The 141,136-nt window shown below is 48.8% G+C and overlaps 13 protein-coding genes and 1 non-coding gene across 14 annotated transcripts; 6 read left to right on the forward strand and 8 right to left on the reverse strand.

Annotated features, from left to right (window-relative positions):
* Positions 1-14,339: 14,339 nt before the first annotated feature.
* Positions 14,340-14,818, reverse strand: EI90DRAFT_3014987 (uncharacterized protein; the record flags this gene model as incomplete). Its single annotated transcript, XM_039056846.1, has 2 exons — positions 14,340-14,480; positions 14,531-14,818. 2 exons carry the CDS (start codon positions 14,816-14,818, stop codon positions 14,340-14,342), a joined length of 429 nt encoding a protein of 142 aa, XP_038918252.1.
* A 385-nt stretch (positions 14,819-15,203) lies between these two features.
* On the reverse strand, positions 15,204-18,218 carry EI90DRAFT_3050073 (DDHD domain-containing protein). Its single transcript, XM_039059738.1, has 21 exons — positions 18,197-18,218; positions 18,116-18,134; positions 17,930-18,063; positions 17,581-17,875; positions 17,497-17,526; positions 17,408-17,442; positions 17,185-17,355; positions 17,050-17,131; positions 16,982-16,995; positions 16,868-16,928; positions 16,683-16,819; positions 16,578-16,629; positions 16,504-16,524; positions 16,399-16,437; positions 16,294-16,347; positions 16,212-16,234; positions 16,126-16,155; positions 15,822-16,067; positions 15,699-15,772; positions 15,632-15,642; positions 15,204-15,577 (listed from the first exon to the last, which is right to left on the reverse strand). Coding segments are annotated over exons 1-21 (1,656 nt in total). The 5' UTR covers positions 18,199-18,218; the 3' UTR covers positions 15,204-15,451.
* Positions 18,069-18,858, reverse strand: EI90DRAFT_460114 (uncharacterized protein). Its single transcript, XM_039067649.1, has 3 exons — positions 18,558-18,858; positions 18,291-18,505; positions 18,069-18,246 (listed from the first exon to the last, which is right to left on the reverse strand). The coding sequence occupies exons 1-2, from the start codon at positions 18,805-18,807 to the stop codon at positions 18,393-18,395; spliced, it is 363 nt and encodes a 120-aa protein (XP_038918254.1). The 5' UTR covers positions 18,808-18,858; the 3' UTR covers positions 18,069-18,246; positions 18,291-18,392.
* Positions 18,859-23,828: 4,970 nt separating this feature from the next.
* EI90DRAFT_3014989 (uncharacterized protein) lies at positions 23,829-24,524 on the reverse strand (the record flags this gene model as incomplete). The annotated part of the gene is made up of 2 exons (XM_039056847.1): positions 23,829-23,954; positions 24,138-24,524. 2 exons carry the CDS (start codon positions 24,522-24,524, stop codon positions 23,829-23,831), a joined length of 513 nt encoding a protein of 170 aa, XP_038918255.1.
* A 5,370-nt stretch (positions 24,525-29,894) lies between these two features.
* On the reverse strand, positions 29,895-31,328 carry EI90DRAFT_3014990 (uncharacterized protein; the record flags this gene model as incomplete). The annotated part of the gene is made up of 4 exons (XM_039056848.1): positions 29,895-29,914; positions 29,935-30,489; positions 30,516-30,849; positions 31,209-31,328. The coding sequence occupies 4 exons, from the start codon at positions 31,326-31,328 to the stop codon at positions 29,895-29,897; spliced, it is 1,029 nt and encodes a 342-aa protein (XP_038918256.1).
* A 34,512-nt stretch (positions 31,329-65,840) lies between these two features.
* On the forward strand, positions 65,841-66,023 carry EI90DRAFT_2811251 (Carboxylesterase; the record flags this gene model as incomplete). The annotated part of the gene is made up of 1 exon (XM_039053535.1): positions 65,841-66,023. A coding segment is annotated over one exon (183 nt), but the record flags the coding sequence as incomplete, so codon positions are not given.
* A 10,593-nt stretch (positions 66,024-76,616) lies between these two features.
* Positions 76,617-76,690, reverse strand: EI90DRAFT_t106. The gene has a single exon. It is a non-coding gene; the product is annotated as a tRNA-Pro (tRNA).
* Positions 76,691-92,746: 16,056 nt separating this feature from the next.
* On the forward strand, positions 92,747-93,629 carry EI90DRAFT_3050093 (uncharacterized protein). Its single transcript, XM_039059739.1, has 3 exons — positions 92,747-92,787; positions 92,839-93,392; positions 93,448-93,629. The coding sequence occupies exon 2, from the start codon at positions 92,954-92,956 to the stop codon at positions 93,245-93,247; it is 294 nt and encodes a 97-aa protein (XP_038918258.1). The 5' UTR covers positions 92,747-92,787; positions 92,839-92,953; the 3' UTR covers positions 93,248-93,392; positions 93,448-93,629.
* Positions 93,630-95,485: 1,856 nt separating this feature from the next.
* On the forward strand, positions 95,486-96,419 carry EI90DRAFT_3050099 (uncharacterized protein). The gene is made up of 4 exons (XM_039059740.1): positions 95,486-95,732; positions 95,832-95,915; positions 95,965-96,019; positions 96,076-96,419. The coding sequence occupies exons 1-4, from the start codon at positions 95,657-95,659 to the stop codon at positions 96,161-96,163; spliced, it is 303 nt and encodes a 100-aa protein (XP_038918259.1). The 5' UTR covers positions 95,486-95,656; the 3' UTR covers positions 96,164-96,419.
* A 585-nt stretch (positions 96,420-97,004) lies between these two features.
* EI90DRAFT_2896679 (uncharacterized protein) lies at positions 97,005-98,801 on the reverse strand (the record flags this gene model as incomplete). The annotated part of the gene is made up of 2 exons (XM_039054020.1): positions 97,005-97,458; positions 97,495-98,801. Coding segments are annotated over 2 exons (1,761 nt in total), but the record flags the coding sequence as incomplete, so codon positions are not given.
* Positions 98,802-98,987: 186 nt separating this feature from the next.
* On the reverse strand, positions 98,988-99,464 carry EI90DRAFT_2844203 (uncharacterized protein; the record flags this gene model as incomplete). The annotated part of the gene is made up of 1 exon (XM_039053704.1): positions 98,988-99,464. A coding segment is annotated over one exon (477 nt), but the record flags the coding sequence as incomplete, so codon positions are not given.
* Positions 99,465-109,698: 10,234 nt separating this feature from the next.
* EI90DRAFT_3050102 (uncharacterized protein) lies at positions 109,699-110,517 on the forward strand. The gene is made up of 2 exons (XM_039059741.1): positions 109,699-109,738; positions 109,838-110,517. Exon 2 carries the CDS (start codon positions 109,977-109,979, stop codon positions 110,328-110,330), a length of 354 nt encoding a protein of 117 aa, XP_038918262.1. The 5' UTR covers positions 109,699-109,738; positions 109,838-109,976; the 3' UTR covers positions 110,331-110,517.
* A 77-nt stretch (positions 110,518-110,594) lies between these two features.
* On the forward strand, positions 110,595-113,401 carry EI90DRAFT_460552 (Alpha/Beta hydrolase protein). The gene is made up of 6 exons (XM_039067650.1): positions 110,595-111,224; positions 111,286-111,480; positions 111,558-111,744; positions 111,799-111,919; positions 112,007-112,356; positions 112,518-113,401. The coding sequence occupies exons 1-6, from the start codon at positions 110,859-110,861 to the stop codon at positions 113,042-113,044; spliced, it is 1,746 nt and encodes a 581-aa protein (XP_038918263.1). The 5' UTR covers positions 110,595-110,858; the 3' UTR covers positions 113,045-113,401.
* A 96-nt stretch (positions 113,402-113,497) lies between these two features.
* On the forward strand, positions 113,498-116,502 carry EI90DRAFT_3288213 (Alpha/Beta hydrolase protein). Its single transcript, XM_039067098.1, has 11 exons — positions 113,498-113,930; positions 114,002-114,193; positions 114,254-114,439; positions 114,513-114,699; positions 114,765-114,885; positions 114,933-115,294; positions 115,413-115,616; positions 115,734-115,865; positions 115,941-116,054; positions 116,140-116,280; positions 116,363-116,502. Exons 1-10 carry the CDS (start codon positions 113,871-113,873, stop codon positions 116,232-116,234), a joined length of 1,653 nt encoding a protein of 550 aa, XP_038918264.1. The 5' UTR covers positions 113,498-113,870; the 3' UTR covers positions 116,235-116,280; positions 116,363-116,502.
* Positions 116,503-141,136: the final 24,634 nt, after the last annotated feature.

A 141,136-nucleotide genomic window follows, 5' to 3' on the forward strand; every position in this document is an offset into this window, starting at 1 on the left:
CTTAATTCACCCAAATTTTCATAATAAAAGGATCATGCATTAATGAGATATCCAATAATGAGAATAGCGACATCAAAAGTCCGGACTCAGGGAAAAGACAATGTTTACGAAGGATCCATAATTAAAACATACAACGAAATTTACACGGAAATTATGAAAAATAGGGAACTATAGTTATGCAAATTTTCAGCCCAAACGATCCAGCCGTTGCGAAGTTATACCAATGACGGGAATATAGAAATCCGCATCATGTTTAATGACACATGAGGGTGGCAATGCGAAGGGAACCGGCCATCAGAACTGAGATCCATGCTTCGGCAGATCGCAAAGACTAATTTCCGTCCAAATAAGGAAGAGCCCGGCCAAAACAAAGCATGGAAAGTGCAAAACAACCTTGGATCATGAGGGAAAAATCTGAAATAAATCATGGAAGCCCATATGAAGGATACAAACATCCACACATACCATAAATCCTGAACAATTAAACAGAAACGGCGCCCACATACGAACGACTACAGGAATGATGCATGTGATTACCGAATGTGTGTGCAAACTTTTGCTAACTCAATGAATACCAGGAAATAGAACACAACTTTAGTACCATTGGAAAGGTGAAAATAAATGAAAGTTTATGATACCAAGAACATGAAAACCATCCAGAAATGAATGAGATACAAGGACATGAAGTTAGAAACCTGAAAAACGCATGGGAAGACAGCTTCAAGAGGTCCAGAGCCCTAAATAAAATACATAAAAATATGATATCTTCAAGGACGACCTACTATAACAATGAACAATACATATGGAGGATAGGGATGTGATAATACAAAGGGGAATCAGGGGAGATGAACGAAATCCATGAAAACCACCAAACTATGATGGACCATGGCAGGAATTTTAGGGAACAATATTCTAATGAAGTGGAGAGCTATAATACATTCATTTGAGTAATTCTTGACTACTAGCAACTTTTTCTTTTGGTTCTAAACCTGAATAATTCACTCATTTACCATTTCAAGTCTCATTTTAACTAAATGTCACTGAATAAAAATGGAATAAATCAGCTGAAGGTCTCAGCGCAGCCGTACGCATAGTAATGCGAAGTTTGAATTCAGAATCACTGAGTCATAGCGAATTTAATGGTAAATATGAGGAATTTGAAATAGGAAACTGTGACAAATGCAGTGTAGTCAAATTCTAATTAACCATTAAAATAGTTTAGGCAAGGAAGGACAATAAGGATTCTAGGCACAGTCTGACTGCAGTAGAGCCGCAGTTCAGTGCAGTAGAACTATAGCGTGAAATTTTCATTTTTTATTCAGTTTGAGAAAAATACACTGTAAATAAATCCTGTAAATACGAGGTAGAGCATGAAAAAGGAAGGCGACTCAAGGAGTATAAAAGGGAGACCCTTTCTGCAACTTTTTGCCCCCCTCAGAGGAGTAAGAAAATAGAGTATTATTTTTCTCAAGCATTTCTGGTTGTCACTCCAGCACGAAAAAGTGATATACAGTTAAGATTGCCACTGTAGTAAAAGGCAGCAATTAAGGAGAGAAATATTAAGTAGATATTTCAACAGGAGAGCTGGTTAACACCCCGCATTTCAAAGTGTAAACACAAAACAGTTATTTTGCTACTGTTAAAACAAGCAATAAAATAAGACAAAAATAAAACAAACTCAAGGGACACTCCAGACACAATCTAAATCCATTAACTGAGTAGAATCTTTGAAACTTCACTAAGTAGAAGATTTAATTCAAGTTAAATTCCAAATTGAACAACGCTACACAGAATTACACCTAGACAAATTACGAAATTTCGATAAAGGAACAGCTCTGCGGGGCTTGGTTTATCTGTAAGTCAATTCCCAGAAACTTTTAGACTAACCCATAAAAATAGAATTAGCCAAAATACTCGGATTGGTACTATAATTACAACAAATATTACTAGTACACTTCCCCATCCTAACTAAAGAACCAGGGAACAGCTTGGTGGTGGTCTTGTTTGAACCTCCCAACTGACCTTCCTTTGTTCTCTCCTTCACCATGCATACAATAAATTCCGAACAATTAAACAGAAATGGCACCCACATACAAACGAGTACAGGAACAACACATGTGATTACAAACTTTGCTAACTTGACGAATACCGAGAGATAGAATACAACTTGAGTACCATTGGAAAGGTGGGAATAAATGAAAATTTATGATGCCGAGAACGTGAAAAACCATTCAGAAATGAATGAGATACAAGGACATGAAGTTAGAAACCTGAAAAACATGCAGGAAGACAGCTTCTAGAGGTCCATAGCCCCAAATAAAATACATAAAAATATGATATTTTTGAGGACGACCTATTATAAGAACGAACAATGCATATGAAGGACTAGGATGCAATAATACAAATGGAAATCAGGGGAGAAGGACAAAAATCCACAAAATCCACCAAACTATGATGGACCATGGCATGAATTTTAGGGAACGATATACTAATAAAGCAGAGAGCTATAACACATTCATTTGATCAATTCTTGATTACTAGCAACTTTTTCTTTCGGTTCTAAACCTGAACAATTCACTCATTTATCATTTCAAGTCTCATTTCAACTAAATGTTACTGGATAAAAATAGAATAAATCAGCTGAAGGTCTCAGTGCAGCTGTACACATAGTAATGCAAAGTTTGAATTCAGAATGACTGAGTCATAGCAAACTAAATGGTAAATAAGAGGAATTTGAAATAGAAAACTGTGACAAATGCAGCGCAGTCAAGTTCTAATTAAACCATTAGAATAGCTTAGGCAAGGAAGGACAATAAGGATTCTAGGCACAGTCTGAGTGCAGTAGAACTATAGCATGAAAATTTCATTTTTATTCAGTTTGAGGAAAATACACTGTAAATAAATCCTGTAAATACAAGGTAGAGCGTGAAAAAGGAAGGTGTCATATCCATACAATCCTGACCTCCGCTCCAGGCTCCTGGAACTCCGAAACTGACTCCAGAGCCCTACTTCCCTTCCATCACCTTCTCCTTGCCGACTCCCCAGAGGTTATCCCATGTCAGGGCACACACCCTGACTAGCCCGGACCCGGACCCACATCCACCCACCGCGCTTCCCACATGCACACACGCTCTGCGCACCGCATGCTCCGGGCCCGGTTCCTACCCCTTCATGTGACTTCCAGGTATCCCCAGAAGTTTTGCTGATATTGTGGCCACTGTGGGAAGATGAGAAGTTAGCTTCCTTCTCATCTCCTTACCCACAGTAGGATTGTGCCCTGGATAGGGCTGGCCAGACCTGAGGCTGTGGGCCATAGGGGAGGGTCATGGGGACCTGGGAGTCATCCCCTGACATCCCACCTCCGGCTCCAACACCACCTTCGGTCCGACTCTGGAACATTCCAGGTCCGACCTCAACCTCGACACCTCCCAGATGAGCATGCAACACCTATGCTCCCAACTCTGGACCTCTGCTCCAGAATCCTGTTTGCATCTCCATCTCCGGAACCTCCGGTCTTAGCTCCGACCTCGGACTTTGACCCCAACTCCACTTATACCCATTGTATTGGTTAGCTCATTCCATTTAATTACGTTTGCCAATATTCCGGAGTTTAACTTCCGAGTTCGGACTTTCCGGACTTACTTTGGACCTTGCAACTATTGCATTGTCCCATTCAATTCTGCTATACTCCCTCATTCCTATTTGGGCTGCTGCTTCCTTTCTATTCAGTCAGCTGGCCATTCCCCACTCCCATCCTCCTTCCTTCCTCCTTGGGCCTTGGCCCTTCACTCCTCCTTTGGGAAACACCATTGAGTCAAACCCTTGACCCTCAGTGTTGTTCCTCCTTCCAGCTCCCTTTGTCTCCTTTCGGAGTACCCTTGCTGATTCTGGACCCCTCCATATATACAATGTACATAGTAACTTGTAACCTCAGTCCGAAATCGACTTGATTTCCCCCCAAGAGACTTCCCCTCTGCTAGATCCGAAATTAGGGACCCCTAGGACAACCAGCAATGGCACAGCGCTCCACATGAGTTGCTGAGGCCAAGGTCCTTCCACACTAAGTCTCCAATTCCACTCCGGAGTCATCTGAATCTGCCCATATCTAACACTATGGAATATCTTGGATATTGTGTCAGGGCAGACCCACCCGACCCGGCTCCACCCGCCCTCACCTGGTACCCCGCCCACCTCCACTCCTCACTCTTCAGCATTGTTTCTCACTTCATGTTTTTCCTTTTGTCTTTCTGTTCTTTTTGCTCTCTTGCCCTTTCTTCTATCTTTATCCACATGGACGACATTTCCCCTTATCTATGTATTATCGACCCACCCGCGATGCGTGCATGACGCACCCAGCCCCGGACGACCCGGATGGCTTCATGGTGCAACCCAGCACACGTGCGTGCAGCACTCACCCTTGGGATCCCCCACGGGGACACCCGGATGACTGCGGCTGTATGCAGGGTGACGTGGCAAACCTCATGTGACCCAAGCCGCATGTACATAAAAGTACCTGGGGTGGGAACCGAAGAAGTAACCTTCTTCTCACAATTCCCACTTCAGTCTGAGTGGCCAGGGATTGCTGTCCTGGATCAGGCCCATCACTATGCATGCCTGCTCTACACCTCGCGACGGCCTCAGCGCCGGGCATTAAACCTGGGCCCCCTCGACCCCGGACACGTCCCTGACATATTGCCTCTCTCCCTCCGGACTCACCATGTCCATCGAGAATGTCAAAGCTGTCCAAGACTGGCCCAAGCCCTGTAAAGTCAAGGATGTACAGTCCTTCCTTGGTTTCACTAACTTCTATCGGCATTTCATCCACCAATACTCTGACATTGTGGTCCCCTTGACACACCTCATGCATAAGGAGCCCCTTGGATCTTCTCCAATGATTGTCAATCTGCTTTCAATACTCTGAAAGAAGCCTTCACATCAGCCCCTGTCCTAACACATTGGGTACCAACACCCCTCTCATTGTAGAAACTGATGCCTCTGATCATGCAATCTCTGGAATCCTTTCCATCTGTTGTGATGATGGAGAGATTTGCCCCATCGCTTTCCACTTGAGAACCCTCTCAGTGCTGGAACTCAACTATGACACCCACAATAAAGAACTGCTCACCATTCACGATGCATTCCAATCTTGGCACCACTATCTTGAAGGTTCTGGAACCCCAATCAACATCGTCACCAACCACAAGAACCCCGAGTATTTCTCCACCACCAAACTCTTGACTCAGCGACAAGCCCACTGGTCAGAGTTCCTCTCCCAGTTCCACATGATTATCCAATTCCATCCTGGAAGACTCGGAGTAAAACCAGATGCATTGACTAGATGCTGGGATGTCTATCCCAAAGAATGGGATATGGACTATGCTTGCATCCATCCACAGAACTTCCAACCAGTCTTCACTTTGGAGCAGCTCACTGCATCCTTACAAGCCACATTCCTAGCTGCCACCATAATCCAGGCATGGTTCTGACAAGTCCAAGATTGTCGGATTTGGTTCACTACTTAACGATGGAGGTGTTAGCGAGGGTCAATCGTTTGTCATGCAATTCTTTTGGGTTTTATACCAAGGCACCTTTAGACACACCTGTTACTCAGTTCTTGGTTCAGGGTAGAGCAGCAGATGAGTGGGACATGATAGACATCCTGGAGGAGGTTTGGATTTGAGGACTGAAGACTTATATTATAACTGGGGGGGGAACTATTTACTGGAGGGGTACACATGTACATATAGCGGACACAATTGGATCCGAAGGTAAACAAAGGTTACCAAGGGGAAGGGTGTCACAGACAGCTCCAAAAGCAGCAAAGTCCCGGTGTGAGGGACTCAGTGGGACAGATGTCGGCTGTGTGTAGCGGCGATCCTGTCACAGGGTGAGTGTCCCCAACCACTTAGTCTGAAGGGGGAAGTTGAGAAGAAGGCTGCTTCTTCTGTTCCCACCCCAGGCACTATTAGGGTCATGTGGAGGAAGCCACGTCATCTCCACACACAGCCACACCTCCCTGGGTGTCTCCATGGGAGATCCCAGAGGTGGCTGCTCAGTAGGCAGGAGTGTGCATGGTGCGTGCAGCAATCAGGGGAGTGGAGTTAGGTATGTAGTGGTACATGGAGAAAAGGGACATCGACTGTAGAATAGAAATAGAGAGAAAGGGGGAAAATGGGAAAGGAGGGACAGGGAGTGATAGTGGGGGAAGTGGAGTAGGGCAGTAGGCACGGGGTGCGGCATGGGGTCAGGCAGGTGTGCCCTGACAAAGGGGAAGTAAATAGAAAAGAATCCACAGGACAAATAAGGAATAGGCAAAAAGCCTGAATTATGTCTGAGGTTTGTGGAGTGGGAGAATTAAAAGCCAACTGAATGGCAAGGCCTGGAACCATCTAAGAATAAGCAGGGGACTACAGAGGAAGATGTCTGGAAAGGTCCAGAGCCTGGAAGTTGTAGTCCGGAAGATTAGGGTTGTGTTAGAACTGGGCAAGGGCAGATGATTCCGGAGGGGAACCGGAGACTTAGCAAGGAGGGACCTTGGCCTCAGTGATTCATGTGGAGCACTGTGCCATTGCTGTTTGTCCATTTGGTCCTTAATTTCAGAGGCAGTGAGCAGGAAGTCTCTAGGGGGCATTTCGGGTCAATTTTAGACTGAGGGCCTAAAACGAGTATGTACAAGCACCTGTATATAATAGGGAGACGAAAGCACAAGGAAGTCAAAGGGGGTCCAAATCAGAACAAAGGCGTCCAAACAGGGACAAAGGGATGATGGAAGTGGAGCAGTGAAGGAGAGAACGAAGGAAGGTCAGTTGGGAGGTTCAAACGAGACCACCACCAAGCTGTTCCCTGGTTCTTTAGTTAGGATGGGGAAGTGTACTAGTAATATTTGTTGTAATTATAGTACCAATCCGAGTGTTTTGGCTAATTCTATTTTTATGGGTTAGTCTAAAGTTTCTGGGAATTGACTTACAGATAAACCGAGCCCTGCGGAGCTGTTCCTTTATTGAAATTTCTTAATTTGTCTAGGTGTAATTCTGTGTAGCGTTGTTTATTTTGGAATTTAACTTGGATTAAATCTTCTACTTGGTGAAGTTTCAAAGATTCTACTCAGTTAATGGATTTGGATTGTGTCTGGAGTGTCCCTTGGGTTTGTTTTAGTTTTATTTTTGTCTTATTTTATTGCTTGTTTTTAACAGTAGCAAAATAACTGTTTTGTGTTTACACTTTGAAATCTGGAGTGTTAACCAGCTCTCCTGTTGAAATATCTACTTAATATTTCTCTCCTTAATTGCTGCCTTTTACTACAGTGGCAATCTTAACTGTATATCACTTTTTCGCACTGGAGTGACAACCAGAAATGCTTGAGAAAAATAATACTCTATTTTCTTACTTCTCTGAGGGGGGCAAAAAGTCGCAGGAAGGGTCTCCCTTTTATACTCCTTGGGTCGCCTTCCTTTTTCACACTCTACCTCATATTTACAGGATTTATTTACAGTGTATTTTTCTCAAACTGAATAAAAAATGAAATTTTCATGCTATAGTTCTACTGCACTTTGCTGCACTGAACTGCAGCTCTACTGTGGTCAGACTGCGCCTAGAATCCTTATTGTCCTTCCTCGCCTAAGCTATTTTAATGGTTAATTAGAACTTGACTGTGCTGCATTTGTCACAGTTTCCTATTTCAAATTCCTCATATTTACCATTAAATTCACTATGACTCGGTGATTCTGAATTCAAACTTCGCATTACTATGCGTATGGCTGCGCTGAGACCTTCAGCTGATTTATTCCATTTTTATCCAGCAACATTTAGTTAAAATGAGACTTGAAATGGTAAATGAGTGAATTATTCAGGTTTAGAACCAAAAGAAAAAGTTGCTAGTAGTCAAGAATTATTCAAAATAATGTATTATAGCTCTCCACTTCATTAGAATATCATTCCCTAAAATTCCCGCCATGGTCCATCATAGTTTAGTGGTTTTTGTGGATTTCATTCATCTCCCCTGATTCCCCTTTGTATTATCACATCCTAATCCTCCATATGTATTGTTTGTTGTTATAGTAGGTCGTCCTCGAAGATATCATATTTTATTTAGGGCTCTGGACCTCTTGAAGCTGTTTTCCCGCGTGTTTTCAGGTTTCTAACTTCATGTCCTAGTATCTCATTCATTTCTGGATGGTTTCTCACGTTCTTGGTATCATAAATTTTCATTTATTCCCACCTTTCCAATGGTACTAAAGTTGCGTTCTATTTCCTGGTATTCGTCGAGTTAGCAAAAGTTCGCGCATGCATTCGGTAATCATGTGCATCGTTCCCATAGTCGTTTGTATGTGGGCGCTGTTTCTGTTTAATTGTTCGGGATTTATGATATGCGCGGATGTTTATATCTTTCATATGGGCTTCTGTGATTTATCTCAGATTTTTCCCTCATGATCTAAGGTTGTTTTGCACTTTCTGTGCTTTGTTTTGACCGGGCTCTTCCTTATTTGGATGGAAATTGGTCTTTGCGATCTGCTGAAGTGCGGATCTCGGTTCCAACGGCCGGTTCCCTTCACATTGCCACCCTCACATGTCATTAAACATGATGCAGATTTTGTCAGGGGACGACTCCCAGGTCCCCATGACCCTCCCCTATGGCCCACAGCCTCAGGTCTGGCCAGCCCTATCCAGGGCACAATCCTACTGTGGGTCAGAGATGAGAAGGAAGTTAACTTCTCATCTTCCCACAGTGGCCACAATACATCGAAAACTTCCGGAGATATCCGGAAGTCACATGAGACCCGAGACCCGAGGTCCGGGCCATCCGGCTGCACTGAGCGTCCAGCACAGGGCGCGCACAGGGAGTGCAACAGCCGGGTGCAGTCGCAGGTGCGGGTGCGAGTGTGGGTGTGGATGTGGGTATGGGCTAGGTCAGGTGTATGCCCTGACAGATTTCTATATTCCCGTCATGGGTATAACTTCACAACGACTGGACCATTTGGGCTGAAAATTTGCATAACTATATTTCCCTATTTTTCATAATTTCCGTGTAAATTTCGTTGTATGTTGTAATTATGGATCCTACACAAACATCGTCTTTTCCCTGAGCTCGGACTTTGGATGTCGCTATTCCCGTTATTGGATATCTCATTAATGCATGATCCTTTTATTATGAAAATTTGGGTGGATTAAGATTAGATCCCTTCCTTTCTAATGGGCCATCAAGCGCATCTCGGTCGTTACTGGTTAGTCTTCACACTGTAGGCGGGATAATTGCCCACACGCAGAACCGGCTCAGATACCCGATTTCATGACTATAAAACCACTTCCATTCACACAACAACCCGATACAAATTCGACATCTAAAAATAGTCCTAATTCTTACGATTCCGACGGTATCAAGAACGTCTTAATCGGTGGAGATTTGATGGAGTTCTATGTTGGGCAAGTTAGGCACGGGCATGTGCGGGCGTGGGAATCTCAAGCGGCAACCCAGAATTCCAGCCTCACTCGTTCCCACGGCGTCTAATAAATTGGCAAAAATGCTTATCGGCTGCGTGAGAGTAGTTATCTCCGGCTACATTTCCAATTTCGGCCCATAATTCCGTAAGTCCGTTGAGATATCGCTTATTTTCTTTTATTTTCATATTTTGCCATCATTTCAGTTATTGATTGATATTCTTTTATTGTTACTGTTACCCTTTTTTATTATTTCGCCTAATAAGGTATGCAGGTGCCATATGGTACCAATATTTCCCATCAATTATTCTAAAAATAATTGTTCCTTATATCCTGTACATACCAGATTCTGGAATAGAAGTTCTCCCCTCCCCCAAATTCTCTAAGGTGCTAGGACACGCTAGAGTTGGAGTGAGTGAGTGGAATTCCAACAGTAGGAATAAGGGCAGCTGTCTAGCTCACAACAAGTGAGTAGTGGATGCTGAGCCCGGACCTTGCGGAAATCCTGGAGAACCCACACGGAGTTTAAGGATCGAGAGTCAAGCGAAGTTTAGAGAGAAAGTAGAGAGTTTAGGAGAGTTTGGCCCCACGAGCTTAGTTGGCATAGAGAGCTGCTAGCCCTCTTGCAGCGCTTGCTTTTTAAACATTGTCCTCGTTTTGCAGGAGTTTTAGTCATATCTCCGTCATTTATGGGTAGTTTTCCCTGTAATTACTTTCATTGGGTCCGTTTGGGGGACATCTTCATTTCCTATTATAAACACGACTTTGAATTTTGCATTAGTTCCTGAGGAATCCTTGTTCTGTGGTACTTCCATCCTTGGCTACGTGTGCAGACGTGGGAAAGTAGTTTCTGTGGAGGTTCTCTGATTGTTGCTATAGTCAAATCTTGGTCGATTGTCCTAATTCTTTCTTTAATATTTGGTATAAATTCCCCCGAGAATTCCGTTTTGTTGATGCTAAGCTTGAAGTATTTTTGCTAATTTTCTTTCTTTCAATTTATTGCATATAGTCGTAATAATTTGTAAAAATTCATTAAAATTCATTAAAATTCAGGTCCTTCTATTTTCTCATATCTACTTGTTGTGTTACAAAAATGGGGCCGGAGGCGCCCATTTTCGTCCGTTCTGAGCGCAGGAGAGAAGGGAGAGGGTTCATTAGAGGTTACAATGGTTTCACAGTTGGTGTAACATGTGGTTTAACAAATAGTTCACAAGTGGCGATTTTGGTGGTTAATTGACTGGTTAAACTATATTACTATATAAATCACATGATACAGAACCCATAAGAGTCTAAAATGGGAAATTCCCATTTCCATAACATGTTGTATGGGGGTTTTGTGATTTATCTGGCATATTTCCATAATGGGATTCCATAGTGTGACCGTTATTTCTCCTACAACGCACACAGCCACATCCATCCAGGTATCTCTGCAAGAGATCCCAGGAGCGCCTGGTGTGTGGGAGGCTGCCCAGCAGGTCCGGGCATGTTGTACTGCAGCCAGGCCAATGGTACACTGATAGAAGGGAAGTTGTCCGTGTAATAAGTAAGGAAGAAAGAAAAGAGAAAGGAGGAAGAAAGAGAGGAGGAGAAGAGGGAGGAGGGAGTGGGGAAGGAGTGGGTAGCGGGGGACTGGGTCAGCTGGGGCCAGGTCAGGTGGGTGTGCCCTGACACACATCCGGTCTCTAATGTCATATCCATTCCCGGCCATCGACTTCCGGGCTCTCCGACCCCTCCGTTCTAACTCCGCTCCCCCCTCACCAACCTTGGAGCCCCCGTATTCCGCAAACCTCTCGGTACCCCTCGATGGTCACCACCCCCTCATTTCAATTTATTACCTACGCCTCCCTAAGTACGGAGCCCTGAAGACTTCCGGACAGCTCCGACGTCCGCTAGCGCACTCCCGCCTCTGCTGGGCAATACACTCGCCTGCCCTGCAGAGTCCACCTTCGGGCCTATCCCTCCTTCCCGTTTCTGGGTTAACGCCTGCCTTTCCGCTAACCCCGCGAACCGACTCGTCGGTAATATTCAGTCGGCTAATGTCTTAACCCCGTTAGCTCCGCTCCGTTCGGCTCCGCCAATTGCGGAACCGTCTCCGCTGTAACCATATATATACACTACTTGTACATAGGTTATGCCCCAGCAGAAAAATCAACTAGAGTTACCCCCACTAGGTTCTAAGTGCCAGTCAGTAAGTTAGGGCACGGACGTGTCACTAGGCACAGCGCTCCTGGCAGAAGTCGCTGAGGCCAAAGCCCTCCGTTACGGAGACATTCCTTCGTCTTAAATCTGGTCTCTGACATCTAACAGGTGAGGGAGAAACACAAATTATACAGTACCAGCAGCAAAAGGGCCAAGGTCCCCATTCCATCCTGTGCCCCAACCTCAGACACAAATCATACCTCTGCTCCAAGATCCCCTTGGTCCCTGACCTTGGACTTTGACCCCACCCTGGTTGCATTGGTGACATCATTTCATGTAAACACCATTGCCAATGTTCCTTGGACTTTTGACTCCACCTCCATAAGCTCTGCTACCTCCAAGTTTCATGGACCTACCCTCAGTGTAGTTCCCACTCCAAACTCCCTTTGTCTCCATTTGGACACCTGAAATTAAGGACCCCATAGACAAACGGTAGTGGCACAGTGCTCCCTTCTGAGTCGCTGAGGTCAAGGTCCTTGTAAGGGATTAACCTTACTTCACTATAATTCCAATTATAGTGATATTTATATTATGTTGCATCGCTATAATTCCCATTATAGTGATGCTGTTATTTATTTGTGCCAAGATATGTAATTTCATATATATACCTTGGAGTAGTTGTAAAGGCCCAGTAGCCTTTTACCTCTACCCTGTTGAATATACAGCACATTAAAGCTTATATTTAGATGGACTATCTGAGGCCAGAGGTGAACAGGGGAACGGAACGTTACTGTCCCCAAATAAGTAAGCACAACCTTTCAGTCCTCCTGTATTAAGTCTCCCATTCCACTTCTGGAACTGTTCACATCCCACATCATCTAACAACTCCCCCATTAAATTATACAGTTTATTATAGTATACATTCTTGATGGACTGGGAACCAGGCCCCAACCTCAAATAAGCTACACACTTCAGGTAGAAACTACCCATGACTACATATTACAGGAACCCTCATAACAATAGTAGCCTGGTTAGCCTAAATTCCATTATCCACTGTTTTTATAGCAGGATTTTAATTTGTGGAGTTGTCTAGTAGGATTTTTTGTTGTGGAGCCGCCATGAAAATTAACCTACACTGTAGTTAGCCCTGATTAGATTCAATTGATACATTTGTGCATCCACAAAGCATGTATGTACATATGACTGGGTTCAAGTCAGATGATGGATATCTAAATGGTGAGATTTTTTTGATACCCCACTGGCATGTGAAGCTTTGTTAATACCACCATTTGTCATCAGTAAGTTGACAAGTGGCTACAGAATTTTTGTTATTTATGATGTGGGAACTTTAGGTCTGCATTCGCTCTGAACATGCAATTGGCTTCTTAAAAGGCCGATTCCAATCACTCCGAGGCCTTTGGCAACAAATCAACAGTGAACATGACTACCGGTTGGCATTGGCATGGGTACGCACTTGCCTTATCATCCATTCACTTGTGTCCTGGGTTGAGGATTTTGAGTCGGAGGAAGAATTTGCACACTGGGTTGCTGAGGGTTTACATGGCCATGATGAACAGCAGGATGAAGGGGAAGTGGAAGGTTTTACTTGGATGTCAGCTGAACCTCTGCCCCCTGGTGAATTGGAAGCTCAGTGTAAGTGCCATCATATTCAGGAGGCACTGTTCCATGAACTTTATGTGTAGAAGCTATGTTTACTAATCCATGAACTAGAATGGGTGTGTGGTTTGGGAGGATCCCGAGCCTAGCCCATCATTGGTGAAGTTGGCTTGCAGCATGCCAGAAGGTGGCAGCTGAGCAAGATAGGGGGGCACAAGTGGAGCCAACCCCATCTGTTGTGCTTGGATGCTGTACTTCAGCATCTTCCGCTCATGTTTCTGATCTTCACATCGTTGGAGGGCATCAATGTGGGCCATGCGTTGTAAGTGAAACTGGTCTGCCTCTCGGTGGGTCTGCTCTTGGTCACGGAGATTTGCTTCACTGAAATCAGCAAGAACATCACGTCGTCCCTTTCCATTACGGCTAATTCCTCCAGCATTGTGAGTCAAACCAACTAGTGTAGGGGTTGGAGTTGGAGAATTGGATGTAGGTGTCATCGGAGTTGGCAAACCATGGCTCCCTAGCTGAGCTGTGCTTAGGACATTTGGTTTGACCTCGAGTTTGAATTCTGGTGGGACAAGTTCCAGTTTGGGTTCTGATGACAGTTCATTAGTGAGAAAAATAGGGGAATCCAGACCAAGAGCAGCAGTGGGGGGCGGATCCTAGTAGCCAAATTAGTAGTGCTGGCATAGAACAAGGAATACTAGTCTTGCTAACCTTGATGATTGACCTTGTGTTGGTGCCCACAGTGGCCACACCCAATACCTCAGGAGATTCTTGTGCACCGACTGCATGTGTCAGTCTTGGGGCCGCTTGCTCAAACTCAGCAACCAATGCAGCCATACCAACAGCAGAGTTTGATATCATTCCAATTGAGTGCTTCGGCAAATTATGCCACATGCCATCAAGATCATCAAACCAAGGGAATTTTGCTCAGATATCCTCTAATACCAATCAAAGACCAGCATGGCATCAGTGATAGATGAATACATTACCTTGCAAATTGGCACGGATTTCTTCGCACTCCTCTTCAGACTTCACACCCTGACCAGTTTCACCAAGGAGTTTGATATATTTCTTGTACTGACTTTCCAGCCTACCCAGCGGATCATCAGCATATCAGCAGCATGCCAATTGACCATCACTCATCAACTTATTCTACCCTGTATAGCTGTAGTGTATTGGTTCAGAGCTGCAACATAGAATTCACACTCTGCCTCTTCCTCACGGTCCCAGATGTCCTTTGCAATAGCTGCCCAATAGTCTTTCTTCTTCTCACCATTAGAAATCTGGGGTAGAATAAGATGTTTGGAAGGTATGAGCAAGCAGAGTGAATCACCTTCAGTCGGCCCTCAGCCTTCGCAGTTTGGATAGAATCACCGCTCAGTTTCAACCTCACATTTGGATTCTCAAGCAGGTATGATACGAGACGGTCAGTCCAGTGGGGGTTCTCAAGCCACTGAACACAACGGGTTGCAGGAGGCTTAGTGGGGGGTTCAGCCTGGTTGCCAGTGTTCAGCTTTGATAAATGGCTGGAACGCTTTGAAACTGGTGCAAGTTCTGGGTCCAGAGCAGCAGGCCGCTTTGGTCCCATAGTTGGTTGGAGGAAATGAGTGTGGAGTGCCATAGTAATGAGTGTGGCAGGTGGGGATGTTGTGCAGTGTGATTCAGGTGGCAGGAACTGTACAGTTACATCAGAAACAAACAGATGAATACAGGACGGGATTAAGACTCTTTAAAACTGAGTTGTGAAAACAGGCAGTTGTGGTTTTCACAGTCTTGCGGCCTCGGAGCCGCAACACAAAAACACCCTCTTGTGGCACCCTTTTCAAAACACACCCGACTTTTGAGCCACTTGTGAGTTCGAGTTTTGGCAGAGTTTTCCAGCCGTGAATGTCCCTAATGCTGACCTGTTGCCTCTATTGCTATTGGAGGGGAGAGTGAGATCTTGAGATGCTGTCCAGCAGTGTCCAAATACTCAATTGTTAGGGCATTAGCCCCACACCCCTGAGTCACATGTACCAGGTTGTATTTGTAATCATGTGACCAAGCAGCACCTTCCAGTACCACTTAACACTACCATACAATATACATCATTGTAACACTTTGGTGTGCTGAGCAACCCCCCTGAGACCTCACATCGATATAGCAGATACAGGTTTGCCCAGCCAAGTTGGAAGAGAACAGGGATGATGGTGCACATATGAGCACCAGTTGTGAAACAAACTGTCCCAGAATGAGTGAACACATAATATTCCATTTAATATGAGCTGTAGGGAAGCTCATCTGCACCAATTCCTGTTCGTAGTAGGTCAACTTTCTTGACAAAGATTTCAGACAATATGAAAGCTGCAAGACTTGGGTCATTCCAGTATGATGAGTGAGCCTTTCCCGGAAACATCAGAGATCCCTAAACAAGGGGCTAAACCGCTCCACTTACCGTGATCATATCTATGCAGCAAACTTGATGAGTGGACAATCCCAACAAAACACTCTCCTGGACTTACCAACATATTCGCTCAAGTTCCCTTCACCTGGCAAGTAATAATCCAGCGTTCCATGCGAATTCAATGCTTTAAATCTGGAGAATGGTCGGCCAGCGGTTCCGAGAAGTGGGTTCATTCGCTTACCTTCGCTCTGCTCTATCCCCTTCTAAAACCTTTGCCTCCGATCCACTATCTGGCAGTTCAATACCGACTTGCATCCCTTGATGCATTGTCGACCGTTCCAAAGGGGATGCTCCCGATGGAGAACCGGCCGACTTCCGGCGACTACCTCCGCTGAAGTCGAACAGTCTGCTCATCCTCGATCTCAAAGGGGCCAACACGGGTGTATTCACATTGGGTATCGAAGAAGGGGGCAGTTCGCGCGCTCGTCTATGTGAGGGATAAGCATCAACAGTTCAATTGAGGGGTGACGGGAAAGGTGACGCACTCTGAATCAACACATGGGTTCATGAGGTAGCTAAACAAGCATAGCTCGTGAGTAATCTGTCTTGAAACGGCTGTCCGGATGCTTACGCGACAGGATCAGCGGGATTGAACTGAAAGTCATAAGACCATTCAAATACGAAAAAGAACACAAGGCCGAGGATCGACGCACGATGTTGTAAATTGAGTCTGTCGCAAGGCACCCGAAGAATCCGACCCGATCTAGCTACGTTCCTCATAAATTACGAAAGCTAGCTGGCACCTAAAATAAACACACCGCTTCATCATTCGGGGAGTACATTGTTCGCTCACGGCCCTAGATATAGGCACATAATTAGACCAGTTCCTTCCAGTAAATTAGCACCATAAAAAATAAAACTACCTTCCGTGCTATCAGTTGAGTCTAGTGATGTGGGTCAATGACAACTAGTCAACCACATGTGGCAACTGACGCACATCGTGGATACGGAGAAAAACGGGCAGAGGACTACCAAGGTTAAACACGGTGCTAATGGAACATTTGGAAAAGCACGCGCTCAGACTCTAGGACAAGTGCCTTACCTTGTATTGAACAAAAAATGCTCCATCTCTCTCATGGCCTGCTTGGGCGGAACAGTGGACAACGGGGGAACGATGGTTGGTTGATTTGAAAGGATGTGCGCCACGAGGGCCGTACCGAGGGAATGGGCAACGAGATGCTGGAGAATATTTATTTAGAAACGTACCTCGTTGATCAATTAACTTACCACCCTGCCCTGTTTCTCAAAATTAGGGTTCCGAGCACACCACAGACGATATGTTCGGTTCCTGAAATCAGAAGGTCATTCACTTTCCAAGCACGGTGTATCAAAACGACAAACGCTTGGTAACAAACCTGGGCGTTTGTCAGTACTGTTTACGCACACTGATGAAGAGTTGCAACACCAACCGATTCAATCATACGTTCCCGATGATGGCTCATATATAAGGGAATATCCGTTAGAACACCATTTGTAAGCTCTCTTATGAAGCTGCGTAAAGGGTTATGAGCCCATGTTCGGCGTGTTGCGCTTAGAGAACATACGGGATGCTTCCTTTCGGGGTTATCTCAGATAGTGTAAACTCATTATCCAACCCATCTTTGGACCCTTTCTTGTCCAGATCGTATTTCATACTGGCACGCCACTGAACTGGAAGGAACTGAACACGCTTCGACCTCACGATGGAAGCTAAAGCGGGTGAGACTGATTGCTTCCTTTTGATAGTAGTGATGAGATCCCGCTGTAATGACGTATTCCCAGACGTACCGTGCAACGTTTCGGAACATATTTGTTGCGTAGACCTGAGGACGGTGGCGTCAATCACGACCGGAAACGTGTACAGGGTCTGCACATACGAAATTGAACGACTCGTATTGTGCTGTCAACTGGGTGTACATGGCGTCAGAATCAACAAATGATCACCAAATGGATGGACGTACACCCTGGCCGATTCCATGGACAATGAGGATCAAGTCGGTCACTTCATGAACATTTTCCTCCATCTTATTAGAAACTACTCTCTTGCGATTCGTGATGATTGGACCCTGATGACAATGTTCGGGTAGGGGGCTGGGGACTTTCGGACCATTTTGATACAACTCGAGGCTGGAATCTTTTACTGGTGGATCCCGAACGGCATGGATGGCCACTTCGTCACAGCCTCGGTACACAGTTGTTGGTCCGAAATCCTTCGTTCCTGAGAACATTGATGCCAGCCCATGGGTTGTGTGCGATCTACGTAAGCGGGTAATGAATATCGAAGATGAGATAATAGCTAATGATCATTACGTTGAAATCAGCTGAGCAGAACCAGCATTGTTGAAAACGAGAGTGTACTGCGTTCCTTCAATGGGATGCCGAAGTTTCTCTCGGCCCTCTGGCCCTAATTCATGCGCCGTGCGCAATTCGTCTTGATAGAACGGCTGTTTGGGTGGATAAATATATGAATGAGTGACATTGAAGATTGCAACCCACCAACCATGGCTTGATGGACCTTGCAAGCGCGAAGTGTAAACAGTCCATCACAAAGAATGCGAAATAGGCCGAGCTCCTTACATATACGCATTCTCAATCTTCTCGCTGAGTTCGCTTTCAACGGGACGGCTCTGCGGAAGTGAGATTTTGTCCAAGGAAGTTGGAGGGAGCGTACCTCGGTATACATCCATACAGCCCTCATTACGTCAATCGAGGGGCCACCAGTACTCCAGTAGATCGGTCGAAGCTTACCGATGGAGAATTAGAGGTAGGGAGTTTAATGACAACGTCCCCCATCTCGTACCTTCATGGTGCGTACGTCAACTTCAAACAGCTGTTCCTTCCCGACAGGGACACCCAGAGTGACATCTTCCGCCTCCACCGCAGCAACTGGAAAGCAAAGAGTCAGCGCCGTGAAGAATAAATTGAGTGTGACCCTTACCTTCTTGGGGATCAAACGGCTTCCCCAAAGGTATATGGTCATCCACAGTATCAACGGTTGGTGTATCCACGGGACCCTGAACCTTCAGGTTTCTCCAAGCCAATTCGCAAGCATCTGATTCAACGCGCGTGAGAGCCTTCCACGTTGGATTAGGGTTTAAGGTGATTGGAGCAATGGACAGCAACTCCGGGACGTCGACTTGAAACCATCGTACATGTATATCAGGGGGGTTAGAAGAGCTGTCGTCCATGACTTCCAGTTCCAAAGTAGGGTCAGGTGAATCGATGGAATTCACTGCATTTACAGCGGAAAACGAAATACAGTTATTCACGTGCCAATGGTTAGCTTTTTGTAAATTTGAGATTGTGAGATGGAATGGGCACTAAAAAATAAAATAAAATCGCGGATAGGACCCAGGCAAGGTATGTACATATTGACAAAAGATCTAAGAAAATAGATCAAAAATGAAAGAGAGTAAGCATAGACAAGAAAGTGGTCCATTCCCGGCACAATGGTTAATGTGACATGTTGTGACAAATGAATCAGGTGTGACATGTCTCATGTTGAACCGAGCAAAAGCTTGCAGAACACATTGTTCTGTTGCTTCAACTGCCTTTCTCCTGTGAATTCTCAGGGAGTCTGCATGCAGAGCCATTAAGGAAATTCAGCAAAAACAGCAGGTACAAAATTTGACCACTGAATTCCAAAGCACGGATGTAAACCCGGTGCTTGTTCACCAAAACAAACAAACATGGGCATGTGTGGTAGTGGCCTTCTGCTCCTTGGTAGCAATATGAGCACTGGGATGCACTGTACCATCATGGCCCTGCTCTTGGAAAGTGCAGGATGTGTCATATCCATACATACCCGATCCCGATCCGACTCCCGGACCCCCATCTTCACCACCTCCGGAGTCCTACCCCTACTGCCGTCCGTTCCGATACTCACCTTCAGACCTGACACCACTCCTCCTCTTACCCCTCATGCCACCTCCACCCTTCCGTCCTTCTCCTACCCTATCTCCGTCCGCTCCGATACTCACCTCGGACCGAACACCACTCCTCTCGCCACCCCCCTCCTCTTACTCCTCCTCTACTCCTCCTCTTACTCCTCCTCCTACTCCTCATGACACCTCCACCCTTCCGTCACTCTCCTACCCTTCCCCCGTCTGCTCCGATACTCACCTTTGGACCCAACACCTTCCCTCTCCTCCACTCCTCACCCTGCTCCTCTCTTCTCTCTCTCCCCTCTGGCCCTCTTCCACTGACCCTCTGCCAAGTTATGACCTTCCGCTGCTGTCCCTTACCCTGTACTTGGACACCGCTCATACCTTCGCTCTGAGATTCCATCATAATTCCAACCTCGGACTTTGACTCCACCTTGGCTTAAGTCCATTGCATTGGTGACCTCATACTACATAAACACCATTGCCAATATTCCTCGGACTTTCAACCCTGCCTCCGTAACCTCTGTAAGCTCCATGACCTCTGAGCTCCACAGATCATACTTGGCACTTTCGCCACTTGTAATGTATCTTTCGCATTTTCCCCTCATCCTTATTTGGACTACTGCTTCTTCCCATTCTAGCCAGTTAGTCATCATCCCACTTCACCTCATCCTCCTGCCCCTCTGGGCTTTGCCCTCCCTATCTCCTTTCAGATGTACCACAGGTTCTGACCTATGACCTTCAGTACCACTCTGCTTTCTTCTTCCCTTTGTCCCATTCGGATGCCTTTGTTCCAATTCGGACCCTCCTTGTTTTCCTCGTGCTTTTGCCCTCTCCATTATATACCGGCACTTGTACATACTCGTTTTAGGCCCTTAGTCTAAAATCGACCTGAAATGCCCCCTAGAGACTTCCTGCTCGCTGCCTATGAAATTAAGGACCAAATGGACAAACAGCAATGGCACAGTGCTCTGCTTGAGTCGCTGAGGCCAAGGTCCGTCCTTGCTAAGTCTCCAGTTCCCCTCCGGAATCATCCACCCTCGCCCAGTTCTAACAGGATGTATAACTTGTGTGTGCCCCATTAAACAGGTGAATGGCCTCTATAACTCCTTCATTTCATGTCTGATCTGGTCCATTTTTTGCGCAGTCATGGCTGTAGTCATAATGTACAAGTATGCAAATATTGGTGGAAAAGTGAGGATGTTATGTAGAAATTAACCATTGAGGGGTAGTAACCATTGGCATGTGAATAACTGTATGTATCATAGAAAGTGAACAAGGCTTTGGTTGGGAGCAAACTTTGTTGTTGTTGTTGTTGTCTAATCAGACAGTGTAAGCGCTTTTAGTGGAAATGGCCAGAACCCAAGCAGTCCTGGCCTGTGAATTGGTGCATGTGGGCATTGTGTGACCTTGTCAGGGACAGCTCCGAAAGCGGCGAGGTCCCTGTGTGCGGGACTCGGTGGGACGAATAGCGGCGATCCCGTCGTGGGGTGAGCATCCCTGACCACTTAGTCTGAAGTGGGAAGTTGAGAAGATGGCTGCTTCTTCTGTTCCCACCCCAGGCACTATTATATACATGCGGCTAGGGTCACGTGGAGGAAGCCATGTCATCTCCGCACACAGCCACACCTCCCTGGGTGTCTCCACAGGAGATCCCAGAGGTGGCTGCTCAGTAGGCAGGAGTGTGTGCGGCACGTGCGGCGATCAGGGGGGGGCGGGGTTAGGTATGTAGTGGTACATAGAGAAAGGGAAATCGACTGTAGGATAGAAATAGAAATAGAGATAGAGAGAAAGGGGAAAGTGGGGGAGGAGAGAGGGGGAGTGATAGCGGGGTAGTGCAGTACGGCGTGGGGTGCGGCACGGGGTCAGGCGGGTGTGCCCTGACAGACCTGTAATGTACAACAGAATACATGAATATCCAAATGTACACTTTAGTGAGATACAGGAAAAGGATACCAATACCAGACCAAAAGGCTAGGAATATCAGAGATTGGGTTGGTGAAAGGGGAGGTGGTGGGTAGATGTGACAGAAGGCAAACCAACTGAAAGAAGTAGCGAGACTTGCATGGAGTTTGCGCAAGGTGAAGTAGACCTACTTGAAAGCACAGTGCAATGTGAACTTAAGAATGGAGCTTAGATGCAGACAACTTGTCTGTGGTGCACATATAAGCTTCCAGCCCCTGTTGCAACCAACTGAGGACTTACCAGTCCCAATGGAGCAGATGCAAAGGCAGCACTGAGGGAGCAGACAGAAGGAAACCTTCTGCCAGTGTCACATGCATGTCAAAAAACACGTGAGGAACCTGAAAAACCCAGGATAGTGAACACCTGCAAAGTCCCATCCATGCTGCAACAATGCAGCACCATGCAGCACCATTTGGTGTCAATTACCATCAAGATTAGTCGTGTGAAATAAGAATATTAAACCATGATTATTATCCTGAAACTTTAGGCTGCTCATGAGAGCACCGAGGGCAGGGGTTGGAGAAAATAAAGTGAGAAAATAATAATCTACTGCTGTTTTCCATTCAATAGTCCATGTGACGAATTTTGGTTCCACACTCACTCATTGCACAAAGGCAAGCCTGGCAATGAACAGCTCATATCTCTGCAACCAGATGAGCTAGGGACTTGCAGTTTCTTCTGAAATGCATGTATTTTACTCCTACAGATTAATTAACCACCAATAATCCTAATTCTTGTTTTTTATAAATTCACATTTGTCACAATCCCCCCCATTTTCCTCAACAACAGCTAAATGGAAGAGATGAAAATTAGGCACTAGGTAGTTCTTGTAAATATCTCAAACCCTTTTTTTTTTCTAATTGATAGGACTTTTTTTCATTTCTTAATAAGGTTATGTGCCATTCTGGTGACTGACACAGTCCCCCCCACTTTCCTCAACAACTACTGAGTGAAACTCACACAGTGAGTAGTTCTTTTATATGTCTCACACCTATTTTTGTTTCTAATTATTGATAAGATTTTTTATCGTTTTTTAATTAGGGTGGGTGTTCAAGACAATGGGAGGGTGCAGTGCAGTGAAAGTCAGACAGTAAGTTCTTCTGGTATTTATCTCAAACCCATTTTTTTTCTAATTGATAGGATTTTTTTCATTTTTTTACTTTCATTGCATTCCACCATCCATTGTTGAGGAAAAGCCATCAAACCTGAGGTGAGCCTGCAATGAAGACAGAACCCAATTAAAAAACGAAAAAAATCCTATTGATTAGAAAAAAAAAAAAGGGTTTGAGATAAATACCAGAAGAACTTACTGTCTGACTTTCACTGCACTGCACCCTCCCATTGTCTTGAACACCCACCCTAATTAAAAAACGATAAAAAATCTTATCAATAATTAGAAACAAAAATAGGTGTGAGACATATAAAAGAACTACTCACTGTGTGAGTTTCACTCAGTAGTTGTTGAGGAAAGTGGGGGGGACTGTGTCAGTCACCAGAATGGCACATAACCTTATTAAGAAATGAAAAAAAGTCCTATCAATTAGAAAAAAAAAAGGGTTTGAGATATTTACAAGAACTACCTAGTGCCTAATTTTCATCTCTTCCATTTAGCTGTTGTTGAGGGAAATGGGGGGGATTGTGACAAATGTGAATTTATAAAAAACAAGAATTAGAATTATCAGTGGTTAATTAATCTGTAGGAGTAAAATACATGCATTTTAGAAGAAACTGCAAGTCCCTAGCTCATCTGGTTGCAGAGATATGAGCTGTTCTTTGCTGGGCTTGCCTTCATGCAACATGTCATATCCATGCAATCCCGACCTCCACTCCGGGCTCCCAGAACTCCAAACCTGACTTCCAGAGTCCTACTTCCCTTCTGCCACCTCCTCCTTGCTGACTTCCAAGAGGTTATCCCACCTCCGGCTCCAACACCACCTTCGGTCTGACTCCGGAACATTCCGGGTCCGACCTCATCCTTGACACCTTCCAGACGAGCACACAACACCTATGCTCCCAACTCCGGACCTCCGCTCCGGAATCCTGTTCGCATCTCCGTCTCTGGAACCTCCGGTCTTAGTTCCAACCTCGGATTTTGACCCCACCTCCGCTTATACCCATTGTATTGGTTAGCTCATTCCATTTAATTACATTTGCCAATATTCCGGAGTTTAACTTCCAAGTTCAGGCTTTCCAGACTTACGTCGGACCTTGCAACTATTGCATTGCTCCCGCTTCTCCAGGTTCCCAACGTGTTTCGGATATATCATGGGAAAATTTTTTCTGCATTCTTTTGAAAGAGGGAAGATAGAGGCAAAGAGAGTCACCTCTCTCTTGTTCTTCTTGATCTAATTGGTTGGGACTCATGTTCCATTCTTGTCCTCCTGTTGCGACTCTGGTTGTTCTGGTCTTGGGACTCTAGTTCCATTCTTGGCATCTTGTTGCAATTCCAGTCGGTGTTGCATTCCAGTTCTTGTCTTGGCTCCGGCCTTCGGGAAAGTCGAAATCCGAACAATATCACAATGCTTCTGGCTTGTGCTGTCTCTCGAATTCACAATGTTTTCCCACATGAGCTTCGGCCTTCTCAGCAACCTTCTTGTCTTCAGCTCCCATCTCCCACCTTGGTTCCGGCCTCCTTCTCAGCAACCTCTTGTCCACAGCTCCCATCCCACCTTGGCTCCGGCCTTCTTGTCCTCAACAATCTCGCACATTCTCAGCAACCTGCTGCTATCACAAGTACCAGCTGTGCTCGAACAGAGTTGTGGGTGCCCTGGGGGTGAGGTGGCACAACCTGCTCCCTCAGCTTGAAGTCCATCCTGAGTGATGATGGGAAGAACATCGGTTTTCCATGATGCCACCTTTTTCCTAGACTTCTTAGGTCTACCATGTGACTTCTTGGGTTTACCATGTTGACTTGCAGCTTTCTTCCTTGATGGTGGCAGTGCTGAGGGCTCGTTCATTTCCTCTGCCATGTGGTGAGATGAGGAACCGTGGACTGATGTTGCAGGGGAAGGAAGGGGGTTCAGTTGAAGCTTAAGCTTGGGAGGCAGATGGGACATGGCTGATGCAGAGGTTGACATGAACACTCAGAACAGGGGTAAGGCATGGGTCAATGCCAAGTAGGATGCTACAGTGCAGCTTCCTTGGCACCGAAATCCCCTTCTAGCAATAACATCAGCAAAAGTCCGTTATGCTCCGGAGCATCAAGAGTGGCTGGAGCATGTGGGAGACAAAACAGCAGATTGGGCACTCCTGGAGCCAATAGTGTTCTCCTGGGAGGGGGTTCAGGAGCAGCTGGGAGTGGTGAGGAGTATGTAATGTGCCAGGAGCAGTGGGAGGAAAATTTTGGTCTCTAAAAAGTTGAAAAAAAAAAATTAGGGAAAAATCAAAAAAAAATTCAGGAACTATAGTGCCTTTAAAGTGCTTTCAGGACATATAATTATTTGCAAAATTGAGGAAGAAATGATGGAGAAAAATGGAAAATACTTTCGGAGACCCGAGAAATAATGAGAACTGAATTGGTAGGAAAGTCTGAAAATTGAATAGGAAAGTGAGGGGAAGCCTTGTAAGCCTTGTTATTTTCTGCTGTTCTGATTTTTCCTGATTGTTCTTGGTCTCACTCCCAGCTGCTCCTGGACCCTCCCAGGAGCTTTCAGGAGCTTCCAGGAGTATTTAGGAGCAGCTGGGAATGAGACCAAGAAGAATCGGGAAAAATCAGAACAGCAGAAAATAACAATGCTACAAGGCTTCCCCTCACTTTCCTATTCAATTTTCAGACTTTCCCATCAATTCAGTTCTTGGGTCTCCAAAAGTATTTTCCATTAGCTGCTCCTGGAACCTCCCAGGAGCTTCCAGGAGTATCCAGGAGTATCCAGTAGCAGCTGGGAGTGAGACCAAGAACAATCAGGAAAAATTAGAACAGCAGAAAATAACAATGCTACAAGGCTTCCCCTCACTTCCCTATTTTTCAGACTTTCCCATCAATTCAGTTCTCATTATTTCTCGGGTCTCCGAAAGTATTTTCCATTTTTCTCCATCATTTCTTCCTCAATTTTGCAAATAATTATATATCCTGAAAGCACTTCAAAGGCACTACAGTTCCTGAATTTTTTGATTTTTTCCCTAATTATTTTTTTCAACTTTTTAGAAGTCCCTATTTTTCAAAATTTCCTCATTTCCCTCTATATCCCCCCCTCATTCCCCCCTCATTCCCCCCCTCATTTCCCCCCTCATTTCCCCCTCATTTCCCCCTCATTTCCCCCCCTCATTCTCCCCCATTTCCCCCTCCCCCATATTCTGCCAGCCTGAAAGTGATTAAGTTGCCAGATTAATCATATATCAGGCCATAAATTTTGATTGTGTATTGGTGAGTCTCAGTGTCCTTGATATATAGTATAGTGTTTGATCTAAATGTTAAGCAGTGTCTTGTTGTGTTAGTCTTGTGGTAGGAGGTATTCATGGGGGATCTTCCCTCCTTTTTTTTCCTTTTCATTTTCAAATGCTCCAGGAGCTCCCAGAAGCTTCTCACCCCTATACACTTTGAAGCATTTAAATTGTATTTACTGGATATGTTTGTGCACAAAGCAATGCTCCAGGCCCTCCTGGGAGTGCCCTGGAGTACCTAGCCAACTCCGGAGGAAATGGGCTGTTCCTGGACCAGCCAATCTCCTCCTGATTCTCCCAGTGCTCTCGATACTCTGGAGCACTCAGGAGCATAACAATTTTTTGCTGATGAACTTTGGGATGGGATTAAGTCTGCAACAAAAACTTGAAGCTCTCGTTAATCCCGCAATTTGCTACCAGTGCGAAGACCCAAGAAAACGATAAAATGACTATAGGTACAGGCAATAGTCAGTATCAGAGCGATGTGTGATTGTGAGAACATACTTTGAAGTTCAAAGCTGGAGGAAAATGATGAGCGATCCAGCACAAATACAGCATAATAAAGTCATGTGTGAAATTTGTTTACTGTAGTGTCACACCCACATAATGATGACACAAAACATGAATGAACATCCACAGTGCTGCAAAAATGCAGGGCCATATGGCACCATTCAGGTCGCTAGTTACCACAAGAGTATTGTACATAGGAGAGAAGACACAAACAGCCAAAACACAAGCTGAGGGCAATGAATACGAGGTCACAAATGATAATAACTACTGCCATGGTCATTGTCAAAGCCATTTGAATTTTCAGCATCAAAACGGGAATCAGTGGTTATATCCAGTGCTGCCAAAGCATCAGCGAAAGCACCATTCTCCTCAACCTCATCTGGCTCCAGCTCACCATCCTCATCATCATCTTGACTAATGTTGGAGTCCATGCCATTGTTCAAGGTTTAAAGAGCTGCACACTGAATATCCAAATGACAGAACAATAGACTTCTTTTGGCTGAGGTGGTGCAATTTTGGGCCAAGGAGGTGCATCATTGGAACAGGGGACATCTTTCATATGATCTTGCCATAGAAGGGAGAGTTGGTAAAGAGCATGAAGGCGATCAAGAGCAAGGAAGCCAACATCAACATTCTTGTCTCTTTTGCCTTCACAAGCAACGGAGGCATAGGCCTGATACTTGTCAGTGAGCCACTGCCAAATATTGTTCCACACTCAGTCAATGAATCTCTCGGTTGCAATTCTTTCCCTCCTGCACACAATGAATGCTCTCCCGGATGTTTGCATCCACCATCCAACTCAGGAGCGCATCCTTACCAGGATCGACATCAATGTACTCATGTGTCAGGGGATGACTCACGGGTCTCCATGACCCCCCCCCCATGGCCCACAACCCTAAAGGAACACAGCCCTGTCCAGGGCACACTGCTGTGGGTAAGAAGGTGAGAAGGAAGCTAACTTCTCACCTTCCCACAGTGGCCCAATATAATTGAAAACTTCCAGAGATATCTGGAAGTCACATGAGGCCCAAGACCAGGGGCCTGGGGCATCCAGCTGCACGGAGCGTCCGGCACAGGGCACACACAGGGGGTGCAACGGCCGGGTGTGCATGCAGATGCAGGTGCAAGTGCAGGTGCAAGTGCAGGTGTGGGCTAGGTCAGGGTGTATGCCCTGACATCATCCCAGAGATCCTGGTCAATGTCCAATTTCATGATAGTTTCTTTGCTAAGGAGGGGTGGAAGGTAGCTGTTCTTATTTGCTGGGCTAGAAAACTGTAGCCTTTTTAGGAGCACTAATTTCTCCTTGTATTTATGCTGTAAGTGGGCTAGGGATCTAACCCACTAGGAAAACAGGAAAGGATGGGGACTGGATTGGTACTCAACAGGTCAGGGAAAAGGGGGTAAAGGGAAATATGGTCCAGTGTGTTACAGTGCGTGGTGTACTCCAATCAGTCTCTCACCCCACCTCTCTGGGTGACACTAAGGTGAGAACTGATCTAGAGGTCTTCTTAGTCATCTTCTATGTCATACTACTCCCTACTAGCTTGGGAGGGGCAAACTCGGTGGTTTCTAGTCCAAAGGGAAAGGTAGATACATCCTCATGTACAGTATATATGAGAAATGATCAAATAAAAATAAAGGAAAATATCCGATGAGTCCCATGTGCTTAGGTGGGTCATATCGGCAACAAACAATATCGGAAAAAGGAAGGGAAAACAATAATCAAGAAAACAATAAAGCAATAAATGATTTCCAGCCAAAAAAATATCCAACTCTATCCATCACCAATCAACTCCCGCTAATCATGGATCCTAATACTCCTAAATGACGCGTTTCCAACGGTACCAATATTGTCCAAATCGGTGCAGTGGTTGCTGAGATAAGTGAAATCCAGTCTGAGTGTGTGTCAGGGCCCAGCCTCTGTCCAGGGGTGGCCTTACCTCAGAGCTGGACACTTGTGGTGTCCCAGGCAGCCAGGTGCTGGATCCTATCCCAAGCTCCTCAAACTCACTAAGTGGGGATTGAGTTGTCATGTATTATGGAAGGTAGCTACAACTTGCCTAAGTGGGGATTGAGTTGAGAAGAAGGGTAAGTTTCCCTATTCCCTGCTTGGCTGCTATAAAAGGGAAATGTACTGTACAGTTCGTAACGTGACTATGGGTAGAAGCCAAGCATGTTCCCATGATGCGGAAAAGGTGTCACATGGGTTAAGGCGAGTTGCTCACCTTGACCCACGTGATTTCTCCCATGGGTTCACATGCAGGCTGTAGTTGTGAGAGGTGTGTAAAGATGGGAGGATGAGGGAAGTGGGGGGAGGTCAGGGAAGGTGGTTCTGGGGTTGTATGGTCAGGTGTGGTTGCCCTGACAGTGTGGCTGTCATATCCATACAATCCTGACCTCCACTCTGGGCTCCTGGACCTCCAAAACTGACTCTGGAGCCCTACTTCCCTTCCATCACCTTCTCCTTGCCGACTTCCAAGAGGTTATCCCACCTCTGGCTCTGACACCACCTTCAGTCCGACTCCAGAACACTCTGGGTCCAACCTCAACCTCGACACCTTCCAGATGAGCATGCAACACCTATGCTCCCGACTCCGGACCTCCGCTCTGGAATCCCATTCGCATCTCCATCTCTGGAACCTCCAGTCTTAGCTCTGACCTTGGACTTTGACCCCACCTCTGCTTATACCCATTGTATTGGTTAGCTCATTCCATTTAATTACGTTTGCCAATATTCCGGAATTTAACTTCCGAGTTTGGACTTTCCAGACTTACTTCGGACCTTGCAACTATTGCATTGCTCCATTCAATTCTGCTATTCTCCCTCATTCCTATTTGGGCTGCTGCTTTCTTTCTATTCAGTCAGCTGGCCATTCCCCACTCCCATCCTCCTCCCATCCTCCTTGGGCCTTGGCCCTTCACTCCGGGAAACACCATTGAGTCAAACCCTTGACCCTCAGTGTTGTTCCTCCTTCCAGCTCCCTTTGTCTGCTTTTGGAGTACCCTTGCTCCTTTTGATTTTGGACCCCTCCTTATATACAATGTACATAGTAACTTGTAACCTCAGTCCGAAATCGACCTGATTCCCCCCCTAAGAGACTTCCCCTCTGCTAGATCTGAAATTAGGGATCCCCAGGACAACCAGCAATGGCACAGCACTCCGCCTGAGTCGCTGAGGCTGAGGTCCTTCCATGCTAAGTCTCTGATTCCACTCCGGAGTTGTCCAAACTTGCCCAATCTAACAGTGGCCATGCTGGTGTATGATGTGTTTCATGAAGTGGGGATGTGCTGGGATGGGGAAATCGCGATATTCGGTTTGTTTGTGCAGTACTGGCTGTGCCTGCCTACAATGCAATGTGGCATCGATGCCAGATGAGTGGCTCTTGACTGCTTTCTCCACATGGGCCTTCATGCCTTGGTCAATAGCACAAGCCTTTGAGCAATAAAGCACATTGAGTTCGAGCTGTCTTGAACATAGTTTCCATATCAATTGAGCTCTGAGGACTTGAAAGTTGATGAGTTCATTTGTCCACTGATCATTCTTCAGCTTCTCCAACTTCCCGACAGCAGCATCACCCTGAGCACTGATGGCTTGCATAGCAGTGGTGAGGGATTGCTTCAGCTTAGCCACTTCAGCTGCGACTTTCTGCACAAAGTCTTGCGACTCAGGATCCTGAACATAATCCTCATGTCCCGATTCAGCACTAACAACCTCATCATAGAGTGCCTCCTGAGTCCTCAAAGTGGCACTCAACCGTTGATCATCAAACTGCTCCAACAACTCTGGGATAGGAACACAGTTGTTTGTTGCCAGGTGAGTTGTGACCTTCTGGAGTCGTTCATTGGCTCTCTTGAAACGGTCTTTAAGCCATTTGCCAGCATCAGGCAGTTTTGCTGACTCGATGTGCTCAGCTTGTATATCAATTAAGAAGAGGCGATGATAATGGCCAGTAATGTGAAGCCCTGGAACCAACTGCCAAAGTTGACTCCACACCCTCTTGCAGCCCTTGCCGTCAGTGAGGCCCCAGCACTCTGATTTACGTGGACGATACCAGAGTTGGCATGCAAATTGATGCCCATATGCATGGAAAATAGAAACACCCCATGCAATATGGGGTCCCCATTCAGGCGCTATATCATATTTCTTTAAAGCTGACACCCTATGTCATACAGTATTCCCACTTGCCAGTGGTCTGGGATGTGTTCGAAGAATTTTGCAATCAGTGCAAAAAGGTAGTGCTGCTTCTTGCCAGCGGTCTGGATGTTGACAAGGAAGAGGGGTATGTCATGATGGCACAGGATAGCCATGACTCCGGTATCTGCAAAGTAGTCAGTTGAAGCTTTGATGTGTTCCCCATCGGCAGCGATGAAGGACTCAGAGCATGCATCATACGTGGAGTTTGGAACCAGTAGGTTGGATTCTATCCTATCTTCTGCATTGGCTGAGCCACGTTCAAGATCAACGGCTTCTTCCTCATGATACTTGTGCTTCTTGGAGAGTTTTTTAGGAGGTCAGATCTTCTCAACATGGTCTTTCCACAATACAACAAATTCATCAGATAGGAAGATAGTTCATGGTGAAATGAATGTAGGATCTTTACTGCCCACACCTCCCTCCATTGCTCCTCAGCGATCCTTGTCCTTTATTTGCTTCAACTGGAAATTGGCATCACAACATACAATTGTCTGGAGTTCCTCAGATTTAGCGTGAGGTCCACCAAAGCAGAGGGGGCATCAAGAACAGAGATAATGACTAGGAAGATCCTTGTTCATGTCACTCTGATTGGGGATGTGATGGGTGTTCTCATAGATATGACTCCAGATAGGAGTAGTGGCATCAAACTTGGTACAGAGGTGAGGCTCCTCTGAGTGAGATCTAACAGGAAGGGGTACCAGAGGATCTTGGTTGTCCATGTGGGGGCCGCTGCCACCCATCGCACATGGGTCAAGCCTGTTTGGAGACGAACCATGTGGGCTTGTGCCAGGCTCACCAACTCCACTTGAACCAGGGAGACAAGACATTGGTAATATTTGAGAGCATTGGAAAAATGCCTGTGAAGGGAATCTCTTGTCTCGAAACTGTAACCACAGCTTTGAAGGATTATTTGAGTAGTGGCTGCCCATGCTTGGTTGTTTGGCACTGTTAGAATGAGGCGGAAACGGACGACTCCGGAGTGGAATCGGAGACTTAGCGTGGAGGGACCTTGGCCTCAGCGACTCAAGCGGAGCGCTGTGCCATTGCTGTTTGTCCATTTGGTCCTTAATTTCACAGTAGGTGAGCAGGAAGTCTCTTGGGGGCATTTCAGGTCGATTTCGGACTGAAACCAAGACGAGTATGTACAAGCGCCGATATATATAATGGAAGGGGCAAAAGCACAAAGAGAACAAAGGGTGACCGAATCGGAACGAAGACGTCTGAACGGGAACAAAGGGTAGAGGGAGCGGAGCGGTACCGAAGGTCATAGGGCAAGACCTGTGATACATCCGAAAGGAGGTAGAGAGGGCGAGGCCCAGAGGGGCAGGAGGATGAGGGGAAGTGGGGATGATGACTAACTGGCTAGAATAGAAGGAAGCAGTAGTCCAAATAGGGATGAAGGGAAAATGCGAGAAATACATTACAGGCAGCGAGAGCGCCGAAGGCGGTCCGTGAAGCTCGGGGGTTGCGGAGCTTACGGAGGTTACGGAGGCAGGGTTGGAAGTCCGAGGAATATTGGCAATGGTGTTTACGTAGTATGAGGTCACCAATGCAATGGACTAAGGCTGAGGTGGAGTCAAAGTCCGAGGTAGGGACTATGATGGAGGCTCGGAGTAAGGTACGAGCGGTGTCCGAGTGCGAAGTACGGAACAACGGTAGAAGGTCATAACTTGGTGGAAGGGTGGTGGAGGAGTAACGGAGGGAGGAGAGAGTGGCGGAAAGGAGAGTAGTCAGGTCCGAAGGTGAGTATCAGAGCGGACGGGGGAACCGTAGGAGGATAACAGGAGGGTGGAGGTGTTGTGAAGGGGGAGCGGAGTAGTAGGAGGAGGTGTGTTGCCAGGACCGAAGGTGAGTATCGGAACGGCAGCGGTAGGTTATGACTCCGGAGGTGAAGAGGGTGGAGGTCCAGAAGTCGGGTCGGGGTCGGGTATGCACGGATATGACAGGCACAGTGAATCTGAATAACAATGAGACCCATTCCAACATATCAATGCTCACAGCAAGCGATGGGCAGTATGGGGCACATGGAAACAAGCCTCATTCAACGAGTTGAATGTAAGATGGATGAACGTCACAAACAAGAAGAATCTCTTCCTTCCGGTCAAGTGCACACATGTAACTTTGAGTGGCTGGTGGCCATGCCCACAATTGCAAGCATCTGCCACAGGTGAGACCCCAGAATGATGCAAACATTTCCATTGCATGTACACAGGTATTAGTTGTGGGAGCATGGTACTGTCATATCCATACAACTCCGGACCTCCACCCCTGATTCTGGACCTCCATCTCCTCCTCCAGAACTCCACATCCTCCACATCCTCCTCCCCCTGTTGGTTGTTGAGAGCCCACTCTACCTCTGGCTCCAACACAATGTCCAACACTACCTCCAGTCCGACTCCGGTTTACTCTGGGTCCAATCCCAACCTCGTACCTTCCAGACCAGAGCTTGTGATGCTCCACACCTCTGGCTCCGGACTCCTGTACTGGAACCCCATTGCACCTCCACCTCTGGAACTCCGGTCACGTCTCTGCCTCTGGACTTTGACCCCCTCCTCCATCTTATCTCCTTGTATTCTTTATTGCATTTCATTTATTATGTCTAGCCAATATTCTGGACTTTGACTTCTGACTCCGGACCTCCAGAAATTACTCCGGACCCTGCAGTCTCTACTGTATGGTGTCATTTAATCCTCTTGTTGCTTCCTCCTTATTTAGATGGCTGCTTCCTTTCCACATTAGTCAGCTGTCATTCCCCACAACCCACTCCACTCCTTCCCCTCTTGGTCTTGCCCTTTTGGGAAGCACCATAAAGTTCCAACCCTTGACCCTTGGGGTTGTTCCCTCATCCAGTCCCCCTTTGTCTCCTTCCAGTTCCCTTTGTCCTCTGACTCCACTCCTGTATTATTATATATACACTCTGTACATAGTTTCCTGTACCCCTAGTCTGAAATCGATGACTAGAGAACCAGAATCGACTGGATTGTCCCCCCATGAGACTCCCCCTTGTTGACCTGAAATTAAGGACCACCTTAGACAACAAAGCAGTGGCACAGTGCTCCACTTGAGTCGCTGAGGCCAAGGTCCCTCCTTCCTGAGTCCCTTCTCTGCTTCCAGACTATTACATGCTCTATAACAGGTACCATCCCAATGTGCATGCTGCTTTGCACACTTCATGGCATGATTAGACTGGCAAGCCTCCAGGGGTGTGCAGGCTACTGTAACTTTTGAGTCATCCAAGCTTATGGGGATGACCCCTATGAATGGTGCGGATCAGGTGTGCTGGGGCTGGGGCAGATCAGATGTTTTGAAGCCTTCAAGCTGATCAGCATGGAAGACAGAGGCAGGGAATTGAGCATCTGCAGCTGATGCTTGGGTTTCAGGCTGCTTGGTTGAGTCTTGACATGGAACAGAGGGCCCAATTCCGGGGATGTGTTAGAGACCTGTTAGAACTGGGCGAGGGCAGACAATTCTGGAGGGGAACCGGAGACTTAGCAAGGAGGGACCTTGGCCTCAGCGACTCAAGCGGAGTGCTGTGCCATTGCTGTTTGTCCATTTGGTCCTTAATTTTGTGGGAGGCGAGCAGGAAGTCTCTAGGGGGCATTTCAGGTCGATTTTAGACTAAGGCCTAAAACAAGTATGTACAAGCGCCGATATATATAATGGGGAGGGCAAAAGCACAAGGAAACAAAGGGGATCCGAATCAGAACAAAGGCGTCCAAATGGGAACAAAGGGATGACAGAAGTGGAGTGGTACTGAAGGTCATAAGGCAGAACCTGTGGTACATCCGAAAGGAGGTAAGGAGGGCAAGGCCCAGAGGGGCAGGAGGATGAGGGGAAGTGGGGATGATGACTAACTGGCTAGAATGGGAAGAAGCAGCAGTCCAAATAGGGATGAGGGGAAAACGCGAGAGATACATTACAAGTGGTGAAAGTGCCGAAGATGATCCATGGAGCTTGGGGGTTGCAGAGCTTACGGAGGTTACGGAGGTGGGGTTGAAAGTCCAAGGGATATTGGCAATGGTGTTTATGTAGTATGAGGTCACCAATGCAATGGACTAAGGCTGAGGTGGAGTCAAAGTCCGAGGTAGGAGCTATGATGGAGGCTTGGAGCAAAGGTACGAGCGGTGTCCAAGTACGAAGTACGGGACAGCGGCGGAAGGTCGTAACTTGGCAGGGGTCGGCAGAAGAGGGCCAGAGGGAAGAGAGAGGAAGGAGGAAGGAGGGAAGGTGTGGAGGAGAGGGAAGGTGTCAGGACCGAAGGTGAGTATCGGAGCAGACAGGAGGAGAGTAGGAGGATGACGGAAGGGTGGAGGTGTTGTGGGGAGGAAGCGGAGGAGTGGGAGGAGTAGTAGGAGGGTGGCGAGAGGGGTGGTGTTCGGTCCGAGGTGGGTATCGGAGCAGACAGAGATAGGACAGGAGAGGGATGGAGGAGTGGAGGTGGCATGGGAGGTGAGAGGAGGTGTGGTGCCAGGACCAAAGGTGAATATTGGAATGGACAGCGGTAGGGTAAGACTCCGGAGGTGGTGAAGGAGGAGGTCTGGGAGTTGGGTCGGGATTGGGTATGCATGGATATGACAAGACCAGATCGAGATGAAGGAGTTGTCTCCATGGCGGAGGGCTTTGGCCTCAGTGACTCAGACCAGGAGCGCTGTGCCAAGTGCCCTAATTTACTTACTGGCAACGAGAACTAAAGGGGGATCAACTCTAGTTGATTTTATCACTGGGGTGTAACCTATGTACAAGTTAAGTATATATATAGTTACAGCGAGGGCAGGCCTGTGAATGGCAGGACCGAGTGGAGCAGAGCTAATGGGGTTAAACATTAGCTGACTGAATATTACCGACAAGTCGGGTTACGGGGTTAGCGGAATGGCAGGTGATAACCCAGAAATGGAAAGGAGGGATAGGCCTGAAGGTGGACTTGCAGGGCAAGCAAGTGAATTGCCCAGCAGGGGCGGGAGTGTGCTAGCAGACATCGGAGCTGTCCGGAGGCCTTCAAGGCTCCATACTTAGGGAGGTGTAGGTAATATATTGAAAAAAGGGGTGGTGACCATTGAGGGAGGTGGAGGTGATTGCAGAATATGGGAGCTCCGAGGTTAGTGAAGAAGGAGCAGAGGTAGTGGAAGACAATGGCTGTGGGTGGATATGACAGTATCCCCTTCTTAGGCCTGAACCCTTGAAGGCCCAGAATTAGTAAGGTGAGGGGAGCTGTACTTACAGAAAAAAAATGAAAACAGAAATGAGGAGTGGAGAGAAAGGAGAGATGGGAGAGGAGTCAAGGTTCCTAAGGAGCTTTGGGACCAGGCTTGTCTGGGTACCGAGAATGGAAAGCTTTGATGTGTGATCGAGTTTGCTGGCAAGGAGCCATTGTGTCTCCTCGTCAGTCCCTTCATAGCCTAGCCACTTGACCAGGTAGAGCAAACGTCGGTCAATCTTGGAGTCGAGTATCTCTTCAATCTCGAACTCCATTTCGCCTTTGATTTCTATTGGAGGTGGAGGTGGCTGGTGGCAGTTTGGAATGATGTTCGGGATGGAAGGTTTGATCTGCAAGACATGGAATACCGGGTGAATGGCTCGCATGTTTTCCAGCAGGCGGAGGGTGAGGGAGTGGGTTCCAATGTGGGCAATGATCTCAAATGGGCCGAGGTTTTTCTTGGAGAGCTTCTTGGAAGGTCGGGTGGAATGGAAATACTTGGCCTTTACATAGACTGAAGTTCCTACCTCGAAAGCTGGGGCAGGACTCCGATGGGAGGGTGCCGGGCCTTGGTAATGGATCTGAGCATGTTGCATTTCCTCACAAAGGAAGTGGTGGAGGGAGTCGAGATCTACCAAGTACTCATGGGTGTGTACTGAAGTTAGGTCTCGCTCCAGGTGAACGGTGATGTTCGGATGGTAGCCTTTGTTGGCAAAGAATGGAGAGACGCCTGTGGTGGCATTCGGAGCGTTGTTGTATGCAAACTCCATGAGAGGTAGGAGTTCGGACCAATTATCCTGCTGGTAGTTACTATACATACACAGGTACTGCTCGAGCATCTGGTTCATCCGTTCAGTCTGTCCATCTCCTTCCAGATGATAACCAGAGGTGAAGTGGAGGTGGATGTCAAGGGCCTTACCAAGTGAACAGAAAAAATGAGAAACAAACTCCGGACCCCTGTCGGAGGTGATGTGGGAAGGAACTCCGTGCTTGGAGAACACATGGAGGAGGAATAGCTTGGCCAGTTCTGGAGAGGTGATGGTATTGTGGGTAGGAATGAAAATGCACTGCTTGGACAGGCGGTCCACAACGACCAAGATGGAAGTGAATCCGGAAGAGGAGGGTAGCTGTTTGATGAAGTCCATTGAGATGGAGTTCCAAGGACGTTTGGGGATGGGGAGTTGTTTGAGTAAGCTGTAAGGCTTGTGATGGGGAACTTTGGCACAGGCACAAGAAGTACAGTACAGGAGGACACATAGCTCTTGACAAAGTTACGGATGCCTGGCCAGGTATAATCATGATGGACTAGATCCAGAGTCCGGTTTTGACTGAAGTGTCCGGAGAGCTGGTGGTCATGTTTGTCTCGCAAAACATGGAGATGAAGATCATTGGAATCCAGAACATAGATGTAGTTGTCCAGCCTTAACAGGCCTTCGGCATCAATGGACCAGCAGGAATTGGGGAGGTTGGGGGAAGCGAGATGAGAAGAGATTGTGGTATTGGAGGAGAGGGAGGCTAGAATGTCTTGATGGAGAGCCTCTGTGTCGACGAGTACGGCTGCTCGGATTACTGTGGCAGCTAGGAACGTGGCTCATAAGGATGCAGTGAGCTGCTCCGAAGTGAAGACTGGTTGGAAGTTCTGTGGATTGATGTGAGCGTAGTCCATATCCCCTTCTTTGGGATAGACGTCCCAGTGTCTAGTCAACGCATCTGGTTTTACTCCGAGTCTTCCAGGATGGAATCGGACAGTCATGTGGAACTGGGAGAGGAACTCTGACCAGCAGGCTTGCCACCGGGTCAAGAGTTTAGTAGTGGAGAAATACTCGAGGTTCTTGTGGTCGGTGACGATGTCAATTGGGGTTCCTGAACTTCAAGGTAGTGACGCCACGATTGGAATGCATTGTGAATGGCAAGCAGTTCCTTATCATGGGTGTTGTAATTGAGCTCCGGCACCGAGAGTGTTCTGGAGCGGAAAGTGACAGGGCAAATCTCTCCGTTATCGCAACGGATGGACAGGATTCCGGAGATCGCATAATCAGAGGTGTCAGTTTCTACAATGAGAGAGGCATCGGGTACCCAATGTGTCAGGATGGGAGCAGAATTGAAGGCTTCTTTCAAGGTGTTGAAAGCAGAACAACAGTCATCAGAGAATAACCAGGGGGCTTCTTTACATGTGAGGCACGTCAAGGGGACCACAATGTCGGAGTATTGGTGGATGAAACACCGATAGAAGTTAGCGAAGCCAAGGAAAGACTGGACATCCTTGACTTTACAGGGCTCGGGCCAATCTTGGACGGCTTTAACCTTCTTGATGGACATGGTGAGTCCAGAGGGAGAAAGGCAGGATCCGAGATATTCCATAGTGTCCATATGAGATTCACATTTCTTCGGATTGGCGTATAGGCCATGTTTGCGGAGTCTCCTAAGAACTTCTTGGACATGCTCCTGATGTGAAGCCATGTCTTCTGAGTAGGTAAGGATGTCGTCTAGGTAGACTACCACAGAAACGTCCAAGAGGTCAGCAAAGATTGTGTTGACGAATTGCTGGAAGGCCGCAGGTGCATTTGTGAGACCGAATGGCATGATGAGCCACTTGTAGGAACCATAGCACATGCGGAAGGGAGTCTTCCATTCATCGCCTGCTGCAATATGAACCAGGTGGTAAGCATGCCGGAGGTCGAGTCTGGTATAGACAGTGGCACAGCTAGGTGCGTCAAGGAGGTCTGAAATGTGGGGAAGTGGGTAGCGATCTTTTTTGGTGATCTTGTTCAGCCCTCGGAAGTCAACGCAAAGATGGAGGGATCTGTCCTTCTTGCAGACGAAGAGGACTGGTGCCACATGAGCGGAAGTAGCAGGATGAATGAACCCGGAGGCTAGGTGTTCATCTAAGAACGCCCGGAGAGCCTCGAGTTCTGAAGTAGAGAGGGAGTACATAGTACCCAAGGGTGGTGAAGTGCCTTCCTCAAGGTCGATCTTCAGGTTGTGCTCATGGTGCAGTGCTAGCGTTGAGGCTTTGCTCTTACTGAACACATCTGCAAACTCATGGTACTCCTTCAGAATGGCTGAAAGGTCAACAGAATCGGTGTGGGAAGAGGCAGCCCTCAAGCGGCTGTCCTTGGAGGGGATGGTTAGGCTGAAGGATACCGACCCTTCAAGTTGACAAGCCTTCGCAAATGTGGAACGGCTGACAAACTCGATAGATGGTATTGGAGGAATGGGAGCCTGGGGCTGAGGTGCTGGCAGAACATCAGATGGTTGGATGTCGGATGACGGCAGTGTTGCTGGAGACGATGGGGGAGAGCTCAGAGTAACTGTCTTGGTAGGTTCAGAAGTTCGGAACGTAATACTGCTTGAGACCCAGTCAATCAACGGATTGTAGCGGGTAAGCCAGTTGTGTCCCAGGACTAGAGAACAAGAACCATCCAGCAATGTGACAAAGAAAGTCATGGGGGTGAAGTTTCTGGAAGCGAAGTGGAGGGGAATATCAACGGCGCGGGTTATGATTGAGTTAGTGCTGTAGTTGTAGAGGTTTAATCTGATATGTCTTCAGGGCCAACTTCTTCATGAATGTGTCGTCGATGAAGCAGTCTGAAGACCCAGAGTCTATGAGTGCAGGGACGTTCTCATAGGTGTGGAAGAGTTTATTTTTTGTCCTTACATCAGACAGAGAAGAAGAAACAGGAGAAGAGAGAGAAGAGAAGTGGAGAGAGGTGGAACAATCTACGGAAGTAGGAGGAGGAGGAGGAGGAGAGAGTGATACATCAGCAACACTATCTACAACGGGTAGAACATCAACTGAAGGGTCGACATTAAGAGGAGAAAATAGACCATCAGAAAGAGAAAAAGAACAGGAATGTGGAGGGAGGATAAGTCGGAGATAGAAGATTTAGGCATACTTCTTTGAGTGCATGGAGGGAAGCATCACAACCCCCGGTCCATGTGGAGTCCACAGGGGTGCAGACTAATTTTTTCCCTCTGCAGAAGCGGATCCTTGCTCCTCGGTCTGGACCATACAGGCCTTAGATGCATGAGAAGAAGACTTGGGGCAGTCCTTGACCATATGGCCAGACTGACTGCAGAACATGCAAAGTTTCTTGTCGAGACGACGCTTATGCTCTTGTGGCATGAGCTTGCCATTGTCTCCAAGTTTTGAAGAAAGATCCGGCTTAGCGGAGCTGGCCTCGGACTTTTTGTTGTCCTTTGGAGGCTTGCTACCAGAAGTGGAGTTGAACGAGGAGGAGGAAGGAACGGGGTCGGAGCGAGAAGCGGTAGTGGTCTTGTTGAAGACATTGGAGGAGGGTTTTGCATGATGTGTCACTTCGGATTTACGCTCCCAATAGCACGCATCGAAAGTCTGTGACAAGGTGCAAGGTTCCGGGGGAGTAGAAGGTTTACCTACCCTGGCAATGTCATCCTTGATACGTTCCGGCAATCCATTGTAGAAAAAATGATGGAGCGCGGCTTCTCCGTAACCATGAAGTTGAGAAGCGTGTCAATTGAACTTGACGATGTACTTGTTGATGTGGTGCCCGTCCTTCATGTCCAGGGTCATTAGTTGGACTTCAGTGTTGCCCACAGGATTGTGAGGACCGAAGTTGGTTTGAAGTTCGTTGATGAACTCCTGGTAGTTATTCATCCATCAAGGAGGAAGTGTAGGATTTTGATTGAATAATAGATCCGGCTTGAACCAATTGAGGGCCATCCCCTTGAGGTAGGACTGCACAAAGATGACCTTGGCACAGTCGCTAGCAAAAGCAAGGGGGTGGTCCTGGAAGTTCAGTTCGCATTGGACCAGAAATACTCGGAGTTCTCAGGGATCTTTTCTGTCGAACTGTTCGGGCTCATGGACCTTGGTCTGGAGAGCAGAGGATGGTGGAGGAGGTGGATGGCCAGTGTGACGAGCCAAACTGGCGATGGCTTGGGCTAGCTGTGTAATAGCTACGTTGGGGATGGGCTTGGCATCATCAGTGGTTGGGACAGTAGGGATGGTGTAAGGAGTGGTAACCCCACCCTTCATTCATTATCTTATTGTATATTTGTCTCGATTTAAACATGTATAAACAATGTATATACAATAACATGGGAATTTGGGAAAGGAACAGAACTCCTCCATGCAGCTCAACTTTATTGGCAACCTGAGGATTGAGGAGAACTGGGGTTGGAACCTACACCAACCCCTTACAGATGGGAGGGTCAGCAGGAGGAGGGTTGACGAAGTTGGGGACCTCAGAACTGAGTCCAAAGAAGTGAACTGGATCTATGGGCTGTTCCATGGCATCTCTGAAGTCAGAATCTGCAACTGGTGATCGATTTCTAATGGGACGCATGATCAGAGTCAACAGGAGAGGGGTTTCTAAATTAGAGAAGCTGCGAAACTCAACTGGGTTTCTACGACTAGGACCAGGCTGCGAGGGTTTGGGGGATGGTGAGGCAGAGTTAGGGACTAATGTGCATAGTTGTGAACGAGTGCGAGGGGCTTTGGGTGCCATACAAGATGTGTACTTGTCAGGGAGTGATAAAATACTTCAGAGACCAGATCGAGACGAAGGAGTTGTCTCCATGGCGGAGGGCTTCGGCCTCAGCGACTCAGACCAGGAGCACTGTGCCAAGTTACACATCTGTGCCTTAATTTACTTACTGGCAATGAGAACTAAAGGGGGATCAGCTCTAGTCGATTTTATCACTGGGGTGTAACCTATGCACAAGTTAAGTATATATATAGTTACAGCAAGGGTGGGCCTGTGAATGGTGGGACCAAGTGGAGCGGAGCTAACAGGGTTAAACATTAGCTGACTGAATATTACCAACAAGTCAGGTTATGGGGTTAGCAGAATGGCAGGTGATAACCCAGAAACGGAAAGGAGGGATAGGCCCAAAGGTGGACTTGCAGGGCAAGCAAGTGAATTGCCCAGCGGGGGTGGGAGTGCGCTAGCGGATGTTGGAGCTGTCTGGAGGCCTTCGGGGCTCTGTACTTAGGGAGGCATATGTAATATAGAAAAGAGGGCCTGGTGGCCATCAAGGGAGGCGGAGGTGATTGCAGAATATGGGAGCTCTGAGGTTAGTGAAGAAGGAGCAGAGGTAGTGGAAGATGATGGCCATGGGTGGATATGACAGGATGCTATGCAACTGGCACAGGGTCTCACTTTTGGCTGTGGACGATGATGCCTTGGAAGCATGATACTTCTCAGATGACTTGAGCAACTTTCTGAATTGGTAAACACCTGATATAGAGGAAGTGTTGGATGTTGAACTCGCTGATAAAAGATGGCATGGTTCAAATGTGAGGCAAACGTAGATGGACACCGAAGACAACCTTTATTCAAAGGCACTGTCTTCAGAGCAGTAACACTGAAGAGCACACTAACGATAGGTATAATCAGCTCCTGATAGGAAAGGGAAGATGCTTAACCTGAAAAAGAATTGGTCTCAGCTATTTCATGGAGGTTGTCACAAACCCACCCAGGGAATGTCCGAAGCGCTACCCAGGCGGGTGTGTCTGGTGGAGCTCAAAGTTCCGGGTCATCTGATGGTGGGTTGGAGATAGACTGGAGGTGGGGCGGAGCTCCGAGGGTGACAGGAGGATGAAGGGCCTCGGCTTCAGCGACTCGGAACGGAGTGCTGTGCCCATTACATCCTTGTTGTCCCCAATTTGTCAGGGGGCCTGGGAACAGAGGAACAGGGGTTGCCAGCGGAAGGGGGCCAGAAGCCCCCCCTCACTACTTAACAATGAAGGCATTAGCAAGGGTCAATCATTTGTCATGCGACTCGTTGGGGTTTTATACCAAGGTGCCTTTAGACATGCCTGTTACTCAACTCTTGGTTAAGGGTGGAGAAGCAGATGAGTAGAATGCAATAGATGTCCTGGAAGGGGGTTTGGATTCGAGGGCTAAAGACTTAATATTATAACTGGGGGAACTATTTACTGGAAGGGTATGCATGTACATATAACAGAGACAATTGGATCTGAAGGTAAACAAAGGTTACCAAGGGGAAGGAGAAGTAAATAGAAAAGAATCCACAGGACAAATAAGGATTAGGCAAAAAGCCCGAATTACGTCTGAGGTTTGTGGAGTGGGAGGATTAGAAGCCAACTGAATGGTAAGGCCTGGGCCCGTCTATGAATGAGCAAGGGACTACAGAGGAAGACGTCCAGAAAGGTCCGGAGCCCAGAAGTTGTAGTCCGGAAGATTGGGGTGGTAGAAAATACCAAATGATAAGACAATAAAGAATAGCATTATCGGAGGTAGGGTAGGAGTGGGGAGGTACCAGAGGTACATGACCAGAGGTGACAGAGACCAGAAGTACGAAGGAGGGTGGATGGAACAAACCAACAACAAGTAGATCCTTATCCTTTGAACAAGGGGGCTGAGGAGGTGGAGGTCTGGTAGGGGAGGTCTGGAGGTGATGTTAGAACTAGGCGAGGGCAGACAATTCCAGAGGGGAACCGGAGACTTAGCAAGGAGGGACCTTGGCCTCAGCGACTCAAGCGGAGCGCTGTGCCATTGCTGTTTGTCCATTTGGTCCTTAATTTCATAGGAGGCGAGCAGGAAGTCTCTAGGGGGGCATTTCAGGTCGATTTTAGACTAAGGGCTAAAACAAGTATGTACAAGTGCCGATATAATGGAGAGGGCGAAAGCACAGGGAAACAAAGGGAGTCCGAATTGGAACAAAGGCGTCCGAACGGGAACAAAGGGATGAAACAAGCGGAGCGGTACCGAAGGTCATAGGGCAGAACCTGTGGTACATCCAAAAGGAGGTAAGGAGGGCAAAGCCCAGAGGGGCAGGAGGATGAGGGGAAGTGGGGATGATGACTAACTGGCTAGAATGGGAAGAAGCAGCAGTCCAAATAGGGATGAGGGGAAAATGCGAGAGATACATTACAAGCGGCGAAAGTGCCAAAGATGATCCGTGGAGCTCGGGGGTTGCGTGCTTATGGAGGTTACGGAGGCAGGGTTGAAAGTCCAAGGAATATTGGCAATGGTGTTTACGTAGTGAGGTCACCAATGCAATGGACTAAAGCCAAGGTGGAGTCAAAGTCCGAGGTAGGAACTATGATGGAGTCTCGGAGCGAAGGTATGAGTGGCGTCCAAGTACGAGGTACGGGACAGTGGTGGAAGGTCGTAACTTGGCAGAAGGTCAGCAGAAGAGGACCAGAGGGAAGAGAGAGGAAAGGGGAAAGGGGAAAGGTGTGGAGGAGAGGAAAGGTGTCAGGTCCGAAGGTGAGTGTCGGAGCGGACGGGAGAAGGGTAGCAGAATGACGGAAGGGTGGAGGTGTTGTGAGGAGGAAGAGGTGGAGGAGGGGTGGAAGAGTAGGAGGAGGGTGGCGAGGTGTGGTGTTCAGTCTGAGGTGAGTATCGGAGCGGACGGAGATAGGACAGGAGAAGGACAGGGGAGTGGAGGTGGCATGGGAGGTGAGAGGTGGTGTGGTGTCAGGATCGAAGGTGAATATCGGAATGGACAGCGGTAGGGTAGGACTCCAGAGGTGGTGAAGAAGGAGGTCCGGGAGTCGGGTTGGGATCGGGTATGCATGGATATGACAGGTGATGCGGATGTAGATGGGAGGAGGAGTGGGAGAGAGTCGAAGGAGAAGGTAGTACTAGGATCGTTGGCATTGACCAGAGGTAGCAGAGAGAGGTTGGAAGGGCTGGTGGAGTCGTCTAGGACTAGGGTGGAAGGAGGTGGAAGATCTGGGATATGACAGAGGTAATGATATCAGGAAGTACTGACAAATTAGATGAGGAAATAGATATCAAGGGATACTTGCTGATGGAGGATACAGCTCACAGATGAGGCAAGCACAGATACATCAAGCCACAGCCCCAACAGTAGATCCAGCTTGCGACAGGCAGGGGAGGCTTAGTCTAGAAAGAAATTCGCCTCAACGACTTTACAGCAATAGCTGAAAACAGGCTGCACTAACAAATCAGATATGTGAACCAGAATTCGACGACGATGCTGCTTGAAGATGAAGCAAGCATAGATAGGTATCCAATAAGCTCAGTTGCAGGTGCTGTCTTCAGTGCAGTGATACTGTAGGCAGGATAACCCACTATACACTACACTGCCAGTATTTTCATGGTTTACTTTCATTAAGGGTTCCTCCCATGCGAAGATCACCTACCAATGCTACCAAAGCCCATGGTGCATAAAAACATTTTATTTCATTTTATTATGGAGTACAATTGTGCAATAATGTGCTGGTACTGAATTGGTCCAGCCCAAAAACCATGCTTGGCGCTACTGGCCACCAAGAGACGATCAAGGGCTCATAAAATAGAGACAAACCATAAACATGGGTTCCCTGAATTTCATTCAAATCGACCCAGCTGGTGTGGGATGGTGGTGGTGATGATTTCTCATCTTACTGTGAGGTTCTGCACAATGTCGAAGGGCACGTGAGGGTGGTGGTGTCGAAAGTCCCATGCAGCAGAGCCAAGATCCATACTTCGGGAGATCACGAAACTGGTTTTCAGCCCAAAATGGAAATCACAAGCCGTACTGAAGTAAACAAACAACCAAAATGCACTCTGGAGTGCTCAGAAAAATTCAGAAAAATCACAAAGGATGTGTATGAAGATCCAATTGACATGGGGACTCTTGCAGACACTTTCCGGGACGTCTAACCCTGTGCATGGCCCAAATTTCACGATTCTCATGCCCACCACTCAGTCAAATCTCAACCATTTGGGACAAATTTGGTATCGGGAGAGAGCTATGGACCCAGGGAATCGAATGGAGGCCGGGAAGGGATGCTATGGGTAGGAAGAGACTGATGAGTGTGGTGTGATGGTGGAAATTGGTGGAGGATGGCAATTATTAGTAGATATGGCCCGCTGTCAGAGACCAGGTTGAGATGAAGGAGTGTCTCCATGGCGGAGGGCTTCGGCCTCAGCGACTTATGCCAGGAGCGCTGTGCCAAGTAACACGTCTGTGCCCTAACTTACTAAACTGGCAACCAGAACCAAAGGGGGTAAACTCTAGTCGATTTTATTACTGAGGTGTAACCTATGTACAAGTTGAGTATATATATAGTTACAACGAGGGTGGGTCCGCAAATGGCAGAGCTGAGCTAACGGGGTTAGACATTAGCTGATTGAATATTACTGACGAGTTGGGTTACGGGGTTAATGGAAAGGTAGGCGAGACCCAGAAATGGAAAGGAGGGATAGGCCCGAAGGTGGGCTTTGCAGGGCAAGCGAGTGTATTGCCCAGCAGAGGCGGGAGTGCGCTAGCAGACGTCGGAGCTGTCCGGAAGCCTTTGGGGCTCCGTACTTAGGGAGGTGTAGGTAATAAATTGAAAGGAGGGGGTGGTGACCATCGAGGGGTACCGAGGTGATTGTGGAATATGGGAGCTCCGAGGTTAGTGAAGAAGGAGCGGAGGTAGACTGGAGGGATCAGAGGGAGTGGAAGTTGATGGCCAGGGATGGATATGACACCTGCTTATCACTCCTGTTTTTCTTTTATTGAACTTCCACATCGGCCGTTGGACTTATTGGCCATACTTAATGGTCCACATGGTGTCCATAACAACAATCTTTCGCTTTATATTTTCTTTTCATTTGTTTTTCCACATTATTGCTGTTCCATGTATTTAAAAGCCCTGTACATGTAGGAATGGAACCCTTTTGACTACAAAGGAGACTGTAGCGCTGAGAGATCCAAGTAAGAAAAAGAAATCCTAAGCTTGACTCCTTGAGTATTATAAGGAATCCCTGACGATTGTCCAAGATGGACCAGGGGTACGTAATTCTTAAAGGGTTTTTGTGATTGTTTTTGTTTTGTTAGCACCTGGACCGAACCTAGGATGAGCTCAGGACATCCTAGACTCCCTCCCCATGAATTTGCTTGCATTTAGGGGGTTAGATCTCTAGCCCGCTTTCAACGTTGAATGCATCAAAATAGGAGCTGGACATAGGGTTTATGAATGACACATCTACTATGAATCATCGAACTCGTAAACTGGTAATGTGGGATGAACAGAACTCCTGATTTACAGAAGTGGACAGTACTTTGCCCTTTGATGCTGCTTTGGGCAATCAAAAGGCATGCAATCAGCACCATATTGAAATACATCCTAAGAGTGAGTACTTGCTTGTAGTCATAGTACCCCTACAGGTTGCTTACAGATGCTGCTGCTCTCATAGAAATGGATCGACACATCGTGTATCATGGATTCTCTTGGTTACTATTGGCTTCGAACAGTCCAAGGGCATGTACATACAAATTTCTGGGGCAGCCCTTGGATGAGTCCCCTTCTCAAAACATTCCCCCTCCCATTTTCTCTGCTGCGGACACATTTTATTTGAACATCATTGGGATTATCCTGTCATGTATGACTCCAACTGCCCACATCTCCCATGCATCTCTTATTGCGAATTAACCAACAAATTCGACCATAGATGGGATGAATTGTATTTCGCAGGGCACCGGTTGGACAGGCACTTTCATGATGAGCTCTTCAATTTCCTAGAGATTGTTGAGGGGTGCTTCTGGCAATGGGTAAAAATAATTAACCATTGGAAGGTGCCTATCCCATTTCAACTGGATGGCTTGACCAGTCCGATTCAGTTTCTATCATCAAAGCTCAAGGCCCCACTGCATGATCCACACTCGGTTTTAATCGCATATCATCGAGGGCTTGAGATGCAAGCATGGTCTAACTATGCCATGTTCCATTGCGTCGATTTCATTGCCAGACGAACTGGCCATCGTTGTGGGGACAAGTCCGTGCACAGTAAAAAGTCAGATTCTGCAGAATTTGGCCACCAACACGCACTACATATCCACTGATGCTCCCGATGCTCATTCTATCACTATACAACACTCCATACACTCACTCCTTATTTTCCCATATTTTCCCCATCCTTCACGACAGCCCAAAGCCAAATTCCCACACCCAACCATGCCACCAATTTTGTCCCCTCTCCAGACCTCCATACCCACACATACAACCCAGCCATTTTTCCATCCGTTGGTGATGCTCTACCTTCCTTCTTCACCCACGGAGCATTTCCCAGAATGGTAACCCCATATTCGGATGGTTCAGCATGGTGTAGAGTCTCACGTGGTCTTGACAGCACCTGTCAATGGCCATATCTCAGGAAGTACTGCACCAATTGGGATGAATGAGGGTTCGTTGGAAAGCTGGAGACGAGTAGATTGCTGACGGGAGGATAGGCGGGCGCTGTGGCGAAGTGTTGCGGAGTTAACTTTCACAATTCCCATTTTGGACCCATTGTCACATTTTCCCCATTCATTCATATTTCTTTTATTGTTTCTTTGTTCCGAATTGGACATTCCTTATTTACGGTTGCCTAACGGCCCGTTTACATTCCCCCATTCCATTCATTCCATTTCCAATCCATATAAAATAGATAAAACAAGTGAGTACTGAATAGACCTGTGAAGGACTAAGAAGAGTTACATCCAAGTGGCAAAGATGCCATCCACGACCCTAACGCCCCCCTTGAGCTTGTTGCTTACGTCTAAGATCCCTCTGCTCATAACTCTCAGCCTTGACATCCAAGAGAGATGTAGGTGAGTGTTTAGTTGAGGTTCTAGCAGACCCAGTAGCACCCCAGGACCAAAACCCGGCCTCACAAACCACACCAGCGCACACTACAACCCTCCCCCTTCTCTCTGTCTCGAGTCTAGGCAATAGACCCGTTACACCGTCCACCCCCTTTCATTCCAGTCAACACTTCCCTTATTGGTTCCACATTTGTGTTTGCTTCAAATGATGTCACTCAGCTGTTCCAGTCCGGAGATTTTCAGACACTTCACTGACATGGTGTCCCACTCTTCATGGTGAGGCAGCATCATAGCATCATATTGCTGAGGAAACCATCATGGGCCGAGGACATTCCAGAGGAAGGCATGCTTGATGCCCAAACACTCATTGCTGACCAGCAGCGCTGCCATAATTTTGTGGAGCTCCATTGCTTATCCACCCACCACCAAAATCCAGATGGCTTGTATCATCCTCAAGTATGGCGAGTGAGGCCATGCACATGGTGCCCATTTAGGGAAAATATTACTTCCCTTGACCTGTCATGTTGGTTCTTTATAGGTGACGTAGTGTCAGGGCAATAGCCCCGAACCCTGAGTCACATGTAAATTAGATACATATAGTCACGTGGGCAAGTGGGAACCTCCGGGTAACTGCTTACACACCACCGTAAAATACACTATCTTGTATCACTTACGGCCTTGTGTGCTGAGCCACCCTAAGACCTCACACTTTTTTAAGTGCATGAGGTGTGTTTTACAACACAACCCACAACTCTACAATCTTAACATCTGACTCGGAAGCGCCTATGGCGCCTAAACATGCCCGCAAGGGCAAGGTCGCATCTGCAGCGACACTAAAAAGAAATGAGCGGTTTATAAAGAAACTGCAATCTCCCATCATGGGAGATTCAAACCAAAAGCCGTCGTCAGATGACAACGAGGATCAACATGATCCGGCATTAGCAACCACCTCAGGGCTGGTCCCTGAAGGTTTTAGAAACTTACGTGGAGTAAGTGCGGGGCAAAATACCCCCAGAACTCCACAACATACCGATCTAACCCAAGCTGGGGAAGATCCCTCACCTCCTCATGAGGTGATCGACTTGTGCAAAAAACGTGTAAGCACCGAACAATCAGCCCAAAAAGCTGATCGGATAGAGTCACAGGAAACTCCAGGGCCCCACTATCCCCTGGAGCCCCCCTCACGTCCCCAAGTCAAGCCCCAAAGGCAGACAAAGGGAAACAAAGGGAAGAGCCCCTGCGTCGGCTATCTGAAAAACTACTGGACTTGTTCCAGGTTCCGTCTGAATGGAGGACGGAAAGTGAAGATCAACTTCTTCTCAGGCTGAAAGCCCGAGAAGGCGCGAAAATACACCCTGAGAGCAGGATCTCCCAGAGTGTGGAAGCTCCAAAAGAACTTCCACTGTTTACACTCCCACACACCATGCCAGACAAGGCAAGGTCGCCAACCTCGGAGGAGGTCTCTGAGATAATGAAGAGGAGGCGAACTGAAATGAGGGAGTTTGCTGAGGAAGCCTTACGGAAAAGTAAGGAAAAACCAGCGAACAAACCCCTCTATGAAAGGGAAGCACCCTCCACAACGGCCTCACCTAAACAAAGCGAGCATGGAGTGTTCACTCCAAGAACCCATTCTGGAACCCCCAGAAGCGGAAATGCCAACTGGGGAGAGTCACTGCTCACCCAACCAAACTTCCTCCTGGAAAACCAGGAATCACGCATAATAAACGCAATAAACTCGATCCAAAAAAAGATCGAGGAAACGAACCATAATAGCACGGCTTGTCTAGAGATAACTCTAGAAAGAATGGCCAACGCAATCGACGCGTTGACTGAAAAAATCAGCGAACAAACAGATTTGCTGAAGGAAATAAATTTCTCATAAAAAAGTGAGGAAACAAATAAACACCCCTGGACCACGGTCCAGGACATAAATAGAACTCGTGAAAAATTCACGAAAAGAACCACCAGTGAAAGCACACTGGAATATCATCAGCGACTCGACAGAGACGCTAAGGAGATCCTTCTCCCACGGATAGGAGAAGACGATGCCGAAAGAAGGCATCGTTCAGAGATTAGGAGGAGAATTGGCACATACCAAAGGTTCGGCCAAACATCCACTTATGATGGACCTCTTGAACAGAGAGGTAACTCATCCACACCCTCTCAAAACAATGAGAGAATGCAAATACAACTTCAGGCAAATTCGCCTGAAACCAAAGAAACGCTGCGAGGAAGATTTCCCCCAGCAAAAACCCCCCAAAGGAGAGATCTCCATTGGATAGCGACCCCGCGAAGGCAGGGGAGCAAGAAGAGTACCTGGAGAAACGGTACGAAAAGGCCATAAGAATGGCCGAAGTGAGAATACTCACTCCCTACCCAGAAGGAGTGAAACCAGAAGCCCTAAAGAATGGGCAGCATTCCCTGACAAGAAATGGTCAGGGGAGAATGACATGGAATCGTTCTGGCAGTGGTTCACAGAACTACTGGGATTCCTCGCCTCGTGAGGATGCAAAGGTCCCCAATTTGACGAAGTCCACCTGGACTGCTTGATTCGTGGATTAGGGGGGCCCAGGTTTGACCTCGGAATTAGACTCCGAGACGAAACTCTCCTCAGAGGAGACGAGGGCATGTTCCTCGAAGTTCTCAACATATTGATGAGAACCTTCATCAAAGCCTCCGCCACGTTGAACGTGACAAAGAAATACCACAACATCAAATATGAAGCGGAAAAAGGCCTAAAACAGTTCTACTTAGAACTGTCAAAAGCAGCGTCCCAGATGGTGACGCTGCCAGACCAGGCGTCCTTCAACGCCAGGTTCCTAAACTACATTCCCCTCGAATGGAAGAGGGAAATGATTGCTCATGATAGAATCAGAGCAGACTTCTCCTCAAACGAGGAGATGTTAAAAGCAATATCCCGTGTAGGCAAGATAATTGACGGGCTGAAGATGTCTTCAGCCTACAAATCAGGTTACTATACCAGAACAACTACCACGGCAACCATGAGCCGGGGCAGAGCCCTCCCATCAGGAAAGAAGGCGGAAGAGCTGAAACCCAGATGGAAAGAGGATACATCCTCGAAAAACTCGAGGAAAACTGACCAAAAGTCAGTTCCAATTTGCGGCAAATGCGGCAAAATAGGGCAAACGAAAGATTGCCCAAGACACAATATAACGAGCGATGAAAAACCAAGGCGCATAGCTGCCATGGAGATCGCGAACTCAACGGATGAAGAGTCGAAAGGCTCATCAGATGAGAAACCAGAGAACAACTCTGGTAACTCCGAAGCATCAAGCTTCGAAGTAGAGGACCCATACGAAGGACCTCAATACTCACCTGACTCAGAGGGTGAGGAAGTCAACGTTGGGACCATAAGAATGGGCCCAATGTCAGTCATCGACCACGATGACATAAATTATAAAATCAAACTGGCTGTAGCACACCAGTTAGAAAACACGGCAGACAAAAAAGTCGCCGAAGCCTTGGTGGAAGCACCAAGAAAAGACGCCTTGGGGAAATACACCAAAGTACCCAAGGAAAACAAGGACAAAGGGAAGAAGGACCAAAAGTCCATCGAAACCCAGTCCCCCTTGTTTGATGCGAAATTCCGCATCTCAAAAGATGCGGGAAAATACCCCACAAACAGACCGCTCTCAACGAAGAGAACGCTAACGGCTCACATAAAAATAGCAGGCATAAAAGCCTATGCGCTATTCGATAGTGGAGCCGAAATGGATGCTTTATCGCCAGACTTTGTCTGCGCGGTCCACATCCCAATTCTCCAATTGGAGAACCCAGTCGTCCTTCAAATGGGGACGAAAGGAACAAGATCACAGATCCTGTTCGGAACCAACATGGACGTTGAGATCAACGCCACGTAGAAAAACACTACTTCGACGTAATTAACATCGACAGATACGACGCCATCTTCAGCGCCCCCTGGTTAAACAAAAACCAGGTAAGCTTAGACTTCCGGTCCCACAAAGTGAGAACGGTGAACAAGGGCAACATAGACACCCTTGGAATAAGCGAAGACCTGTGTGAGAGATCACATGGATGGAAAACTTGAGCAAGAGCCTGAGAACAACCAAAAAAGAAGCCCCCCTGACAGGGAGGCGGGATTGAAACACACCTCAGGGTAATCACAAGAAAATACCCTGAAGGTTGGCCCAATCCTAGTCCGGAAGGACTAGAACTTCCAGACGTACCACACCTGGAAGGTCTCTCCATGAACAACCCCGAGTTCGAAATACTCAGGGAGTGGTGGAGAGAAAAATTTGAAACCGTAATGGCGCCAGCGCCATTAGAAATGCCTCCCTTGAGGGAGGTGAACCATCGAATCCCGTTGAAGGATCCGAACAAGAAATTTCGGGAAAACACCCCGAGATGTCCCGCAGCACTGCAGGAAGCACTAGCGACCAAAATAGATTGCTATGTAAAAGCAGGATGGTGGTATCCTGCGAACAGCGAGCGAGCATGCCCACTACTGTGCATCCACAAAGCAGTGGATCTTTGCGCACGGTAATAGACACGAGGAATCGTAACTCAAACACGATCCTCGATGTCACACCAATGCCAGACATGCGACTGATCCAAGAATCAGTCACCAGAGCAACATACCAATCCAAGATCGATATGTTGGACATGTACGAACAAATATGCGTGGATCCAGAGATGTCCATAGGACAACATTCTCCACGCCCCATGGACATACAACTCGAACACGATGCAGCAAGGAGACTGCAACGCTCCCTGCACCTTCCAGCGCGCACTGACCTGGGAACTACGAGGAGAAGTAGGCAGACACCTACACATCTGGTTCGACGATATATTCACCAGCACAAGCTCGGTGGAAAACCACAATAAAGCACTATTGTGGTTATTCACTCGCCTAAAAGGGGCGAAATTCTACATAAGCCGGAAAAAATTCCAGCCATTTGCCCCAATCCTAGACGTTCTAGGAAGCTGAGTGGACAACAGGGCATCCACGCTCAAGCGGATAAAATGGAAAAAATCCGCAACTGGTGAGAGCCAGTAGACCACACAGGAGTCCTAAGATTCCTGGGAATGGTAGAATATCTATCGATATTCATGCCAAACGTCAGTGGTTACACAGGACCACTGCAAACAATCTGCTCAAACAAGCAGACATTCAGGTGGACACCACTCCACCAGAAATGCTTCGACGAAATCAAACGTCTAGCATGCAGGGCTCCGATACTGAAGCCCGTCCAGTGGAACCCACCGGAAAGCCTCTCAGAAGAAGAGAGGACCAAACTCCACGTCTGGGTCATAACAGACATGCCCAGCGGGCATGGGTGCATTAATTGGACAAGGCAAAAAGTGGCAGACTTGCCGCCTGGCCACATTCATGTCCAAAAAGTTCACCAACACACAACGTAGGTACTTCGCCTACGAGCTTGAGGCACTGGGTGTCCTTGAAGCACTCATGAGATGGCAAGACGACCTCATGGGAGGCCGTGAATTCACAGTAATCACGGACCACAAGCTTTGGAATATTTTAAAGCGAAAAAACAACCATAACCTGAGATGGCAAGCCTTTTCGCAAGCTTCAATTGCGAAATAAAATACATGGAAGGCCACAAAACAAAGTGGCAGATGCACTCTCACGATATACAACTCGTCAACAGACGAGGATCTGCATTTCGACGATATGTGTCGCGGACATCCACCTGGACAAAAATGCAGAAGACATTATCCCCTGACAGAATCGAGGAATACAAAGAACTGCTACTAAGCAGTACCCTGAGTAAAAACTCAGAGAGAAAGAGACTCGCAGCGATACGCACGAAAAACACCCTAGAGGAAGCTCTAGGGGGGAGCGATAACCTAGAGGAAACTCTAGGGGGGAGCCCAAAATCTGGAAGAAATCATAACTCCAGAAGAGAACCTTCGAAAACAATTCGAAGAGAAAGACCTCATTGAGGCAATAAAATCTGGATACTCGAAAAGCCAGATCCACCGGGAAATCCTAGAGAACCCGGGGAACTTCAAAAACTTCTCCATAAAAGATGGGCTGATAACCTGACTTGGAGAAGGAGGAACGACCCAAATAGTAGTCCCAAAAGGGAACTACGAAAGGAAGTCCATTTGAGGAATAATCCTCGAAAACATCCACGAAACACTTGGACACCTAGGATCCAAGAAAACAGTGGAAACCCTCCGTTGACGCTTCTGGTGGAAGTTGATGAGGAAGGATACCCACTTCGCAGTCCAACTTGTCAAACAACAAAGAAAAGCACCAGGAGAAATCCCGGAATGCTTCACCCACTCCCGACCCCGGAGACACCATGGTCATCAATAGCTATGGACTTCACAGGTCCATTCCCAACAAGCTTGGGATATGATTACCTCTGGGTAATCATTTGTAGGTTGACGTCCCAACGAACGCACTAGAACTAGCATTTGTATTTCTTTGTGAAGTTGTAAGACTCCACGGTCTACCACACTCGATCATATCAGATCGAGACTCGAAATTCACGTCAAAATTTTGGTGCAAACTACACTGAATACTCGGTGTGCAGTTGAAATTCACAACTGCATTCCACCCACAAGGTGACGGCCAAGCGGAAAGAATGATACAAAAAGTAGTACAAATACTACGTGCGATGGTTAGACCAGACCAACGTGACTGGGCAGCGAAACTGTCGATGGCGGAATTCGCAATCAATGTGAGCTCAAACACATTGACAGGATTTGCCCCGTTCGAATTAATCTATGGCCATATGCCAAAGATGTGCCTAACAGCACCACCCAGGAGTAAATGACTTTGCCCAAAAAGCGAAGGAAAACCTCATGGCAGCACACGACGCGATAATACACAATCGCGCTGCTCAAACAATCCAGGTGAACAAGAAAAGACGCCTGGACCCGCCTTTGAGAAAAGGCGAGCTTGCATACTTATCCACGGATAAGCTGAACCTACCCAAAGGAAGGGCAGGAAAACTAAAGCCTTTATACATAGGGCCTTACGAAATTCTGGAAACATTTCCAGAGATGTCAAACTACGTCCTCAAGTTGCCACCACAACTTGAACAATGTGGAATCCACCCAAGATTCCACATATCCCGGCTCATACCTCATGAGCCGAATGACCAGGAAATCTTCCCAAATAGGGAAGTAAACATATTCTACGATTTTGGGGAAGACCCTGATGTCAGGGCACACCTGCCCTGACCCGGTATCCCTCTCACCCCTACCCCCCACCCTTCCTTCAGTTTCCTCAACTCTTGTTCTTCTTTCTATCCCTTTGTTCTTTTATTCCTTCATTCTTTCTTCTATCTTTATCTACATGGACGACCTTTCCTCATACCTATGTATTATTGACCCGCCTGCGACGCGTGCACGACACACCCAGCCCCAGACGACCTGGATGGCCTCACAGTGCAACTCAGCACACGCCCTCGGGGACACCCGGATGACTGCAGCTGTATGCGGGGTGATGTGGCAAACCTCATGTGACCTAAGCCGCATGTACATAAAGGTACCTGGGGTGGGAACCGAAGAAGTAACCTTCTTCTCACAGTTCCCACTTCAGGTAAGTAGCATAGCCACCCTTTTTAATAACAACTCACAGTTCCCACTTCAGTCTGAGTGGCCAGGGACCATCGTCCCGGACCGGGCTTGCCAGTATGCACACCCGCTCCACACCCTGCGACGGCCCCAGTGCCAGGCATTACCCCTGGGCCATCTCGACCCCAGATGCATCCCTGACACCCGATCGCGAAGCAGTAGTTTGCAAAATCTTAAACCATGCATGGGTTCACAACGAACTCTGGTTTAAGGTCAAATGGGAACTAGGGGACACCACATGGGAACCCCTAGGAAATTGCAATGACCTCATCCACCTGGATGAGTACCTCACCTTACAAAATGTAAGGGAACCAGAAAAACTCCCTATCAAAGAAGACAGGGAACTCTCGGCATCACTACACCCCCAAAAATGGAGGCGGAGGAAGTAAAGCCAAGGGACGATGGCCCACAGCCAAGAGTGTGGGAAAGTTCTGGGTGAGTAACTCGCCCGGACAGCCACACCATGTAGTAGAGATCACATGGGCCAGGCGAGTAACTCGCCTAGACCACGTGAACCACAGGCTCACGTGCAAAAGAACACACAACTGCAGCGAATCCCACGCATGCAAGAACGAAAACCCCTCCCACCACCACAAGAAACATAACGACGAAATGTCGTTCTCTGGGGGAGGCAACCCTCGGTTCGATCCAAACAAGCCACCGGATATCGAAATACGACAACCCAGGGAGCAAGGCTCCCCGGAACAACAACAACACCAGGTGCAGATATGCACCATGGACTACACGACGCACGCAGCACAAATGAGTGCTGCGAACCAACAACCATCCACATTGCTAACAGGCACCGCATACCCCCAGCCTCCTCAAAGAGGCTTCCAACCATACATGGTGCAAACTGCACCGATGGCGCAACAAGTGCCATTCCAGGGGCAGCATTTGCTGCTGCAGCCCCAGGCATACTCCCCAGGGAACTTCCCTGGCCAGATCAACCCCTGGATTGGCCAATTCGGCCCAGGTCCAACAACACCCCAGCCAAATGCAGGCTGGGAATCAGCCATCGCGTCAGTGGTAGCTGCTCAGACAGGTCAGCTCCGTGAGGAGCTGAAAGAGATGAAGTCCCTTGTAGGAGGGAGACGAGGGAGCGACAGCGGCTCCTCGTCCAGACCGTCCAAACGGGCACAGTCTGATAACTCGAGGGTGTCAGAAGACGCCTGCGACCATTGCACCCACTGGAGGCATGAATACAATAGAGCACAAAGAGATGCCGAGGGCATCTTTGACTCTCAGAAAGACACAGAGAGAGAGGTCGATCTCCAAAAAAGGGAGATTGAATTACTGAAATGCGAGCTCAGAGAGGCATGCGCACTGGCAGACCTCGCTGCCAAACCCATTATGACGGGGGCCTCCCAGGTCAGGGCCAGCTGCACCCGCACCCGCCCCAGCACCCGCACCCGCCCCCGCACCCGCCCCCAGACTGTCAGAACCGTGCGAATCCTCGCCGAGGGTAGCCGTAGGCGACCGAGCGTTGCCCGCTAGTGGAACAGGCGTCCTACACACGGCCGAGCTTTAGCGAGGGTTAAACCCCACCGATCTCGAGGCCGAGGCTACTTAGGCGAGAGAGAGCCGGGATTTCGGCTTCAACGACTCGAGGAGGAGCGTTGCGCCTCGTTCTCGACGCGGTCCCGATACTTCAGAGGTCGGAGGTCTTACGGGGGTCAGAGGTAAGCTAGGGGGTAAATTCTAGTTGATTTCGAACTACAGTACAAGCATTAGCTACAGGCTGTATATAAGCGCTAAGGGACTGAATAGAGAATAAGTCGCCAGATCTCGCGGAGATTGCGGGCGGAGAGAAGAGGAAGGAAAACAAACAAAGGGCACGTGTTCAAGACAGCGAAGGTCGAACGTGACCTTCGCCGCGAGATAACAAGGTGCGGCGAAACCTAGGACAATAGGTCGTTCAACGACAGTTAGGAAAAGTGGCGGGAAGGGTTAGAACGGCGACGGGCGGCGAGCGGAGTGTGCGGAGAGTGTTCGGGCGTGGGAGAAGGTTAGGGAAAGGATCGTCTGACCCGGGGGAACGCCGGGTCGTGACACAGACCCAAACCGCCTAAAGTTGCCCCCCCCACTCCCTTCTCTGGAGCAACCGAAGACCTTGACCGCTTCAAGGCTGAATGTGGCATCTACTTCCACGTTCGGGTGGCGGAGTTTCCCGACGCCCTCTCCCAGATCCTCTTTGTCCTGTCTTACATGAAAGGAGGGACTGCAGGAGCATGGGCAACGCAGTGTACCATCGCGCTGCTGACAACGGGCTCCCCGGGGCTTACCATGGACGAGTTCAACATGGAACTCGATGCCATGTTCCAAGACCCGAACCACGAAGCCACGGCCAGGCAGAAGCTGGCCACCCTGCGACAAGGCACCGACTCTGTGGACAAGGTCATCCAAGAGTTCGAGATCCTCGGCCCCGCCTCACGGCTAGGAGATGTAGGGCTAGTAGACCGCTTCGAACAGGCGATCAACTCCTGACTCCGAGAAAGCATCTACCGCCTCCGCCCCATGCCGACTACCTGGGCCAAGTGGAAACGCGAGGCCACCCTCCTTGACAACCAGTGGCGACGCTTCCAGGCAACCCAACCCCGCTTCCCCCCAGCCAGGCCCCAGCTCCCACCTGTGAGATCCCCACTCCCTACCACCCTCCCACAAGCCCGCTCAGCCCCCGCACCGCCGCACCCCCAACCTCCTGCCGCACCGCTGCCTCCTGCACCGCGCCCTGTGGCAGGGGGAGGGCCGCAACCTATGGACCTTGACCGCTCAAGGATAGACCAAAGACGAAGCGGCCTCTGCTACAATTGCAACGCACTGGGGCACATCGTGTGGGACTGCCCACAGCCAAAAACCCGCCGAGCCAGGCGGATGCACCCAGAGGACCTCAGGGCACTCATGGAGGGGCTGAGGAGGCAATTGGTGGATGAACCAGGGACAGAGACGGATGGAGGAGAAGGGCAAGAGGTAGAAGCCCAAGAGGATTTTCAGGAAGGCGACCGGTGAGGGACGCACCCCGGCCACCTGTAGGCGATAGTACTAGCTTGTGTAGATACCATGACGTGCCTAAGCCAGCGCTGATGTCCAAATTCCACCAAGTTATCGCCAAGAAAAAGAGGAAAACCGCGTCCTCGACCAGTAAGGACAGAGAAACACCAAGCGCGGCACCTGAAGTAGCGGTCCCGCCACCCACCATCTACGTGTTGTCCAAGCACCCCCCCAGATCCCTCAACCTAGCTGTAAAGCTGACTGCCCTGACCTCCTTCGCCACTGTCTCTGCGTCGGCCCTCCTAGACTCGGGAGCCACTGGGAACTTCGTAAGCCCCGAGTTTGTCAGAAAACACCGGCTCGAGATGATCCCACTCCCCCAACCCATCCCCGTCCGCAATGTCGATGGCACCCCAAACGAGAATGGGGCCATAACTGAGGAACTAGAGGCACTCCTGACATTTGGACGGCACATGGAGCGGGCCCGCTTCACCATCGCAAACCTCGGGCGACAGTCCCTCATCATCGGACACTCGTGGTTGCTGCACCACAACCCAGAGGTAGACTGGACGCGGCAAAAGGTCAGTATGTCCCGCTGCCCATCCTCCTGCCAGTCGGCACGGGGACACGCTGACTTGGACCCCACGGTGGAACCTGGGGACGGGATTTACACCACCATCATCCCTCCAGGGTGGGGACACGAACTGAGAGCAACCACGACGCCATCTCAGCAGATGGCCCAGGAAGCCCGCGAACCAGAGGCGGAACCTGTGCCATTTGAGGCACTAGTCCCAGAACAGTACCAGGACTTCCGGGATGTGTTCTCGAAAGAGGCCTTTGACCAGCTGCCCCCCCGGAAGCCCTGGGACCACGCGATAGACCTGGGACCGGATGCCAAACTCCCAAGAGGGAGGACCTTCCCCCTGTCACGACCAGAACAGAAGGAGCTGGACAAGTTCCTGCGTGAAAACCTGCGGAACGGGCGCATATGAGCATCCAAATCCCCGATGGGAGCCCCAGTCTTCTTTGTCAAGAAGAAGGATGGATCTTTGCGCCTAGTCCAGGACTACCGAAAGCTCAATGAGATCATGGTCAAAAACTCATACCCCCTCCCACTCATTTCGGACGTTCTCGCACGCCTCCGAAACGCTAAGTACTTCTCGGCGCTAGACCTGCGCTGGGGATTTAACAACGTCCGCATCAAGGACGGCGATGAGTGGAAGGCGGCGTTTTCGACCAACCGGGGATTGTTTGAGCCTACTGTCATGTTCTTCAGCTTGTGTAACTCCCCGGTGACGTTCCAAACAATGATGAACGACATTCTCCGAGACTTCATCGACCGAGAGGTCGTCATCTGCTACATGGATGACATCTTGATCTTCACTGCCACCCTGGAAGAACACCGGAAGGTCGTCTGAGAGGTCCTGGAGACGCTGCGAAAGCGGAAGCTCTTCTTGAAGCCGGAAAAGTGGAAGTTCAAGCGGAAGCGGATCGAATACCTCGGCCTCGTCATCTCCAAGGGAAGCGTCGCAATGGACCCCGTGAAAGTCCGTGGAGTCCTTGACTGGCCAACCCCAACCAAGGTCAAGGAAGTACAGTCCTTCTTGGGGTTTGTCAACTTCTATCGCCGGTTCATGAAAGACTTTTCTGAGACAGCCCGTCCCCTCCATGCACTGACCTGCAAAACCAAGTCATGGACCTGGGGACCTGACAAAAACCGCGCTTTCCAGGCCCTCAAAGACGCCGTCACCTCCACCCAAGTCCTCACCTTCCCCACTGATACAGGTCACTTCAAACTCGAGTGTGACGCCTCTAACTTCGCAACCGGCGCGGTCCTATCCCAGCTCCAGACAGACGGAGAGTTCCACCCCATAGCTTTTATGTCCAAGAGTTTTACGGACGTAGAACGTAACTACGAGGTGTATGACAAGGAGATGCTCGCGATCGTACGTGCCCTCGAGGAGTGGCGGCATTTCCTACAAGGAGTGGAGGAGAAGGTCGAAGTCTACTCCAACCACCGCAACCTAGGGTACTTCCACACCGCGCAACGACTGAATCGGTGCCAAGTGCAGTGGTCACTCTTCCTCTCCCAATTCCACTTCACCCTCATCCACCGCCCAGGGAAACTCATGGGGAAACCCGACGCGCTCTTGCGCCGTGCTGACCACCCGAAAGGCAAGGATGACAACGACGGGTTGACTCTCCTCCAACCCACCTGGTTCGAGGCCCGCGCAGCGGAGGCGGTCATGGTAGAAGGCGAAGGGGTGACCATCCTCGAGAGGATCAGCAGGGCAAAGGACCTGGATGAGAAGGTAGTAAAGGCGATGCAGGAACTGGGAGAGGGCACGCTGAGGTCAGATGAGTGGGAGAAACAAGGAGAGCTGGTTCTGTACAGAGGAAAAGTATATGTCCCGAAAGACCTGCAACTCCGCCATGACCTGGTGTGCCTGTACCATGACGTGTGCACGACGGGGCATCCAGGGTGGTGGAAGACCCTGGAACTCGTCTCCCGCGACTACTGGTGGCCACGGATGGCGGAGTATGTTGGGCGGTACGTACACAGATGCGACACCTGCAACCGTGTCAAATCCTTCCCCTCCCGTAAAGTGGGAAAGCTCATCCCGAACAAGATCCCCGTCCGCTGCTGGCAAGTGATCTCAGTAGACATGATTGGAGAACTCCCTGAGTCCAAGGGCTACAATGCCATCCTGGTCGTAGTAGACCACCTATCCAAACGCATCCACGCAATTCCAACGGTGACGACAGTGGACTCAGCAGGGATCGTGCGGCTCTTCCTCAAACACATCTGGAAGCACCACGGTCTCCCTGAAGAGATCCTCAGCGACAGAGGGAGCGCATTTGTCTCGCGATTCTCGAAAGAACTCGCGGACCTCCTCGGCGTCAAGCTCACCCCCTCAACGCCCTACCACCCCCAGACAGATGGGCAGACGGAGAGAGTAAACCAAGAGGTAGAGGCTTACCTCCGGGTATTTGTCAACCATCGCCAAGACGACTGGGCGGACTGGCTCCCACTAGCGGAGTTCACCTATAACAACCACGTCCACTCCTCCACCTGCCGAACCCCTTTCGAGCTCGACACTGGCCAACACCCTAGGATGGGGACAGAGCCCACATGCACATCTGAAGTAGAAGCCGCTGATGCCTTCTCATCGAGGATGATGAAGATGCAAGAAGAGGCGAAGGCAGCGCTAGAGCACGCGGCAGACGAGATGGCCCGCTACTACGACTGGAACCGCGAGGTGGCCCCTACGTACCAAGAAGGCGACCAGGTCTGGCTCAGCACCCAAAATTACATGACAGACCACCCAACCAAGAAGCTGGACCATAAATGGACTGGCCCCTTCACAATTATTAAAGTCGTCTCCCCCGCCACTGTCAAACTCCGGCTCACTGCCTGACAAAGAGGGATTCACCCAGTCGTATCTGTAACAAACATCAGACCACACTGCCCTGATGAGATTGCGGAACGCCCCGCCAGCCCCCGCCCAGGCCCAGACCTCGTGGATGGAGAAGAGGAGTACGAAGTAGAGAAAATCCTGGACTCTAAGTGGCTACACCGAAAACTCCGGTACCTGGTAAAGTATACAGGCTGGCCACACTCAGAAAACCAATGGCTCACACGCGACCACCTAACCCATGCCTCAGACCTAGTCGAGGAATTCCACCGGACACACCCACATGCCCCAGGGAGAGAAAGAGAGAACCGCCCAGCCGCTTCGAGGCAAAGCAGCTTAAGAGGGGGGTGATGTCAGGGCACACCCCACCTGACCCTGCGCCGTGCCGCCCCACTCCGCTTCCCTGCTATCACTCTTTGTTTCTTCTTTCCCCTTTCCTTCTTTCTTTCTATTTCCATTCCATGGTCGACTTCCCCTTCTCTATGTATTACTAACACACCTAACCCCACTCCCCCGATCGCCGTGCCCACCGCACACATTCCCGCTCACAGAGCGGCACACCTCCGGGATCTCCCACAGAGATACCCAGGGGAGTGCGGCTGTGTGCGGGGATGATGTGGCTCCTCCCATGTGACCCCGACCACATGTATATAATAGCACCTGGGGTGGGAACAGAAGAAGCAGCCTTCTTCTCAACTTCCCACTTCAGACTAAGTGGTTGGGGATGCTCACCCTGCAACGGGACCATCGCTACGCATAGCCGACACCTGTCCCATCGAGTCCCTCGCGCCGGGACCTCGCCACTTTTGGAGCTGTCCCTGACACACAACTGTTTAACGGCTCAGTGATTGTTGCCCAAAGTGTTGTAGGAGAAATAACGGTCACACTATGGAAACCCATTATGGAAATATGCCAGATAAATCACAAAACCCCATATGACAAGTAGATATGAGAAAATAGAAGGACCTGAATTTTAATGAAATTTTACGAATTATTACGACTACACATGATAAATTGGAAGAAAGAAAATTAGCAAAAATACTTCAAGCTTAGCATCAACAAGAAGGAATTCTTGGGGAAATTTATAACAAATATTAAACAAAAGAATTAGGACAATCGACCAAGATTTGACTATAAAAACAACCAGAGAACCTCCATGGAAACTACTTTCCCACATCTGCACACATAGCCAAGGATGGAAGTACCATGGAACAAGGATTCCTTAGGAACTAATGCAAAATTCAAAGTCGTGTTTATAATAGAAAATGTAGATGTCTTTCAAACAGACCCAATGAAAGTAATTACAAAACTACCCATAAACAATGGAGATATGACTAAAACTCTCGGAAAACGAGGACAATGTTTAAAAGGCAAGCGTGAAGAACAAGCAGTAACAACCGAGACGCGCTTGATAACTCATTAGAAAGGAAGGGATCTAATCTTAATCCACCCAAATTTTCATAATAAAAGGATCACGCATCAATGAGATATCCAATAACGGGAAGAGCGATATCAAAAGCCTGGGCTCAGGGAAAAGACAACGTTTACGTGGGATCCATATTTAAAACACACTACGAAGTTTACACGGAAATTATGATAAATAGGAAACTACAGTTATGCAAAGTTTCAGCCTAAATGGTCCAGCCGTTGTGAAGTTACACCAATGATGGGAATATAGGAATCCACATCATGCTTAAAGACACGTGAGGGTGGTGATGCAAATGGAACCCACCGTCGGAACCGAGAACCACACTTTGGCAGATTGCAAAGACCAATTTCTGTCCAAATAAGGAAGACCCCAGTCAAAACAAAGCATGGAAAGTACAAAACAACCTTAGATCATGAGGGAAAAATCTGAAATAAATCACAGAAGCCCATATTGAGGATACAAACACCTGTGCATACCATAAAGCCTGAACAATTAAACAGAAACAGCGCCCACATATGAACGACTATGGGAATGATGCACATGATTACTGAATGTGCGCGTGAACTTTTGCTAACTCAACGAATACCAGGAAATAGAACATAACTTTAGTACCATTGGAAAGGTGGGAATAAATGAAAATTTATGATACCAAGAACTTGAAAAATCATCCAGAAATGAATGATATACAAGGACATGAAGTTAGAAACCTGAAAATGTGTGGGAAGACAGCTTCAAGAGGTCCAGAGCCCTAAATAAAATACATAAAAATATGATATCTTCGAGGACGACCTACTATAACAACGAACAATACATATGGAGGACTAGGATGTGATAATACAAAGGGGAATCAGGGGAGATGGACGAAATCCACAAAAACCACTAAACTATGATGGACCATGGCGGGAATTTTAGGGAACGATATTCTAATGAAGTGGAGAGCTATAATACAGTCGTTTGAGTAATTCTTGACTACTAGCAACTTTTTCTTTCGGTTCTAAACCTGAATAATTCACTCATTTACCATTTCAAGTCTCATTTTAACTAAATGTCACTGGATAAAAATGGAATAAATCAGCTGAAGGTCTCAGCACAGCCGTACGCATAGTAAGGCGAAGTTTGAATTCAGAATCACCGAGTCATAGCGAACTTAATGGTAAATATGAGGAATTTGAAATAGGAAACTGCGACAAATGCAGCGCAGTCAAGTTCTAATTAACCATTAAAATAGTTTAGGTGAGGAAGGACAATAAGGATTCTAGGCGCAGTCTGACTGCAGTAGAGCCGCAGTTCAGCGCAGCTGAGCGCAGTAGAACTATAGCATGAAATTTTCATTTTTTATTCAGTTTGAGGAAAATACACTGTAAATAAATCCTGTAAATACGAGGTAGAGTGTGAAAAAGGAAGGCGACCCAAGGAGTATAAAAGGAAGACCCTTTCTGCGACCTTTCGCCCCCCTCAGAGAAGTAAGAAAATAGAGTATTATTTTTCTCAAGCATTTCTGGTTGTCACTCCAGCGCGAAAAAGTGATATACAGTTAAGATTGCCACTGTAGTAAAAGGCAGCAATTAGGGAGAGAAATATTAAGTAAATATTTCAACAGGAGAGCTGGTTAACACTCCAGAATTCAAAGTGTAAACACAAAACAGTTATTTTGCTACTGTTAAAACAAGGAATAAAATAAGACAAAAATAAAACAAACTCAAGGGACACTTCAGACACAATCTAAACCCATTAACTGGGTAGAAGATTTAATTCAAGTTAAAATCCATTTTAAACAACTCTACACAGAATTACACCCAGACAAATTGAGAAATTACAATAGAGGAACAGCTCCACAGGGCTCGGTTTATCTGTAAGTCAATTCTCAGAAACTTTTAGACTAACCCATAAAATAGAATTAGCCAAAACACTCGGATTGGTACTATAATTACAACAAATATTACTAGTACACTTCCCCATCCTAACTAAGGAACCAGGGAACAGCTTGGTAGTGGTCTCGTTTGAGCCTCCCAACGGACCTTCCTTTGTTCTCTCCTTCAGCGTTCTCTTGGTAGTTACTTCCTTCCAGCATCTCAGCCCCCCCCATCTTCTGACATTGAACATTATTGTGACAATATCTTGAACATTCAGAATGAACCTGTCATCTACGTCTCCCTCAATTATTGTCTAAATGCCTTTGGCTTCCTCAGCGCACCTGAACTGGCAAGCAACTCTGTGACCAGAACGCTCAATGCTGGTTTACACGATATGATCGGTGCATTGAAATGGATGCAGGAGAACATTGGTGCTTTCGGAGGAAACAAGAACCGAGTGATAGGTAATGAATTCCGATCGATTTGCAGTTACAATAATCTGAATTTAGTCTGTAAAGTGTTTGATGAGTCGGTGGGTGCGATTGCGATTGGGACTCTCCTCGTTGCTGGAGGTGGACATTATGTGAAATTCCTTTCTCCCTGATTTCCAAGTCCCTTGTCTGATTATCATTCCATTTCCATCGCTAGTCTCCCCGTTCCCACTGTATCCGATCTCGTACCCTGGACAAATATCTTCACTACTGCAGCAGGCTGTCTTCCATCCAATCCCTTCATCCTATCATGCCTTCGTTCGAAACCGTCCGAGGTGCTTTACCAAGCTTCGCTCGTAATGTTAAGCACGACGATGGGCCTCACACTCGTTTATAATCGAGTTGTGGATGGATTCTTTTTCCAGGAAGGGAAATGTGTGGCAGAAGAAGTAAGAAAGGGGAATGTTGTCAGAGACCGGATTCGAGACGAGGGAGTGTCTCCGTAGCGGAGGGCTTTGGCCCCAGCGACTTCTGCCAAGAGCGCTGTGCCTAGTGACACGTCCGTGCCCTAACTTACTGACTGGCAATCAGAACCTAAGGGGGGGTAACTCTAGTTGATTTTATTACTGGAGTGTAACCTATGTACAAGCGGGATATATATATATAGTTACAGCGAAGACGGGTCCGCAATTGGCGGAGCCAAACGGAGCGGAGCTAACAGGGTTAAAGCATTAGCCGACTGTTATGGAAATGGGAATTTCCCATTTTAGACTCTTATGGGTTCTGTATCACATGATTTGTATAGTAATTGAGTTAATCCAATCAATAAACAACAAAAACCCGCTGCCACACTACCTGTTCAACAACATGTTAAACCATCTGTGAAACCACCTGTAAACCCCTATGTCCAACCTGTTAAACTGAGAAGCGCGATACGTCTATTGTGATGTATGTACGTAGTGATGGATGGACTTACCTGAGAAGCGCGATACGTCTATTGTGATGTATCGGCTCTCAGTGCAAGTCCTGTCCTTATATACATTTAATGTCAGTTCTACGCCACTGAAGTGAAACGCGAGCGGTAGCCAAAGCGTGAAAACAAAGGGCCAAAGCGACATTATGTTCTCCGTCGATTGCCCTAAAAAAGCGCCTCCTTCCCAAAGCTCTCAAAGCGCGAATGTACGGTCCTAGGACCGCCAGTGGCGTCGGGCTGTAACTTCCAACACAACCCCCTTCCCTATTCCTGCGCCAGAACGGACGAAAATGGGCGCTTCCGGCCCCATTTTTGTAACATTGGTGCCCCAACCCCGGTTGCACTCAGGAATCCAGAGATGCAACACCCTGCGCAGGAAATACCGCATCGATACCCCGCATCGAGGCCCCCAGACAATCGCCAGAGGGCGATTTCTGTTCTGCAGCAAGTCCTGGAGGAGTTCTCTAGTGGAACGCTTCCAGGCGCGCGCGCACCGCTGGATCTGTTGTTGGAATGGAGACTGCTGACTCTGGAGACGATTGGTATGGAAAGCAAGCGCGATTGGGCCACAGGAGCAGCCCTCTATCGCCTAATACGCCTGCGCCGTCACCAACTGCGCTTTCTTGTCCAAGAAGCGCGAAAATTCACCCAGGCAGCGGCAGCACTGGGACTTATGCCGCGCGATTTTGAGGTGGACCCCGGGGCGATTGTAGCTTAATACTGGGTGGATCTCAGCTGAGTAGCTTGCATATAGCCTGGAATTTTCTGGTTAGGCGACTGGCTGATTTTTATTCACATTTCAAACGCGTCAAAGAGGCCATTGCCTCATATTCGCTGGAAATGCAGCCATCCAGTGCTATTCCGACGCGCTCCCAGCCACTCCCAGCCACTTCCCTCCCCAAAACCCTCATTCCAACACCATCCAACACCCCAATTTCGCGTCAGGCTCATGCAATCGCGCGCCCGCTTGCGCAGACGCGTCTGGTTCATGAACCAACCGGATTTGGGTCAAAATCGACGTGCAAACACGCGATTTCTTTGCCTTTGGATGCCCCAGTGCCCCCTCCAGTCCCCCAGTGCCTGTCACAAGCGGCAGACACGTCAAATTCGACGCGAACACCGAATCCAACTATTACCATTGAAAACCCATTTGTTAAACTATCTGTTAAACTCCATGTTACAACATCTATAACAACATCTGTAACTTCTTATGAACCCTCTTCCCCAACCTTTCCCCTTTCCTGTGCCTCGAACGGACGAAAATGGGCGCCTCCGGCCCCATTTTTGTAACACCGACGAGTCGGGTCGCGGGGTTAGCGGGAAGGCAGGCGATAACCCAGAAACGGAAAGGAGGGATAGGCCCGAAGGTGGGCTCTGCAGGGCAGGTGATTGTATTGCCCAGCGGAGGCGCTAGCAGACGTCGGAGCTGTCCGGAAGTCTTCGGGGCTCCATACTTAGGGAGGTGTAGGTAATAAATTGAAATGAGGGGGTGGTGACCATTGAGGGGTACCGAGAGGATTGCGGAACATGGGAACTCTGAGGTTAGTGAAGAAGGAGTGGAGTTAGACCGGAGGGAACGGAGGGACCGGAGGTCGATGGCCGGGGATGGATATGACAGTATCCCCTTCTTAGGCCTGAACCCTTGAAGGCCCAGAATTAGTAAGGTGAGGGGAGCTGTACTTACAGAGAAAATGAAAATGGGAAAATGAAAACGGAAGTGAGGAGTGGAGGGAGAAGGAGAAATGGGAGAGGAGTCGGGGTTCCTAAGGAGCTTTGGGTCCAGGCTTCGCTGGGTACCGAGAGTGGAACGCTTCGACGAGGTCAGAGGCATGATCGAGTTCGCCGGCAAGGAGCCATTGTGTCTCCTCGTCGGTCCCTTCATAGCCTAGCCACTTGACCAAGTAGAGCAACTTGTTGCATCTACGTCGGTCGATCTTGGAGTCGAGTATCTCCTCGATCTCGAACTCCATCTCGCCTTCGATTTCTATGGGAGGCGGAGGTGGCTGGTGGCAGTTCGGAATGGTGTTCGGGATGGAGGGTTCGATCTGCGATACATGGAATACTGGGTGAATGGCTTGCATGTTTTCCGGAAGGCGAAGAGTGAGGGAGTGAGTTCCAACGCGGGCGATGATCTCAAATGGGCCGAGGTTTTTCTCGGAGAGCTTTTTGGAAGGTTGGGTGGAGTGGAAGTACTTGGCCTTTACGTGACCGAAGTTCCTACTTCGAAAGCTGGGGCAGGGCTCCGTCAGGAGTCTGCCGGGCCCTGATAACGGATCTGAGCGAGATGCATTTCCTTGCGAAGGAAGTGGTGGAGGGAGTCGAGATCGACGGAGTACTCTTGGGCGCGTACTGATGTCAGATCTTGCTCCGGGTGGACAGTGATGTTCGGATGGTAGCCTTTGTTGGCGAAGAATGGGGAGATGCCCATGGTGGCATTTGGAGCGTTGTTGTATGCAAACTCTGTGAGAGGCAGGAGTTCGGACCAATTGCCCTGCTGGTAGTTACTGTAGATGCACAGGTACTGCTTGAGCGTCTGGTTCATCCGTTCGGTCTGACCATCTCCTTCTGGGTGATAGCCGGAGGTGAAGTGGAGGCAGATGTCGAGGGCCTTACCAAGTGAACGGAAAAAGTGAGAGACAAACTCCGGACCCCTGTCGGAGGTGACGTGGGATGGAACTCCGTGCTTGGAGAACACATGGAGGAGGAAGAGCTTGGCCAGTTCCGGAGAGGTGATGGTATCGTGGGTAGGGATGAAAATGCACTGTTTGGACAGGTGGTCCACGACAACCAAGATGGAGGTGAATCCGGAAGAGGAGGGTAGCTGTTCGATGAAGTCCATGGAGATGGAGTTCCAAGGACGTTCGGGGATGGGGAGTTGTTTGAGTAAGCCGTAAGGCTTATGAGGGGGGACCTTGGCATGGGCACAAGAAGTGCAGGAGGATACGTAACTCTTGACGAAGTTACGGATGCCCGGCCAGGTATACTTACGACGTACTAGATCCAGAGTCCGGTTTTGCCCGAAGTGTCCAGAAAGTTGGTGGTCGTGTTTGTCTTGCAAAATGCGGAGACGGAGATCGTTAGAATCCGGCATGTAAATGCGATTGTCCAGCCTTAAGAGGCCTTTGGCATCAACGGACCAGCGGGAGTTGGGGAGGTTGGGGGAAGCAAGATGAGAAGAGATTGAGGTGTTGGAGGAGAGGGAGGTTAGGATGTCTCGATGAAGAGCCTCTGTGTCGATGAGTACGGCTGCTTGGATTACTGTGGCAGCTAGGAACGTAGCTTGTAAGGACGCAGTGAGCTGCTCCAAAGTGAAGACCGGTCGGAAGTTCTGCAGATTGACATGAGCGTAGTCCATATCCCCTTCTTTGGGATAGACGTCCCAACGTCTTGTCAACGCATCTGGTTTAACTCCGAGTCTTCCGGGACGGAATCGGACTGTCATGTGGAATTGGGAGAGGAACTCTGACCAGCAGGCTTGCCGCCAGGTCAAGAGTTTGGTGGTGGAGAAATACTCAAGGTTCTTGTGGTCGGTGACGACGTCGATTGGGGTTCCTGAACCTTCGAGGTAATGACGCCATGATCGGAACGCATCATGAATGGCGAGCAGTTCCTTGTCATGGGTGTCGTAATTGAGCTCCGGCGCCGAGAGTGTTCTAGAGCGGAAAGCGACAGGGCGAATCTCTCCGTCATCACAGCGAATGGAAAGGATTCCGGAGATCGCATAATCGGAGGCGTCGGTTTCTACAATGAGGGGGGCATTGGGTAGCCAATGTGTGAGGATAGGAGCGGAAGTGAAGGCTTCTTTCAAGGTGTTGAAAGCAGAGCGACAATCGTTGGAGAATAGCCAGGGGGCTCCTTTACGTGTGAGGTGTGTCAAGGGGACCACAATGTCGGAGTATTGGTGAATGAAACGCCGATAGAAGTTAGTGAAGCCAAGGAAGGATTGGACATCCTTGACTTTACGGGGCTCAGGCCAATCTTGGACGGCTTTGACCTTCTCGATGGACATGGTGAGTCCAGAAGGAGAGAGGCAGTAACCGAGATATTCCATAGTGTCCGTATGAAACTCGCATTTCTTCGGATTGGCGTATAGGCCGTGTTTGCGGAGTCTCCTAAGAACTTCTCGGACATGCTCCTGATGCGAAGCCATGTCTTCCGAGTAGGTAAGGATGTCATCTAGGTAGACTACCACAGAAACGTCCAAGAGGTCGGCAAAGATCGTGTTGACAAATCGCTGGAAAGCCGCAGGTGCATTCGTGAGACCGAATGGCATGACAAGCCACTCATAGGAACCATAGCGCATGCGGAAAGAGGTCTTCCATTCGTCGCCTGCTGCAATGCGAACCAGGTGGTAAGCATGCCGGAGGTCGAGTCTGGTATAGACCGTGGCACGGCTAGGTGCGTCAAGGAGGTCGGAGATGCGGGGGAGTGGGTAGCGATCCTTTTTGGTGATCTTGTTCAGCCCTCGGAAGTCGATGCAGAGACAGAGGGATCCGTCCTTCTTGCGGACGAAGAGGACCGGTGCCGCGTGAGCGGAAGTAGTGGGGCGAATGAAACCAGAGGCCAGGTGTTCATCTAAGAACACCCGGAGGGCCTTGAGTTCCGAAGGAGAGAGAGAGTACATGGTACCCAAGGGTGGGGAGGTGCCTTCCTCAAGGTCGATCTTTAGGTCATGCTCACGGTGCGGTGCCAGCATCGAGGCTTTGCTCTTACTGAACACATCCGCAAACTTGTGATACTCCTTCAGAACGGCCGAGAGGTCGACAGAGTCGGTGTGGGATGAGGCAGCCCTCAAGTGGCTTTCCTCGGAAGGGATGGTTAGGCTGAAGGATACCGATCCTTCAAGTTGGCAAGCCTTCGCGAATGCGGAATGGCTGATGAACTCGATAGATGGTAACGGAGGAGTAACAGCCTGTGACTGAGGTGCTGGCGAAACATCAGATGGTTGGATGTCGGACGACGGCAGTGGTACCGGAGACGACGGGGGAGAGCTCGGAGTAACTGTCTTGGTAGGTTCAGAAGTTTGGAACGTAATACTGCTTGAGACCCAGTCAATCAACGGATTGTAGCGGTTAAGCCAGTTGTGTCCTAGGACTAGGGAACATGATCCATCCAGCGATGTGACAAAGAAAGTCGTGGGGGTGATGTTTCCAGAAGTGAAGTGGAGGGGAATATCAACGGCGCAGGTTATGATTGAGTTGGTGCTACTGTCAAATAGGCGTAGTTGTAGGGGTTTAATCTGGTATGTCTTCAAGGCCAACTTTTTTACGAATGTGTCGTTGATGAAGCAGTCCGAAGACCCAGAATCTACGAGTGCGGGTACGTTCTCATAGGAGCGGAAAAGTTTATTTTGTGTCCTGGTATTGGACGGAGGAGAAACAGGAGGAGAAAAAGAAGAGAAGTGGAGAGAGGTGGATCGATCTACGGAAGTAGTCGGAGGGGGCGGAGGAGAGAGTGGTACATCAGCAACATTATCTACAACAGGTAGAACATTAACTGAAGGGTCAACATTGAGAGGAGAAAATAGACCATTTGAAAGAGAAAAGGAAACGGGAATGTGGAGGGAGGATAAGTCGGAAATGGAAGATGCATTTAAACGCACTTCTTTGAGCGCATGGAAGGAAGGATTGCAACCCCCGGTCCGTGCGGAGTCCACAGGGGTGCGGACTAATTTTTTGCTTCTGCGGAAGTGGATCCTTGCTCCTCGGTCTGGGCCGAACGGGCCTTAGACGCGCGAGAAGAAGACTTGGGATAATCCTTGACCATATGGCCAGACTGACCGCAGAACATACAAAGTTTCTTGTCGAGACGACACTTACGCTCTTGTGGTGTGAGCTTGCCATTGTCTCCGAGTTTAGACGAGAGGTCCGGTTTTGCGGAGCTAGCCTCGGACTTCTTATTGTCCTTCGGAGGCCTACTACCGGAAGCGGAGTTGAAAGAGGAGGAGGAAGGGATGGGGTCGGAACGAGAAGCGGCGGTGGACTTGTCGAAAACGTTAGAGGAAGAGGGTTTCGCGTGACGTGTGACTTCCGATTTATGCTCCCAATAGCGTGCATCGAGAGTTTGGGACAGGGTGCGAAGTTCAGAGAGAGTAGAGGGTTTACCTACTCTAGCAATATCGTCCTTGATACGTTCCGGTAATCTGTTGTAGAAAAAACGATGAAGTGCGGCTTCTCCGTAACCGTGAAGTTGAGAGGCGTGTCGATTGAACTCGATGACGTATTTATTGATGTGGTGCCCATCCTTCATGTCCAGGGTCATCAGTTGAACCTCGGCGTCACCCACAGGATCGTGAGGGCCGAAGTTAGTTTGAAGTTCATTAACGAACTCTTGATAGTCGTTCATCCATCGCGGACGAAGTGTGGAATTCTGGTCGAATAACAGGTCCGGCTCGAACCAATCGAGGGCCATTCCCTTGAGGTAGGACTGCGCAAATATGACTTTAGCACGGTCGCTAGCAAAAGCGAGGGGACAGTCCTGGAAATTGAGCTCGCATTGGACCAAGAATACTCGGAGTTCTCGGGGATCCTTTCTGTCGAACTGTTCGGGTTCGCGGACCTTGGTCCGGAGAGCGGAAGATGGTCGTCGTCGTCGTCGTCCGGTGTGACAAGCCAGACTGGCAATGGCTTGGGCCAATTGTGCAATAGCCACGTTGGAGGTGGGTTCGGCATCGTCAGTGGTTGGGACAGTGGAGATGGGAGGATCAGCAGGAGGAGGGTCGACGAAGTCGGGGACCTGGGACCCCTAGGACAACCAGCAATGGCACAGCACTCCACATGAGTTGCTGAGGCCAAGGTCCTTCCACACTAAGTCTCCAATTCCATTCCGGAGTCGTCCGAATCCACCCGATCTAACAGATACAAGGGAAGTTGTCCATGTGATAAGAAAAGAAGAAAGAGGAAAGAGAAGAGAAGAAAGAAGAGAGAGTAAAAGGGAAAGGGGGAGGTCGGGAGGAGTGGATGGTGGGGCACCAGGTCAGGTGGGACCGGGTCAGGTGGGTGTGCCCTGACACATGCCAATCCATCCAGCATCTGGGGAAGGCTGTGGAACTGTCCCAATGCACCAAGCTCATCGTAAAACACATTACTCATTGATATCTCTGTCATCGCCTCTCAAACACCTGAACCATGATCTTCACTTCTGTGTAGGTCAGTGGATGTTGCCGCTTTCTCTGTTGTACCGGTCATATCAGTCAATGTCTCTGAGTGGCATTACTGAATGGTATATTGTTCTTTGACTTATGCCACATGCTAGTTAGGCATATAAGTACACTGAGGTGCGGTATCTAATGACACTTTCTCTAATGCCGCAATTCTAACAGGCTACCCCCGGTTTACTTTGCTGCTCATTGTTGCCTGTTGCTCTTTGAACTACTGCCATTGCCTTTCCATCCATTCTTGTTGAACTTCCTACAGTGTCAGGGCACCCCCACTTGACCCTGCGCCGCACCGCCCTACTCCGCTCCCCCGCTATCACTCCCTGTTTCTTCTTTCCTTCTTTCTTTCTATTTCCGTTCCATGGTCGACTTCCCCTTCTCTATGTATTACTACACACTTAACCCCACTCCCCTGATCGCCGCGCCTGCCGCACGCATTCCTGCTCACAGAGTGGCACACCTCCGGGATCTCCCACGGAGATACCCAGGGGAGTGCGGCTGTGTACAGGGATGATGTGGCTCCTCCCACGTGACCCCAGCCGCATGTATATAATAGCACCTGGGGTGGGAACAGAAGAAGCAGCCTTCTTCTCAACTTCCCACTTCAGGTAAGTACTGTAGCTTCCCCTTTTAATGATAATTCAACTTCCCACTTCAGTGGTCGGGGACGCTCACCCCGCGACGGGATCGCCGCTACGCACAGCCGCTACTCGTCCTACCGAGTCCCGCGCGCAGGGACCTCGCCGCTTTCGGAGCTGTCCCTGACATACAGCAACTCCAACACCTCTGCTTGTCTCACCCGACCGCTATGCCCATCTGACCTACTTGCTACAGTCATTGCATCTGATTGTACCACTACTTACTGTGGACTGAGGTCAATGTGTTCTATTTTTCATTCACATTGTTCATCTGTCCGCTCAAACACTCACTTCAGTCACTGCACCATTGCTTACTGTCGACCGATGCAGACGCATTGCTGCTTTCCATGCTACTCACACTGCCCACAGTTGCTCCTTGCATCATCCAAGAATGCCATACCCTGAAAGCGGTTGCACCCGGTGCTTACCCATTTCTGGCCTTCCCGATGCATGTTCGATGCGAACTCTGGCTTTTCATAATAAAAAACGTCTTAGGGATTGACCGTAGCTTTCTAACGAGTTGCTTAACGCCGAGATTGATTGAAAACTCGGTGAGATCGACACAAAACAGTGCATTTTAGGGGATGGAATGGAAAAATTTGACACGAGCACGATCTACAAATCATCAAAATACACTTTGGGGCTCAATCGATAGAGGAGAATCAGACCTACTTACCTGCCGAGTTTGGAAGAGAATAGCCCACTACTTGAGGAGTTATGAGCGAAGTTGTAGCCTCCTAAGTCTGACACTCCCCCATGCCATTTGCTTGCTCACACTTGCATCCAAAGCTGACCATGTCTGTGTTGCTGAGATGTAATATAGCATCCTTGCTGAGCTCAAGAAAGTCTTTGATGAATACATGATTATGTCGGGATTCGTCACAACACTAAGTTGATATATTGCAGACACTATCATTGCTTTGTCAGGATAAGCTGATTAAATTTCCAGAAAGACAAGATTTTATGACACGATTTTGGTCAAATACATGATGAAACAGGGATTTATCACATAGACATGGTCAAGAGAAAGTTGGATTTTATGAGGAAATCCGGTTGCCTATAATTCTATGCTGGAATTACTTTTCTCTGTGCACAACCTTGAGGACTACATTATAGATATTACACAACAGGAAGTTCTTGTCCTATATCACTTCCAATATAGTTTGGTCTTGCTTAGTACACTGTAGTTTCATCTAATGGATGGCTGCAGTGCATTATACCACGAGGCTGGCTGTGGGGCCAGAGATCAATACCACCACCACAGTGACATGTATGGCATGACAGCATCACTAGAAATCTGACAGTCTGGGAGCAAGGAGTGCATTCTTACATGTTGTTGAACTCATGCATTGAAGGAGAGAACGAAGAAAGGTCAGTTGGGAGGTTCTGACAAGACCACCACCAAGCTGTTCCCTGGTTCTTGTCAGGGACGGTGCAGGAGAGGTGGGGATAGTGGCCTGGGCAGCGGCAGAGTAGTGGGAATGTATAGTGGGCAGCCCTCACTTGGGCTCGCATCCCTGTTCTGGCTTCTTAGACTGAAGCAGGAATGAGAAGAAGGTTACTTCTTTGGTTCTGCTTCAGCTCAGTTTATATACAAGCGGGAATGGGTCACATGAACGTGCCACATCAGCCTTGGACAGAGCCATGCTATTGTGGGTGGCTCTGCAGGTGATCCCAAGTGTTAAGGAAAAGAGGTACAAGTAGGGATGCATGGCGCATCTGGCAGTGCGGCACCATGTGGGGTACTCAGCACTGGATGCTTCCATGCTACAGATGTAAGAAAGGAAGAAGGAAAGGAGGAGAAGGGAAGAGAGGAGGGAGATGTTGGAAGTTTGGGTGGTCATGAGACCTAAAAGTTTGGACGTTCTGGGAATCGAACCACAGAACTCCACATTGGTCCAAGCTGGTGTGTTGCCATTACACCAAACGCCCCTTATAGGCCAAGGTGGTTTCTAACAGGAGAAAGGGAGGGAGCGGCACTGAGTGGAGTGGTGTGCCCTGACAGTTCTTTAGTTTGGATGGGGAAGTGTACTAGTAGATTTGTTGTAATTATAGTACCAATCCAAGTGTTTTGGGGAATTCTATTTTATGGCTTAGTGTCAGAGACCAGGTCAAGACGAAGGAATGTCTCCATGGCAGAGGGCTTCAGCCTCAGCAACTTATGCCAGGAGCACTGTGCCAAGTAACACGTCTGTGCCCTAACTTACTAACTGGCAACCAGAACTGAAGGGGGGTAAACTCTAGTCGATTTTATTACTGAGGTGTAACCTATGTACAAGTTGAGTATATATAGTTACAACGAGGGCGGGCCCGCGAATGGCGGAGCTGAGCAGAGTGGAGCTAATGGGGTTAGACATTAGCCAATTGAATATTACCGACAAGTTGGGTTACAGGGTTAATGGAATGGTAGGTGATAACCCATAAATGGAAAGGAGGGATAGGCCTGAAGGTGGGCTTGCAGGGCAAGTGAGTGTATTGCCCAGCGGAGGTGGGAGTGCGCTAGCAGATGTCGGAGCTGTCTGGAAGCCTTCGGGGCTCCATACTTAGGGAGGTGTAGGTAATAAATTGAAAAGAGGGGGTGGTGACCATCGAGGGATACTGAGGTGATTGCGGAATATGGGAGCTCCGAGGTTAGTGAAGAAGGAGCAGAGGTAGTCCGGAGAGATCGGAGGTAGTGGAAGTCGATGGCTGTGGATGGATATGACACTTAGTCTGAAATCTCTGAGAAATGACTTACAGATAAACAAAGCCCTGCAGAGCTGTTCCCTTAGTGTAATTTCTCAATTTATCTAGATATAATTCTGTGTAGGATCGTTAAATTTGGAATTTTAACCTGAAGTAAATCTTCTACTTGGTGAATTTTCAAAGATTCTGCTCCATTAATGAGTTTAGATTGTGTCTGAAGTGTCCCTTGGCCTTGTCTTATTTTTATCTTATTTTTATTGCTTGTTTTAACAGTAGCAAAATAACTGTTTTTGTTTACACTTTGAAATCTGGAGTGTGTCAAAAACCCCAAATGAGGGTAAAGTGTGTGAGTCCAGATGCAGGCAGGGCTCAACTAGAGGGGTTCCAAGAGCTCTGGTAGTGAACCAAAGCTTCTCCAGGAAGCCTGAGTCTGCTGGGTGGTACAAGAGGCTCTAGGAAGGACGCGGCCTCAGTGACTTGTAGGGAGTGCTGTGCCTCTGTTACATCTCAGTTAGTCCATTTATTTCATGTGTCTGAGGTATCTTGTAGGAGGAGGTCAGGATTCACTCATAGAGGGACTTGGGGTAACTTTTAGTCGAGATTAGAACTGAGGTACAAAGGGTTCTAATCTACAGGTATATGAAGAGAAGGACTTTAGTCAAAGTCCAAGTGATACTGACAAACACTGAAAGGTGCTGAATGATACTGAAAGGTCCCAAAAGGTCCCGGACAATATCCTGAACAGGGAACCGAGGTGTCGGGTCGACAAAGGTGGAGTAGAAGGCTGGAGGGTGAATGGGAACGAGAAATGGGTAAGGGGAAGTTAGCCAACTGAATGGAAAGAAGACAACAGTCGTACTACAAATGGAAGGTGACTAATTTATGATGACATGAGCGGGATCACCAGAGGATGTGGTTAGCTCCGAAGCCGGAGTTACATATCTGAAGGATGTTGGGTGACTCCACTAAATGAAATGGGAGGAGGAATGGTTTAGAGGTATGTCACATGATGCTGGAGATCCGTCGGGAGGTCGGAGCAAATCCGGAGTCTCTGAATGTTCCGACTCAGGGCTGAGCTTCCGGGATGGGAGTGGCCAAGGTTGAGTGTGCCGAGATCCAGGCCGGAGGTGAGACAGTTGGGGAGGAAGGTGACATTGGGAAGTGGGTGTCAAAAACCCTGAACATAGGGGAAAATGCGTGAGTCTGAATGCAGGTGGGGCTCAACTAGAGGGGATCCGAGAACTCTGGTAGTGGACCGAAGCTTCTCCAGGAAGCCCAGGTCTGCTGGGTGGTACAAGAGGCTCTAAGGAGGATGCGGCCTCAGCGACTCGGTGGGAGCGCTGTGCCTCCGTTATGTCTCAGTTAGTCCTTGTATTTCATGTGTCTGAGGTATCTTGTAGAAAGGGGTCAGGATTCACTCAGAGGGACTTGGGGTAACATTTTAGTCGAGATTAGAACTGGGGAAAACTACAGGTTCTAATCTACAAGTATTTATATATGGAGGAATGGGAAGGACTTTAGTCAAAGTCCAAATGATAATGGAAAACACCGAAAGGTGCCGAATGATACCGAGAGGCACCGAAAGGTCCCAAACGATATCCTTAACGGGGAACTGAGGTGTCAAGTCAAGGAGGGTGGAGTAAGAGGCCGGAGGATGAATGGGAACGAGAAATGGGTAAGAGGGGGTTAGCCAACTGAATGGAAAGAAGAAGAAGATAGTCATGCTATAAATGGAAGGTGACTAATAAGTGATGCCATGAGTGGGGTCACCGAAGGATGCAGTGTAGGAGAAATAACGGTCACACTATGGAAACCCATTATGAAAATATGCCAGATAAATCACAAAACCTCATACGACAAGTAGATATGAGAAAATAGAAGGACCTGAATTTTAATGAATTTTTACGAATTTTTACGAATTATTACGACTATACGCGATAAATTGAAAGAAAGAAAATTAGCAAAAATACTTCAAGCTTAGCATCAACAAGACGGAATTCTCGGGGGAATTTATAGCAAATATTAAACCAATAATTAGGACAATCGACCAAGATTTGACTATAAAAACAGCCAGAGAACCTCCATGGAAACTACTTTCCCACATCTGCACATGTAGCCGAGGATGGAAGTACCACGGAACAAAAATTCCTCAGGAACTAATGCAAAATTCAAAGTCGTGTTTATAATAGGAAATGTAGATGTCCCCCAAACGGACCCAATGAAAGTAATTACAGGCAAAACTACCCATAAACGACAGAGATATGACTAAAACTCCCGCAAAATGAGGACAATGCTTAAAAAGCAAGCACGAAGAATAACCAGTAACGACCGAGACGAGCTTGATAGCCCATTAGAAAGGAAGGGATCTAATCTTAATCCACCCAAATTTTCATAATAAAAGGATCACGCATTAATGAGATATCCAATAACGGGAATAGCGACATTGTTAGAATGGTGCGAGGGTGGATGATTCCGGAGGGGAACTGGAGACTTAGTGTGGAAGGACCTCGGCCTCAGCGACTCAGGTGGAGCGCTGTGCCATTGCTGGTTGTCCTGGGGGTCCCTAATTTCGGATCTAGCAGAGGGAAAGTCTCTTGGGGGCATTTCAGGTCAATTTCGGACTGAGGTTACAAGTTACTATGTACATTGTATATAAGGAGGGGTCCGGAATCAAAAGGGACAAGGGTAGGATGAAAGGAGACAAAGGGAGCTGGAATGAGGAACAACACCGAGGGTCAAGGGTTTGACTCAATGGTGTTTCCCAAAGGAGGAGTGAAGGGCCAAGGCCAAGGAGGAAGGAAGGAGGATGGGAGTGGGGAATGGCCAGCTGACTGAATAGAAAGGAAGCAGCAGCCCAAATAGGAATGAGGGAGAATAGCGGAATTGAATAGGACAATGCAATAGTTGCAAGGTCCGAGGTAAGTCCGGAAAGTCCGAACTCGGAAGTTAAACTCCGGAATATTGGCAAACATAATTAAATGGAATGAGCTAACCAATACAATGGGTATAAGCGGAGGTGGGGTCAAAGTCCGAGGTCGGAGCTAAGACTGGAGGTTCCGGAGACAGAGACGCTGTTGTGGGGACAACTCCGCGCACCGCAAAAAGTCGGATTCTGCGGAATTTGGTCACCAACACGCAGTACATATCCGCTGACGCTCCCGATACTTATTCTATCACTATCCAACACTCCATACACTCACTCCATATTTTTCCTTATTTTCCCCATCATTCCCGACAACCCCAAGCAAAATTCCCACGCTCAACCACGCCACCAATTTCACCCCCTCTCCAGACCTCCATACCCACACTCACAACCCAGCCCTTTTTCCACCCGATAGTGATGCTCTACCACCCTTCTTCACCCCCGGAGCATTTCCCAGAATGGCAATCCCATACCCGGATGGTTCAGCACGGAGTATACTCTCACGTGGTCTTGACAGCACCTGTCAATGGCCACATCTCAAGAAGTACTGCACCAAATGGGACGAATAGGGGCTCGTTGGAAAGCTGGAGACGAGGAGGTTGCTGACGGGAGGATAGGCGGGCGCTGTTGCGGAGTTAATTTTCACAATTCCCATTTCGGACCCGTTGTCACATTTTCCCCATTCATTCATATTTCTTTTATTGTTTCTTTGTTCCCAATTGGATATTCATCATTTACGGTTGCCTAACGGCCCGTTTACATTCCCCCATGCCATTCATTCCATTTCAAACATATATAAACTAGATAACAGCTTGTACATAACAAGTTAGTACTGAATAGACCCGTGAAGGGACAAGCAGAAGTTACATCCAAGTGGCAAAGACGCCATCCACGACCAGAGACGTAGGTGAGTGTTTGTTTGAGGTTTTTGCAGACTCAGTAGCACCCACGGACCAAAACCCGGCCCAACGAACCACACCCACGCACACTACCACCCTCCCCCTTCTCTCTGTCTCGAGTCTAGGCAATAGACCCATTACAACACAAATGGGATTCCGGAGCAGAGGTCCGGAGTTGGGAGCATAGGTGTTGCATACTCGTCTGGAAGGTGTCGAGGTTGGGGTCAGACCCGGAATGTTCCGGAGTCGGACCGAAGGTGGTGTCAGAGCCGGAGGTGGGATAACCTCTTGGGAGTCGGCAAGGAGAAGGTGACAGAAGGGAAGTAAGGCTCCAGAGTCAGTTTCGGAGTTCTGGGAGCCCGGAGCGGAGGTCGGGATTGTATGGATATGACAGACATCAAAAGTCCGAGCTCAGGGAAAAGATGATGTTAATTAAAACATACAACAAAATTTACACAGAAATTATGAAAAATAGGGAACTATAGTTATGCAAATTTTCAGCCCAAACGGTCCAGTTGTTGTGAAGTTGTACCCATGACAGGAATATAGAAATCTGCATCATGTTGTGAGGGTGGCAATGTGAAGGGAACCGGCCATCGGAATGGAGATCCGCACTTCGGCAGATCGCGAAGACCAATTTCCGTCCAAATAAGGAAGAGCCCGGTCAAAACAAAGCACAGAAAGTGCAAAACAACCTTAGATCATGAGGGAAAAATCTGAAATAAATCACAGAAGCCCATATGAAGGATATAAACACCCGTGCATACCATAAATCTCAAACAATTAAACAGAAACAGTGCCTGCATACGAACGACTATGGGAACGACGCATGTGATTACCGAGAACTTTTGCTAACTCAACAAATACCAGGAAATAGAACACAAGTTTAGTACCATTGGAAAGGTGGGAATAAATGGAAATTTATGATATCAAGAACGTGAGAAACCATCGAGAAATGAATGGGGTACAAGGACATGAAGTTAGAAACCTGAAAATGCATGGGAAGACAGCTTCAAGAGGTCCAGAGCCCTAAATAAAATACATAGAAATATGATATCTTCGAGGACGACCTACTATAACAACGAACAATACATATGGAGGATTAGGATGTGATAATACAAAGGGGAATCAGGGAAGATGAACGAAATCCACGAAATCCACTAAACTGTGACAGACCATGGTGGGAATTTTAGGGAACGATATTCTAATGAAGTGGAGAGCTATAATACATTCGTTTGAGTAATTCTTGACTACTAGCAACTTTTTCTTTCGATTTTAAACCTGAATAATTCACTCATTTACCATTTCAAGTCTCATTTTAACTAAATGTCGCTGAATAAAAATGGAATAAATCAGCTGAAGGTCTCAGCGCAGCCGTACACATAGTAAGGCGAAGTTTGAATTCAGGATCACCGAGTCATAGCAAATTTAAGAGGAATTTGAAATAGGAAAATGCAACAAATGCAGCGCAGTCAAGTTTTAATTAACCATTAAAATAGCTTAGGTGAGGAAGGACAATAAGGATTCTAAGTGCAGTCTGACCGCAGTAGAGCTGCAGTTCAGCGCAGCAAAGCGCAGTAGAACTATAGCGTGAAATTTTCATTCTTTATTCAGTTTGAGAAAAATACACTGTAAATAAATCCTGTAAATACGAGGTAGAGTGTGAAAAAGGAAGGCGACCCAAGGAGTATAAAAGGGAGACCCTTTCTGCGACTTTTTGCCCCCCTTAGAGAAGTAAGAAAATAGAGTATTATTTTTCTCAAGCATTTCTGGTTGTCACTCCAGTGCAAAAAAGTGATATACAGTTAAGATTGCTACTGTAGTAAAAGGCAGCAATTAAGGAGAGAAATATTAAGTAGATATTTCAATAGGAGAGCTGGTTAACACTCCAGATTTCAAAGTGTAAACACAAAACAGTTATTTTGCTACTGTTAAAACAAGCAATAAAATAAGACAAAAATAAAAACTCAGGGGACACTCCAGACACAATCCAAATCCATTAACTGAGTAGAATCTTTGAAACTTCACCAAGCAGAAGATTTAATTCAAGTTAAATTCCAAATTGAACAATGCTACACAGAATTACACCTAGACAAATTAAGAAATTTCAATAAAGGAACAGCTCCGCAGGGCTCGGTTTATCTGTAAGTCAATTCCCAGAAACTTTAGACCCAGAAAAATAGAATTAGCCAAAACACTTGGATTGGTACTATATTTACAACAAATAATACTAGTACACTTCCCCATCCTAACTAAAGAACCAGGGAACAGCTTGGTGGTGGTCTCGTTTGAACCTCCCAACTGACCTTCCTTCGTTCTCTCCTTCAGCAGGTAGCTCCGAAGGCGGAGTTACATATCCGAAGGATGTTGGGTGACTCCAATAAATAAAATGGGTGGGGGAATGGTTTAGGGGTATGTCACGGGATGTCAGAGATTCGTCAGGAGATCGGAGCAAATCCGGAGTCTCCGAATGTTCCGACTTGGGACCGAGCTTCCGGGATGGGAGTGGCCAAGGTAAGGTGTGCCGCAACCAGGCCGGAGCTGAGACAGTAAAGGAGGAAGGTGACTTGGGGAGTGGGGAGTTATGGTGTAGGGGATGATGAAGTTGTTAGGAAGGTGTGATGTGGTGGGAGAGCACAGGGTCGGGATTCCAGGATATGACAGTGGGGGGGTATGGTGTAGGGGATGATGAGGTTGTTAGGAAGGTGTAGTGAGGTGGGAGAGTGCAGGGTCGGGATTCCAGGATATGACAGAGTGTTAACCAGCTCTCCTGTTGAAATATTTACTTAATATTTCTCTCCTTGATTGCTGCCTTTTACTACAGTGGCAATCTTAACTGTATTTCACTTTTTTGCACTGGAGTGATAACCAGAAATGCTTGAGAAAAATAATACTCTATTTTCTTACTTCTCTAAGGGGGGTAAAGTCGCAGAACGGGTCTCCCTTTTATACTCCTTGGGTTGCCTTCCTTTTTCACACTCTACCTCATATTTACAGGATTTATTTACAGTGTATTTTCCTCAAACTGAATAAAAATGAATTTTTCATGCTATAGTTCTACTGCGCTCAGCTGCACTGAACTGCAGCCCTGCTGCAGTCAGACTGCACCTAGAATTCTTATTGTCCTTCCTTGCCTAAGCTATTTTAATGTTTTAATTAGAACTTGACTGCATGCATTTGTCACAGTTTTTTATTTCAAATTCTTCTTGTTTACCATTAAGTTCACTATGACTCGGTCATTCTGAATTCAGACTACGCATTACTGCACATATGGCTGCTCTATGACTTCAATGTTGCTGAACCTGTTAATGAATATCTCCATGATGCATGAACCTTTTGCTATGAAATTATGAGTGGATTGAGAATAGATCCCTTCCTTTCCAATGAGCTATCAAACTCGTCTCAGCCGTTACTGGTTGTTCTTTGTGCTTGTCTTTTGAATGTTGTCCTCGTTTCCTGTGAATTTCGGCTATTTCTCCTTTGTCTATCAGTAGTTTTTCCTGAAATTACCTTTATTGAGTCTATCTAAAAAGCATTTACATTCCCTATTATAAACACAACATCGAGTTTTGCATTGGTTCCTACAGAATCCTTGTTCTGTGGTACTTCCAGCCTCAGCTACGTATGTGGGTGTTGTTAGAGACCGGATCGAGATGAAGGAGTTGTCTCCATGGCAGAGGGCTTCAGCCTCAGCAACTCAGACCAGGAGCGCTGTGCCAAGTTACACGTCCGTGCCCTTATTTACTTACTGGCAACGAGAACTAAAGGGGGATCAACTCTAGTCAATTTTATCACTGAGGTGTAACCTATGTACAAGTTAAGTATATATAGTTACAGCAAGGGTGGGCCCGTGAATGGCAGGACCGAGCAGAGCAGAGCTAATGGAGTTAAACATTAGCCAATTGAATATTACCAACAAGTCAGGTTACGGGGTTAGCAGAATGGCAGGCGATAACCCAGAAATGGAAAGGAGGGATAGGCCCGAAGGTAGACTTGCAGGGCAAGCAAGCGAATTGCCCAGCAGGGGCAGGAGTGTGCCAGCAGCTGTCTGGAGGCCTTTGGGGCTCCGTACTTAGGGAGGTGTAGGTAATATACTAAAAAGAGGGGGTGGTGACCATCAAGGGAGGTGGAGGTGATTGCAGAATACGGGAGCTCCGAGGTTAGTGAAGAAGGAGCGGAGGTAGTCCGGAAGGGTCGGAGGTAGTGGAAGACAATGGTCATGGATGGATATGACAGCTGGTGTGGGCATGTCCCCCAGCTTCATTGTCAACTAGGTTTGCTGGGCTTCCTTTGTTGCAAGCATGCACAACCCTGACATAGTTGTAACTCATTGCCTGTGCAGTAGTTCAAATATCAACTAGGATAGTCCCCCCAGCCTCCTGCAAGTCTTCTGACACCTGAAATATCAGGACCACATTGAGAACAAGTGTCAGGGGACGACTCCCGGGTCCCCATGACCCTCCCTATGGCCCACAGCCTCAGGTCTGGCCAGCCCTATCCAGGGCACAATCCTACTGTGGGTAAGAAGATGGTATAAAAGAAGGGCAAGTATATACACTTGCCTACTGTGGGTAAGAAGATGAGAAGGAAGCTAACTTCTCATCTTCCCACAGTGGCCACAATATCAGCAAAACTTCCGGGGATACCCGGAAGTCACATGAAGGAGTAGAACCGGGCCTGGAGCATGCGGCGCGCGGAGCGTGCGCGCATGCGGGAAGCGCGGTGGGTGGAAGCGGGTCCGGGTCCGGGCTAGTCAGGGTGTGTGCCCTGACATCACCCTCCCTCTAAGCCACTTCGCCCCGAAGTGGCCCTAGTCCCCAGGTAACCCATCCCTCAAGTGGTTAGAACGAAACAAAAAAAGGCGGAAGCGGGAGCGGGAGCGGGGGATAATGTAAGGGTGGGAGTATAAAACTATTCTAAGTTAAAAAAAGTGGTGAAAAAAAATAAAAGTTAAGTTAAAAAGATTAAACTAGTCGTCCATCACCGCATATGCGGCGCTCCCCTAAGACTTGCCCGAAAAAAATTCGGTCCCTCAGCACCCTCCATTGTCTGCTCACGACTCGGCGACCTCCAGCCTGCATCCCTCATCCCATGATGCCCCAGCTGCAGTCGTGTCGTCCCCGTGATCGCGTCCGGCCTCGGGGCTGTGCCCGCTTCGGGTATGGAGGGTGGTCGTGCAGCACTTGACCTCTGGGCCATCGTCTGCGTGCCTGCACTCTGACCTCCGGGCTGCGCTCCTCCGGGTATGCGGGGTCGGGGGTGTGGTAGCGCCGAGGTAGTGGCAATAGTGGAGAGTCCCAGGGGATCCGGCAGGGTCTACACCCCGCTCCCCACCCTCCCTCTAATGCCACTTCGCCCCGAAGTGGCTAAACCTTGAAAACCCCCTCTCCCCCCTCCTCTGCGCATGGTGGTCTGTTGCCTAGGACACTGGGCTCCTCTTCAGGGGTGGATGGGGAAAGTATGGAAAGGGGAAAAAAATTTCGGGGTCGGTGGCGGGTGTGCGGTAGGGATAATAATCGGGCCCGATATCGGGCCATGCGGGGTCGCGTGTGAGAAACAACTCTCCTCCAAGTGCATCTTGCGCACTGGGGAGTCCGGGTGCGTGGACCATGGGGTTACTTGATGTGGGCTGAGCACCACCCTCCCTCTGTGCCACATTCCCAAGCGGTCACAGCAGGGGACCTTGGGCTCCTTTGTCAGCTCCTATCCTTCCCCTCTCATGTCCATCCTCCATCGAAATTCCAATGTCAAACTCTCTCCTGGGTGCCCGGCACCGCAGGGAGTCGGGTCCGTGAGCCATAGCGGGTCCGTGATGCGGCTGGGATACACAACCCTCCCTCTATGCCGCATGCCTAAGCGGCCATAGCAGGGATCCTGGGCACCCTCACCAGCGGCATCCATTCCCTCTCGTGCTCATTCTCCGTTGTGAATCCAAAAAGCGGCGCTTGCGTGCGCGCGCGACTCTCAGTCGCAAGTGAAAGCGGGGGTGGGTGGTCTCATCCAGGTTATCTTGGGCGTCTGTGGTTACGAGGCTGGCAGCGGGTGGGTGACCCCGTTTCCAGAGTGCCTTTCGGCCGGTATCTCGGCAGCAGTCGGGCGGCTTTGTCTCCCTAGCGTGTTCAGCGAGGTGTCCGGGTAGCGGTGGGATAATGTGGGGAACCGGGTTGGTGGTCTCTAGTGGGTCATCATTCTTATGTCTGCGGTTACGAGGCTGGCAGCGGGTGGGCGACCCCATTTCCAGAAGGCCGGTACGTTGGCAACAGTCGGGCGGCTATGTCTCCTTAGCGCGTCAGCGAGGTGTCCGGGTAGCAGTGGGAATGACCCTCAACTCAACCTCACAGATTGGTGTGCAATCTGCAGGACAGTGTTGCAAGGGGCCGGGATAGCGGGAATGTGGCTGTGTCGCAGGTAGTGAACGTGTAATGGTCTGGGGGAAGTGATGATGTGGCACGGCTGCCACTCGAAAACTGCGCGCGCGGCCCGTGCCCAGCTCCGACTCAGTCCGGGTTCTTGCAGCCCATGCGGGACATCCTAGGTGGGCAGGGGCAATTGTTGAAGCTTCCTTCTGCTGTCAGGGGACGACTCCCGGGTCCCCATGACCCTCCCCTATGGCCCACAGCCTCAGGTCTGGCCAGCCCTATCCAGGGCACAATCCTACTGTGGGTAAGAAGATGGTATAAAAGAAGGGCAAGTATATACACTTGCCTACTGTGGGTAAGAAGATGAGAAGGAAGCTAACTTCTCATCTTCCCACAGTGGCCACAATATCAGCAAAACTTCCGGGGATACCCGGAAGTCACATGAAGGAGTAGAACCGGGCCTGGAGCATGCGGCGCGCGGAGCGTGCGCGCGTGCGGGAAGCGCGGTGGGTGGAAGCGGGTCCGGGTCCGGGCTAGTCAGGGTGTGTGCCCTGACAACAAGGTGCAATACTCCAGCTGAGTCATTGTCCTGCTTTGCCTCTGGTTTGCTCTCTCAGCCCTTGATGGGCAGCTACACTAGACCAGCTGCCAAGGATCAGCCACCATCAGCAACCCTCAGTAACAACCCTGCTCAATCCTGACATGTTATGAGGGCTCAGGGTCATGCCCTTACACTCCACTAGCCTGCTTCCAGCATCTGACACCTCCCACCTCCAAAAGCAGACTAACATATGTTTCCTGACACCCTTGTCCTGTTCCCCCCAGTAGCCTGATTACAGCACAGATTATTATTCTGAAATACCCACACATGAAGGCCACTGCATGCTAGGTTTCCAAGTGAGAACAACAAAACAAACACATGTCAGATTACATGCAGCCAAGCTTATCAAGATCATATGAAATATCAACACTGAAGACTTGACCAGTTACAGATCCAAAAGCCACCAAAGATCCCAGTGAAGCCCAGGTAGATGGTTGATAATTAGGAGGTAGAGAGAAAATATATAATGAATCAACACAAAGCCATTGTCCATCCTTAACAACCACAACAGACTTTGAAACCCCATTTTGGAGCACAAAAGGGCCCAGGCCAAAACCACAAAAATAGCCCTCAAGTGTCTTGAGGTGGCTCCCACTGTGAGGGTCCCACAGCCTGATGGTTTGATCATAATTTGATGCTGATGCCAGGAGGAATCCATCTGGGGAGAAGGCCACAAATGTCAAATCAGAATAGCCCTCAAGTGTCTTGAGGTGGCTCCCACTGTGAGGGTCCCACAGCCTGATGGCATCATCAAGTGATGCTGATGCCAGGAGGAATCCATCTGGGGAGAAGGCCACAGATGTCACCCAACGAGAATGGCCCTCAAGTGTCTTGAGGTGGCTCCCACTGTGAGGGTCCCACAGCCTGATGGTACGATCAAATGATGCTGATGCCAGGAGGAATCTATCTGGGGAGAAGGCCACAGATGTCACTGAATCAGAATGGCCCTCAAGTGTCTTGAGGTGGCTCCCACTGTGAGGGTCCCACAGCCTGATGGTATGATCATCTGATGCTGATGCCAGGAGGAATCCATCTGGGGAGAAGGCCACAGATGCCACTGAATCAGAATGGCCCTCAAGTGTCTTGAGGTGGCTCCCACTGTGAGGGTCCCACAGCCTGATGGTATGATCATCTGATGCTGATGCCAGGAGGAATCCATCTGGGGAGAAGGCCACAGATGTCACCAAATCAGAATGGCCCTCAAGTGTCTTGTGGTGGCTCCCACTGTGAGGGTCCCACAGCCTGATGGTATGATCACGTGATGCTGATGCCAGGAGGAATCCATCTGGGGAGAAGGCCACAGATGTCACCAAATCAGAATGGCCCTCAAGTGTCTTGAGATGGCTCCCACTGTGAGGGTCCCACACCCTGATGGCATCATTATGTGATGCTGATGCCAGGAGGAATCCATCTGGGGAGAAGGCCATAGATGCTACCCAACCAGAATGGCCCTCAAGTGTCTTGAGGTGGCTCCCACTGTGAGGGTCCCACAGCCTGATGGTATGATCATCTGATCCTGATGCCAGTAGGAATCCATCTGGGGAGAAGGCCACAGATCTCACCGAATGGGAATGGCCCTCAAGTGTCTTGAGGTGGCTCCCACTGTGAGGGTCCCATAGTCTGATGGTATGATCATCTGATGCTGATGCCAGGAGGAATCCATCTGGGGAGAAGGCCACAGATCTCACCAAATCAGAATGGCCCTCAAGTGTTCTGAGGTGGCTCCCACTGTGAGGGTCCCACAGCCTGATGGTATCATCATGTGATGCTGATGCCAGGAGGGATCCATCTGGGGAGAAGGCCACAGATTTCACCAAAGCAGAATGGCCCTCAAGTGTCTTGAGGTGGCTCCCACTGTGAAGGTCCCACAGCCTGATGGTACAATCATCTGATGCTGATGCCAGGAGGAATCCATCTGGGGAGAAGGCCACAGATGTCACCGAAAGAGAATGGCCCCCAAGTGTCCTGAGGTGGCTCCCCATGTTAGGGTCCCACAGCTTGATGGTACCATTATCTAATGCTGATGCCAGGAGGGATCCATCTAGGGAGAAGGCCACAGAATTCACTCTAGAGTCACCAATAAGAGTGGCAAGATGGGAAGGCCATTCTACCCTGTGCCCAACATGAACAGTCACACTTGGACTAGGTACTTGTTGAAAGCCCTCTAACAGTTGGCTGTTGGTGGGAAGGGCTGGCAAGACAGACTGGCTGATGTGTGCTGAACTAGCTTCAATGGTTTGTGCATTGGTCAAAATCATCCGGAAGGCTTCATGCAATACAGAGGCAATGTGTGCCAGGTGTGTTGTAGCCCTCTAATTTAAGTTAGTATTGTGATCAGGCAAAAAGTATGATAACTAACCATCCAGGGAAGAATGTGGCATAAATCTCTGGCAGCATCACCCACACAACCAATCATTCCCATCACCCCAATCCACCGTAGCAAAAGGCCCTTCCCACTACTCCTCCCTAGACCAGTGAACTTCTCCAGTGCCTCTCTAACATCATCATCCACAACCTGAAGCTTTCCTAGATGGAAGGTCCAAAAGCGGCATGCATATTGCACTTCTTCCCCAACCAGTGAAGTGAGCTTCACACCCAGATCCTTCACACCCACATTGAGTGAGTAACATGGCACAATTTCATCTACAGCAGGAACAAGCCCAGCAATGAGAAGGTTCAGGCAGCGGAGAGCCATCCACCTCTCATGCTTCATCACATCAACTTTGAGCTGAGAGTCCTTGCACCGTTGTAGGATAAAATCAGGGAAGGAAGGATGGTAGACCTCAACTCTGCCCTCTGGCTGTGGAGGAAGTGGTATGATGGATTGGATGCGGGTGAGCATTGATGTGGGATTAGAAACCATTGCAAAAGTGCCAAGTGCTTTTAGGGGTAATGGATTGTTGAGCAGAACAATGGTATGTAGAATATGGTAGAACTGGTCACGTATATCAGGTGGAATTTTAGTAATGCATGCAGACAAAACCATTTCATACAACTTGTCAAGTTCAGCATAAGGACCCACATCAGCTCTGTCAAAGCCATCTTTCAAGAGGGTGTCCAGTTGATACATCGGATGCTGAACATCATCATCACCTATGAATTTGATGGCAGTAACAGCCCAGATGAAGAGGCGGCCAGCTCTCCCTGCAAGGGCCGAAACCATAACAGTTGTTGGCCATGGTTCCTGAACAGCATCTCTGAACCGTTCGCAAATGGACTTGAGTTCATGCTGAAGATATGACTCAATGTCCTGCGACACAATATCCTTATCAACTTCATGAATCACAATCTTATCCACATTCACCGCTCGGTTCAGATCCCCAATGAGGTGGGATTCTGGCCTGCTTGTCATGAGTATGCGGAGACCGGGGATGTCAGCGCAGCCAGGAACAAGGCAGCCGAGTAATTCTTTCACTCCATCCACACCATCTCGCTTACACTCATCCAGGGCGTCAATTACGAGGACAAGAGGCTCAGAAAGGCTGAGGCCTCGCAGGGGTGCAAAGAGGAGTGAGGAGCATTGGGTGGAAAGTGAAGCATAGGGAAGATTCTCATCCTTCTTCATTGCCTCCGTGACGGCCGCACCGAATGCAGGAAGTTTCTTAGCAAAGTTTCGCACGATTGTTCCAAGGAAGAACTTCGCATTGGACAATTCGGCATGCTGACGGACAAAGAAGAAGCTAGAACCGAGAAGGCCGTGCTCCTCCGCGTACTCCGCAATGGTGCGCGCGATAGTCGACTTGCCGATCCCTGCTAAGCCATTAATCCAGAATACTGGTTTCCCTGTATCGCTAACGGGTCGGTTCAGCCACTGCTTGATATGATCAAGAATTTTGGCCCGTGTCCCAGGGAAACAGTTAGATGGGGCACCAGGGCGGTTGGTGTCATAGCCAGCACCGAGAACATGGGGAAGTTTGTTGAGATAGGACTCAAGCTGCTTTGCCTCCTCCAAATTTTCGTCGCGCTTCTGTACCCGGAAACAGTCAGAAAGGATGATTTCCATGGCCACAAACGGAAATTACCTTGAGGTGGTCAGGAAGTCGCTAACGGATTGGTCAGCCTAAGAGCTTGAGGAATCTGATGCAAACTGCGCCGTACCTCAATCTGTGTAAGGATAGTTTCCATTCTTAAATTGCCTTGGACTGCTTGCGAAGCCTACGTCCACGGAATTAGCTTTAAATGCATAATCATAATTTATGTATACTAGGAGAGTACCGACTTGAAAGGCGATCACAGCATTACGTATCTCCTCCCCAGCCAGACGAACAGCCCCTTCGATTTCGTCGCGATTCACCCATAGGGACGCAGAGTTCTGGTCGAGAAACAATCGCAATGGTGCAATAGCTGCATTAAGCCGACTGCAAGAAACGGTCAGATTACCCCGACTCCGATAGGCAATCAGATATGTGTACACACGTCGATAAAGTATCGATCGCCTCAGCTACCTCGGAAGGAATAGGATCCTTAGAGCCATAGCGTTTGAGAGGCTCGGATATTGAATCTTTAAAGAATTCAATGTTCTTCTGAAGCTGACGAATCGCATCGGTATTTGCTCCCACTTTCTATAAGAGTTTGAACATGACGTCCCCACTAGCGCTTATGGCAGAGCACACCTCTAATTGGTTAACTACTTCAAGGAAACCACCGATCGCGCCTTTGAGGCCGGGAGCGGGAACACTGTCCAGACTCGCCTGCGCAATACGCAGTACGCTCTTAACACCGTTCCAAATGGTACCAACGCTTGTGGCGCCTTTACTGTCACCCTTGGTATTTCCCTTGACATCGTCCTCGAGGTTTCCTTTGAGAGTTCGCTCATTATCTCCCTTGGGGTTGACTCTGGTGTCGTCGCCAGGGTTGGCCGACGACGGCGGCAAGGGTGTGGAAGAAGGCACCCTCGAAGCTTGTTTCAAGTCGGTATTCCCCTTGATTCTGCCCTTGACGTTTCCTTTGGTATATTCCTCCATATCTCCTCTGGTGTTGCCGGACGGCGATGGCAAGGGAGAAGGCACCCTTGAAGCTTGACCACTTTGCGATGAAGTGTCTTTCTTCGGGAATATCTCCCTGAATTTCCCCTTGACTTTCCCCTTGATTTCTTTAGCGCGCTTCATGTCGGATAGGTTGTGATGAAGATCGAGCAAGATTCCAGAGTTCAACACGGTGTCAGTGACTTTGGGCAGTATGAGCACACAGCCCTGAAGCCGACTGATTAGGAAAGTCCTTACGCAATAAGCGCTCGTTCTTGCAGTGGGTGTGTGCCCAAGCACAGATACTCGATACGATCCGACGAGCAATGGACAGACCGCGGACGAACCGTTCATCACCTGCGAAGCTCTGAGGACTGCAGGCCCGCGGTGGCCCCGTATTGATCAACTGACTTCACGTAGAAGGACCATTTTCTAGTTGGTTTATTAATAATATGTCTATCGCTTGGGCTCCCGTCGCTGCACAGGAAGACAACATGCGATTTGCCTTCCTTTTTGTTTTATCATTTTTATTTTCTCTGCGAATGGGTCAGCGTGCGAAGCGGAAACTAGCGCGCTTGTCAAGTTCCCAACGTAAAGGACATCCCTTGTCAGTCGATGCCTACACACTTAACCATTGTTCAATCTCCGTGCAACGGTCCAACCTCAACCCACGTCCATCTCTGCCGGACGTCTCGGATCTACCTAAATTTGGATTAAATAAAACCAACACGTTTAAAGCTCGTTTTCCAGGCACACGCATATGAATGGAGGCATCGCACCCTTCCGATTCATCAATCATGACGATTGTTTCTACGTGGCCTCATCCACCCCAACCAAAGCCCATTGACGCGATCCTTGGGGAGTGGAGAACAGATTCTTCTTAGGGGGGATTATCACACTCGATTCGTTGTATGAATTCTTCGGTTTGTCTCTGTTCTCCAATCCATATCCAATCGCCTAAGTCCTCCCATCCCCGTCTCCAACCCACGCACTCGCGCTCGCTCCTACAACTAACAGCTTTCCCCACGCCCGTCAATATACTCCCCCTCGCCTTCGTACCTAACAAGTTGCCTATAATTCACTTGTTCCCTATCTTCAGCGTTCATTCCAGCATACACGTACACATGCACCCACAAAGAACACGTCCCTACGCCCGTCGATCCTCACTTCCCCTCCCGGAATGGGTCACGTTCGGAACCACCCCAGCGTCCCGCCTATGAAAAGGTGGGAAGGTAGAGGCTCGAGATTGTGAATACTGGAGAGAGACCATGGTTCAGCCATGTCACCCATATTTTGGAGACCTGATTAGGTACCCAAAAGCGCTATATATATATATACCTAACAGGCCAAAAGCTTGTTGAATGTTCTATAACGTTCTCCAACGGAATGCTCGTAATGATTAGAATGTTCTAAAACCACGACTGAACATTCTAAACAATCAGTGAACGTTGTGTGTATGTGCCTAATAGGCCAAAAGGTTGTTGAACGTTCTATAACATTCTCCAGTGGGGTATTCTGATCATCATTGAACGTTCATTGAACGTTCTAACTGTCATTTGCCGCAGGTGTCTGAATGGCGGCAACTTCCCTCGGCAAGATTCAATACAAAGGAGGCAAACGCCGAGATCAGGTGATGAATTATTCGCAACTGTCTAGTTCTTTCCGTCTCCCCATCCTCACCCCATCCTCTACTGAACCTGCGCAGCGCCGTGACCACCGCCAAGCCTCCCTTCCCTCCTCAGTCCTAAGCATACGCTTTGCGTCCCTCGATTGGGGTGTGGCCTAGCTAACTCATCGTTGCAGTGAGGCGCGGGTTTGTTGTAGGGTTCCATGAGGTTTGCCGGTTTCTTCAGTTGGCATGAACCGCGCTAATTGTCTCTCCCCTGTAGATTGTTCCGCTGATTGTCTCTCAGCCTAGCTAGTTCAGTATTCACAGAGTTTATCAGATGATGGCCTAACGGGGTGGGTTCGTTATTCCAATTGGAGCTGCAACCCCGTTCTTCGCAACAAATCTGATGACTTTTTTTTTGCAGGCTTTGACCTGAACTCGCTGTGCTGGTAAGTTTGTCCCCTGATGATTGTCCTCTTTACGTCCCATGGCCCACTTTCCCCTCGTAAATTCATTTTACTTTCCATGGCATCAATGCAATGGTATGAGGCTCGGTTTGTTTGTATTGTCCGAAGCAATTAATATTTCGTACCTCCCTTGTATATTAGATTTATATCCCCCTCCGCGACTATTCCGTACCCCCACCAGCTGACTCCTGTGGAATCTGAAACTCTTGTCCTCGCTTTGAGGTCCCCGAGCTTGTACTGGGCACGTTCACTGATTGTTTCCGTGTTTTGTCTTGCATGTCACGCTGCAGCCACAATGTTGCCTGCCCATTTGCTCTTCCATTCGCCTGCCAGCTTGCCCCGCTTGCCATGTTGCTGACATCAACGTGGATGACATGGGTCTCAGATCCAAATGACCCGGTGTTTATTCCTATTTACATTATGTTTCCAGTGGGTGCTTTCATTGATTGTTCTTCAACTTGTGTCTAGTAAGCAAATTTTTTCTCCACCCGGTTTCGTGATTGCATTGTTTTTCTATTATGTTTGCTTCCATCACTGCTACTAACATAGTTTGCTATGTATTCCAGTTTATTTCACGGGACTAATCGGAGTCGGGCACGTGCGACTTGGAGCTGTTCACACTGCCGCAGCGCTTGTGCTCGGTGTCACTGGTATGTTTCCCCAGTGCAGCCGGGCTTCTAACTCACGCTTGCTTGTCAGTTACCCCTCGTTATCGCGTGGTTATTACTCTCCCTTCCATGTGTTGCTGTTTTCTGTAAGTGTATTTTTTTAACCCTTTATTTACTTGATTTGTGAATTGTTCGCCCTCAGCTCCTGTTCCTCCCCGCTCAGGCTGCATTTCCTCTTTTGTCTACCCTCCACCTCCCCCCACTCCGCCTTTGATTACGTTGTATCTTAACTGTACTCTCTTTGTAACCGGCCCGCCCTCAGCCGTTGTTTTCCTGTTCTGCAATCAACATTTTGTGCTGGCCCAATGCTAGGCTGAGTCCGCTGTCATGATGCCTATTCTCTTTCTCCCTCTCTATGTCACGTGATTAGAGGATACAAACAGTTATGACCTTAGCTGTATTGTAGCGGAGTTGTCCGAGTTTATTGTTATATTGTTATATCTACTCATAGAGTTTCCGGAATTAATGTTAATATTGTTATTATTACATTGTTATATTCGAGATCAGCACCAAATCCGCTCATTAATGCAAAAGAGTTCCCACGCTATTTGATGTCACATGCATGTGAGAGTTGGAGCTGAATTCATGAGACAATTGCCCGGCCAACTGAGGGAAATGGCCACACTGTGGGAATCGCCATGGGCCAGCAATTACAACTTACATTGCGAAACCCTCTACATTCTCTGGGTCAAGGCGAGCATCTTCACCCATATCTAATGCTGCCATAGCCAGAGCCAGAGCCCCGTTTTCCTCCATCTCATCAGGCTCTATTTCATCATTATCATCATCATCTTGACTTGCCTCATCCGCGCTGTCCACACCATCATCTTGACCTGCCCTGGGGTACTGAGTATTGGTGGATTGAACGTTGGTGTAAAGGGAACAGAAATCCTCCTTTGACATTGGAGGGGTGGTGTCTGGCCACGGAAGTGCATCGTGAGGACAAGGGACATCTTCAGTGTGATTCTGCCATGAAATGGAGAGATTGTGAAGTTCATGGAGCCATTTGAGAGCAAGAAAGGCCACGTCAACGCTGTTCCTTCCTTGACATGACCGAAAAAGTGACTCATATGCAGCATGCTCATGAGCCAACCAGTGTCGGAGGTTAGCATGCTCTGCAGTGAGTCTGCGTATCTCAGACCGGCAATTATTTGCTTCCTGCATATAGCGAATGCTCTCACGAACACTAGAATCCATCACCCATTTGGGGAGCTCTCCCTCTCCAGGCTCTTGGTCAAAGAACTCTTGCCAAAGATCTTGATCTACATCTAACTTGAGGATGGTGTCACGGCTGAGGGAAGGTGGGAGATACTTATTTTGGTGGGCTGGAGAAGTAGTCCGAAGCCTCCTTAGAAGCTCTAGCTTCTCGTTGTATTTTCGCAGTGTAATGTCAATGGCAGATGATCGGCCCTTCACTGCTTTCTCCACATGGGCCTTGACATTTTGATCAATGGTGCGAGCTTTTGAGCGATCAAGTATGTTGAGTTCGAACCGTCTTGAACGCAATTTCCGAACAAGCTGCTCCCTAAGGATTCAAAAATTGATGAGTTCATTTGTCCACTCATCCTTCTTCAGCCGCTCCAGCCCTTCGAAGGCAGCATCGCCCTGTGCTCCAAGCATACGCATGTTTGTGGCCAACGACTCCTTCAGCCTTACAATCTCTTCTGCCACTTTCTCCATGAATTCTTGCGACTCAAACTGACGAACTGGATCATCTACTGGCCTGGTCCGAACAAGCTCCTCATAGAGTGTCTCTTGGGTCTTTAACTTGGTCCTCAGTGAAGTAATTCGATCCACTAGCTTCTGGGCCGCTGTCTTCGATTGACACTCTAAAGGTTTGCTGTAATAACGTCGCTGGTCCTCAAACTGTGCCAACAGATCAGGAACCAGATCATTGTTGTTCTTCCCTGAGTGACCGGTAGCTGCATTAAGTCGCCCCCTGGCCCTCTTTAGGTGGCCTCGAAGCCATTTTCCAGAGTCAGGGGACTTCATGGACTCAATGTGCTCAACCTGGACATCAATTAGAAAGAGGCGACGATAATGGCCAGTAACTCGAAGGCCCGGTATCAACTGTCGCAGCTGGCTCCACACCCTCTCACAACCTTCACCATCTGTGAGGCCCCAAAGCTCCGATTTACGTGGATGGTACCAAAGCTGACAGGCATACTGGTGACCATATGCATGGAAAATGGAGACACCCCACGCGATTCGAGATCTCCACTCCGGAGCAATGTTGTATTTCTTCAGGGTACGATCTCCCTGACATCCTATGTCATACAATATTCCAACCCGCCATGAGCCCGGGACATGCTCAAAGAATTTTGCGACGAGCGCGAAAAGGTAGTGCTGTTTCTCACCGGCCGTCTGGACGTTAACGAGGAATAGGGGTATATCGTGGCGACACAGGATCGCCATCACTCCAGTGTCCGCAAAATAGTCTGTCGATGCCTTAATGCGTTCCCCATCGGCAGCGATGAAAGACTCAGAACAAGCATCATATGTAGAGTTCGGGACTGGCAAGCCAAACTCCCTCCTATCATCTGCACCAGCTGGAGCACGCTCAATGTCCACCTCCTCCCCTTCACGGTTTCTGCGCTTCCTGGAAGACTTTTTAGTGGGGCGGATGGTCTCGACGTGTTCTTTCCAAAACTGAACGAAGTCCTCAGACAAAAATACAGTTCTCGGTGACGTGAAAGCAGGATCCTTCCCCCCGACTTTCTCCTCCATTCCACGCCGATGATCCTTGTCCTTAATCCGCTTTAGTTGGAAATTCGCATCGCAACATATGATGGCCTGTACATCCTCCCCTTTCGTATAGGACCCACCAAAACAGAGGGGACATCGAGAACGGAGGAAAGAACTAGGCTGATCATCAGCATTAGGGTTTGGAGTATGATGGGCATTCTCATACACGCGATGATTGATCGGAGTCGTGACGTCAAAATCAGTCTCAATCTCGGTACCCTCGGAATGCTGCGAGACGGAGGTAGATGGCCCCTGCGGCATCACAGATGAAGGTTGAGATGGAAGTGCGTAGCTTCTTGCTAAACGAACAAGCTCCGCTTGGACTAACGAAACGAGACTCTGGTAATATTTCAGGGCATTCGCGAAACATCTACGAAGAGAGTCCTTGGCATCAAAATGAAACCCGCGATTTTGAAGTATGGTTTGCATGGTAGCTGCCCATGCCCGGTTATTTGGGGCGGTAAACTTGAAGAAAAGTGAGACCCATTCCAACATATCGATGCTTACGGTCAGTGAAGGGCGATATGGAGCACATGGGAACATCCCAAGCTCAACAAGCTGGACGGGAGCAGGGCGGGTACTGCAAACAATAAGCAAGACCTCCTCTTTGCGGTCAAACCGCAAACAAACAACTTTGAGTGCCAGGTGGCTGCCCCCACAATCGCAAGGATCCGCTCTAGGTGTGACCCCCGATCCGGAATAACGCAAACGCTCCCACTGAATGTACACAGCTATGAGCTGCGGAAGGACTGTATTGTCCCAACGCACATGCTGCCTCTCGCGCTTTAAAGCGTGCTTAGACCGGCATGCATCCAGGGGTGTGCAGATGACTCGGTCCACCACAGTGTCGAGGCCAATAGGGATGGTTCCTATATATGGAGTAGGTGGGGAGGAGAAAGGCAACTCGAACTCTTCGGGTGGGTTGGGCGGCGGCACATGTTCATCATTGTGGTCATTGGCGGGAATGTGGATAGGAGCCTCCACGTTGTTGGCCCCTGGCTTCTGTGATCGGCGAAGAGATGGCACAATCCCAGGGACGCTGCTCAGCTCCTTCAGGAAACCGGTACTTGACCCTTCATTCTGCAACGTCCCACCATCAGATTGCTTTCTTGCATAATACCTTTCCGATGCTTTGAGCGACTTTTTAAGACTGCGTAGAGTTCCTGCCATAATGTTGTAACGATGTGGTGATCAGGATAAAGGAGGGTATTGTGAATAATAAAGGCGTCGTATGAACCGCGGTGGGTGTTGGACCAATGGACCGATGGGCTAGATCGCTCGGTGGTGCTTGTCACAGACACCGATGATGAAAACAAGGGACAAGTCCCAGAGGCAATGATGATGGAGTGAAGTAAGAGTCCCAGCGATCCTCTGAGGTGTGCAGCGCCGAAGGAGCAAGCTCAAAGGGTTATCCCCAAAGAAAAATCCTTGAGGAGGGCACCAACGAATAAGATCAATGCACTCAGGGGCAGGGCAGCACGCGAGAAATTAAGTCACAACGTGAGGTTAGGATGGAGGTGGAGCCGAGGGAGTGCAATCGTGAACTGTCTCCAATGCAGGGGCTTTGAAGAGGACACCGACGAAAAACCAACGGACTCAGGTGAAGCGACAACAGGCACAACGCAGTTTAAGGTCAGGGAGGACGTGGAACTAAAGAGGTGTAATCGTGGGTTGTCTCCAATGCAAATGCTTTGAAGAGGACTCCACGAATGTGAGGGAACGTAGGGGCGGCGAAACGGTTAGGACGAGTGGAAGTGTAATGGCAGAACGATGGCAGAACGCTGTCACAAGACTGGATTCAATTGAAGTGGGTCGGAACAAACATAAGGCAACAAGTTACAAGGCAAGCGTCTCAATGACACCACGTAAAGTGGTGAGGGTACGATCCAGTTTTCTTTGTAGCTCCTCGTTCATTGCTCGTAGCTCCTGGTTCTGCACATGTAATTCATTGACCTCGGACTCAAAAGCGTCCAACTCAATGGAGGAGAGTTGCGCAGCAGCTTCATGCTCGCGGATTCGGGCCTCCAATTGAATAATGCGAGCAGTCATTAAGTTCCTCGATGAAGCATCTGCCACGTGGGTTGGAAGGGATAAGGACCCTGCCGCCCTTTGAACTGGTGGCTGACTCCTGGGAGATGTTGATCAGACAGTTCCGAATACATTAAATTGTACTTACATTGGAGCTTGTGCCGCTGGTTGGGTATCGCCTCCGCTAAATGGCGGTTGCCTTCTGAGCGATGAATAAGAGACGGTGCGAATACAAATTGACATTACCTTCTTTGACTCAATATGTTATCGCTGGCAGCATCGTTGTTTCGTGCGAATCTAAAGGACCTCGCTTGAAGATCGGATGCTTCAAGGCTGTAACACATCAGCATCAATGATAGGCTTTGAGTGAATAGATCCAGCCACTTGCCCGGGACACGGTGGTCCTCTCATTCTACGCTGACAGAAGTCATCCCTTGATATTTGATTTCCACGTACTGTGAATATTGTATGAGTCACTCATTGTTTTCGGACTGTATAGACTATACTAATGAAAAATGGTGCACCTTTGGCCCCCATTCACTCAGGGACATTTCCAGAACCAGTAGCCTTCCAACTTTTTTCGGCCGCAATATTTCAGCACTGAAGATGAGTTAGATTGATATCAATAAGAAGCTCGAGGAGATGCCATACTCTGATAGCCACAATCACAACGGAAATCATAGGAATCCGAGAGACTGGGAGGAATAACAACAACTTGCTCCCCTTGGAAATTCTGTAGAAATGCCATTGGCTTCGATGAATCGATCGGTGGTAATGTTGCTGTGAGGCAAGTGGTGAGATATTTCTTGCACAATTCCTCGATCCATCACCTGACTAATCAGTGCCATCCTCGCGATAATTGGATAATTGATTTTACCGTAAGGGAGATATTAATTGGGATTTAATGGAGGGTACGAGATTAAATAAGACTTGTGTGCCTCAGGTTCTAGCACCAGGCTTCCTTCGTGTCCGCCGCACACAGTTGACCTCGCGTACGGTATACCCAGTTATGGTCTTTCTTATGCTGATGTTTTTCGTATGTGTTTAGTTTGTTTTTTCTCTGATTTTCTCGGTCACTCAAAAATTCAAGAGGCTTCGACGTTTGTCGGGGTCGTCGCCACGTTATTCTATCGTTCCAAGTCGCCCATTGCACACAAGTTATGTTACATTTACTGTAAAGAAACAAGGTTGGGGTTGGGTCTGGCAGCCTTGACACCGTGGGAACCTGTTCAATCTCCTCTCGTTGCCGAGGCAGCAGCACCACATCCAATTCCCATTAATTGTGAGTGCGTGTTGGATGAACAAGTCGTGACAACACACGGATGCCATCGGGACAACACTCAGTGCGGAATTAGATGGATGATAGGAAGATATGTATTTACATGTGTTTGTATCGACAATTTTATCTTTGGAGTTTGTTCCTGTCGTTTCTTTTCCGTTGCTCAACCGCATCGTTATCTGGCGACCTTCGGTCATGAATGTGCACTTCAACAATAGATGCTACCCAGGTTTGCACTGTTGCACGGAGCGGTGTGTATTTTCCATCATTATCAATCCGGGCGCGGCCTCGTGTCAATGTAACTTGGTGTTGTTGTTATGGCTTCGTCTTCCATTTGTGGTTTCTTCGCTACCACGCTGTTCAAAGCGCCTTTCTTATAAAGCGAGAAATTTTGGTTTTCACATCGTGAACAACGGGACTGAGGTTAATCTAATCTGGATTCTATAGATTTAAATTCGGCCAACTCCAAACCGGTGGCAGGTCACATGTTTCTGCGGTTGTTGCCGGATCACACTCCACTCTGGCGCGTCCCCTCACAGTCTTGTTTCCAGTAAGCATTCTCACAATTAGGATGATTAGGGCCATAGCGCGCACAGCCCTGATATTCTATTACTGTTTACACGTAGATTGACTCGTGAGGAAGATGACTAGTCACACAACCCATCGTCCGACTCGCGGCCTCGATCCGCATCATGTGGTCAATGCCAATCCTCAGCCAGCTGAGGTGTCGCTTGGTCATCTTGCGGAAGGCTCGCTCGCTCGGCTACGCAATATGGCATCTGTCAACCTTCATCATGATGAAGTGACACAGGGTCATGCTTCCAATGGCTTGTCGGAGTGGTTGCAGTGGTTGCTTGATGAATCGTTTATGAATGAACGGTCATCTACCCCCATAACTCCAGTAGAATGGGATTATAGATTGTTGCGATTTGTCAACGTAAATGGTGACTTGCCATTTGACATTGCGTTGAGTAATCAAAAGCTGCTCAATCAATGCCACATACGACGATATCCTAAAGGTATGTTCTTCTTCCCCCAGTTCTAGCTTGGTGGCTCACCCCCCCATTCCCCTTACTACAGCCACAAATCGATGCAGGGTTTACCACCGGTTTTCATGGTCGCTGTTGGCCTCAAATAGCCCTCGAGCGCATAAATACGAGTTCCTGGGACAGCCAACCAACGAAACCCCTTCTCAAAATATCCCCCTCCTGCATTCACTGCTGCTGACACATTCCTATTTGATCATCATTGGGATTACACACGGTATCCTATCGTTTTCGATTCGCAGCGCCCATACCTTCCATATCTCCCACATTGCCGCTTGAATGAAAAATTGGACCATAGGTGGGAGGAGTTAAGCTTTCGTGAAGGCGAGCGCTGTGATGGCTTCCCTGGGTTTGGCCCCACAATGCGCAGTATCGTTTTTGATAGCGAACAACTATCAGACATCATGTATTTCTTGAGACAGACAGAGAGTAGTTTTCATCAGTGGGGGAAAATAATCAAAAAATGGAAAGTCCCAATCCCTTTTCAATTCGATGGATCCACACTCCCCTCGACGTATTTGAACCGGAAGCTTTGCTCCCTTCCGCACATTCCCTTCTCGATTCTCACCTCATTTCGCCAAGGGCTCGAAATGCTTGCGTGGACAAACTACGCCATGTTCCACTGCATTGACTTTGCTGCAAAGCAGCTGGGCTGCTCACCGCCTTGTATCCCTGTCGACACCTCCCTCATTGGCACTACATTTGTACTTAAGCCCAACAACGACGAAAGCCAAACCCTTCAGTCCAGTGACGTCCAAACTCTCCACCGACACGGTGTTCCCATCTTCATAGTTCGCCAGTACGGCAGCTCCATTACATTGGAGAAACCCTCTGACAATGATGACCGCACTGACAATGATCCCATCGCCTTGTCGCTTATTGCTGCCGAACGAGAGGGTCTCCGCTTCGTGGAATTCCTTCGCGTGTCAACTCGTCTTAACAATACGCGGGGGTTGTATCGCCCTCGGGTATGGCGGGTCAGGCAGCCTAATTGGGAACAATGGGAGGAGAGTCTCATCACTCTCAAGCTGCCACAACAATTTTTTGATGGTGACGTTTACTCCAACAAAGTGTTTTCGATTCGCGATGGCATGCTTAACATTATCGAGGACCACTTTCCAGCCTGCTTTTCCCCCTCATTTGTACCAAAATCCAACTCACCAGGAATTCTGGGAAAGGAGACACCGAGTCATGTCCTCACATTCGGTGACGAACGTTCTTAGAGATCGCCGTTAATGGCGATATTGATGATCGAGAACTTCAACGTATCACTGACTCCAACTTCTTTGGTCAGTATTGTGAGCAGGGTGCCATCTTGGTAGCTCTTGCTTACTGTGGAGATGCAAGTGCATGGGAGACCATCCAAAAGGAGCTTTCTGTTAGTGGCATAAAGGAGAAAAATGCATCTCCTCTTCTCCGATACCTGCGCTGGAAGTGGCGTGACCCAGCATGGCTTAGTGTGCATGCTCGTCTTGAACGAGTTGAACGTTCGAAGGCTTACCTTGAATGCGTAAGTGGATGTTTCGAGAAACCCACGTCACCACCAATGCCACCGCCTCCCTCTTTACCGCTGCCTTCCTCTCTGCCACCATCTCCCCCTTCGCTGGCACCTCCCTCTCTGCCGTTACCTCCCTCTTCGCTGGCGCCTACCTCATCGCCGCTTCCTGCTCCATGCCCTTCCCCAACCCAACCAAGACCGTCTTCACGGTCACGGTTATCCACTTCACAGCTCATCTTGCGTGAGGGCGGTTCGCTATGGGGCCCGCTCAACATCATCCCGCAAAAGCGTCCGATGTCAGCAGCCTCTGTTCTTTTGGGCACTGGTGCTGACGACCTCCACGTCGGTGGGGACTCCGGCCCCAACTTGACACACGCTGATGATCCCCCTTCAACTTCTGGATCGACGGACATTCCCAGCGTTATTGACTTCAAACCTGTTCCCAGGGACCTGTGGTTTGAACTCCTTGTGCCCCTAGACATGGATGACTATCAGAAGGATGCTGATTGGCCGTTATTGTGGGTCGACAGCTTTCGTTGTTGGGGTGTCTGCGCTTCCCGTCCTGCCTCGAAGGTCTCTGTTGGTGGCAAGTTGCGTGTTTCTTTGCTGCTCAAGTGCCGTAGAAAAGCTCAGGCACTGCTGCAAGTCCTAAACAATCATCCAGATCCGGATTCTTGGGCAATGATCCCGGGGAAAGCCCTTATGCAGCAACATGAGGTGCATCACACACTAGCTCCTTTCTATTCCCATATCGAGCTTCAATATGTCGCTATTGCCTATGAAGAAGCCCGCTCATCAACAGAACTTGATGCATGGCTTGATCCCTCTTTTGCACCACCCCGTCTCACCCGCGATAACATCGCAGAAACTCTTCTGGATTATAAGCACTTTCCCCCCTTCGTATCATTGTCCCCAGATCCACCACCCCTGCGTACCATGGTATGCCTTTCCTTCATGACAGACACAATAAAGGACTTCCTGAATCAGAAAGACACCCTTTTAAAAAACAAGGTATCTGCACGAAGCCGGAGACGGTTTTTGCTCATCGTGCAAGCTTGGGTCGCTGTTCACAAAAGCCAAGACACTCTAAAGCCATACTTTAGTGGCTTTAAGATATGGCCAAGTGAAGGAGATGCGGATCTTGTCCTGTGCCTGATTTCTCGAAGGATTTTTGGATCCATGCATGCCGAGGCTCGCAATAAGGCAATGGTTGAGGAGAGATTTGAAACCTTGTCATATACGAGAAGTGGGAAATGGATGGTGACAGTTGAACTGAATGTAAATCAAGGGCTGTATTACAAGCCTATCCAGTCATAATGTTCTCCTTTGCCCTTCCCTACTTTCGCCCCCACACATCCCCTCTCCTGTTCCCCCGTTTGTTCATGTGGAGTATGACTATGTTTATATTTGTTGCACTTTGTTTATATCGATCACATGAAACGTTGTTCGAAGTCACCATATTGTCTCGAACAGGCAGAATACAAACAGGATTGGTCTATTGATTGCCGTTCCTATCTGCTTGTAGATTGATAAAGTCTCTGGATTGCCCAGATTAACTTAGTTCCTGGCTAGTGAAGCAGCTTCGTTAAACAACGAAAGCGCCTTCACCTGCTCAATTTAACTCAGTTTCTCGCCAACGACAACGGTCTTGTTCCCAAATGTACGTCAAGAGAATGCAATGAAGACGGAGATATTGACCGCTATTTCTGCCCACTCATAGATTGCCAGAGCTTTGGACTGCCTGCCTAATAATATTGCACCTGGACGAGAATCATTTTGCGACCCAACGAGAGCGATTTCGCTTCATCCACCACACGTTCACTGCCTGTTATTCGATTTATCTTCGCTTTATCTGCCCACACATTCATATTGATTGCCTTGGCTTCGTGCTCGCTGCCCTTCTGATGGCATCGTCGAATTCTGGCCTTAAACTCATACTGCGAAGGGGCCAAACTTCAGCCTCTGATCCTGCTCCACCGGTTCGTCGATCCGCCCGCATGCACGCCAAAGCTACTGGCCGCAAGAGAGGGTCGAAGAAGACAAACACCTCAAATTGTCGTACTGCCATAGCGGGTGCTGCAGGGTGTGATGTCGTCGTAGGCAAAGATATTGATGGCACCAACCAAACTTCGACCACCCAGCTTTCGTCTACGCTTTCGTCTATTACCGTCCCTCCAGCTGACGGTGGTGATGTCCAACCTGGTACCAGCAATGAAATCCAACTCTCTGCCAGTGCTGTGACGACAGTGTCGTTGGACGCTGTTGTACAACCCACACCGACCTTGACACTTCCTGGCAGAGCGCAGCCATCCTCCCGCACTGCAGCAGCCGCATGCAGCGATGGAAGTATCATGCACTCACCTGCCGCAGTACCCCATGGCATCAATGTCGCTATGTCGTCGTCCCCCAGTCACAGCAGTGGCAGTGGCACTCTGCCGTCTGAAATTTCTGCCAACTGTCCCACTCCACCATCGTCTGCCCAGAGTGGGGCCGGTGATGTTACAAAGGATACCCATTGCGACGTCCATACATCTCTGCCTCCCAACGGCGACATGGTAGCCTGCGGCATCAATGATGAGACTCTGTCGTCCCCCACCCACAGTACAATCGACGTGCCAGCCACATATACCGGCAATCCCTCCGAGACTCTCAATCTCATCAGTGATTTGAACCCCTCTGACAAGGGCGATCTTCATGCCTTGAGTGAGCATGACAAAGCGGATTTGGGAACCATCGGCATAGATGATGATTTCAGTGCGAAGCTAAAAGGTGGTTGACTCAACAAATCGGAAAAGGCGGAGCTTGAAGGGATTACCCAGGGCTTCCTGAGGGAGATTGATGCATTTGCGAAGTCCAAAAATCGGACATTCGATTCCATCCTCGCTCTTGTCAATCTCATCCTTACGCAGAAGCAGCATCGAAGCCGCGGGAATGTGTGGAATGCTTTCCAAGCTTCCTACCTTGATTCGCACCCAAATCCGGATCCCGACAGTATCTCTGCTGCTGAATATACGAGGACAGTAGTCAGGCCTGCTTACCAAGCCCTTGTTGAGAGCCACGGTGGCGAAGATTCATCGGAATGGACAAAATACTCCCGTAACCTTGTGTTTCGACATGAGGAAAGCAAGCTCCAGTTCACGGACGGACTCACTGGTAGTGCCGGCCAAGTTCAAAAACGAGTCATGAAAACTTGGTCGAAGCGACTTGTTGAGGAAGTCAATGCTGCCACAGCGGTTGGTTTGCATTGTGCCATCATCCTGGTTTCTGGCAGCAGCGAGCCCATGCCCCATCAGCTGGACAAAATCTATTGTGGTACTCCGACGTTGACGAACTACCTGAAAGGCATCATGCCTGACTTCAAGGTTGCCCTTCATCAAATCGCTATGAATGTTAATGCCATGATTGGCCACGGTGGCGCTCGTGCCCCGAACGGGAAGAACCACCAACCTCCTGAACCCACGAAAAAGCAAGACTATCGATCGGTGTGCTCAGACTATCTTATGCAAATGATGAAACGGAGGTCTCTCTATGCCGAGAATTGCAGGCGCATTGACTGGAAGAAACTTCCTCAAAAATTTCAGTCAGCAGACGTTGCTCTCATTAACTGGCCAGATAGCTTAGACTGGAAATCGCTGTTCTGGGACCAGGATGTCAGTAATGTTGGCACAGCACAGTGGCGGGTCATTTGGAATGCATTTTTCCATGAAAATGCCGATGTCAGGCCCACTCTTCGAGCGTTCAACCGCAGCGAGTACGGCGACGACGACGGGATTATCATCAGCACTACAGGCCGTGTCCTGATTTCTTTCAAAGAAGCGAAGGACCCATCTTTAGGCAAACGAGAGGATGCAAGTGACAATGACAGTCATGGTCATGTCGAGGACTCCACCCCACCTCCTAACCCTCGCCGACGCGCTGCCGGGAAACAGCCTGCCCTGATGAAGAAATGGGCCAGGCTGGCAACACCCAGCACTCCGACAACCCCCCCCAATCCCATCTCTGTCGATATGGACTGGCAGCCGCCCACTGGGTCGGTAGGCCCACATCATTACCAAGTAATGGGGCAGTCACTTCCAGGTCCTGCGCTGCAAGGGAATTCAGCTGCAGGAGGGGTACATCCATATCTCGGTCCTTCTGGGGTGGTGCCCTTTGTTAGCCACGGAATGGGATTTAATAATGGCTGGTCTCCGTTTGCACACCATGGGTATGATTCTACTTGCATGATGCCGTCTGTGTCTCATACCCAAGGTGCTACTTTCATGACGCCGTCTGTGTCCAATCCCCAAGATGCCACCTTCATGATGCCATCCCCGTCCAATCCCCAAGGTGTGCTAGTCTCAGGTCTTGATTTCTCTGCGGAAGTTCATGATCCCTCACAAGGCTCCTGATCCGCATACCCTTTATCATATCCCGTTCACTCTTTCCTCTTCGAAATTTCGACTTTTTAACCTTCGAGATAAATTCCGTTAGCTGCTGTCTATCACGTAGCACCAAATACTCTACACTTTCACGGTTGCGCGTGCACCGATTGTCATATATTGCGCATTACTTCTATTCATGTATATACGTTTGCGTACCATAGCCAATAATAATGTGATTTAGACAACGCTGACGATGCGGAGGACGATCTCCATGAGTATGTGGACGGTTAGGGCATCCCTCAGGTAGTATAAAACATTCTATGGCATTGCTGAACGTTCTATACAGTCAGAGAACGTTCTAAATGTTCGTGATGAACGTTTTACATGTTCAAATCAATACAAAAGAGAAAGTTCAACGAGCCTTAGAACGTTCATATGCATTTAGGCCTGTTAGGCCGGAGATCGAAAGTTCAATTTGGGTACCTAACGAGGCCTTCTACCTGGGTGTCCGTGGTGCCATGGTTGTGAATGCGTCGAGCGCTGACGTTCATCGCTGATTTCTTGAGGGTGAGTTTTCCGTCAACTTTGAGCTCCAAGCAGTTTGTGTTTTGGCGTTCCGATGTCCCATCATGAGTCATAGGTTGACTATCCACATTTTATCATCACCTCCGTATAGTCCACGTTAACTGGTCCTTTCATTTCCCAATTCGGCGACTGACGCTGGTCCCTTTGACATGACAATTGCCACATTTCTCCGACGATCGATCGCCAGATGTAAAACTACGATCGGGTTGGGAGGGAGTAAAGTGATCAGGTCATTGGAGAGTCTTGGACCTTCTGATCGTTAGGTGAGTAAACAAAAAAAATTGCCGATCTCACGTCTTGTTTTTAAGAACTCATCTCGCTCAAACCTTTCTGGGATTCATACTTAATTTCGCACTCTAAAGCCATGATGCCGAGCAGATCTTCTCGCGCGACTGTACCTCCATGAAACTATCGAAGCGCGAGATATGTCCTACTTTCCCAATCGATTAATATACAAACGAGGGACTGGACGCTACGAGTGGCATTTATGACAGAGGTCCTATGGTTCACTTGGGAGAGGTGAAGGGCAGGAGGGCTATTTTGCCGGATAGGAAAGATGTGGCGATGGAGGTTCGATTTGTGATATATGGGGTTGTTGGCAAAGACGGGCCATACGGGGGCGGCTTTAATTGTCTTCCTCTCTCCTTTGATGGCAAGTTATTTTTCAGACGAAGAATGGCGGCCGTCGGGCCGGATGCTAGCTCAGATATCATAATTTCAGCTGCTGATGGACTCATCATGTCCACAGTCAGCGTGGATAACGTTTGGGAAGTGGTAGCTCAACAGGGTAGGACATGGATCGCGCCGGAAGTGTTCAATGAGCATACCTTTGGGTCAACGAGTGTCATGCCTTGAGGAGCTCGGTTACGTGTCCTCCTTTCCGCCTGAATGAGCGTAGTTTGGTCGTTGTCATATCAGATGGCCAAACTTTGTAATATGGGATTCAGGATGCACAAGTACCAGCTTCTATTTCAGTCCGGGTTGGCAAGCACCAGCGCTGCCCATGGTCCGTCGTTACTCAACAATTTGCGGAGAATTGCGGGGCACATAACAATTGGCTGGAAGAGCCTCGGTTAAATGGACGCCAAGGCACTTAGTCCAAATTTGGACCCGGCCCACAAGAACCTAATTCAGTTAGGCTTTCGGCCCTGCGGCGCCCAAGCGCCCAAGCCACCGAGTTCGGATGGAGTTGGATGCTCTTAGTTTGGTGAAATTGGACATATGATATACGAGAACCTTACCACAAGTGGCTTGCTTTCACCTGCATCTCGATCCTCGCTTTGTCAGAGAATGGAAAACTGGGACCACACAGCAAGCTTGAGGCCAGCTTACGTTTCGCGCTTGCCAGCGAGTTCAACACGTCACATCACTTAGGCGCTGGCTATGGTGACTGCCAACGCACCAATGAGAATTCTTCTCGTGGTGTTGTCCTTGTGTTGTTTAGCGTTTTCACTATCGCCCATCAGTCATCCTTCCTTGTATGCGAGTATGCGGTGGCCGTTCCTCGCATCTTCTCATTGGAGGCGCGACGCTGCACGCCCCACCAACTTGACTGGACCCCAGGTTCAACTAGCTCAAGGTCTCCTCACAGGTGTTAGCGCGCCCCAATTCCGCCAGGATTATTTCCTGGGGATTCCCTATGCTCAGTCTCCATTGGGTGAGCTGAGGTTTTCTCAGCCTCGACCACCGAAAGTGAATCCGAGTCACAGAATAGACGCCACCGCTTACGGAAAAGCGTGTTTGCAACCGGTTAGCCTTTTTTTCCCCTCGTTTTCTTCCCCAAACTCTTGCGAATAATTTCGTTCTTTAGCTTTTCGGGGGTCTGACGGGCTTGACAACCTCTGACTTGTCGGAAGATTGTCTTTTCATCAATATCATCCGGCCTTCAAACCTGCCCCGCGGTACGAAACTTCCAGTGATGGTTTGGATTCATGGAGGGGCTTTTTACTTGGGTGCTTCACAACTGTTTAACGGCTCGGCGATCGTCGCCCAAAGCGTTCTCTTGGTAGTTACTTCCTTCCAGCATCTCAGCCCCCATCTTCTGACATTGAACATTGTTGTGACAATATCTCGAACATTCAGAACGAACCTGTCATCTACGTCTCCCTCAATTATCGTCTAAACGCCTTTGGCTTCCTCGGCGCCCCTGAACTGGCGGGTGACTCCACGACCGGAACGCTCAATGCTGGTTTACATGATATGATCGGTGCATTGAAATGGGTGCAGGAGAACATTGGTGCTTTCGGAGGAAACAAGAACCGAGTGATAGGTAATGAATTCCGATCGATTCGCGGTTACCATAATCTGAATTTAGTCTGTCAAGTGTTTGGTGAGTCGGCGGGTGCGATTGCGATTGGGACTCTCCTCGTTGCTGGAGGAGGACATTATGTGAAACATCACAACTTATTCCATGGTGCCATCATGGAGAGCGGGGCTCCAGCAGGGTAAATTTGTAATCATCCATACCTTTGCTTCCTTTCTCCCCGATTTCCAAGTCCCTTGTCTGATTATCATTCCATTTCCATCGCTAGTCTCCCCGTTCCCACTGTATCCGATCTCGTACCCTGGACAAATATCTTCACTACTGCAGCAGGCTGTCTTCCCTCCGATCCCTCCATCATATCATGCCTTCGTTCGAAACCGTCTGAGATGCTTTACCAAGCTTCGCTCGTAACGTTAAGCGCGACGACGGGCCTCGCACTCGTTTATAATCGAGTTGTGGACGGATTCTTTTTCCAGGAAGGGAAACGCGCGGCGGAAGAGGTAAGAAAGGGGAATGTAGCGGATGTGCCTATTATCGCGGGGTGCAATCTTGACGAAGGGACGTTATTCGTACCTCACACGTTTAACACTGCGGACGAAATAGTGAATTTTTTCAGAGGTTCGTGCATGTGTGTTCCTTGACCATTTCTCTCCGCGGCGGGAGAAAAAAAAAACCAAATTGCAACGTCTCATCCTCCATAGTCTGCATATGGCTTACTTACACATTCATTTCCGGCTTTTTGGTTTTGTGCTTGTTCCGTTGCGGGCTGCCTGCAGTAGGATTGTTATACGTTGGAAACCTTAGCGTAGCGACGCCAGAACAAACGAAGCTCTTCAAAGGCCTTCTGGAGTTGTACCCCGATATTCCTGCGATCGGAAGTCCCTACGAGCCTGTCGGGGCGAGTAAAGATGATCGGTTCTTTGGGTCGAATAATCAGTATAAGAGAGCTGCGAGTTTGCTTGGGGATATTGTCTTTCACAGTGGTGCGTACCTATCTACTCCGTGTCTGATCGAATTTGGGGGGTGGAACACAACCAATGGCGTTCATTTTTTCTTATCTAATGCGGGGGAATTATATCATTCAGGTCGACGCGCATTGTTGGATGCGTATATTAAACACTTTGGTTTCTATCCGGCATGGACATACCTTTATACCCAAGTGACTCCAGATACACCAGCGTACCAAGGTGTCTATCACGGAAGTGAGCTTCCGGCTGGTGAGTTTGCAGTTCAACCCCCTCTTGCCCTTCATCGCTGCCATAGCAGGTCTCTGATTATTTTCACATGCCCCCCCCCTTCACTTTGAACTTTTCATCAATATCGCGCGGGTGGGCTATAAAACAGTATTTGGACTGTACGCTATACAGAATACAACCTCGGATCTGGGCAAAACCTCGTTAGTTATGATCAGCGCCTGGGTCACCTTTGCGAATTCTCTCGATCCTAACCGCCCATTCTGTAATGCACGCCCCTTGCCAAATTTGTATCTACCCTACATAGTTACAATGTTACAATATCATTCGGACAACTACGGCTAAGGACATAACTAAGCAGTTGACCGATCCATAAAATAACAAACCAAGCACGCCAGGAATCCAGATCAACTAGAACACACCAACCAGGGGATGAGAAATATGAGATTTAAAGGATGACCCCAAATACGACCAACCAGTTGTATGAAAGCAATATGCCATATGCAGAGTTGCGGAGTACACACGTGGCCAGCCCCACGAACCCAATTCAGTCTTGCGAGCCACCCAATTAAGCTGTTGTTGGACATTACTATATAAGGATCTTATCCTGATGACAAGCCTTCTAATAGAGGCTGATGACCTGCCCCACCACTCCTCGGAATACCGCAGTCCCTTCAACAGATATCTATTCATCAATAGATTTTCGCCGCGGGTTCCGCGTCCGTATCGGAATTTGACTAATCACACCGTGCTGGGTCGCAGTCCGCAATGATTTCCTTGTCCCCTTTTGTAGTCGGGGAGAGCTGCGGTCGCAGCACCAGCGAAAGCGCAAACGCTTAATATACGCCACCCTTAACACAGAGCGCTATCCATTGATACGCAGTGGCCTCTACTAGCGACATCACATCAGGACTAGCTGTGGGGACTACCAAGACAGCGATGAGAAACGCTCTCCTCGTGATTTCCTCACTGTGCTATTCTGTTTTTTCACTACCACTCGTCAGTCATCCCTCCTTGTACGCTGGTGCGCGTCACTGACTGCGCGATGTCCCATCTCGACCGGACCTCAGGTTCAACTAGCTCAAGGCCTTGTCGCAGGTCTTAGTGCGCCCCAATTCGATCAGGATTATTTTCTGGGCATTCCCTATGCTCAGCCTCCATTGGGCCAATTAAGGTTTGCAAAGCCCCAACCACTGAAGCCGAATCCGAGTCACAAGGTGGACGCCACCAAGTACGGAAAAGCATGTTTTCAACCGCTTGATGTGCGTCCCTTGTTCGCGTAGCGATTTTCCTTCCACCTTTTGCGAATGATTCGTTCTTAGTTCGCCCCGGGCTTGACAGTCTCCGATTTGTCAGAAGATTGCCTTTCTATCAATATCTTCCGACCCTCGAACTTGCCCCATGGTGCAAAACTCCCTGTGATGGTTTGGATCTATGGAGGGAGTTTTCTTTATGGTGCGTCGCAACTATATAACGGCTCGGCGATCGTTGGGCAAAGCGTTGTGCTGGTACGAGTACTTCCTTCCGGCATCTCAGCCCCATTTTCTGACATAAGGATGATGCTGTTGTGACAATATTCAGAACGAATCTATCATCTACGTCTCCTTCAATTATCGTCTAAACGCCTTTGGTTTCCTTGGAGCCCCTGAACTGGCACATGATTCTGCCATCGGAACGCTCAATGCTGGCTTATACGATATGATCAGTGCACTGAAATGGGTGCAAGAGAATATCGGAGCTTTTGGAGGAAACAAGGATCGAGTGACCGGTAAGTTTGTTCCTGATCGATTTGCAATGAGCAATGTGAATTTTGAAATTTCGACCTGTCACAAGTATTTGGCGAATCGGCAGGCGCGATTGGGATTGGGTCTCTCCTCGTTGCTGGAGGCGGACAATTTGTGAAACAGCACAATCTATTCCATGGTGCCATCATGGAGAGCGGAGCTCCAGCAAGGTAAATTGTGTCACACCCATCGGTCCCTATACTTCCCTAGTTTCTAGCCTGACCATCGTATTCCCCAGTCTCGCCATTCCCACTGTATCCGATCTCCTACCATCAACAGATATCTTTGCCGCAGTAGCAGGTTGTCCCCCAGGATCCAATTCCTCGATCATATCATGCCTTCGTTCAAAACCTTCTGAATCACTTTACCAAGCATCACTCGTGACATTGAATGCGAGCGACGCGCTCCCTTTCAACCGGGTTGTGGATGGGTTCTTTTTCAGGAAACGTGCGGCAGAAGAGGTGAGAAGGGGTAACGTGGCAACTGTGCCTATCATCACGGGATGCAATCTCGACGAAGGAACGTTCTTCGTACCCCACACGTTCAATACTACAGGAGAAGTTGGGGATTTTCTCATAGGTTAGTTTTCTTGACCATTTCCTGCATTTCCCCCGCAGGGAGAAGTGCCGTGTCATCTTTATATGCAGAAAATTTACCACTGCTGCTACTATATTCCGTTTTTGTCTTGTGGGTGCAGGATCGACTTACGTTGGAAATCTCAGCGTAGCAACGCCAGAGCAAAGAAAGCTTTTCAAGATCCTTCTGGAGTTGTACCCTGATGTCCCCGCGATCGGAAGCCCCTACGATCCGGTCGGGGTGAGTAAGGACGACCGGTTCTTTGGGCCGAATAATCAATTCAAGAGAGCTGCGAGTTTACTTGGGGATTTTATCTTCCATGGTGGTGCGTATCATCTATCGTCAAGGGGGGGGGGACTTTCCAATGGGGACAATGAATATGTAGCTTAATCGGTGGATGCCGATTTTTTTTTTTTGCCCGTTGTGGGAAATATATATATAGGTCGACGCGCTTTGCTGGATTCGTATGTCAAGCATGATGTATATTATCCAGCGTGGACGTACCTTTATACACAAGTGACTCCGGGAGTACCAGCATACCTGGGTATCTTTCATGGAAGTGAGGTACCGTCCGGTGAGCCTCTCCCCAACGGTTTACTGCACAGCTTCTGATTTTCATCCCGTCACTCAACATCAATCGTGCTATTAGTATTTGGCCTGTATGACTTTCAGAATAGGACCTTAGATCTGGGCAGAACTTCGTTATATATGGTCAGCGCTTGGGTCGCTTTCGCAAATTCCTTTGATCCTAATCGCCCATACTGTAAGCGGCCCTGCATCTTCACTTTTTTTTTCTCCCACAAAGTTATGACTCATTTCTTTTTTTTTTTTGCTTGTGTCTGATGAAGTGCCTGGCCTAGGTACGGAAGGCAACACCGCATGTTACAAATTGGGAATGGGCACTTCGATGTCATCACCGATGATTTCCGAAAGAACGGAATAGAATTCTTGCAGAGGAAGGACTTTACGGACGCGCTTAATTTCTAAAGGTGTACAAACTTCTGTTCTCTGACTTGATACACTTGTTGAAGTCCTGACATCCAACTCGTATGTGGCCTAATGAATGTCAAGTTCCTTTTGGGGGCTTGACACTTCTGCACGTCCGTGCGGTCCGTGGCTGCCGATTATTTGCATGTGGCTAGCTCTGTGGTCTCAAACCTGAAAAAGGCGATGACTTCGATTCGGGCATCAACCTTCTGCCACTTGTTGAGTTCGCATCACTCTGGTGACTAGAGCAAACACCCTGTCCCATGTTCAATCAGCTCCGGGGCTTAGGGTGCAAAGTGGGTGCCATGATTCCAGATGTTTCTATTGTCCGAGGTTTGAGAATGAATTCAGAGATGTGCCTCCATTGTCCTGTCCGCCGTGTAATTATCAGAAGCACTCGTAGAGATATGATCCTGCCTTGTCTGTGTCGTGCCAATGCCCATTATCTCCCAGTCAAACCCTGGTATCTCATACCCGAGTTACATCCTGTCTGGGCCGGAGTTCATCGCCAAACTTTACCCTGAAGAGGTACCTTGATCACAAAAGTTTAACGTGACCGGCCGAGCTTGTGAGGTGTTTGTTTACAGAGGGGGTTCGTTTTTTTTTTCCGTGGGAAAGCGCGTTGTGAATTGCGCATCGTCACCCCGTGAGAAATCATCGGACATTGGATCCAAATGCACATCTCAACCGTGCACTTGTGTGCAATGGTGCAACACTGGACAAAACATACAATACACACAAAAATACAGAAAAATTACAATTATTATTAGAGCTTTATATTTGTTAAATTAGTGTGAAATTTAGGTCTATGCAGTGATTAGCCTGATCAAGGCAAGGGAAAATGGCACTTCCGCGAGGATGTGGCTGTGCTGCAAACATGTGTGCTGTTACGGTTAAGCCGTAACCCTGAATGGATTTAATGGAGGTTTCATTTGTTCTGTTCCATTTCAACTCATGTAGTTTGAGACTTCCTGTATGACTAGGATGTTTCTCTGGTCTCATCTCACATGTTTTAGCATATCATCATGTATATAAGGAGTTGATGTGAGGCCCCGGCCCATGTCTATATTCCGCCCACAACATCAGTTGATGTTGTGTTGTGTAATAATTATGTCGCGACGCTAATTTAGCGTCGCGGAAGCTTCTCTATTTATTTGTGCCGAGAATGTATAAGATTGTATATAAACCCTCGGGGTAGCTGTAAAAGGCGGATCAGCCTTTACTTCTACCCCGTTAATATACAGCAAACTCAAGCGTATACTTAGACGGACTTCTGAGGCCTGAGGCGAACGGGGGAATGGAACGTTACCATCCCCAAACTAGTAAGATACCTTTCACTTTTTTACGCTATTATTCTCTTTCCATTCTTGGCACCGTGTTACCGGCACCGAAACCCCATTTGGCAACGCGTGCATCGTCAGCCCCTGACAACACATGACTTCAATCAAGTTCTCATGCGAACTTGTTGAACGACTCGACACCTCTTCTGGATGTCGTGGAGATACAACACCAGGAGCACGTCCAACACTCCCGCCAACACGGCCGGCCCCTCCACTGGCTGTAGGGCAGAAGACGACACCACCTCAAGTGATGGTGGTGATCTGGGCATGCAAGGGCCCAGGGATGCGTCTCAGACACGTCCCACCTATATGAGAGACGTTGACAAAGTCACAATGTCTGAAGCCCTCGCAGCAGAGACTCTCGCGGCATTCGTCCCAATGCGCGCATTGCATCCTCCATCCCCAACCCACTCCCTCGCGTCTGAAACGGCGCAAGTACTAAGAAATCACGTTGACCAAGTCGACGACAACATCGCCGACTTGAGAGGCGATGTCCGTAACATGAATACCCAAATCTCTGGGAATAGCGATAACATCGCTCGTCTAGATTGTAACATCATTAAGGTGGAGGAAAGACTTAATGAGAAACTAAACGAAATTCTCCTCGCGCTCTCTCGACACGACGAGCCAAAGCCACCCGCAGCAACGGTGGATAACCCACCTGCATGTCAGGGACTCGTCCGGGGTCAAGGGGGTCCGGGTGTAGCATCTGGGACCGAGAGCCTGGCAGGGGGCAGATCGGGCATGTGTACTGACAGGCCCGATGCGGGACAGCGGTCCCTGGCCACTTAGACTGAAGTGGAAAGTTGTTATTGTCATTAAAGGAGAGATATTGTACTACTTACCTGAAGTGGAAAGTTGAGAAGAAGGCTACTTCTTCGGTTCCCACTTCAGGTTCGTTTATATACATGCGGCTTGGATCACATGACGGGTGCCACGTCACCCTCGCACACAGCCATAACCACCCGGGTGTCTCCGTGGGAGATCCCGAGGGCATCCGGTGCAGGCGCATGTGCTGGGCACAGCGGGGAGTCGCCCGAGGTGCCTGGGCCGGGTACATGGTGGGTGTGCTGCAGATGGGTCAATGGTACATTGATACAGAGAAAGTCGTCCATGTAGAATAAAGAGAAAATAAAGCAGAAGTAAGATAAGGAGAAACTGAGGAGGGAAGGATGAGGGGGAGAGAAGGGAAAGGGGGAGGAGGTGAGGAAGGGTGGACCAGCGGGGTACCGGGTCAGGTTGGGCCGGGTGGAGCCGGGTCAGGCGGGTGTGCCCTGACAGTTTTGTTCCCATCTTTAGTGGAACTAAGCCACCTACCCCGTCGACGGCGCCAGTAACCACTGACGCCAAGGGAAAAGGTAGGGAGATCGACCCAGGACAACTGGCTGGATTGTCGACTGCAGGGGAGAGTGGAACTTCTCCATTCCATTTCAGACCAGGCTTCGTGCCCGTGCCGTTCATTCTGTCGTCCCAACCCACGAACGGTGGGGTGAAATTACCACGCGTTGACGCTACTCAAACGCGTAATTTCCCTCCTGACCATGGGAGAAAGAAAGCAGTGCCGATGAAGGCCACTGTGGAGACGATACAGGAGGAAGATGGTGATGCGGAAGTCACCAGTGTTCCGTACGATTACTACACACGGAAAAAACGCCCAATCTACATCCAGGATCGTGTAGATGACATTGGCAGACAGCCTGCCAAGGTCAGACCTATCTTCGCTAAGTGTAGTCTCAGCAAATCTACTTTCGACTTTAACGCCTGTCTGGATGCAGACGTAGCATTCGTATACAATGTGGGTCATGGGGCAAACGGTGAAGACCCCGAGAGACTGTCCCACAGCACAGCACTCAGACGGGTGCTGGATAACTACCACTGATTCTCACAACCACCTGCGGCTCCAGAAGGGAGCAAGAGGCATGTAGACCAAGTTAGGTCTAACTCGGGAAGAAGGCCCCGCTGTCCGAGTGGGGATGGTGATGACGAGGATGGTGGCGAGGGTGGCTCGTCCTGGCCCAACCCACCATTTCTTGACCCATTTGGCACCGAAGCAAAACGGGAGCCTTCATCCAACTTTCCAAACCGCTCGTCTGTATGACCCGGTTTGTTTGACTCAACCATGCGTTCATATGCAGCACCTGCGGCACGAGTAGTGCCTGATCCATCTGAGTTCATGACTCAGCTTCTTGAATCTGCACGCCGAAGTGTGGAGGTTCGAATCCTGCAGCCACTGCCTGCAGATGTACACCCAGAACTGCTCAAAAAGATGCAGGGACTGACTCCGACCATCAAATGGTCTGGAGAGAATAACTCGAAGATATTCCACAACTGGCTGCACTCCTGGCTAGCCTATATGTCATCGTGTGGGTGGAAGGGTGAAGCTTATAACGAGTTTCACATCCACACTTTGACAACCGCCGTTGAAGGCGAGGTGCAAGACCTCCTGATGCACTATATATGCATTGGAGTGCAGAACTGGGTAACTCCCCCATTCTGGGATCTACTAGAGATCCTTATCTGCACCTTCATCAAGAAGTCTGCAGCAGTAGCATCCATGAAAGCGTTCAAAACGCTTTCATACGATTCCGCAAAGGGAATCAAACACTTCTATAACCAGCTGTATCGTGCAGCTGAGGGGGTGGTCACGCCTCCTGACCAGGCAACGTTCAATGAACGTTTCCTGATTGCCATCCCTGGCAAAATGCATCGGGAGATGGTTATGCGCCACAAAATTTCCGTGGACTACACAACGAAAGACGAGTTGTGGACTGCTGTGCTCTGCCTGGACCATGCATACGATTCAATTAAGGTGATCTCTGCATATCGTCACAACTCGCAAGTGCCAGCCGTGTCAAAAATGATGCAAAAACAAGCCAACACCGCAGCAGCACCAAAAAAAGCTGCTGATTCTTTGTCCACCAAGAAAGTGTACAAAAACACATTCAGGGGAAACACGTCAACTCTGAAGAGCAGACAACACTCGACCTTCCGTGCAAGCTATTTGCCGGCTCCAAAAACAGAGAAGTCGACGTCGTCTACAGCGACGAAATCGATGCCATCCTTGGATAAGGATGGGAAACCGCATTGTTATAAATGCAGGAAAGTAGGCTATCAACGTGATTGCCCAAATCATGACAAGCCCAAACCATGCATGTACAACATAGCAGTCGAGTCTGATGAACGAGACCTACAGGACTCGGAGCCTGTAGAAGAACCGGAAGGTGTTGAAGATCCTGCAGAGGTGCAGGACTATATGGCTGACAATGAGGTGTTTGATGATAAACTCGTGGACGACCTGTACGACCCCAACCTCCTCACTGAGGTGGAGGAGTATGTAGAAGTGGACGCCGACATGTTCATTGGTGCTATGATGTTCGTGGATCCCACGGACGAAAACTTCTCCATTAAATTAGCGTCTGCTCGGCAAGCGGACAAACTGCCATCTGATGAGCAGATAGTAGCTGAGCTTGTCGACGACGCAGTAAAGACCTACAAGAGGGACGGTGTTATACCGGTCCCAAAATCTTCATCCAGCAGACTGTCAACGCAAAGTGTGACAAGTTCTTCAGTGCCTAACAAGCTTCTGAAGAAAATCCCACCAATATTCGACGCGAAGTTTAGAATCTCGCAAGAGGCGGGTAAATACCCTGAAAACCGCAGTGCTGACTTAAAGTGGATGCTCACCGGCGAGGTTAACATCGCCGGGGTAAACGCTTTTGTCCTATTTGATAGTGGCGCTGAAACAGATGCCCTATCTCCAGATTTTGTCTGAGCAGTACACATTCCACTGCTCGAGTTGCCAAACCCCTTGGTTCTCCAGATGGGGACCAAGAACAGTCGTTCGTGCATAATGTACGGCACGAATACTCCCATAACCATTCACGGGGTTACGTCTACTCACTATTTTGACGTCGTCAACATTGACCGCTACGACGCCATTCTCGGAGCTCCTTGGCTGAATGCCAACAGAGCGTCCCTCAATTTCGAAACTCACACCGTCCACATAAAGATGGGCGACATCAAAATGTTTGATGTCCTGATGGAACGGGGTAAAACCTCTGTGGGGGCTGCTGCATGCGGTCGCCCCAAACTTCCCTGTGCACCGAGATCCGAACTGCCATCTAAACAGACAGCATGATGCAATACGGTGAAGGCTGGAAACCCTTCACCACGCATCCTTGCCATCTCCGCTCAAAAAGACGCAGATACCTCCCAGTGGCCCAATCACTGGCCAAGCCTGAGGTCGAAAGACCTCAGGCTTCCTGACTGTTCCCATTTAGAAGGGCTGCCAATGACAGACCCTGAATTCGTGCCACTCAGGAATTGGTGGCGTGAACGTTTCAAAGATGTCATGGCACCAGCCCCTGAAGTCCTACCTCCGTTCAGGGAGGTTAACCACCAGATCAACTTGATTGATCCGAATAAAAAATATATAGAAAGAAGGGCTACATGCCCTCAGGCCCTCGAACCGCAGCTTCGAGAAAAGATCGCTCGTTATGAGCGAGCCAAGTGGTGGGAACGCAAGGCAGTCGCAACGGCGGCTCCACTTCTTTGTCTTGCAAAGAAGGATGGTTCTTTACAGACTGTAATCGATGTGAGAAATCGCAACGCGAACTCCATTCTCGATGTCACGCCCATGCCTGACATGCATTTCATCATGGATAGTATGGCTCGGATAACTTATCGATCAAAGATCGATATGACGGATGCGTATGAACAGATTCGTATCGAACTGGACTGCGTACAATACACGGGGATGAGTACCCCGTACGGTACTTTCATATCGAACGTACTGCAACAAGGGGACTGTAGCGGCCCTTCCACGTTCCAGTGCGTTTTGACTTGGATCCTAAGGGACCAAATCGGTCGAGCCGTCCATGTATGGTTCAATGACATCTTCACTGGAACTACGACAGTGAAGCAACACAACGAGAAATTCTTGTGGATATATACTCGTCTAAGGGACGAGAAGCTCTATGTGAGCCCAAGGAAATTTGAGCCATTCGCCCCTGTACTCAACATACTGGGGTGTAAAGTGGACTCAAACGGAATCCACACAGATTCCGACAAACTAGACAAAATAAGGAACTGGCGAACGCCAGAGAACCACACCGAGGTTCTGCGATTCCTAGGGCTCATTGAGTACCTAGCAAAATTCCTGCCCAACGTCAGTGCATCCACTGGACCATTGCAATCCATATGCACCAGCCATATGCCGTTCCGCTGGAGTGCCCTACACGAAAAATGTTTTGCGCAGATCAAAGTGATCGCGTGCAAGATGCCGATTCTAAAGCCCATAATCTGGGATATACCGGATTCAGAAGACCAAGACAAGTACCGTGTCTGGGTGATCACCGACGCCTGCCCCGCTGGCGTCGGGGCCGTGCTCGCACAGGGTGCAGAATGGCAAACCTCTAACCCTGCTGCATTTATGTCAAAGAAATTCACCCCGACTCAACGGGCGTATTTCACCTATGAGCTAGAAGCTCTAGGCATTCTGGAAGCACTCACCAAATGGCTCGACGAGCTGACTGGTGGGCGGAAATTCACTGTGGTCACTGACCACAAGGCGCTTACTTACTTCAAAGAGAAGAATCATACTGCGCTGTGTCACATTCGTTGGCAAAATTTCTTTCACGGTTTCAATTGTGACATCGTGTATGTACAGGGCCACACAAACAAAGTGGCTGATGCCCTGTCGTGATACTATGAATCCTCATCAGACAAGGGTGTCCACTACAATGATTACGTATCCGCAGATATATGGATTGATAAAGAGGGTGAGGACCTGCCCTTGGCATGTGCTGAGGAAGCACGAGAATTATTACACCTGCACAGGTTAAGACTGCAGTGCATATGCCTGGGTGCGTCCCACTCTATTGGAGATGCTCAGGAGCCGCGAGATCTCGAGGCATCTGTGCTCGATCCTGTCAGAGACCAGACTCGAGATGAAGGAATGTCTCTGTAATGGAGGGCTTCGGCCTCAGCGACTTCTGCCAAGAGCGCTGTGCCTAGTGACACGTCTGTGCCCTAACTTACTGACTGGCAATTAGAACCTAGGGGGGTAACTCTAGTTGATTTTTCTGCTGGGGCGTAACCTATGTACAAGTGGGATATATATATGGTTACAGCGGAGACGGTTCCGCAATTTGGCGGAACCGAACGGAGCGGAGCTAACGGGGTTTAACCATTAGCCGACTGAATATTACCGACGAGTCGGTTCGCAGGGTTAGCGGAAAGGCAGGCAAGTGTATTGCCCAGCGGAGGCGGGGGTGCACTAGCGGACATCGGAGCTGTCTGGAAGTCTTTGGGGCTCCGTACTTAGGGAGGCGTAGGTAATAAATTGAAATGAGGGGGTGGTGACCATCGAGGGGTACCGAGAGGTTTGCGGAATACGGGGGCTCCGAGGTTGGTGAGGGAGGAGCGGAGTTAGAACGGAGGGATCGGAGGGACCGGAAGTCGATGGCCGGGGATGGATATGACAGATCCCCCTGACGATTGTCAAGGGAGGAGGGAGCTTTCCCTCAAATATGTACTGCTGCCATTGGCAGAACTATGTCCTCATGTGGAGGACAAAGCTTTCATCGCAAGTGTGAAAGATGGCTACTCCAAGCACACTGCTTGGAGAGGGATCCTTGCAAAACCTGGGGATTTCCCTAAGTTCTTGTGAGGTCTTTGGGTAGCTCAGCACACAAGGCCGTAAGTGATACAAGAGTGTGTATTTTATGGTGGTGTGTAAGCAGTTACCTGGAGGTTCCCGCTTACCCACATGACTATATGTATCTAATTTACATATGACTCGGGGTTCGGGGCTATTGCCCTGACATTCTCCCCCCTTGCATTGCATTTGCAATGCATACAAGGTTGATAGTGAAATAAAACAAATTTTTAATAATTGATTTACATTGAGTTTGGAATTGTCAATGAGTGTTTTTGTTGTTGCCACTTTAAAGTGGGCGATTTTATACATGTCGGTGAAGGAGAGAGGAAAGGTTTGAGAAGTAAATGAGTGTGGGCTGTTACTTTGAAGTGAACGGCGATACATGGGTATTGCAGGGAGAAAGATAGTGGAGTTTGTCGAAAATGAATTTCGACCCAAAGGTTGTATGTCTTTGGTGTTCCTCACTTGTTCTGTGAGGGTTCGTGTGTAAGTGGTGTTTACACATGAGTGGTGGTGGATGTGGGTCTTTTGGCAGAGTGGATATTTCCGCAATTGTTACTTGTGGTTCCTCGCATACAGTATTGTGTGCGGGGCCTCGAGTTGGGGGAAGGTGTTTTCATGGGCGCCTCGATGGCGTATTACCATGTCACTTTCCCCTTTTCTCAAGGGTGGAGTCATTGCCCCGGAGGAGGGTTTTCCTCCGGGTTGTTCATCTGGACATCCGATTGTTGCGTCGGATGCGATGACGTAGCTTGGGCTACATTGTTGGGCTGTGGGCTCGACGAAGTGGGCGCTCCCTGGGTGGGAGCAGGTTGTTGTGTTCCTGAGCTACTTGGCTCAGGTGTGGAGTATGGTAGGTCTACTGTTCTTCCCATGGGGAAGGGTGGTCGTTGGGCTGGTTGTCCAGTGCGGAGACTTGCATCTCTTTCCCGGTATTTGGAAGCTTTCGCTTCCCGTTCCGCAGTTCTTGCGGCATGTTCCTCAGGAGTCCTGAGTGGTTTGAACTGGGACTTTAGATAGGCGGCTTTGCCTAGGCTTTCCCAGGAGATTTTTCCCTTATTCTCCGGGGAATTATACTCCTCCGCGAGTCTTGCAATACTCAGGAGTCCCAAGAAGTATTTCTCGGTTTCCTTTGCTTTATCGTGAAGGGTTCTGTGTACCTTGCCGCTTTTGAAGGTGGCTTCGGCCTGTTCATACCAGTGTACAAATTCTTTCCCACTCATGCTTGTCCACCAAGCGTATGCGGCGTCGTGTGCCGCTTCTGACCCCACTATTCTCCTCATGGGGAAGTTGGGGTCGAATGTTACATCAACTGGGGCTTTGACTTTGCCGAACTCGTTGAGTTCGGCGGTCTCGTATAGCATGTGGACACTTCCCTGCAGGGTAGCTTGCCCATAGGGTGCTGAGGTACTCAGTGGCCTGCCACCTCTGGCAGTGGTCCCTGTTTTAGGGTCTGCTGTCAGTTGCCTACCGCTCTCCCTCTTCCCCTCGACATGGGTTTGTGTCAGGGACAGCTCGAGGGAGGCAGAGGTAGCGGCGTAGCGCTTGGCGCTAGCGGCCCGGACGGCGGTGGGGCGGTAAGACTGTATAGTGGGTAGCCCTCACTCGCGTCCAGACCGTCCAAACGGGCACGGTCTGATAACTCAAGGGCGTCAAAAGACGCCTGCAACCATTGCACCCACTGGAGGCACAAATACAACAGAGCATGAAGAGATGCTGAGGGCATCTTCGACTCTCTGAAAGACACAGAGAGAGAAGTCGATCTCCAAAAAAGGGAGATCGAATTACTGAAATGCGAGCTCAGAGAGGCACGCGCACTGGCAGACCTCGCTGCCAAACCCATCATGACGGGGGCCTCCCAGGTCAGGGGGAGGGGATGCGGTTCCGGGCCTCATGAGGTGCGACCCCACATGGGGACTAGCACATCAAGGGGTGGGGCACTGACTATCCCGCCACCCCGTGGGCAGGCGACCTGTCCAGGTTGCATAAGGGCCCGCCCTCAGAAGGGCAAACTGTCAGGGCACGCCGCCGCCGCCACCTCCTTTCCTTTTGTCTCATCCTCTCTTTCTCTCTTCTTTCCCTCTTCTCTTTTTCTATCTTTATACAGACAATGTTGTGGGGACAACTCCGTGTACCACAAAAAGTCGGATTCTGCGGAATTTGGCCACCAACATATACCACATACCCTCCGACGCTCCCGATGTTCATTCTATTATTATCCAACACTCCACAAACTCATTTCTTATTTTTCCCTATTTTCCCCATCATTCCCGACAACCCCAAGCAAAATTCCCACGCCCAACCACGCCGCCAATTTCACCCCCTCTCCAGATCTCCATACCTACACATACAACCCAGCCATTTTTCCACCCGATAGTGATGCTCTACCTTCCTTCTTCACCCCCGGAGCATTTCCCAGAATGGCAATCCCATGCCTGGATGGTTCAGCACGGAGTAGAGTCTCACATGGTCTTGACAGCACCTGTCAATGGCCACATCTCAACAACTACTGCACCAAATGGGACGAATAGGGGCTCGTTGGAAAGCTGGAGACGAGGAGGTTGCTGACGGGAGGATAGGCGGGCGCTGTGGCGAAGCGTTGCGGAGTTAACTTTTACATTTCCCATTTCGGACCCATTATGATATATTCTCCATTCATTCATATTTCTTTTATTGTTTCTTTGTCCCCAATTGGATATTCATCATTTACGGTTGCCTAACGGCCCGTTTACATTCCCCCAGTCCATTCATTTCATTTCAAACATATATAAACTAGATAACAACTTGTACATAACAAGTTAGTATTGAATAGACCCGTGAAGGGACAAGCAGAAGTTGCATCCAAGTGGCAAAGACGCCATCCACGACCCTAACGCCCCCATTGAGCTAGTTGATAACGTCTAAGACCCCTCTTATCAGAATCCTCAGCCTTGACGTCCAAGAGAGATGTAGGTGAGTGTTTGTTTGAGGTTTTTGCAGACTCAGTAGCACCCACGGACCAAAACCCGGCCCAACGAACCACACCCGCACACACTACCACCCTCCCCCTTCTCTCTGTCTCGAGTCTAGGCAATAGACCCGTTACAACGACCTCTCTCTTTCTTTCCTACACTTGTAGTGCGGACGCGCCCAACGCTGAGCACCCCATAGGGGCACCGCCACGCCGGACGCGCCATGCACTCCTACTTGTACTTCCCCTCCAACACTCGGGATCGACTGCGGAGCCACCCATGGTAACCTGGCTTCGTCCGAAGGTGACATGGCACTTCCACGTGACCCGTTCACCCATGTATATAAACTAAGCCGAAGCAGGACCGAAGAAGTAACCTTCTTCTCATTTCCCGCTTCAGGCAAGTACCCTAGTTTAGTCTAGCTTCCCACCCTAATAACAATACATTTCCCGCTTCAGCCTAAGAAGCCACACAGGGACGTAAGCCAGGAGCCACTGTTGCTCCCTCGTCTCCCTCCTACAAGGGACTTCATTTCTTTCAGCTCCTTGCGGAGCTGACCTGTCTGAGCAGCTACCGCTGACGTGATGGCTGATTCCCAGCCTGGATTTGGCTGGGGTGTTGTTGGACCTGGGCCGAATTGGCCGATCCAGGGGTTAATCTGGCCAGGGAAGTTCCCTGGGGAGTATGCCTGGGGCTGCAGCAGCAAATGCTGCCCCTGGAATGGCGCTTGTTGCGCCATCGGTGCAGTTTGCACCGTGTATGGTTGGAAGCCCCTCTGAGGAGGCTGAGGGTATGCGGTGCCTGTTAGCAATGCGGATGGTTGTTGGTTCATGGCACTCATTTGTGCTGCATGTGTCATGTAGTCCATGGCGCTTATCTGCACCTGGTGTTGTTGTTGTTCCGGGGAGCCTTGCTCCCCAGGTTGTTGTATTTCGATATCCGGTGGCTTATTTGGATTGAACCGAGGGTTGCCTCCCCCAGAGAACGACATTTCGTTGTTATGTTTCTCGTGGTGGTGGGAGGGGTTTTCGTTCTTGCATGCGTGGGATTCGCCGCAGTTGTGTGTTCTTTTGCACATGAGCCTGTGGTTCATGTGGTCTAGGCGAGTTACTCGCCTAGCCCATGTGATCTCTAGTACATGGTGTGGCTGTCCGGGCGAGTTACTCACCCAGAACTTTCCCACGCTCTTGGCTGTGGGCCATTGTCCCTTGGCTTTACTTCCTCCGCCTCCATTTTTGGGGGCATAGTGATGCCGATAGTTCCCTGTCTTCTTTGATAGGGAGTTTTTCTGGTTCCCTTACATTTTGTAAGGTGAGGTACTCATCCAGGTGGATGAGGTCGTTGCAATTTCCTAGGGGTTCCCATGTGGTGTCCCCTAGTTCCCATTTGACCTTAAACCAGAGTTCGTTGTGAACCCACACGTGGTTTAGGATTTCGCAAACTACTGCTTTGCGATTGGGGTCTTCCCCAAAATCGTAGAATATGTTTACTTCCCTATTTGGGAAGATTTCCTGGTCATTCGGCTCGTGAGGTACGAGCTGGGATACATGGAATCTTGGGTGGATTCCGCATTGTTCAAGTTGTGGTGGCAACTTGAGGACGTAGTTTGACGTCTCTGGAAATGTTTCCAGAATTTCGTAAGGCCCTATGTATAAGGGCTTTAGTTTTCCTGCCCTTCCTTTGGGTAGGTTCAGCTTATCCGTGGATAAGTATGCAAGCTCGCCTTTTCTCAAAGGCGGGTCCGGGCATCTTTTCTTATTTGCCTGGATTGTTTGGGCAGTGCGATTGTGTATTATCGCATCGTGTGCTGCCATGAGGTTTTCCTTCGCTTTTTGGGCGAAGTCATTTACTCCCGGGTAGTCCGAGAGTGGTGCTGTTAGGCACATCTTTGGCATATGGCCGTAGATTAATTTGAACGGGGCAAATCCTGTCGATGTGTTCGAGCTTGCATTGATCGCAAATTCCGCCATCGACAGTTTCACTGCCCAGTCGCGTTGATCTGGTCTAACCATCACATGTAGTATTTGTACTACTTTTTGTATCATTCTTTCTGCTTGGCTGTCGCCTTGTGGGTGGAATGCAGTTGTGAATTTCAACTGCACACCGAGTATTCGGTGTAGTTTGCGCCAAAATTTTGACATGAATTTTGAGTCTCGATCTGATATGATCGAGTGTGGTAAACCATGGAGTCTTACAACTTCACGAAGAAATACGAATGCTAGTTCTAGTGCATTCATTGTTGTCTTTATTGGAATTAAGTGGATGTTGGACGTCAACCTACAAATGATTACCCAGAGGTAATCATATCCCAAGCTTGTTGGGAATGGACCTGTGAAGTCCATGGCTATTGACGACCATGGTGTCTCCAGGGTCAGGAGTGGGTGAAGCATTCCGGGATTTCTCCTGGTGCTTTTCTTTGTCGTTTGACAAGTTCCGCAAGACCTACAGAACTTGTGGGTATCCTTCCTCATCGACTTCCACCAGAAGTGTTGACGGAGGGTTTCCACTGTTTTCTTGGATCCTAGGTGTCCAAGTGTTTCATGGATGTTCTCGAGGATTATTCCTCGAATGGACTTCCTTTCGTAGTTCCCTTTCGGGACTACTATTTGGGTCATTCCTCCTTCTCCAAGTCGGGTTATCAGCCCATCTTTTACAGAGAAGTTTTTGAAATTTCCCGGGTTCTCTAGGATTTCCTGGTGGATCTGGCTTTTCGAGTATCCAGATTTTATTGCCTCAATGAGGTCTTTCTCTTCGAATTGTTTTCGAAGGTTCTCTTCTGGAATTATGATTTCTTCCAGATTTTGGGCGCTCCCCCCTAGAGCTTCCTCTAGGGTATTTCTCACGCATATTGCTGCGAGTCTCTTTCTCTCTGAGTTTTTACTCAGGGTACTGCTTAGTAGCAGTTCTTCGTATTCCTCGATTCTGTTGGGGATAATGTCTTCTGCATTTTTGTCCAGGTGGATGTCCACCGACACATAGTCATCGAAATGCAGATCCTCGTCCGTTGATGAGTCGTAGTATCGTGAGAGTGCATCTGCCACTTTGTTCTTGTGGCCTTCCACGTATTTTATTTCGCAATTGAAGCTTGCGAAAAAGGCTTGTCATCTCAGGTGTCTCCCTGAGTTGTGGTTTTTCGCTTTGAAATATTCCAAAGCTTTGTGGTCCGTGATTACTGTGAATTCACGGCCTCCCATGAGGTCGTCTTGCCATCTCATGAGTGCTTCGAGGATGCCCAGTGCCTCAAGCTTGTAGGCGAAGTACCTATGTTGTGTGTTGGTGAACTTTTTGGACATGAATGTGGCCGGGCGGCAAGTTTGCCACCTTTCGCCTTGTCCAATTAATGCACCCATGCCTGCTGGGCATGTGTCTGTTATGACCCAGATGTGGAGTTTGGTCCTCTCTTCTTCTGAGAGGCTTTCCGGTGGGTTCCACTGGATGGGCTTCAGGATCGGAGCCCTGCATGCTAGATGTTTGATCTTGTCGAAGCATTTCTGGTGGAGTGGTGTCCACCTGAATGTCTGCTTGTTTGAGCAGATTGTTTGCAGTGGTCCTGTGTAACCGCTGACGTTTGGCATGAATATCGATAGATATTCTACCATTCCCAGGAATCTTAGGACTCCTGTGTGGTCTACTGGCTCTCGCCAGTTGCAGATTTTTTCCATTTTATCTGCTTGAGCGTGGATGCCCTGTTCGTCCACACGGCTTCCTAGAACGTCTAGGATTGGGGCAAATGGCTGGAATTTTTTCCAGCTTATGTAGAATTTCGCCCCTTTCAGGCGAGTGAACAACCACAATAGTGCTTTATTGTGGTTTTCTGTCATATCTGTGCATACCCGACCCCGACCCGACTTCTGGACCTCCACCCTCTTCACCTCCAGAGTCATAACCTACCGCTGCCGTTCCGATACTCACCTTCGTTCCTGGCAACACACCTCCTTCTACCCCCCCATGCCACCTCTACTCCTCCCTTCCTCTCCTACCCTATCTCCGTCCGCTCCGATACTCACCTCGGACCGAACATTGCCCCTCTCGCCACCCTCCTACTACTTCTCCACCCTCCTGTTCCGCTCCTCCTTCGCCCAACCTCCACCCTCCCGTCATCCTCCTACGCTTCCCCCGTCCACTCCGATACTCACCTTCGGACCTGACAACCCTCCTCTCCACCACTCCTTCCCCCTTACCTTTCCGTTCTCTCCTCCCTCTGTTACTCCTCCGCCACCCTTCTGCCAAGTTACGACCTTCCACTGCTGTCCCGTACTTCCTACTCAGACACCGCTCGTACCTTCGCTCCGAGCCTCCATCATAGTCCCTACCTCGGACTTTGACTCCACCTCGGTCTTAGTCCATTGCATTGGTGACCTCATACTACGTAAACACCATTGCCAATATCCCTCGGACTTTCAACCCCACCTCCATAACCTCCGTAAGCTCTGCAACCCCCGAGCTTCGCAGACCACCTTCGGCACTTTCGCCGCCTGTAATGTATTTCTCGCGTTTACCCCTCATCCCTATTTGGACTACTGCTTCTTCCCATTCTAGCCAGTTAGTCATCACCCCCACTTCTCCTCATCCTCCTGCCCCTCTGGGCCTTGCCCTCCCTACCTCCTTTCGGAAGTATCACAGGTCCTACCTTATGACCTTCGGTACCGCTCTGCTTCTTCTACCCTTTGTTCCTGTTCGGACGTCTTCGCTCCGATTCAGTTCCCCTTTGTTTCCTTGTGCTTTTGCCCCTTCCATTATATATATCGGTGCTTGTACATACTCGTTTTGGTTCAGTCCGAAATCGACCTGAAATGCCCCCTAGAGACTTCCTGCTCACCTACTGTGAAATTAAGGACCAAATGGACAAACAGCAATGGCACAGCGCTCCGCTTGAGTCGCTGAGGCCAAGGTCCCTCCACGCTAAGTCTCCAATTCCACTCCGGAGTCTTCCGTATCAGCCCCATTCTAACATTTTCCACCGAGCTTGTGCTGGTGAATATGTCGTCAAACCAGACGTGTAGGCGTCTGCCTACTTCTCCTCGTAGTTCCCAGGTCAGTGTGTGCTGGAAGGTGCAGGGAGCGTTGCAGTCTCCTTGCTGCATCGTGTTCGAGTTGTACGTCCCATGGGGCGTGGAGAATGTTGTCCTATGGACGCCGTCTGGGTCCACACGTATTTGTTTGTATGCGTCCGACATATCGATCTTGGATCGGTATGTTGCTCTGGCGACTGATTCTTGGATCAGTCACATGTCTGGCATTGGTGTGACGTCGAGGATCGTGTTTGAGTTATGATTCCTCATGTCTATTACCATGCACAAAGATCCATCTGCTTTGCAGATGCACAGTAGCAGGCATGCTCGCTCGCTGTTCGCAGGATACCACCATCCTGCTTTTACATAGCGATCTATTTTGGTTGCTAGTGCTTCCTGCAGTGCTGCAGGACATCTCGGGGTGTTTTCCCGAAATTTCTTGTTCGGATCCTTCAACGGGATTTGATGGTTCACCTCCCTCAAGGGAGGCATTTCTAATGGTGCTGGCACCATTACAGTTTCGAATTTTTCTCTCCACCACTCCCTGAGTGTTTCGAACTCGGGGTTGTTCATGGAGAGACCTTCCAGGTGTGGTACATCTGGAAGTTCTAGTCCTTCCGGACTAGGATTGGGCCAACCTTCAGGGTATTTTCTTTTGATTACCCTGAGGTGTGTTTCAATCCCGCCTCCCTGTCAGGGGGGCTTCTTTTTTGGTTGTTCTCGAGCTCTTGCTCGAGTTTTCCATCCGTGTGATCTTGTCACTGTCAGGGCACGCCCCACCTGACCCCGCGCCGCGCCGCCCCACTCCGCTCCCCCGCTACCACTCCCTGTTTCTTCCTTCCCTTTTCCTTCTTTGTTTCTATTCCCGTTCCACGGTCGACTTCCCCTTCTCTATGTATTACTACACACTTAACCCCGCTCCCCCGATCGCCGCGCCTGCCGTGCGCATTCCCGCTCACAGAGCGGCACACCTCCGGTATCTCCCACGGAGATACCCAGAGGAGTGCGGCTGTGTGCGGGGATGACGTGGCTCCTCCCACGTGACCTCAGCCGCATGTATATAATAGCACCTGGGGTGGGAACAGAAGAAGCAGCCTTCTTCTCAACTTCCCACTTCAGGTAAGTACTGTAGCTCCCCCTTTTAATGATAATTCAACTTCCCACTTCAGACTAAGTGGTCGGGGACGCTCACCCCACGACGGGATCGCCGCTACGCACAGCCGCTACTCGTCTCACCGAGTCCCGCGCGCAGGGACCTCGCCGCTTTCGGAGCTGTCCCTGACAGTCACATGGTCTTCGCTTATTCCATGGGTGTCTATGTTGCCCTTGTTCACCGTTCTCACTTTGTGGGACCGGAAGTCTAAGCTTACCTGGTTTTTGTTTAACCAGGGGGCGCCGAAGATGGCGTTGTATCTGTCGATGTTGATTACATCGAAGTAGTGTTTTTCTACGTGGCCGTTGATCTCAACGTCCACGTTTGTTCCGAACAGGATCTGTGATCTTGTTCCTTTCGTCCCCATTTGAAGGACAACTGGGTTCTCCAATTGGAGAATTGGGATGTGGACTGTGCGGACAAAGTCCAGCGATAAAGCATCCGTTTCGGCTCCACTATCGAATAGCGCATAGGCTTTTGTGCCTGCTATTTTTATGTGAGCCGTTAGCGTTCTCTTCATTGAGAGCAGTCTGTTTGCGGGGTATTTTCCTGTGTCTTTTGAGATGCGGAATTTCGCATCAAACAAGGGGGACTGGGTTTCGATGGACTTTTGGTCCTTCTTCCCTTTGTCCTTGTTTTCCTTGGGTACTTTGGTGTATTTCCCCAAGGCATCTTTTCTTGGTGCTTCCACCAAGGCTTTGGCAACTTTTTTGTCTGCCATGTTTTCTAACTGGTGTGCTACAGCCAGTTTGATTTTGTAGTTTATGTCATCGTGATCGACAACTGACATTGGGCCCATCCTTATGGTCCCAACGTTGACTTCCTCACCCTCTGAGTCGGGTGAGTATTGAGGTCCTTCGTATGGGTCCTCTACTTCGAAGCTTGATGCTTCGGAGTTACCAGAGTTGTTCTCTGGTTTCTCATCTGATGAGCCTTTCGACTCTTCATCCGTTGAGGTCGCGATCTCCATGGCAGCTATGCGCCTTGGTTTTTCATCGCCTGTTACATTGTGTCTTGGGCAATCTTTCGTTTGCCCTATTTTGCCGCATTTGCCGCAAATTGGAACTGACTTTTGGTCGGTTTTCCTCGAGTTTTTCGAGGATGTATCCTCTTTCCATCTGGGTTTCAGTTCTTCAGCCTTTTTTCCTGATGGGAGGACTCTACTGCGGCTCGTGGTTGCCATGGTAGTTGTTTGGGTATAGTAACCTGATTTGTAGGCTGAGGACATCTTCAGCCCGTCGATTATCTTGTCTACACGAGATATTGCTTTTAACATCTCCTCGTTTGAGGAGAAGTCTGCTCTGATTCTATCATGAGCAATCATTTCCCTCTTCCATTCAAGGGGAATGTAGTTTAGGAACCTGGCGTTGAAGGATGCCTGGTCTGGCGGCGTCACCATCTGGGACGCTGCTTTGGACAGTTCTAGGTAGAACTGTTTTAGGCCTTTTTCCGCTTCATATTTGACGTTGCGGTACTTCTTTGTTGCGTTCAGCACGGCAGAGGCTTTAATAAAAGTTCTCATCAATATGTTGAGAACTTCGAGGAACATGCCCTCGTCTCCTCTGAGGAGAGTTTCGTCTCGGAGTCTAATTCCGAGGTCGAACGCGGGCCCCCCTAATCCACGAATCAAGCAGTCCAGGTGGACTCCACCGAATTGGGGACCTTTGCATCCTTGGGAGGTGAGGAATCCCAGTAGTTCTGTGAACCACTGCCAGAACGATTCCATGTCATTCTCCCCTGACCATTTCTTGTCCAGGAATGCCGGCCCATTCTTTAGGGCTTCAGGCTTCACTCCTTCTGGGTAGGGAGTGAGTATTCTCACTTCAGCCATTCTTATGGCCTTTTCATACCATTTCTCCAGGTACTCTTCTTGCTCCCCTGCCTTTGCAAGGTCGCTATCCAATGGAGATCTCTCCTTTGGGGGGGTTTTTGCTGGGGGAAATCTTCCTCGCAGCGTTTCTTTGGTTTCAGGCGAATTCACCTGAAGTTGTATTTGTATTCTCTCATTGTTTTGAGAGGGTGGGATTGAGTTACCTCTCTGTTCGAGAGGTCCGTCATAAGTGGACGTTTGGCTGAACCTTTGGTATGTGCCAATTCTCCTCCTAATCTCTGAGCGATGCCTTCTTTCGGCATCGTCTTCTCCTATCCTTGGGAGAAGGATCTCCTTAGCGTCTCTGTCGAGTCGCTGATGATATTCCAGTGTGCTTTCACTGGTGGTTCTTTTTGTGAATTTTTCATGAGTTCTATTTATGTCCTGGACTGTGGTCCAGGGGTGTTTATTTGTTTCCTCACTTTTTTGTGAGAAATTTATTTCCTTCAGCAAGTCTGTTTGTTCGCTGATTTTTTCAGTCAACGCATCTATTGCGTTGGCCATTCTTTCTAGAGTTATCTCTAGATGAGCCGTACTATTATGGTTCGTTTCCTCGATCTTTTTTTGGATCGAGTTTATCACGTTTATTATGCACGATTCCTGGTTTTCCAGGAGGAAGTTTGGTTGGGCGAGCAGAGACTCTCCCTAGTTGACATTTCTGCTTCTGGGGGTCCCAGAATAGGTTCTTGGAGTGAACACTCCATGCTCGCTTTGTTTAGGTGAGGCCGTTGCGGAGGGTGCTTCCCTTTCATAGAGGGGTCTGTTCGCTGGTTTTTCCTTACTTTTACGTAAGGCTTCCTCAGCGAACTCCCTCATTTCAGTTCGCCTCCTCTTCATTATCTCAGAGACCTCCTCCGAGGTTGGTGACCTTGCCTTGTCTGGCATGGTGTGTGGGAGTGTAAACAGCGGAAGTTCTTTTGGAGCTTCCGCGCTCTGGGAGATCCTGCTCTCAGGGCATATCTTCATGCCTTCTCAGGCTTTTAGCCTGAGAAGAAGTTGGTCTTCACTTTCCGTCCTCCATTCAGACGGAACCTGGAACAAGTCCAGTAGTTTTTCGGATACTGTAGCTGATGCGGGGGCTCTTCCCTTTGTTTCCTTTTGTCTGCCTTTGGGGCTTGACTTGGGGACATGAGGGGGGACTCCAGGGGATAGTGGGGCCCTGGAGTTTCCTGTGACTCTATCCGATCAGCTTTTTGGGCTGATCGTTCGGCGCTTATGCGTTTTTTGTGCAAGTCGATCACCTCGTGTGGAGGTGAGGGATCTTCCCCAGCTTGGGATGTCATGAAGTTCTGGGGGTATTTGGCCCCGCACTTACTCCACGTAAGTTTCTAAAACCTTCAGGGACCAGCCCTGAGGTGGTTGCTAATGCCGGATCATGTTGATCCTCGTCATCGTCTGACAACGGCTTTTGGTTTGAATCTCCCATCATGGGAGATTGCAGTTTCTTGATAAACCGCTCGTTTCTTTTTAGTGTCGCTGCAGATGTGACTTTGCCCTTGCGGGCGTGTTTAGGTGCCATACACGCTACCGAGTCAGAAGTTAAGATTATGTAGTTGTTGTGGGTTGTGTTGTAAAACACACCTCATACACTTAAAAAAGTGTGAGGTCTTTGGGTAGCTCAGCACACAAGGCCGTAAGTGATACAAGAGTGTGTATTTTACGGTGGTGTGTAAGCAGTTACCCGGAGGTTCCCGCTTACCCACGTGACTATATGTATCTAATTTACATATGACTCGGGGTTCGGGGCTATTGCCCTGACAGTTCTCGATCATCGATGGCCTAATTTTCCATCTGAATGATTCAGGCGAGCCATGACTTGTCCTCCCTGAATCTATTCATAGAGGGGAGAGGATTACGGGCATCGCGATCGAGCATGCACACTGAATCCTTGGTCACCTCGGCACCAAGAAGACGCTCAAGTACATATGCAAACACTACTGGTGGTCTTCGATGTCAAAAGACATCGAGAAATTCTGCATGTCCTGCAGGACATGCCAGACGACCAAGAAAAGCAAACTCAGATACCCGGGACTGCTTCACCAGCTCCCGGTCCCTGAGAAACCTTGGGAGTCAATCGCCATGGATTTCGTCGGACCATTCCCGATGAGCCTGAGTTATAACTACCTTTGGGTAGTTCTGTGCCGACTAATGTGCCAGGTTCACCTAGTGCCTGTGACGACCCAGGTCAAGACTATTGAGCTGGTGCATCTGTTCCTGCAACATGTCATGCGCTTGCATGGCATGCCAACATCCATCGTGTCAGACCACGACACGAAGTTTACGTCTCAATTTTGGACTGAGTTACACCGACTCATGGGTGTTAAACTCAAGTTAACTACCGCGTTCCATCCTCAAGGGGATGGCCAAGCAGAACGAGCGATCCAGATGGTGGTCCAGATCCTTCGGTCATTCATCCAACCTGATCAGCGAGATTGGGCCATGCATATACCCATGGTAGAATTCGCATTGAACTCAAGTGCGAATAAATCAATGGGATTCGCCCCGTTTGAGTTGGTATATGGATACCTCCCACAGATGACCATGTCTCTGCCATCATCCGAATTGCCAGGGGTAAAATCCTTTGCCCAGTGGGCCCTGGACAACATCCAGGCCACTCATGACGCTATTATTAAGAGTCGTGTAGAACAGGCTATCCAGGCAAACCGACATCGGCGCCCTGATTCCCCCAAACTGAAGAAAGGGGACTATGCATATCTTTCAACGAAAGATCTGAACCTCCCCAAGGGGAGGGCGCATAAGTTGTTGCCAACTTATATTGGCCCCTACGAAATACTGGAGGTATTTGAGGACTCATCAAACTACATCCTCAGGCTTCCCCCAGTGTTGATGCAAAGAAATATCTTTGCGAAGTTCCACACCTCACGGCTTGCACCTCATGAGCCAAATGATTCTTTGCTGTTCCCTGGGCGTGCCGTAGAAGTATTTTACGACTTTGGCGACGACCCAGAACGGGAATACCAGGTTAAGGAAATCGTCGACCATCGATGGGACGATGATAAGTCTTTATGGTTCCGTGTCCGATGGGGACTTGGTGACCTTACTTGGGAACCCTTGGCCAACGTAAACGATCTAATTGCGTTGGATGACTACCTAACAGTACAAGGGGTAGAGAATGTCGAGGAACTGGGCTGTCAACGACGGGATCAGATGCCGGACAATAGATCCAGCGGACCATCACGACTGCAGCGTGAATGTCACCTACCGGTCCGATACCAGTGGATATCAATGCCTTATCATGGCCAACTATGGCGTTGAAGCCATGAGTTGCCTAAACTGGCAAGTCCGGGAATATCCGAATAATATCGGATAAATGCGACGAAAGCGGGATCAAATCCTGCTTCCTACCATCAAATTTGAAATCGCCCCCCCTCACTGATTCTTCCCTTGACCTTTCCCCCATCAAGGAGGCCCTCATAGACTCCAGTCCAAACTCCCCACCTGTAAGTCCCACCACAGATGCTGCCACAGTGATATAGGAATTTTCGGATGGTAACTGGATCTAAGCTGACACTCCTTACACGTTTGGCAAAACCAAGCGACAAAGTCATACATTCTGGGCCACCAGAACTTATCCACTAGATTCTTGTATGTGGGGTTTTTGCCTCGGTGTCCTGCTTCATTGTGTGCTTGGCTGCACATGTCCCACCTTTTACCTACATCTTCAACCACTAGTAGTGGAGGTTTAAAACCATTTCACCTCCACAACCTTCCATCTCCCCAATAAAATCTTCTAGCTTGAGCTAAGATTTTCTGTCTCTCTTTCAAATCCGTTGGTAACTTCATGCTACTTGGGTATTCTTCAATTGGTGTTTGAAATATCCCTCCTCTTGTCTGAGGTCTACTGGAATCGGTGATGGCGATTTTTCCGCCTCTTCTGGAATGATTCCCGCAGTTAATGTTTCCAAAATTCCTACCCAAGTTAAATCCCTTTTGATTCTTGTTCCACTGCCTTTGGGTATCTCCACTTCACCTCCATTGGGGCACACTGTTTGATCCTATTGTCTATTCTACTCAACTTCTCAATTACCCAGGAAGTCCTAGTTTCTGGTTCTACTTTGCCCTCGGAGTTTATTCTCTCATCGGAGCTTTCTAACTCCACCGATGAATTGTCTGATTTTATATACTCATATATTCCTTCCTGTGCACTTCTAGCAAATTTGAATGGATCTTCATAGTCCATTTCTGGTTCTGATTCTTCTGAATCATCCTCAGCTGGTTCTCTTCAGGACAATCCATCTGGAGCTCTGTGTCTCGTGGCAGGAACATGTTCCATTTCGAAGCTGAAGTGTTGTAAATATGTAGCCCATCGTGTCATCGGAGCATTGGGCAAGTCAGGATTATTGACCATTTGTATAAGTGATCTAGCATCTACTTTGATCCTAAAATGATAGCCCCAAAGATAGCACTGACAAGCTTTTACTGCCCTGAACACTCCATATAACTCCAATTTTGGTTGCGAATATCTTGCTTCCACTTCACTAAACATCCGTGATCCAAACTCAATTGGGTACTCTATATCATCTTCCATTACTTGATATAATACCCATCCAACTCCTGTCTGTGCACTATCAACTGCTAGTGTTACTAGTCCAAGGTCTGAGGGCCGTTGATCCTTTGGTAGCATCTTTTTAGCTAATTCCAGATTTAATGGCTTGATTGCCCCAGACTCCTGTACTGCTTCTTTCAAGGTGTCCATTGCTTCTTGTGCTTCGTCTGTCCATTGGAAATCTTCCTGTCCTCCTTTTCTTGTATACATAGTTATGTCAGGGCACACACCCTGACCAGCCCGGACCCGGACCCGCATCCGGACCCGCATCCACCCACTACGTCCTGCATGCATGCACACTCCGTGCGCCGCATGCTCCGGGCCTGGTCCCTATCCCTTCATGTGACTTCCAGGTATCCCCGGAAGTTTGCTTGATATTGTGGCCACTGTGGGAAGATGAGAAGTTAGCTTCCTTCTCATCTCCTTACCCACAGTAGGTTGTGCCCTGGATAGGGCTGGTTACACCACAGGCTGTGGACCATAGGGGAGGGTCATGGGGACCCGGGAGTCGTCCCCTGAAAAGTTAACAGCTTTGCAATTAAGGCAAAATTTCTGATCCATTTCCATGCAACTCCAACTGTTCCTAGGAAACCATGCACTTGTGAAACATTGCTACATGATTTCCATTTCATAATCTTAGAAAGAGTCTTGTGACTCACTCTTTGACCTTTATGGATACTGTCATATCCACCCCTGGCCATCGACTCCCGATCCCTCTGATCCCTCTGGTCTACCTCCGCTCCTTCTCCACTAACCTCAGAGCTCCCGTATTCCGCAATCCCCTCGGTACCCCTCGATGGTCACCACCCCCTCCTTTCAATTTATTACCTATGCCTCCCTAAGTGTGGAGCCCCGAAGACTCCCGGACAGCTCTGACGTCCGCTAGCACACCCCCACCTCCACTGGGCAATACACTCGCTTGCCCTGCAAAGCCCACCTTCGGGCCTATCCCTCCTTTCCATTTCTGGGTTATCGCCTACCTTCCCGTTAACCCCGTAACCCGACTTGTCAGTAATATTCAATCGACTAATGTCTAAACCCATTAGCTCCACTCTGCTTGGCTCCGCCATTTGCGGACCCACCCTCGTTGTAACTATATATATACTCAACTTGTACATAGGTTACACCTCAGTAATAAAATCGAGGAGAGTTTACCCCCCTTCAGTTCCGGTTGCCAGTTTAGTAAGTTAGGGCATGGACGTGTTACTTGGCACAGCGCTCCTGGCATAAGTCGCTGAGGCCGAAGCCCTCTGCCACAGAGACATTCCCTCATCTCAACCTGGTCTCTGACAGATACGGTTCCT

This window comes from Cantharellus anzutake (genome assembly GCF_015039405.1).
Source record: "Cantharellus anzutake strain C23 chromosome Unknown EI90scaffold_15, whole genome shotgun sequence".
Taxonomy (NCBI): Eukaryota; Fungi; Basidiomycota; class Agaricomycetes; order Cantharellales; family Hydnaceae; genus Cantharellus; species Cantharellus anzutake.

Bases quoted from the DNA above. Each gene is read 5' to 3' on its own strand.
- EI90DRAFT_3050073 (XM_039059738.1), bottom strand. The intron at 16,630-16,682 runs GTAAGGCACTTG...ATGTTCCATTAG, and splicing joins CATTTTTTGTTCAATACAAG to CACCGTGTTTAACCTTGGTA. The intron at 16,156-16,211 runs GTAAGCATCCGG...ATGCTTGTTTAG, and splicing joins AATCCCGCTGATCCTGTCGC to CTACCTCATGAACCCATGTG.
- EI90DRAFT_460114 (XM_039067649.1), bottom strand. From the start codon at position 18,807: ATGGACGACAGCTCTTCTAACCCCCCTGATATACATGTACGATGGTTT. The intron at 18,506-18,557 runs GTAAGGGTCACA...TTTGCTTTCCAG, and splicing joins GCCGTTTGATCCCCAAGAAG to TTGCTGCGGTGGAGGCGGAA.
- EI90DRAFT_3050102 (XM_039059741.1), top strand. From the start codon at position 109,977: ATGGTTCACTTGGGAGAGGTGAAGGGCAGGAGGGCTATTTTGCCGGAT.
- EI90DRAFT_3050093 (XM_039059739.1), top strand. From the start codon at position 92,954: ATGGTACCAACGCTTGTGGCGCCTTTACTGTCACCCTTGGTATTTCCC.
- EI90DRAFT_460552 (XM_039067650.1), top strand. From the start codon at position 110,859: ATGGTGACTGCCAACGCACCAATGAGAATTCTTCTCGTGGTGTTGTCC. The intron at 111,481-111,557 runs GTAGTTACTTCC...TCGAACATTCAG, and splicing joins TCGCCCAAAGCGTTCTCTTG to AACGAACCTGTCATCTACGT. The intron at 112,357-112,517 runs GTTCGTGCATGT...TGCCTGCAGTAG, and splicing joins AATAGTGAATTTTTTCAGAG to GATTGTTATACGTTGGAAAC.
- EI90DRAFT_3050099 (XM_039059740.1), top strand. From the start codon at position 95,657: ATGACCCGGTGTTTATTCCTATTTACATTATGTTTCCAGTGGGTGCTT. The intron at 95,733-95,831 runs GTAAGCAAATTT...TATGTATTCCAG, and splicing joins TGTTCTTCAACTTGTGTCTA to TTTATTTCACGGGACTAATC. The intron at 96,020-96,075 runs GTAAGTGTATTT...GTTCGCCCTCAG, and splicing joins TCCATGTGTTGCTGTTTTCT to CTCCTGTTCCTCCCCGCTCA.
- EI90DRAFT_3288213 (XM_039067098.1), top strand. From the start codon at position 113,871: ATGAGAAACGCTCTCCTCGTGATTTCCTCACTGTGCTATTCTGTTTTT. The intron at 113,931-114,001 runs GTCAGTCATCCC...ACCGGACCTCAG, and splicing joins CTGTTTTTTCACTACCACTC to GTTCAACTAGCTCAAGGCCT. The intron at 114,700-114,764 runs GTAAGTTTGTTC...ACCTGTCACAAG, and splicing joins AAACAAGGATCGAGTGACCG to TATTTGGCGAATCGGCAGGC.